Here is a 138952-nt window from a genome sequence, read left to right as displayed (position 1 = left end):
CTCGATCCCAGGTCCCCAGGATCAGGCCCTGGGCCGAAGGCAGACGCTCAACCGCTGAGCCACCCAGGCATCCCCCAGAGTGGGCTTTTGCTTGCGCACATCACGTTAGTTCACTCCCACACTTACATCTCTTCAGTCATCCAAAGACAGTTCAAGCTCCTCACTCCAGCCTGGGTCCCTCCCAGCCTCCAAGCCCTGCTTGGTCACCACAGTGTGGCCACTCTGGGCTTCCTTATGTTTCTCGAACAGACCACCTCGGGCCAGGCTTCAGGGCTCTTGCTCACACTCATGGGCTTCCTGGAACACCCTCCCCAGGCTCCAGAGCTGCTGGCTCCTTCTCAGCCTTCAGGTCTCAGCTCAAATGTTGTCTCCTCCCCAAGACTCCGGTGACCACCACATGACTCCAGAGTCCTATGCCAGGTGCAAGGAGGAGAGCACTTCACTCTGTGCATGACCCATGGAGATGTTTGTGTGCTTTTTATTTGTCCATCCTCCTGTTAGATCGAAGACTTCACCACAGAAGGATCTGGGTCTGTTTGGCTCAACCCTGAAGGGTCAGCACTTGGCACCGAGCCCAGCATGTAGTAAATGCTCAACAAATAAATACTCACTGAATGAATGAGAAAATCAGACAGGAAAGCATGCCACAGCGTGGTACGACACACTTCCACATGGCCCCGAATCTTATCTGCGAAAGCTGCAGCATGCTATGGCCACACACCCTTCTGCCTGTCACACAGCCCCGAAGGCGGTGCTTTTCATTACACCGTCCAACAGGCCCCGGGGAGCCCAACATGTCACGACATGGCCCAACACTCACAGCATGAGGCCTCGCCGGGACCGCCCAAGTATCACCGCTCTAAGCTCCAGACACGTCTAGCTGACCATAGTGGGCCACAAGGGACACCCCCCAGCCTCAGCTGGAGTGTCATTTGGGACCCAAACATCTGAGCCCCAGGCCCCAAGTGGTGGGCCCTTGGCCACAGCCCTGGGTTCAGCAGAGCACAATGGGTCTTTGTCTTCCCAGGAGGCCCTGCTCAGCCTCCAGAGGAGAATGGCCCATTCTGAGCACCCAGGGCAGCTGTGTGATGGTGGCAGCGGGTTGGCTGGGGGGGGGGGGGGTAGTGGTGGTGAGTAGCCCTGGACTGCAGAGAGGAAAAGAGGCCTGGGCCTTTGCTCTGCTGTGTGACCTTGGGCATGTCCCTGTCCCTTTTTACTTGTACCTTCCTTTGTGGAAAGAGAAGAGCATGAAAGGGCCTCTAAGGAGCATCCGGGTACAGATGGGAAATCAAGACCCAGAGAGTCACAGGTACCTAGTAGATAGGCAGACGCGGACAATGAGAGTCACACAGCTCTCCATGCACACACATAAGCCAACAAACACACAAATACTGGCGAAGAATACACTGGCAACCAATAACCCAGACATGACCGACACAGAGGCAACATCCAGACAGACACTCAGGCACACAGCACACACGGAACAGAGAGACAAGCAGACGCAGACAGACACACCCAAGCAGAAACACCCCACAAACACAACTTCTCAGATATGCACGCGCACACACACACACACACACAAAACAGACTCACACGGGTGGCATACAGGGAGTGATATGGGGCAAAGGATGAGCCAGATGTCCTAGGGCCACATCCCAGCCCCCAGCCCTAGAACCAAACAGAAACTGACCCACAGAAGTGGGTGCTCTGGGTATGAGCTCTTTGGAAGGCAGTCTCCATCTCCTCCCCTGAGCGTGTGATGTGAACCAATACTGAGAGCCTGCCTTGCAGCCTGATGAATGGAGGTTAGACTCCACCAGGGACTTCCCAACTAGGAGGGTGTGAAACCTGTAGTGGGTGACTAAGGGTGGGAAAGAGGGAAAGGCACCAAGTGGTAGCTGGTAGGGTGCTTGCATTCTGGCTGAGTAACCTCAGGCAAGTCTGTTCTTCTGAGCATCAAGTTCCCACTAGGCTCTGTCCTCCAGGGTCCCTGCAGGGAGCAGCTGGCCAGCTCCTGGTGTGTTCCTGCTAGTGCTGGGGCCCCAGGACATTACTTGGCCCCGCCCTGCCCCGGCTGTGCCCTGCAACAGGGTGACTCCCTGCCCAGTGCCCCCTGGCAGGGGGTAACCCAGTCACAGATGCCCGTTGTCCTGTTCCCCCCCCCCCCACCGTCCCCTAGGAGCTGGCCAGCTGAGGACATCCCTCGGCTGGGGGAGGGGTGGAGAGTGGTCAGAGAGAGGGCAAAGGGAATCCCCAAGCCTAATGGATGCTTCTCCTTCGGGGCGGATGTAGGGTGCAGGTCTGGGGACCGAAGAACAGGAGAACGTGTCCAGGTGTCAAATTTCATCCTCCCTGCTGTTAGAGTCCCAGAGCCAAAGACCCAACCTGGTGGAAGAGAGACTTGCGCAATGGTGAGGTAAAAGGTGACAGCGGGCCTGGCAGGACAGAAGTCCCATTGTTTGGGGCCCAGGCTGGCCTGTGCTAAGGAAGGGTTTATGCCCTGGGCAGAAAGGGGGGCTCTGTGGGGGGGGGGACCAGCTGCCAGGGCTCTTGCCCCTTGGGCCCTGGAGGGGAACAGGTGCCAAGCAGGATGCCCTCGGGGTTGACAGAAGAGAGCAATGCTTGGCAAGGTGCCTGGGGAGGGCAGCCCTGAAGACGAGTGAGTTGCCAGTTACTACGGGGCAGGGAGGTGGCCCCCACGCCACACCCACCCCACCCCCTCAAAGGATGAGCCGCCAAGGCCTCTGCAGGGACCTCAACCATCTCCAGATTCCAATCATTCCCAAGAACGGAGGCGGCTTGGGGCGGCCCCAAGCCTGGGGGGCACTGTGACGGGAGACGGGGGTGGGCATAACTGTTTTTATTACTGATTGGAGAGGTTCTGAGAGATTTGGGCTGCCCACACCCTCCCCACCGTCTCCCAAATCTCGGAGCTCCGCTGCTCCCTCTCCCCCCTTCTCAGCTGAAGCCCCCTGGAAGTTCTTACCGATGTCAGACCTCAGTCCTTTCAGCTGCACTTGGAGTTCCGCCCCCTGAGGGAACGGCTGTCCGCAGACACCCAGCGAAGCAAATCACGTGCTCACGTCCCTCTCCCGGCCCCAGCTCGCGAGTGAGGGGCTACTCCAGGTGTGAGCCCGCGGGGCCCCTCCTCCTGCAGCCCTGCCCGTCGGGGGCGGCGCTGCGGGCTGGGCGGTACAAAAGGCGGTGCCGCCCTGCACTCACTTGACTTTGAGTGTCCCGTGGTCGCAGGAGCCGGCAGGCGGAGGCGCGTGGGGCAGCCTGGGCACAGCCCGTCCCCAGGTAGGGACCCTCCCCTGCGCGGAGGGAGGGGGACAGTCAGAAGGAAGGAACAGAGAGGAGGGGGCGGGCGGGGGGAGCATGAGGGCTGGCCGAGAGGGAGTGGACCGGGCAGAGGGACACGGAGGAGCACAAGCCAGAGGCACCCAAGTTAGGAACGGAGCTTGAAAGAGGGGCAGAGGGACCCAGATAGCAGAGAAGACCTCAGTCCGGGCCATGGGTGTTGAGCCAGGGGGGCACCCAGAATGCCACAGCCCCCACCTCCCGTCCTTGAAAGTCCCCAGGCAGGTCAGGGAGGGACTCCATTTCTCGCTCAATCCCCTTCCTGTCCAGGGACGGGGCGCGGGAATCGGGGTCTCTGACCCTGCCGAACCCCCTTGGACTCCCAGCCCCAGGAAGCTGGGAGATGAGGCCTGGGGTGCCAGGGAGTCTCTGCCGCCCACCCCCTCTGACCCCTGACGTCTGCGCTCCCCGGGCCCAGGAGGCACCATGTGGCGATGTCCACTGGGGCTGCTGCTGTTGCTGCTGCTGGCTGGCGAGTCGGCCCTGGGTGCGCGGCGGGGTCGCGGGCGCCGGGAGCTAGCGCCGGGCCTGCACCTGCGGGGCATCCGGGATGCGGGCGGCCGGTACTGCCAGGAGCAGGACCTGTGCTGCCGCGGCCGCGCCGATGACTGCGCCCTGCCCTACCTGGGTGCTACCTGTTACTGTGACCTCTTCTGCAACCGCACCGTCTCCGACTGCTGCCCTGACTTCTGGGACTTCTGCCTCGGCGTGCCACCCCCCTTTCCCCCCATCCAAGGTGGGCACCAGACGGCCAGGAGGGGTGGGTCGCTTTGTCAACCCGGACTCAGCAGGGCTCAGGAGCAAGGCTGATGCATTGACATTTCCAAGGGAGGCTTTGTAGACTCTGAGAGAGACCCTGCCCCACTGTCTGTGCCTCTGGGAAGTCCTGCTCTGGTCTAACTTGAATCCCTCCAGCAAGATTGAGAAAAGAGAAGACCCTGGGTCGTGGGATTCCCAGCTGGCTCAGGAGGAAGGCAGCCTCCTGCCCTTTCTCCCAGTCCAGTCTCCTTGCCAGACAGGGAAGGTGCTGGCCCCGCCCGCTGACTCACCTGGAGGCTAATAAAGGCTTCAGGGGTTGGTCAAGCTCTTCTTAGCCATTCCTCTGCCTTTGCTCAGGATTCTCTACTGGAGGTGGCTGGTCACACTTGGGAGGTGAGGATGAATCTGTTCCTGCCTTCAGCCCATGTCACCGTCTTTTCCCCATCCCTTGTCCCTGTCTCTTAGAGGAATCATTTGAATCCCTTCCCGTGGTTCTGTGGGCCTGCGGGTGAGAGACTGGATACCTGGGTTGTCACCTCAAAGGGCCGTGTTATCTTAGGGGAGTCACTTGCCTTCTCTGGGCCTCGGCTTCCCCATGCCCCTCTCACTCCTCATCTCCAAGTTTCAAGTCATTTAAATGGCAAGGGATCCAAGGAATGTTGTGGCTGGCATCCAGGTGGAGCAGGAGGGATCCAAGTTGGGGTCAGTGAAGAACTTCCCAGGGAGCAGTTGGTATGTGACCCTGCAGGAGAGGTCTTAAGAAGTGATAGTTTGACTTTAGTTTCAGTGAGGGCTGGGACATTGGTGCATGCATGTGCGTGCGTGTGCACACTGTGTGTGTGTGTGTGTGTGTGTGTGTAGGAGGATTCAGGACACCTGACTTCTGAGGACCTGGCCATCTCAGCCCATCGTCTCTGGTCCCGGTCCCACTTCTCTTCTCCTCTTCCTTCCCACCAGGATGTACACATGGGAGTCGCATCTATCCAGTCTTGGGAACCTACTGGGACAACTGTAACCGTTGGTGAGTGTTTGGAGGTACAGAGGCGGCTTGCCTTGCAGTCTCTGTGGCCTACAGACTTGGCTCCAATTCTATCCCTGTCACTTACTTGCTGAGCCTCAGTTTCCTTGTCTGTAACATGGAGATTTTCACACTGACCATGTCAGCTTAGAAAACAACATTCTATAAGCATTCCCCAGGAGCATTCAGCCAAGGATGCCTGGCCCCAGGTGTGGCCCCTGACCTGGGAGAGGTTCCCTGTCCCTCCTCCTGGCTCAGGCTGGGCTACTGCCCCTCCCAACCTTTCTCCGTGTCACGGGAGAATCCGGAGAAGGGGGCGCCAGGAAGGAAACCTCTGACTACAGCATCCGCTGCCCTGAACGGGATGAGGGTCAGGGATGGCTGGGCTGGAGGCCAGCCAACCTGCAGCAGGGCCTTCCCTGGAATGTGGTCTCTCTCCCTCCCTCCCCTTCCCCACCGTTCCCAGTGGGAGGATGAAGGGTCAGAGGGACCCCCCTACTCTAGTCGGAGTCCTGCGATGGGAAGCAGAGAGGGGTTGAGAAGGAAGCCTCAAAGGCCTGGTGGGAATAATGGGGACCCTGTGGCTTTGAGGAGGCAGCCCTGCACCCACTCCACCCTGTGCCCTCTTTGCCTGGGACTGAGAGGCCCGAGGGGGGAGGAAACTTTTTGGAATGCATTACACATAAGCTGTTTCCATTGCCTCACTCGGGTGAGGGGTGCTGGGTCACAGTGAGAGTGGGGACTCATGAGGTTCTGTGTGCGGCTGGCTGAGAGAATGTGTGTCTGGTGTGAGTGTGTGTGAATCATGCAGGTGCTGAGAGGATGTGTTTGTGTGTGTATGGTATGAGTGTGTGTGTGAACCACGTGTGTGTTCCGAAAGACTAAGCGTGCCTGCATGATCTTGATCCTGCTAGTTCCTGATAAGATGCCTCTGGGCTTTGACGGGTTAACCTCTTTCCCACTCCTATCCCTGGGGCCTGGCCGCCCTGGGCCCCTCTGGAATGCTGGAACCTGCTGCTACCAGCCCAGTCTAGACCTGCTTGGGGAGCCCTGAGGGCAAAGGGGGAGGTGGCAGGAAAGGAGTGACCAGCCCACTGCCCCCGCGCTGGGTGGCCCTGTTCCTTGTGCTTGACACCTGAGTGAGGGTGTGGAGCAATGTCTGTGGGCCTTCCAGGCTGTGCGAGACCTCGAGGAATGCTTCGAGAGTCAGAGAAGGAAGGGGATCGTGAGGAGAGCCTCCCCTCCCACGCAGCCTCCTCTAGCCCGCCCCGAATGTGCCCCCGCCCACTCCAGGGGCTGAAGAGCCCAGCCATACTGGGTTTGTTCCCCTTGAGGCTCCTTAAAAGGCAACAGGGGAAGGAGGCAGTTTAGCATCTTGTAATAGCAGAGTTATGAGCTTGTAAAAGCATCGTGGAATTCACAGTATTGCCTGCTCGTCGACACCTATTTATTAAAGACCTACTATGTGCCAGGCACTGTGCTGGGCCAGGTTGATGCAGCCAAGTGAGGCAGATGGTTCTGGTCTACACGCAAAGAAACGTATTTACAGCCTGTGACAGGTGTGGACAGGGAAAGGAAACAATGGGGGATCCCGGTTTAGAGTGGAGTAGGGGCTTAGGAAGGCCACTCAGGAAGGGAGATAGTTATGCTGATACCAGGGAGGTGGCCAGGCAGGGAGGGAAGGTGAGGGAGCAGCTCGTGGTAAGGCCAGGAGGTGGGAAAGATCTCGCTGCAGCTGGAGCTGTGAAGTGGGAACAGAGGCCCTGAGGACGTGTAGGGCCACGTCCATGGATCTCGTCCATGGATCTCATAGCCGTGCTGGGGGTTCTCTTCTAAGTGCCATGGGAAGCCACTTACAGGCAAACAATCTGATCTATGTCGTTGAGAGATCTCTCTGGCTTCAGAGCAGGTAGGGGATAGACTGAGGGGTATGTGGGGGGTTGAGAGGCAGGGAGCCCGGGTAGGAAGCCATGGCCATGGTCCAGGTGACAGGTGATAAGGGACTGGAGGACAGTGGTGGCAGTGGAGGGGTGAGTGGCAGGTGAATCCAGAGCCTTCCATGATGTGCCATCCCAGGATCTGCTGAGGGCGGGCATGGGAAATGGGGGTACTCCACGGACCTCAACAAGCTCTGCTTTGAACACGTGGGTAGCTAAGGTGCTGTGTCCTGAGTTGAGGATGTTAGGGACGAGCAGCTTTGGGGGAAGGCAGTTTGGGCCATTTTAAGTTTCAGATACACCCAGAGACGATGTGAGGAGGCTGGGTGATTAGGAGTCTGATGGGCCAGGCCCTATGCTAACTGCTTTACAGGATTTACAAAAGCCTGCCATTAAATCCCTGGAAGTGGGGATGATTCACTTCCTCATTTTACAGACAAGAACTGTGAGGGAGTTTGAGTAACTTACCTGAAGTCACGTGACTAGTCATTTCAGCCCATGCTCTTAGCCCCTTCACTACCATGTCTCACTCATTCAACCAACAGATGCTTCTTGGGTGGCTCCTATGTGCCAGGTTTAGTCTTCTAAGCACTGAAGATACCAAACAAACCCTGCCCTCCAGAACCTTAGTGTCTACGAGGAAGCAGCTATGAAGAACACAAATAGCTAAATACACAGTGTGCCAGGTGGTGATGACATGCTAAGGAGAAAATAAAACAGAAAGCAGGAGAGGAAGGCGGCCAGGGCAGGCCTCCCTGAGAAAGTGACATCTGAAGAAACACTTGGACATGGGTGCCTGGGTGGCTCTGTCGGTTGAGTGTCTGCCTTTGGCTCAGGTCATGATCTCGGGGTCCTGGCATCAAGTCCCACGTCAGGCTCCTTGCTCAGCGAGGAGTCTGCTTCTCCCTCTCCTTCTGCCTCTGCCTGCCACTTCCCCTGCTCATACTCTCTCTCTGTGTGTGTCAAATGAATAAATAAAATCTTCCCAGAAAGAAAGACAGATTTGGACAAAGAGAGGGCAAGCCTTGGGGATATGGGAAGAAAAGCAGCTCAAAGGCCCTGGGGCACGGAGCGCAGATGTTGTGAACAGTCAGGGGACCAGTCTGGCTGGGGCCTAAGGAGCCAGGACTTGGAGGAGGGGTCACAGAGAGGACAGGAGGACAGATTGTGCAGGGCCTCGTTAGCAAGGCAAGGACTTTGGCTCTTATTCTGTGATGTGAAGCCAAGGGAAGGTTTTGGGCTGGAGGATGGCATGATATGACTTGGGTTGAACAGGGTCATCTGGCAGCTGTGTTAAAAATATACCGAAGTGGGGGTGCAGGGAGAACAATGGGAAAGCTTCAGCAGAATCCAGGGGAAAGGTGATGGCTTCGGGAGGAATGAGACGGGGTTTGGATTTTGAATGTTTAAAGGCAAAGCCAGCAAGGATCTGCCAATGAATCCAATCAGCACCCGAGGGAAGGAGTAAAGGGTGACTCCCAGGCTCTTTCCACGGACTATAGGAAAAGCAGGCATGGGAGTAGGGATCAGAAATTCAATCTGGGATGTGTGAAGTCTGAGCGGCAGTTGGACATCCCCAGTGGTGACACTGGGTAGCAGCAAGATTCTTGGATCTGGAGAGATCCAGGCAGCAGAAATAAACTGGAGAACTGTGAACTTGAAGTTGACATTGAAAGCCACCAGGCTGAACGGGATCATCCAGGGGTTGTCTCATAATTCTTAGCATAGAATGTCAGGCCTGTGTTGACTTCTGCGGCCCCTTCCCTTCAGAGGATGCCCCCCCTCCATCTCTTCCTTCCTTCTGCTCTCCTAGCACCTGCCAGGAGCAAGGACGGTGGGAGTGTGACCAGGAGCCATGCCTGGTGGACCAAGACATGATCAACGCCATTAATCAGGGCAACTACGGGTGAGAGGCCCTGGAAATGTCCCCACTGGGCACAGACACACCTACATTCCCTTGAGAGGCATGTGCTGTCAGGCACATCCTCACTTGGATCCTGGTCATCACGTGGACACTTAGCGTCTCTCCCGCCCATATGCACATAGCTCCAGGGCCCCAGCCTTGGCAGGTCTGTGACTTCCATCCCTTCTCTTGCAGATGGCGGGCTGGGAACCACAGTGCCTTCTGGGGCATGACCCTGGATGAAGGCATTCGCTACCGCCTGGGTACCATCCGTCCTTCTTCCTCTGTCACCAATATGAATGAGATTCACGTAAGTCCATCCTTGCCCACCATCCTGCCCTCTCCCCGTGGCTTGGGACCCCAGGAACCCTGACACACTCCCTCCCAATCCTCCAAGGGCCCGGGCCTAACCCTCTCCAATAGGCTGTGTGTTCCTGGACAAATCACTCCCCTTCTCTGCGTCTTAGGTTCTTGCCCATAACAAGATGTGCTGTGCACGAAGAGTTGATGCTCAGATTCTGAGTTTTGTGGTCTCAGCACGAGCCCCTTGGTGGCCTCCTCAGCCTGGGAAAAATGTTATTCCTTCCAGTAAAGCTGGGTCAGGGCCCAAGGGGCCAGGAGGTCACCTTGGTATTTTGGGAAGGGAAGGACAGATAGTCCTCTGGCTTTGGCTAGAGAGCCGGAATTCTCGGAAACAAATACCGACTTGGTGGAACCCCAAGGGAGTAGGGGGCTTCTCCCTTCCTACCACTGGGACCCTCTATGGGGAGAAACAGGAACCAGACCTGGAATAGTCAAAGGGTGAGGAGGGAGTACTTCAGCAGGTCAGGGCAGGGGCACAGGCTGCAGGATCTGTCCGTCAGTGGTAGGCAGGGAGGAGGCAGCCGTTGGCCAGAGCGGCCCTCCCTGCAGAGGGACTTGGGCTCAAGGCTGGGGTGACCAGACCCTGCCCCTGCCCTCACTCCCCTGGGCCTCTGCTATTTTCTGCCTCTTGCTGTTTGTCTTGGCGGCCTGCCCGGTCACAGGACCTTACTCTTTCTTCCCTCCCCTGCCCTGTAAGGCCTGAAGCCCAAGGTCCTGGTAGGAAGAAGGAAGTGTCAGATCAGAAGGTGCAGAGGAAGAATGAGGCAGGAGTTGAGAATGGAAAGTGGGTGACCCTGGCTTGACCACTTCCCTGCCAGCTTTATTTGTACAACAGGACTAGTCACCCTCACCTGACGCTGGGGAGGCACTAAATGATGCTTGGGTCTTCCCCGTGAGTCAGTGTGGAGATTGCTGGGATCCCTCAGCAGCAGGAATGCACCAGAACAAGCTGCGGAAGGCCCCAGACTCTGGTGGCCTTTCAAAGCCAACGGGCCCTTGGGGGGTAGGCCAGGGCAGAGCAGGAGGCAGATGGAGTGGCTTTTGCTTTGCAGACAGTGCTACGTCCAGGGGAGGTGCTGCCCACAGCCTTCGAGGCCGCTGAGAAGTGGCCCAACCTGATCCATGAGCCTCTTGACCAGGGCAATTGTGCAGGTTCCTGGGCCTTCTCCACAGCAGGTATGTCCCGACGGCAGAGGCTGGCGCAGCGGGAAAGGAGGGCTAAGGCCTGACCCCCCTGATGGCCCTTCCGCCTCTCCCCAACAGCCGTGGCATCTGATCGTGTCTCAATCCATTCTCTGGGGCATATGACGCCTGTCCTGTCGCCCCAGAACCTGCTGTCTTGTGACACACACAACCAGCAGGGCTGCCGTGGTGGGCGTCTCGACGGTGCCTGGTGGTTCCTGCGACGGCGAGGGTGAGCGGCAGAGGGTGTGGGCAGGGAAGGGGACGTGAGGCCTGGGCTTTAGGAAGGGCCCCGGGCCGGGCTTCTCGTGCTCACCTGGCCTTGCTCCCTCTCACTTCTCCAGGGTCGTGTCTGACCACTGCTACCCGTTCATGGGCCGTGAGCAGGACGAGGCTGGCCCGGCGCCCCGCTGTATGATGCACAGCCGGGCCATGGGTCGGGGCAAGCGCCAGGCCACTGCCCGATGCCCCAGCAGCCATGTCCATGCCAATGACATCTACCAGGTCACTCCTGCCTACCGCCTTGGCACCAACGTAAGTTTGTGCTTGGTTGACGGGGCAGAGGGAGGGGGAGCTGGAAAGTTGGCCAGAGGTTAGAACCTCACCTCTGATGGATACTCTCATCCTCACTCCCAACCCTCCAGGAGAAGGAGATCATGAAGGAGCTGATGGAGAATGGCCCTGTCCAAGGTAAATGCCTCTCATCCTGCCCCCTGGTTCCAGAAGCTTGTGTCTGCCTGAGACTGGGTACAGCACAGCAGCACAAGTGGTCTGTATAGCATTGAGCAGCCATTCCACTGGGGCTGGGAGTTAGGGGGACCTTGTCTGCTCCTCACGGGCAGCAGCCTGTGGGGGATACTTAGAGTCTTGGTATGGGTCTGGGCATGTATCTCCAGACCTGTGCTGTTGGGCTGAGCCGGCCCTACTCCGACCTCTGCCCACAGCTCTCATGGAGGTGCACGAGGACTTCTTCCTGTACCAGGGCGGCATCTACAGCCACACACCAGTGAGCCTGGGGAGGCCCGAGCGATACCGCCGGCATGGGACCCACTCAGTCAAGATCACAGGGTGAGGGGCTGGGGGGGGGGCGGGGGGGGGGGGCAGCAGGGCTTGCACTCAGGGCTCTGAGCCTGCCTTGAATCCCCACCATCTCTCTGCAAAGCCCTATTTCCAAGAAGAGGAAACCAAGACATAAAAGGAAGAGGGACTTCCCAGGGTCACACCCAGAGGTGGGGGGCCTTTTAAGGTTTTCTAGGAACTCTTCCTTCCTGACACACTGGGATAAAATAACTCCTGTGAAATGCAGACACAGATTCCAGGGTTGGCTCGGGCCCTCCCCATCTCAGCACCTACCCCAAAGCTGCCTGCCTCACTGACTCCCACACCCAGCCTTCAGTTCCCCACCTGATATAAACACCCAGAGATGTTCCAGTCACTGATTTTCAATGGTCCAACCAATGCAATGTCCTTTGTGGTGGGAATTTGGGGCCTCCAAAGCACCCATGTTCTTGGAGTCTCTTCCATGTGGTTCTTAACCCCAACCCCTCCCTGGCTCCCCCAGGGAGGATGGAAGGCAGGCAGATGTGTGAGGTCCCAGAGAACTGGTCCCCAGGCTGTGGGGCCCTGCAGGAGGGAGGCCCAAGTTCTCCCCCTTTCTGCTCATCCCCCTTCCATTTTGCCGGTGATGCCCTCCCCCACAGGGTGGAGAGGGCACAGACTCCCAGAGCTGGAGACCGAGGGTGGGTAGAGAGGGAGCAGAGTCTGGAAGGGGAAGGCCCCGGGGTTCCAGCCCCTGAAAGCAGGTGGAATCAGCTCTCTTCTCCCTCCGTGGCTCTGCCCCCACCCCTGCCCTCTAGGTGGGGAGAGGAGACGCTACCGGATGGAAGGACGCTCAAATACTGGGTGAGTCCCCGCGCGGGGTGCCTGCGCCCTGCCTGCCCCCTCCCCGTGCCCTCCTCACCGCCCCTCCTCCTCGTTCCCAGACGGCGGCCAACTCGTGGGGCCCAGCCTGGGGCGAGAGGGGCCACTTTCGCATCGTGCGCGGCGCCAACGAGTGCGACATCGAGAGCTTCGTGCTGGGCGTCTGGGGCCGCGTGGGCATGGAGGACATGGGGCACCGCTGAGACCCTGGCAGGCGCCGGGCCAGCCGGCGGACGAGCCCCTGGGGGGCGGCAGCGCCCCGCCCCGCCCCTCCCGACGCAGCCCCGGCGCAGGCGGGCGCCTGGGGTCTAATCCCCGCGCGGGTTCCGCTGACACAGCGCCCGGCCTGGGAGCCGCGGGCCTGGGAGCCGCGGGCAGGCGAGGCCGGCGGAGCCCCCAGACCTCCCAGCGGGGACGGGGCAGGGCCTGGCCCGGGAGGAGAGGAGCGGGCCTGCAGACCCTGGGCCCCCGGCACTCCCCGCTCAAGACCACTGAAGCCAGGACGCCCCCAAGTCTGCAGCCCCTCCACCCTGTCCCACCCCACCCCTGTACTTTTATTCTCCAAAGATATTTATTTTTCTTTTCACTGTTTTAAAAATAAAAAGAGTACTGATAACTGTGGTACCTCGGGACCTGGGGAGTGGAGAGCCAGGCCAGAGATGCTGTGGCATAGGGCGAGACCCTAGAAAGGACCGCCTGGGGCCTTGCTGGTAGGCAGGGGTGGGCAGACTAGAAATCTTAGCCTCCATTCAGCCCTAATTGTCAGTGGCCATGGGCGCTGACCCACTCGGAGGTGGGGCACGGATGGATGGCATGGCCTTTGGCCCCCAGAGAGACATGGGCCCGTGGGAACCACCTTTCAGACGCTGAGTCAGCGCTGCCTGGTGGGGGAAGCCTGACCCACCAATCAGCAGAACTGGCGCCGGTGCCCAGCAGGCAAGGGGGGCACAGCCCCACAGAGGCTGGAGCCTCTGTCTCTGCAGATCAGCCTCTCCAAGCCACCCAGGCGAAGCTCACCTCCCCCCACCCCACCCCACCCTACCCCACCCACCCGGTGCCTAGGCCATACTGGACCTGCCTCTCTAAGCCCTCTCCTTAGCCCCAGGCTCCCAGTGCCAGCAAAATAAGCCTAGTCCTCAACCCACCCTTCAAGGCCATCAGGACCCACCCCATCAGCCTCCTCACCAGAGCTTCTTCACCCAGTGTGTAGGCAACTGCGGAGTCCTCACTGCTCCCCAACTGTCAGGCACACATGCGGACTGACAGGCATTTGCACATGCCGTTCCCCAGTCTAGATGCCCTTCCATTCCACCCACCCCTTGTCCCATGCCACTTCAAAGCCAACTCCAGGATTCCTTCATGCAGATAGGACCTGGGGAGGCTGCTGATGTGCCAGGTGTTGTGCAAGAGCCCCATGCTTTCCCAAACCCCGCGCCCCGCCTCCCCATAGCAGGCCTGGGCACCTCCCTCCTGGACTCATCTGGCCCTGCCCTTTCACCCAGTGGTTCACGATTCTGAGTGTCTGCCTTCTTCCTCGGGGCTGGAAGCCCCTCGAGGGCAGGAACTGGGTCTGGTTCATCAGGGGTCCCTGTACCCACACCTGGCAGCGCGTTACCGGTTGTGCAGTGGTGAGTGACTGTGCCCCGTTCTCCCAGCGGCTCCCGAGACCCCCGCCCAGCCCAGCCCTCCAGGCGCTGGCGTCCCTTCCTCTCCGGGAGCCCAGGGGGGCCGCGCCTGGGGAACCGCAGGGCAGGGGGAGCTCGCGGGGCGGGGGGCGGCGGGAGGTGCTCCTCGGGGCAGGCAGGCAGCCCCTCGGGGCCGGCATCACCTGAAAGGAATGCGGGGCTCCCGATAAGCGGCCGCCTTTGTCTCATTTCCTGTTTGCCAGGACGTCCCGAGCCCGCTCCCCTGGCCGGCCCGCCCGTCCCCCAGGAGCCAAGGCCGGCGGGGGCCCCGGGGACCGGGCGCGCGGGTCCCGGGAGGGGGCGGGGGCGGCGGGGGCCGCGCCGGCTGCTCCTACCCGCTGGAAAAACCCTCGTCCCGCCTGGAATTTTCTACAAGGACCTTTGGCAGAGGCCGTGCGGGGTGGGGAAGGGAGGGGAACTGGGGCGCGGCTCTGTCAACCCTGCCGGGAGGCGCGGCCCGAGGAGGGGCCCAGCCCTTCCTCAGTTGGGCCGCCACCCCCAGGAGCCCCAAGCCCGCCCTGGGGCGGGGGCTGGGCTGGCCAGAGCCTCGGGGACCTCCCTCAGGCCCGCTGGATCGCTGCTGTTGGGGGCAGCCAAGGGAAGCGCGCCTCCGCGGCCACGGGGCAATCGGGCATCCCTGTCCCCGCTGTGCGTCCTGGGGCCGAGCGCTCCCTCTCTCTGGGCCAGGGGCTTGGGTCTTAAGGCGGATCTGGGTTTGACCCCTGCTCAGTTGGTTACGCTGGCCAGGCTGGCCCTGCGTATTCCTGGGTCCTGGAGCCTCTGTTTTCCTCTTTAATGGGGTTGGTAATTTTCCTCGCCTGGGGGTGTTGGGAGGATTGTGGGAGACAAAGCATCCCAAGCATGGAGCACAATGTTTGGAACATATTAAGAGCTCAATAAATGGTAACGGCTATAATCATTTTAGGGGCGTTGGACTTGATAATGCAAAGGATTGTCATAATGAGCTAAACACTTATTGAGCGTTTCAACCACAGCCTTCTGCTAGCACTCTTGACTGCTTCACATATATGATCTCATTTAATACTAGAAACAGACAAACTCCTCGTTCCTTATTTTGCAGATAAGGAACAGGAGCCTAGAAGAGCCTGAAGGTTGGTTGATGCAGGATTCAAACCCAGGCAGTCTGAATCCTCACACTAATCAGTATTGTATTAACCATAGTGGGTGATCGATAGTGATAGTCCATGTCGCTTCCCAAGTCCCTTCCCTGTTTGAAAAACTCTCATTCATCCTTAAAAACTCAGCTCAGATATTCCTCCTCTGAAAAGGCTTCCCTGGCCCCCATCTTCTGGTCCACCGGGAACTCTAACATACCTCCTTGACAGAGACAGAGTACCTGCGGACAATCTTTGCTCCCACAAGGGGATGAGGCAGGAAATTTTTTTCTCAGCCCCATCCTTTCCTATCCACCTGAGGTTCTGCTTGGGCATTCCTTGTGGTCTCCTGTGGAGCTCTGTGGGGTCTGAGGCACCTGACTCTCGTCTTCCCGGAGCTGCTGGGTTACATCGCTTCACAAGTACTGATGCCTCACATCTTCCTGGTATCTTGCCAAACCCCCATCCTAGCCTGGTGCCTATTAAGGGAAAGGGATTTGTGCTTTACTGAGCCTGCAGTGGGCCAGGACTTGGGCTGGGCACTTCACACGCTTTAGCTCATTTGATGCTATGCACATCCCCGTGAGAAAGTATATCTTTAGAAACCAATGCCAACCCGAGAGGTGACTTTCAGAATCTCAGGGAGAGGCAAACTTCTAGATTGTAAGCAGAGCTAGTGGGCCCAAGCACAGCCAGACCAGGGACCCAAATAATTCTGGGACTACTGACTGTCCCATTCTTTCCCTGCCTTTGTCTCAACAGACTAACTGCCATGAGGAAAGACACAACACGTGGCCAGTGACAACTCCTGAGCCTTTCTGCCCACAGGCATTTTCTCAGTTTTAATTCAAAACAAAACAGAACAGATCAGGGAAGGCTTCTGATTGTCCTGGCTGGAGTCAGGTGCCCACCTGTGGACCAGTCACCTAGGGACAGGGGACAGGATCATAGGAATGGGACTATCCTTGCTGAAACAGTGTTTGGAGGAGGAAGAGATCCCCCAAAAAGGAGAGGGCTATTGTTCCAGAGGAAGAGAGCAAAGCTGAGCAGATGGCAGAACAGTGTCCCCCACAGTTAGGGACTACTGCTACTGCCATTTGACAGACAAGGAAGTCCAGAGTCAGGAGGGGAGGTGACTTGTTAGGTCGCACAGCTGCAAACCGGTCCAGCTGGACACAGACCACACTGCCTTCCTATGAATTTGTAGAACAAGTTAGAGAGATACCCTTTGTAGGTCAAAGATTCCTAACACTACCCCTCCTCCCGCCTTCTCCCTCGTTGCTGAACCTTGGGAGGGGGATAACTTCTAGAATTCCACCCACTTGATGAAAATTCTGTGGCTATGACACTAACCTGGGAGGCAATCTCTTTCCAAAGTGAAGCAAGGCCGAGTCCAATTAGGCCCTCAAGAGTAGGATCCTTGAGATGGGCGATAAGATGGTTAACAGCATATGTCACTTTATAGGTGAGAGAGATGGGTGCCATGTGAGCCATACTGGACATATGCACAATTGGTAAGGACTGTTATTACCCGCATTTACAGGGAGGAAAGTGAGGCCCAGGGACTCACTGCTAGGAAGTGGTAGAGAACTTCAGTTATCAGGCTCCAGAGCCTGGGTTTTCCCTACACTCTGTCCTGTGCGCAAGCAGCCCCCCTTCATCCTGTACCCAAAGCAGGCTCTGTGACCTCCAACTCTGCACACATGACCGGGACCTGAAGTTTGGGGCTTACAGAAGTTAGTGGTCAGGGACATACCTGGCAGGAGGAGGAGTGAAGTGGGTTATGAATACTCAGGTCAACTTGGCCTGGGACTGCAGGGAGGGATCGGAGTCTGCGCAGTGGGAGCTGGATCACGGCTCATCCTGGCAAAGTCAAGTTCAAAAGCCTTCTCTGAGGAGCCTTCCTGACTGTACGGTCATTGTCGTCGTATGCAGGGCTCTGGGCTCCCACCCCGACCCCACTTTCTCCATCCGGTACAGTATCCCTTCCTGACTGTAGGCTTCTCAAGAACAGGGCTGTGCCTTGCCCTCTCTGCTCTCAGGATCACCCCAAAGACTACTGGGCTCAGAAAAAATATAGGAGCTGTTTGTTGGCAGAGTGGAGGAATCAGTGAATGAATGGATGGACCCGGGCAGGGCCCAGAGGCCTGGTCACCCTTGGCAGCAGGGCCCCCTGGTGGCTGAATCCACCTGGCGCCCTGTGCAGCCCAGAGAGAGTGAAGAGGAGGGACCCAAGCAGACTCCTGGAACCGAGCAGCTGCTGTGTACTGCGTATTTTACATATATTCTCTCATAACTGCTCTGTGATGCCTGGAGACTGGCCCAAGGGGACAGAGAAGTAAAGGGCAGAACTGGGAATAGATCTCAGCCTATTGACCTTCTGGCCCTCTCACCCAGATATTGTGCCCCTGCCTGGCCGGGAGGGCTTTGGCTCTGAGGTTTGTTTCCCTCACCCACCATCCTGCCTCCCTGCCTCCACTCAGGCCTCCCTGTCTCCCCAAACACACACCTCCCTTGGAAAGCCTCTAACTCAGAGCCAGACAGACCCAGGCTCGAATTCCAGCTCCCCTGGACTCCCCAAAATTCACTTTCCTCTCTGAACCTCAGTTTCTCAGTCTGTAAAATGGGGACAGTGATCTGTGCTATCTCTGTGAGCCCTACATTGAGAATTTCCCTAACAATGAGAAAATGAGAGAAACAAGCTGGGCCCACTGAGAGTCGGACGGAAGAAATTGGTATGTGAGGAATCAGAGCAAAGATGTCCAAAGTCCCCTTAATTTTTAAAGATTGATTGATTGATTGATGATAGACACCAAGAGAGAGAGAAGCAGAGACACAGGCAGAGGGAGAAGCAGGCTCCATGTTGGAAGCCTGATGCGGGATTCGATCCCGGGACCCCAGTATCATGCCCTGGGCCAAAGGCAGGCACCAAACTGCTGAGCCACCCAGGGATCCCCCCAAAGTCCCCTTAAAGGGGCCAGGCTAATGCGGTCCTGCAGAAGCCAACAGACATTAGGTGAAAGTATTGAACCATCTAAAGTAGTAAAGAATCCTCAGACAAAAGTGAGTTCCCATGACCCCAAGATACGGAGTTTATCCAGGGAGAGGCAGCTCTGGCCATAGGACCAAGAGCCACACTGAGCATGTGTTGAAATGGACAAGGTGGGTATTACTGATGAGCTTTGGGTAGTTCCTTTCCCCATGGCAGGACGGTGCTCTGGCTCTCTTATCCTGGGGCCATTAACTCAGAGTATCAGCCTCAGTCGTCTTTGAAAACAGGCAGATCTGAGAGTCAGCCAGGAGTCGGAGAATAGGGAGTGGTGGGGCCTGTGCACGCTTGCCCTATAGGTATTCACAATCAATGACTTAAGATGATGCCAGCCTGCATCACTCAGGGTCCCAACAGGAAACAGATGGCATCCTCTAATTAGGGGAATTAGGGCAGAGTTTATTTCCAAAAAAGACTAATGACAAAGCAGGGTGTAGGGGAGTCACAGGAGAGAATGCAAGATCCTAAGGGAGCAGCAGCAGCAGCAAAGCTTCACCTCTAGGCCTGCAGGGTCAAAGGAGGCAGAGGTGACCAGTACTCAGATGAAAGAGCAATGGTGACCTCAAGAAGAAGGAGCTGAGAAATACCTCAACCCCTCTCTTTTCCCTCTGTCTCATCTCCTGCTGAGGTCCCCATTTACTAAAACCCCACAGGCCCCCCGAGGGGCTGTGGACTTTTAAGTGAACAAAAATATACTCTCTCTTATTTAAAGCACTGTTTTTAAAGTCTTTGTAAAATCAGCCCAATCCTAACCAATACAATCATAAAAGAAAACATCTGCCAAGAAGAGATAATAGTCATGAATTTGTATGTCTCATGAACTTATATTTATTTTGGTGAGACATATAGAGCAAATCTGGCAGATTTCCTGTAAGGAGAAAGTCATGAATCTATAAACAAAGTGGGAAACGTTGATTAAACTTTCCTAAAACCAGTGGCTCAAGTAGCAAAACATTAGTAAGGATAGGGAAGTTTGAACAATATAATTAAGGAACTTCATCTACTAGATAAACATAAACTTCACAGCTCCCCCCTCCTCCCACAGAATACCTATTGTTTTCAAGCTCAAATGGAAAACTAAAAAAAAATACGACATAAGTGGCATCCAGAAAAGTCTACAGTTTTTTTAAAGAATCAATATCACTGCTGTGTTCTCTAATCCCAATATAATAAAATTAGAAACCAACAATAAAACATTGGCCAAGGAAATCCAGTATGTTTGTAACTTAAATTCTCATTTCTAAATAATTCATGAGATAAGGAGAACGTTATAATGGAAATTGCAAGATATTTAAACTGAATAACAATAAAGCTAAAGGGGAACTTGGAGGGAAAATTCTAGCCTGAAATGCATTTATTAAAAACAGGAAGGATTGGCAACAATGAAATAAGTGTCTGACTCGAGACTTTAGGAAAAGACCATCAGAAAATTCAGAGAGCAGAAAAAAGGAAATAATAAAGCAGGAAGGAACTCTATGGAAACCAACAAAAAAAGTTCGACTTTCTTTAAAAAGCTTAGTAAATTCATTTAAAAGCCTCAATAAAATAAACAAATTATTAGCACAAACTGTATGTACAGTGTCAGGAACAAAAGGTAGGATTGGACTGGAGATGCACCCAAGTTTAAAAAAAAACACTTATGGGGCACCTAGGTGGCTTAGTTGGTTTAGTGTCTGCTTTTGGCTCAGATCATAATCCCCAGGTCCTGGGATCGAGTCCTACATCAGGCTCTGCACTCAGCGGGGAGTCTGCTTCTGTTTCTCCCTCTCCCTCTCCCCCAACCCCTCACTCGTGCTCTCTCTCAAATAAATAAATAAAATCTTTGAAAAACAAAAATAAAAGTAAATTTTAAATCACTTAAAACACCATAGAGATCTTTGGTTCTGGCAAGACGTCAAAGGAAGATAATAGGAAAAACCCGGGAAATGAACCCAAAAGGAAGAAGTAGCTTGCAAGAAGTGGAGAGAAGAAGAATGATTTAGCTGGGGAAATTCAGGTGACCATGGACTTTATAAGAACAATTTTACAGACTAATTTAAGGAATAAAATAAACAAGGTAAGACTAAAAACTTAGGGAATAATCAAATTATAGGCAGGAAGCTATGATCAGAGTTTAAAAGTATTCTAAGGTCCTTGGTTGTCCTAAAGGAGGATATTGATTAACTTTAGACTTTGTGAAGTGGATGTGTGCATGTTAAAAATTTAAGGATGACTAATGAAAGAACAGAAATAGAATGTATTCTAAACCTGCAGAGAGGAAACAAAGGGAATGAAGACATTCCAATCCGTCCACCTCCAGGCAGGAAATGACAAATAAAAGAAGCAAAGGAAAAGCGTGGTGTGGCTGCCGGTTTCCAAGATGGTCCCAATGATCTCTGCCTCCTGGGACTTATGCCCATGTGAAGTCCCCGCCCAAAATGTGTGGGTGGAGCTTTAGTGACTTGTTCCTGTGCCAAAGAATATGGTACAAGTGATGGTATGTCACTTCCAAGCAGGACTGGCTTTCGGGGAATACAACCCATGCCTTCACAAAGGGGCACTGTCCCCAGAAGGGCTCCATGCTTGGATAGTGCTCTGCTTTCGCTAATTGGAAATTCCTAGTAATTTTGGGGGGTGCCTGGGTGGCTCAGTCGCTTACGCTTCTGCCTCCTGAAGTTGAACCCTGTCCCCCATCTTGGGCTCCCTGCTCAGCAGGCAGTTTCCTTCTCCCTCTCCCTCTGCCCATTCCCCTGCTCATGTGCACTCTCTCTCTCAAATAAATAAATAAAATCTAAAAAAAAAAAGAGAGAGAGAGAGAGATTCCTCAAATTTTTTTTTAATAAGGGACACCATGAATTATGGAGCCAGCTTTGCTTCCAAGGCCAGGTTATAAATAAGGTTGCCAGAGAAAAATCAAGACCAGTCAAATTTAAATTTTGAATAAGCAATGAATAAGTTCTTAGTGTAAATATATCCTGTGCAAATACTGAAGTATTATCTGAAATTTAAATTTAACTGGGCATCTTGTATTTTTATTGGCTAAATCTGGCAACCCTAATAGAAAAGACCCATGGCTTTCATTCTGAATGCTCTCTCTGTGTGTGCTATCTCTCTCAGATCACTCACTCGGGGGAGGCTATGTCACAGGCATGGAGAAGTTCATGGGGTGAGGAGCTGAAGCCTCCTGCCCCTAGCCGTGGGAATGGACTTGGAAGCAGATCCTCAACAGACCCTTCAGATGGCTGCAGCTCGACTGCACCCTCTCAGACAGCCTGAGCCAGAATCGCCTGGCTACACCATTCCCTGATTCCTGTCCCGAAGAAATTAGGTGACATAATACATGTTTGTTGTTTTGAAATGCTCAGTTTGGGGGTAATTTGCTACATAGCAATAGATAACTATTGATGATACATGTGGTAAGTGGAAAACACAAGAGAGGATTTAGGAATAAAATTTTAAATAAAAAAATTTTAAATGCTGCTAATCACAACCAATGTAAAGGGACTGGTTTCACCAGTTGCTAGGGTATCAGAGGGAAAGAAAACACATAAACAGTCCACTCACTGTTCATGAGAGACATATCTAAAAGCTATGGGGATGCCTGGGTGGCTCAGCGGTTGAGCGCTGCCTTCAGCCCAGGGCATGATCCTGGAGACCCGGGATCGAATCCCACGTCGGGCTCCCTGCATGGAGCCTGCTTCTCCCTCTGCCTGTGTCTCTGCCTCTCTCTCTCTCTCTGTATCTCTCATGAATAAATAAATGAAATCTTAAGAAAAAAATAAATAAAATAGAACAAAGCTATGGAAATACTGAAAGCAGAGATATGAAGAAAGACCCCCCAGGTATAATAGACACCATCGTGGTCTGACCAATGGTGTGCTGGAAACCTTTTGCATTTTGCTTCTGAAGTCCAATTTTTTTTTTTCAGGGACTTGGCAGAAATCTGTTATCCAGGAGGAGTGTCTGTACCCCAGCCCCAGTTTATTTCTTGTGATGTCAAAGTACTGGCCACAAAGGATGAATCATGATTTGCTCTAAGCCAATCATAGAGCCTCTTTTCTCTCCGTCAACGATTAGGGAAAAGATGCTCTCATATGTCCTGGTTCTGGAAACTGGGATGTAAAGGGAAATCTGGGAAGTGCTTTTTTTTTTTTTTTATTTCCCTTCTGCCTGGTGCATGAACACAATGCCTCAAATGTAGCAGCCTTTTGGCAATCTTGACGTAACCGTGAGCACAAAAGCCACCAAGCTAATGCTGATGGAGAGGAGACACACAGCAGGCTTGGGTACTGATGGCATCACGGAGCAGCTAAGATAATGCTGGCAATGGCCTGACTTTGGGATTTTTGTTACTTAAAGAAGACATACCCCAGTTTGTTTCAGCCACCGTAGTTGGGTTTTGTTACTTGCAGCTGAAAGCATTTCTAATAAGCATAGCAGGCAAATACTAAGCCAAAGGGAGCTAGCAGAGCTTTATAAATATCAGACAAAATGTACTTTAAGTCAAAAGGCATAATTATGGATAAGAGAGTCATTACATATGATTTAACATTTAAGAAAAATATTACCAGGAAGATATAATTCTGAACCTCTTTGAACCTAGCCCCTGCCTAACTAGCCCTCAGTTATATGAAGCAGAGTCAGCAAACTTCTCCTATAAAAGGACAGATAGGGGGCACCTGGGTGGCTCAGTTGGTTAAGGTCCTGATCCCATAGTCCTGGGACCCAAGGTCTTGGGATGGTGCCCTGAGTAGTTCCCTGCTCAGCAGAGAGCCTGCTTCTCCCTCTGCTGCTTTCCCTGCTTGTGCTATCAAATACATAAATAGAATCTTAAAAAAAAAAAGTTTAAAAGGACAGATAGTAAATATTTTAGACATTGAAAACAGCCTCTGTCTTAACTTTGCCATTGTAGTAAGAAAAAAGTCACAGAGAATACATAAACAAAAGACCATGGCTGTGTTCCAATAAAACTTTATTTACAAAAACAAGGAGTGGGCCAAATTTGGTTCACAGACCATAGTCTGATGACCCCTGATAGGAAATGAAATTTGAGACAATTTCAAAGAGACATGGTTGGATCTATAATCCTCCTGAGGATCTTATCTTTCCTTTCTCCATAGTTACTAAATCAAGTGGCCATACGATTAGTACATATGTAGAATATTTGAATAACACAATTAAGAAGCTTGATCAAACAGAAAAATTGGCATTCTTTTCATCCAGTATGAGAACATTTATAGAAATTGTTCCCATAGTAGGTCATGAAGCAAGTCTGCCAAGGAGTGAACTGATGTCACATAGGCCATTTTCTATGACCACAATCCATTGAAATGAGAAAACTAACAAAAAAGGTAAACTTATGTTTGAAAATTATTTTTAAAAAAAATTTTAAAGATTTTATTTATTCATTCATGAGAGACACACAGAGAGAGGCAGAGGTGTCCCTATGTTTGAAAATTAAAATCAAACTTCTAAATATTTAAAGGAACAAAGAAAAAAATACAAAACATAAGAGCTGTCTGACAAAGTGTTACGTTTTGAAATTTAAGTGCAGCTAAAACAATCTTTGAAGGGATGTGCATCCTCTTAAATGCCTATATTAAAAATTGCACCTTGGGATCCCTGGGTGGCTCAGCGGTTTAGTGCCTGCCTTCCCCCCAGGGCGTGATCCTGGAGACCTAGGATGGAGTCCCACATCGTGCTCCTTGCATGGAGCCTGCCTCTCCCTCTGCCTGTGTCTCTGTCTCTGTCTCTCTCTCTCTCATGAATAAATAAATAAAATATTTAAAAATAAATAAATAAAAATTGCACCTTAATAAAGATTGCACATGTGACTTGAACATTCAACTCAGGACACCAGAGAAAGACCACATAATAATGCCGCCCTGCCCAAGAGCAGAAAATAATAAAGATAAGAGGAAAAAATCAATAAAACAGAAAACAAAGAACCAACACAAATGATCGATAAAGAAAATGACTAATAAAACAGACACATTAAGAAAAAATAGTTGTCCAGGGTTCCTGGGTGGCTGAGTTGGTTAAGTGGTTGTCTTAGGCCAGGTCATAATCTTAGGGTCCTGGGATCGAGTCCACATTGGGTCCCCTGCTCAGTGGGGAGTCTGCTTCTCCCTCTCCCAGCCATTCCCTCTGCTTGTGCTCACGCTCTCTCTCTCTCTCTCTCTCTCTCTCTCAAATAAATACAATCTTTAAAAAAAATAGTTGTTCAGATTGTTCTTTTAAATCTCTCCTAAATGTGTAGTGATCATATCCTTTCATTCTTAATATTTACTTGTTTGGGGCGCCTGGGTGGCTCAGTGATTGAGCGTTTGCCTTTGGCTCAGGTTGTGACCCCAGGGTCCTGGGATCGAGTTCCGCAACGGGCTCCCCACGGGAAGCCTGCTTCTCCCTCTGCCGAATGTCTCTGCCTCTCTATCTGTGCCTCTCATGAATAAATAAAATCTTTAAAAAGAATCTTTACTTGTTTCTGTCTTTTCTTTTTTATATGTAAATTAATCTTTACAAAGAACTCACTTTTGGCTTCGTTAATCCTCTGAGTTGTGTCTTTGTTTACTGTTTTATTAAGTTTTGCTCTTACTTCATCATTTCTTCATCCTGCTTATTCTCTGCTTCATCCTGATTTATTCTCTGGTTCTTTTTTCTTTTCCTTTTTCTTTCTTTCTTTCTTCTTCTTTTTTTTTTTATTAAAGCTTTTATTTATTTACTCTTGAGAGACACAGAGAAAGAGGCAGAGGCACAGACAGAGGGAGAAGCAGGCTCCCTGTGGGGATCATGCCCTGAGCCAAAGGCAGATGCTCAACCACTGAGCCACCCAGGCATCCCTCTTCTTTATTTTCTAAGTGAGAACAAGTGAGAACAGCATCCCTGTCAGTAATCAACCCCATGGTCCCAAAGGAAGCCATCATTCTGACTCCTGTCACTGTGGATTAATTTTGTCCGCTTTTAAGTTTCATGCAAACAGAATTACAGAGTATTTACTCTTTCCCTTCTTTCGCTCAACATTCTGTCTGTGAGGTTCCTCTAGTTATTGCCAGTTAAAATAGGGTATGTGTGTGCTTGTGTAGAATGTGTTTTGGTGTGTAGCATCCCATTGTATGAATATACTACAACTTATTCATGCATTCAGCTGTTGATGAACATTTAGGTTGTCTCCAGAGGTATGTTTTATTTATTTATTTTTTTAATTTTTATTTATTTATGATAGTCACACACAGAGAGAGAGAGAGGCAGAGACACAGGGAGAGGGAGAAGCAGGCTCCATACACCAGGAGCCCGATGTGGGATTCGATCCCGGGTCTCCAGGATCGTGCCCTGGGCCAAAGGCAGGCGCTAAACCGCTGCGCCACCCAGGGATCCCTGTTTTATTTATTTTTTATTTATTTTATTTTATTATTTATTTATTTATTCATGAGAGACAGAGAGAGAGAGAGAGGCAGAGACACAGGCTCCATGCAGGGAGCCTGATGTGGGACTCGATCCTAGACCCTGGGATCACGCCCTGAGCCAAAGGCAGACGCTCAACCACTGAGCCACCCAGGTGTCCCCAGAGGTATGTTTTAAAATCTCCAAACATATGGAAGTAAGTTCTTCTTTTTTAAAAAGATATTACTTGAGAGAGAGAGAGTGGAGAGAGGATGAGCAGGCAGGAGAGGGAGAAGCAGGCTCCCCGTGGGCAGGGAGCCCAAAGCAGAATTCGATCTCAGGACCTTGAGGATCATGACCTGACCCAAAGGCAGATGCTTAACCAACTGAGCCACCCAGGTGTCCCTACCACATTAACTTTTGCTTTCCATTTGTCCATCTTTGCTCTGCTTTTCGGTTTCTATCCTTGTCTTTTTATTTATTTTTTTAAAGATTTTATTTATTTATTCATGAGAGACACAGAGAGAGAGAAAGGCACAGATACAGGCTGAAGGAGAGGCAGGCTTCATGCCGGGAGCGCAGCGTGGGACTCGATCCGGGGTCTCCAGGATCACACCCTGGGCCAAAGGCTGCGCTAAACCGCTGAGCCACCCGGGCTGCCCATATCCTTGCCTTTTTAAAAGTAGACTGCTTCTTATTCCACTTTTTCTGCCTCCTGGTATAGAAGTCATTGACCCTGTTCCTATTCTTAGAGTGGCTCCCTTAAAATCTTACCTTGCACCTTAGCAAAGCTTATCAGTATTACTCAGTATCTCAACCCTCCTGCCAAGCAGTAAGAGTTTGTTTAGAATTTCCTACGTGTTTATCATGGCTTTTTCTCAACACTCCTTCTTTGATCATTTTTCTGCTTTCCAAAGTGCATGCTTGGAAGTTCTTTTATTTTTTATTTATTTATTTTAAGTTTTTTTAAAGATTTTATTTATTCATTCATGAAAGACACAGGGGGAGAGAGAGAGAGAGAGAGAGAGAGAGAGAGGCAGAGACACAGGCAGAGGGAGAAGCAGGCTCCATGCAGGGAGCCCGACGTGGGACTCGATCCTGGGACTCCAGGATCACACCCTGGGCTGAAGGCAGGGGCTAAATCGCTGAGCCACCCAGGGATCCCCTATTTATTTTAAGATTTTTTTTTTTTATTTGAGAGAGAGAGAGTGAGAGAGCACCCATGAGCGGGGCGGTGGCAGGGGAGGGGGGACAGAGGGAGAGGGAGAGGCTGACTTCCCACTGAGCAAGGACCTCGATGTGAGGCTCAATCCCAGGAACTCAGGATAAGGGACCTGAGCCTAAGGCAGACACTTAACCAACTGAACCACCTGGGCACCCCTTGGAAGTTCTTTTAATATAGGTGCTGGAGGTGATTTAAACACTTTTTTTTTTTTTTTTAAATTTTGAGATAATTGTATCTGAGTGCTGGGGAGAATGGTGTACCTGAAACCATTTGAACTTACTTGCAGGGTCCCTGTTCAACCTAGGAACCTCAGGTTGGTCTCCCTATTCTACTCTGGCCTCATCAGCTTCCCCCACCCCTCCAGTTGTGGTTCTGAACCTGCAGGTACCTTATGGATAGGTCTACTCTAAATGTATACCCCTCATAGCTCTGGATTGGCCTCACGATTTTGTTTTGTCTCTTTAGAGATTTCACTTCCTAGAAAACTAGCAATAAAATAAAAAAATTATAAGTTTTGTCTTTTTTCCCCTCCAGCATCTGACTCTCTGGGAGAGGGAGGCTTTTCAGAGTGCCTAGTCTGCCCTGCTGCCCCACAGGGTCTGTCCTTCCCATGAAAGCTTTATTTTTTTTTAAAGATTTTATTTATTTATTCATGAGAGACACAGGAAGAAAGAGAGGCAGAGACACAGGCAGAGGGAGAAGCAGGCTCCATGCAGGGAGCCGGATGTGGGACCCGATCCCGGGTCCCCAGGATCACGCCCTGAGCCTGAGCCGAAGGCAGACACTCAACAGCTGAGCCACCCAGGCATCCCCCCATGCAAGCTTTTATAACTTTGCTCCGCTTGTACACATCCTTGAGCAGTCCATAGTAGTTTTTTGTTTTGAAGGTTCACATAATGCATCACATACCACGTGTCTCTCTGCCTTTTCTGTACCACATTACGTGTGAGGTTTGTCTGTGTTAACACACAGCACCTCACTTAGATTCAGGCAGCTGGGACCCAAGACCCCCACCCTGGCCCTCCTCCAGGGGTAAGGAGTCCAGACCCACTCACAATCCTTCTCTCCTTCTTCTAAACCATGAATCCTAGAATTCCTCTACCCCCAAGGCCCAGAGACTATTTCCAAGGTCAGGGCAGTGATTTCTCTAGAATTTTCTTCATCAGATGACCACACAGCCATACACACTCTAATCCTAAGAGGTGGCCAGGGTGGCTGGTTGTGGGAGGGTGGGGTTAGTGGACAGAGTTCAGACAAATAGGCTGAAGTATCTACACGAGTGTGTGTGTACGTGTGTGCCGTTCCTCACTATGTGGATGGAACCAGAGTGGGAAGAAAATAGAAGTGGGCCCTCAGCCCCCAGATTACCCTTGCCTTGGGCCTCATAAATGTTAGGGGTAGCCTGTCAATTAATATGTGTCCCTCCAGTGCATTCATCTTAACTGTGTACTTTGTAGCTTTAACAAGATTAACTTGTACATTATTCTGTTGTTTCCAATTTTTTCACTCTACATGGTGTTGTAATGAACATTCTTGTACCTGTCAAGAGTTAGGATTTATTTCCAGAATTGAATTGCTAGGTTGGAGAGTATGCATGCACATGCTAGACTTTACTAGATATTGCCAAATTGCTTTTCGAAGTGTTTATAATTTAAACTCTCTTTAGGATTAACAAGAGTGCCCGTTGTCCCACATATTCCTCAACACATAATATAGTCGGACAGGATATGTTAGTGCTGCCAACTTGAGATGCAAAATTCTATCTCACTGTTGTTTTAATTTGCATTCCAATAATTACAAGTAGGGTTAAACATCATTTCACATATGGTTGTTTTGTTTACCTATTTATAGCTTATGCTTTTTTTTTTTAAGATTTTATTTATTTATTCATGAGAGACACAGAGAGAGAGGCAAAGACATGGGCAGAGGGAGAAGCAGCTCCCTGCAGGGAGCCCTATGCGGGACTTGATCCAGGACCTTGGGTCACACCTTGAGTGGAAGGCAGATGCTCAACCACTGAGCCACCCAGGCATCCCAAGCTTATACTTGTTTTTCTGTTGTTTGGGATCTTCTTATTGATCTGTAGATCGTCCTTGTGCGGCCTGGATACTAATGCTTTGTCTGTTGTATTCATTATACGTGTGCCTTGGATTTTATAATATTTTTTGCTGTACAATACTTTGGAATTTTAATGTAGTCAAGTCTATCAGTATTTTCTTTATTGCTTGTGCTTCTTAAACTTGGTTAAGAAATCTTCATATTGTGGGCAGCCTGGGCCTAGGGTGTGATCCTGGGGGGATCGAGTCCCATGTCGGGCTCCCTCGTGGAGCCTGCTTCTCCCTCTGCCTGTCTCTCTGCCTCTCACTCTGTCTCTCATGAATAAATAAATAAAATCTTAAAAAAAAGAAAAATCTTTGTATTGTGAGGTCTAGAAAATATATATATATATATATATATATATATATATATATATTTTAAAGATTTTATTTATTTATTCATGAGAAAGAGAGAGAGAGGCAGAGACACAGGCAGAGGGAGAAGCAGGCTCCACGCAGGGAGCCCGATGTGGGACTTGATCCCGGGTCTCCAGGATCAAGCCCTGCCCCAAAGGCAGGCACTAAACTGCTGAGCCACCCAGGGATCCCCTAGAAAATATTTTTATTTAAAAATTTTAAGGGATCCCTAGGAGGCTCAGCGATTTGGAGCCTGCCTTCAGCCCAGGGTGTAATCCTGGAGTCCCAGGATTGAGTCCTGCATCAGTCAGGCTCCCGGCATGGAACCTGCTTCTCCCTCTGCCTGTGTCTCTGCCTCTCTCTCTCTCTCTCTCTCTCTCTCTCTCTCTGTGTGTGTGTCTCTCATGAATAAATAAAATCTTTAAAAATAAATAAATAAAAGTTTTAAGCTTTCTCATCTTTAGTATCCTTTTGCACTAACTTTAGCAATCAGGGTGATATAGGAGTGCAGTTCTCTTTTTTTTCCACATGGAAAACCTATTTTTGCACCATTTGTTGGAAGGAACTGATTTAACTATCTGTTTTTTTTTTTTTTTTCTTAAGTAATCTCGACAACCAACATGGGGCTTGAACTCATGACCCTGAGATCAAGAGTTGTGTGCTCTGCCAACTGAGCCAGCCCGGAGTCTTATAAAAGGAACTGGCTATAGACAAGGATGCTATCTTCCATAAACTGGACAATAAGCAAATCTGCCTTCTGCTCTGGAGGGAAATATTTACTCTATGATCCAAAGATGGATGACATACAAACATCCTTGAAGAGATTGTCCAAAAAAAAAAAAAAAAAGATAATCTCAAATAAAAGGGTAGAGTCTCTGCAAAGCATCCAGAAATGCAATTGACCCATGGAAAATTACTTCTCAACATGAATCCTCTCAATAATTTTAATACTTTGCCTGTAGAACCTCTTCAATTTTTTTAGGTAGACAATTACATGTTCTACAAATATATGATGACCATTCTGTTTCTTCCTTTCCAAAGGTTTGTACCATTTATTCCCTTTATTTCCCTTATTGCACAGGCTAAGAAATCCAGGATAGCTTTGAACAGAAAGAGGTAATGAATATCCTTTTTAGGTTTCTCACTTTAAAGGAAATTCTTTACATTTTTATCATAAAGTGGTGCCTTTACTGCAGGTTTTAGAAAGATACCCTTTACCGACGTATCACATTAAGGAAGTTCCCTCCTATTCCTAGTTTGCCAAGAATTTTTATAAACTGCTTAATTTTATCAAATGCACTTTCTCCATCTGTTTTATGTGATTGTAGGATATTTGTGTCTTTTAATCTGTTAATGTTGAGACTTAAAATAATAAGGGCCCCTGGGTGGCTCAGTTGGTTAAGCGTCCAGCTGTTGGTTTCCTCTGGGGTCATGATCTCAAGATGGGGGGATAAAGCCCTGCTCAGTGCAGAGTCTGCTTGAGATTCTTGCTCCCTCTTCTTCTGCCCCTCCCCCTGTTCACTTTCTCTCACTCTCTAAAATAAATAAATAAGCAAATCTTTTAAAATGATAATTTTTTTCTTTTTTTAAAGGATTTTATTCATTTATTTTAGAAAGAGAACATGTGTGAACGGAGGGAAGGAGTAGAGGGGAAGGGTGAAGGAAGAGTGAAAAGAAACCCAAGCAGACTCCATGCTGACTGTCCCACCTTGGGCTTGATCTCACCAACCTGAGACCATGACCTGAGCTGAAACCAAGTCTGATGCTTCACGGACTGAGCCACTCAGGTGGCTGAGACTTAAAATAATGATTTTCGGGCAGCCCAGGTGGCTCAGAGGTTTAGCGCTGCCTTCAGCCCAGGGTGTGACCCTGGAGACCTAGGATGGAGTCCCATGTCGGGCTCCCTGCATGCAGCCTGCTTCTCCCTCTGCCTGTGTCTCTGCCTCTCTCTCTCTCTCTCTGTGTCTCTATGAATAAATAAAATCTTTAAAAAATAATAATTTTCTAGTGTTGAAATATTCTTGCATTTCTGTAATAAACCCAACTTGGTCGTTATGCATTTTTAAATATGTTGCTGTATGTAATTTGACAACTTTCTATTTAGGATATTTGAATCTATGTCCATAATTGAGATTGACCTCAAATCTTCTTCTCTCAAACTTCCTTGTCCACATTGAATATTTACTACCCACATAAAATGTAATGGGTAGTTTTCCCTCTTTTTCTACTTTATGGAGGAATTTGGATAAGATATGGACTGTCTGCTCTCTGAACACGTACCTGAGCCCAAGATGCTTGATTGTTATAGTCACATGCCACCCCGAGGGGACAGGAGAGGCAGGGCTGGAACTGGGAGCCCCCCTCTAGGGGAGGAGGGCCCAACCATCTGCTTCCAGTCAGTGATGGAGGTTCAGTTGGCGGGTCCCACAGCTCCCACTCTAAGCTGAGGCCTTTGCAGTCATCACTTTACATCACCAATAATAATTACTCTTTTATTTTATTCCCAGCATGTCAGAATCAGGCCAAGGAGGAGAGGGACTATTGAAAGGAGATTCCCTTGGAGGCCCAAACTGGCAGAAAGCTCAGGCTGTTGATTGGCCGGTAATCAACACAGTAATTAATTTGAGAAGTATTTTGTGAAGTATGGCACATGCACCATTGCTGTGGATGTTATTTGTAGTAAATAAATAAACCTCTGTTATCTTAATAATCATGTATATAGATCAGAAAATAGAACTACATCATGACAAACAACAGAAGGTACAACTGTAACATCTAACTTGCAATTTGATAGCTATAGGGTAGGACTAGCATTGTTTAAATGCTAGTTTAATTTAAACAAGAATAATACCATAAGTCAATATTCTTCCTGTTGTAGGCTCCACTGACTGGTGTCCAGATGGGGGAGTTCATGAAACCCCCTGAAGGTGGTGGTGGTGCAGGTCCTGGCCAGACACTACAGCAGTCATCGTGAAAACATTGACGATGGCACCTCAGACCATCCCTACAGCCAAGCTCTGGTGGCTGCAATTGACTGCTATTCCCACGAAGTGACAGCTGCCATGGATAAGAAGAAAATCACCAAGAGGTCAAAGATCAAATCTTTTGTGAAAGTTTATAACTACAGTCACTTCATGCCCACAAGGTACTCTGTGGATATCCCCTTGGACCCAACTGTCATCAATAAGGATGTCTCTGGAGACCCTGCTCCTAAACACAAGGCCTGGAAAGAAGCCAAGGTCAAGTTCAAGGAGAGTAGGAGACTGGCAAGAACAAATGGTTCTTATAGAAGCTGTGGTTTTTTATTTGTCTTGTTTCAGTCATTAAAAAGGGTAAATATTAATACAGGTAGTAACAAGATATGGCAAAAATTGAGATGGTGGTATGAGAATAACCAGTTAGGAAATAATTCAAAGAAAGGCCTGTTTAATGAATAACCAGCCAGCATCCACCACTAACAATCCCCAGCAAACAAGAACAATACAGAGAAGGGAGATTAAAAAGCAAGAGGGGTACCTAGGTGTCTCAGTCGGTTAAGCGTCTGACTCTTGATTTTGGCTCAGGTCATGATCTCAGGATTGTGAGATCAAGGCCCACATTGTGCTCCATGCTGGGTGCAGAGTCTGCATGTCTCCCTTTCTCTCTGCCCCTCCCCTGCTCTAATAGTTTTTTAAAAGGTGAGAAAGAACCACTTTATAAAGAAATTGAGTGATCTTTTTCTTTTTAAAGATTTTATTTATTTATTTGAGAGAAGGAGAGTGAGAGAGCACTGGCAAGGGGAGAAGAAGGCTCCCTGCTGAGTGGGGAGCCCAACATGGGGTTTAATCCCAGGAGCCGGAGATCATGACCTGAGACGAAAGCAAACACTTAACCAACTGAGCCACCCGGGTGCTCTGGAGTGATCTTTTTCAGAAGGACCAGAATTTCTACTCAGGGCATTGGTGTCTAGAGGAAATCACTCCTTATGTTGGCCCAGGGTGGAAACCTGGGTGTCTACTTGCCCATCTGGCCACTTTCTGAATACCCTAAAATGAAGTCTGCAGATTGGTCTCCCCACTCAGGAAGAATAAGAACAAATTAAAAGCATTTTCAGACATGCAAAGATTCAGAAGGCTTTCCTTCCAAGCACCCCCTTTAAAAATGTTATTTGAAGATATACTCCAGCAAAACAGAGACAAAACCCAAGAAAGAGAGACCAGATTCACCCAACAGAAGAACTGGCCCACAAGTGTAATGAATAGAAATGCCAGAGGTCCATAAAGCCATCAGTCAAAATTAGAACAGGAAGTCAGAGGGTTTGGAGAAAAATGTCTTCAAGAAGAAAATGGGCTTCATTCAACAAATAATGTAATTAAGAAACTGGGAGATTTTAATGACCTAATTAAAAAGACATATGTTTCTTTTCTCAAGAAGAAAAGAGAAAAGCAATGAGAAACTCCAGGAGAGCAAGAACTTGTATGAGAAGGCCTTGGTCCAAATATGAAGTGAATTAAAACATAACATGACTTTGAATGTTGAGGGAGTGTAGGAAAATACATTTGCACTTGAAGCCGGGAGCATTTCCCTTCAGGCAGCACTGAAAATCATAAGATTATAGTTCCTTCTCTACGGGTCCCTGGATGCTAGTTAGCTCTGTGGAGAATAATGTTTACATAATCATAATATGTTTAAAAAACACTTCATTTATTTTCAAATTTTGAAATTCAGAGGTGGACAACACACAAAAACCAGAGCATTTTCACTGTGGAGACAGAACTAGATTCACATGTAGTGGTTTAGCAAGAAGATTTAGGAGGGGGGAGGGCAAGTATGATAAAGGATGTCTCGTCTTACACAGCAGGAGTCAGGAGCTATTTCATAAAATTAATGGCATGAGAAAGAAGAGCTGGCAATGGGTATCTAACCAAACTCTGGAGGGAAGGTACTTTTGCTAAACTTCTCATCTTTCACAGTTGGGCACGGTGCCAGACATTGTTAGCTCAGTAGCCACCTGCCTCCTTACCTTGCTCCTAGAATCCTTGCGTTTCACCAGGTACATGGCTACCCAGAGAAACAGCCTATTCCTCAGGCTCCCTTGCAGCTACATGGGATCAGCTGATCCACTTCAGGCCAAGCAGTCTGGCGCTAGAACCTGTGCTCATGACCAGGATACTCTTCCACCCAAGCAGAATTCTGGCTTCCTGATGATTGCAGAGCCACCTGGCCAGCTCTGGATGGCCTGTGGAGAAAAGGAAACTTCCATCTTCTAAGACATTGTCATTTGGGAGTCTTTGTTGCAGTAGCTATGTTCTAATACAGAAGTCCATAGCTCCTCTACATAATTTAAAAGAATGATTTTACTCTATTTTATTATGAGTGGTTTGAATCTATTACAAGAAAAAAATGTACTTTTTATTCATCTCAAATGTGTTTAAATTGGAGGGCGTGGACGCCAATCAGTCCATATCACAACCTTGCTTAAACCCATCAGGGACCCCACTGCCTTTGGGATGGAGTCCAAGCTCCTCAGCCTAGATTCAGGCCAGCCCTTCACCTGCCTTTCTATTTCTTACTGCTCTTCTTCACAGGAGAACCCTTGGGCCCCACTAATTATTTACTGTGGACCCAGAACGGACCTTTGGCCATGCCCACTCCTCACCTTTGCTCATGTCAACCCCTCTTCCTGGAGTCCCAATTCTTCTTCTTCCTCTCCCACCTCTGCCCAAGATCTCCCACTCAAAGTTCATCTTCGAACTCCTCTTCATCCCTCAAAGCCCAGCCCAAGTTGCCTCTGGAACATTTTTCTGTTTATCTTGGTCTTTCTCTGTCCTGTTAAAGATTTTCCTCAAATGTCTGGTGATTCAGATCAGTTAAACGAAACGAAACAAAAGTACCCAGTCTCAGGGTGCCTGGGTGGCTCAATGGGTTAAGCGTCTGTCTTTGCCTCAGGACATGATCCTGGGATCCTGGGATTGAGCCCTGCCTCAAGGGGCGAGGGGTGGGTTGGTCCCTGCTCAGCGGGGAGTCTCCCTCTGCTGCTCCCTCTGCTTGTGCTCTGTCAAATAAATACATAAAATCTTTAAAAAACAAAAAAAAAGCCCTACCCAATCTAGACACACACACGTGCGCACACACACACACACACACACACACACTCACACACCCCTTCTAGAAGGATCAGGCCTCTTCTTTCCCTCCCCCTGTGTGTTCCTTTGCCAAAATAACCACACCAGCACACATTTATTGTGGTCATTTTTTATAACTAATATTATTTGTAATTTTAAGATTTAAGCCCATTAGTAGCCTCCTGCATGGATATGTGACTCAAACCAAAACCAGTACCAGATGACAAGACAAGCATAAGGATGTCTGACAAAGCTCTGATTTTTCCCACGATGACCATTCTGATTTTTCTTAAATATTAAATTATTGCTAAGGATGAGTGTGTATGAGAACGTGAGTGTCCGACTTCCTGGTGCCCAGCGACCGCCGCTCCGCACCACTGCCTGTGCGCAGTGAACCCTTACACAAGTCTCTACGGCAAAGGTTCCTGTTGCTCTCATCTCAGAACCAGTGAGATGAGGCCCAGAGAGGTTGTATTCATTTCTCGTGGCTACTATACAGATTACTGTGAATTTAGGGCCTGAAAACAACGCAATTTTTTTTCTTGCCACATTTTAGGTGAGGAGTCCAAAATGAGACCAGTGGGGGCTAAAATCAAGGAATCGATAGGGTGAATTCCTTCTAGAGCCTCTAGGGAAGAATCTGTTCTTCACCTTTGCCAGCTTCCAGAGACCGCCCACCCTCCTGGGCTGTGGCCTCTCCCGGCACTGGCATCACTCCCACTGCTGCTCTGCTGCCACACCTGCTCTTTTTGTCCCTCCTGTCTCTTTATTACAAGGTCCCCTGTGATTATACCAGGCCCACCTGGATAACCCAGGCTAATTTCCCCATCTCAAGCTCCCGAATTTAGTCCCCTCTGCAAAGTCCCTTTTGCCATGTAACATGTCACAGTTCCCAGGCTTAGAATGTGGACTTCTTTGAGGGCCACCACCCAGCCTGTCACAGAAGTGAAGTGCCTAATCCTAGATCACACAGCAGTAAGCGGCAGAGCTGGGAGTCTGACCCAGGTCTCTCTGGCCCCAAAGCCTGTGCTTCTAACCACATTTCATTTTTTAAAAAATATTTTATTTATTTATTCATGAGAGACATAGAGAGAGGCAGAGACACAGGCAGAGGGAGAAGCAGGCTCCATGCAGGGAGCCTGACGTGGGACTTGATCCCAGGACTCCAGGATCACACCCTGGGACAAATGCAGGTGCCAAACCGCTGAGCCACTCAGGGATCCCCCCTAATCACATTTCAACATGAGACTCAACGGACTAAGAGGGGGCAGTTATGTCTGGGTTCCCATGCACCAGCGCTGTCCGTTCCAGTCCTATCCCGTCCCCCACTCCCGACTCCACGAGCTCCCACTCTAATGCATATGACACCCACACCCACCCTTTGGTTCACATGCGGATCTCCCCAGACTAACCAGCAGGGCCCCCATCTTGGCAGCTTACTTGCTGTCTGTGTTTGTTGAGTGACTATATGAGGGAGGGAGCAGAGACTGCCATCTCCAGCCCATTCCCTTTTGCCTCTGCCCCGGCTTGAAGGTGCTCAGTAGCCTGTGAAGTCACCAAGGATGCCTGGCTCTGGGCCCTGGACCCCCTGCTCTCTCAGGAGATGTCCTTCCCCTCGAGCCACCCACACCCCGAAGGAAGGTCAGCCCTTCTTGAGCAGAAGAGCCATAAAGGCTGAGCACCTGCCTGGAAACAGAGGACACGAGGTCCCCGGGTCCCTCCCACGGGCAAGGCACTTTGCTAGGAGCTCCCAGAGGCCAGTGCCTTTGGGCCCAAGGACCAAACACCACAGGCTCTTCAGTGGCCTGCCAGACTCAGCCCTCAGAATCCCCCATTCGGGGCCTGCAGTCCAGCCCCCTGCACACCTCTGCTTGCCTGCAGAGTTCTGTTCTTCTAAAAGGCACCTCTGCCCTGCTCAGAGTGTTCCCATGCACAGCCCAGGCCTGTGGCAGCATTAGCAAGTCGAAAACCCAATTATATTTTGATTATTCTAGTCCTAGCCTGACAGAGGTTACTGTAAGTCACACCAGGATTGGGCAGGAGGGGGAGGCAGCACCTAGGGCCAGTGCCTGGGGATAGCACTTAAAGATGGATGTGACAGGGACCTGTGGCTCAGAGGTTCGGGATTAGATCAACCAGGCCGGGGGGGCTCTGGCTGGTTCCAGGAAAGAGGTCATGTGGCCACCAGTTGACAGACAGCTCAGGCAAAGCAAAGGCTTCAGGGTGGCCCTCCCCGGGCAGAAGAGGTGCCAGGGCTGAGTGCCCAGCCTGGAGATGGAGGATGTGAGGTCCCTGGTTGCCTCTCCTGGGCACTGGTGCTTTGCCAGGAGCTCCCAGAGACCACTGCTGTTGGGCTCCAGGACCAACCACCGCGGCCCCTTGTCAGTCTTCCAGAGCATCACTGGCCCCCTCCTGGGATAGCAGGATTTTCTCTGAGCATCTACCCAGGCCAAACAACTGGGCTCTCCCACCCTCAGACCAGGGCTGAGGGAGCCAGACTCACGACCAGAGGGCTCTGGGAGCCCAAAGCCTCCGCCCTGACCAGGGTCTGCTAGGAATAGCTGTTGCCTCTGGGTAGAAAGAACCACTCCTGATCCTTTGTCCTGGAGAGCAGCCATCTCTGGGGTACCAAAGGATGGAGGAGTTGGTCACTGGGATCCCTCTTAAGGGGAGATGGGACTGGCTCTGCGAAACCGAATCCTCAGCTGTGACTCCTTCCCCGTACAGACGCATGCACCCCATATAGAATGGTTTGGGGGACCCAGGGTGTCTGGGAGGCCCTGGGCTATGGCATCCTGAGCTCTGTGCTGGGCTCTAAGCCCTAGGCTGTGCTGGGCTCCACTGGTGCCCTCCATCCACGCAGACACACATTGGTCTATACCTGTCGCATTACCAGCTGCACCTCGTTTGCTGCAGCTGTCACTTGAGTGTCCCTGCACGATGCGCCTCCCATCCCACCCTGTGCTGCAGTCCCCTCCCTGGCCTTTACATAGCAGACAGGCACAGCTCTAGCTGGGGGGTGAGCGTGGGGGATTAGATGAGTCATCGCCGTGGGGGCAGACATACCAAGTCCCATAGTTGCGGAGCTGCGGACACAAAGACATGCCCACACTCACATTCCCACGCTCACAGGGGCACACGCCGGGAGGCCGATGCTTGTCAGAGCCAAAACCACACGCTCAGACACAGACAGACAGACACCCCCTACACACACACACACACACACACACACACACACACATACACACACTCCTTGTGTACACAAACACCAATACACACATCCCACTCTGGGTGACCCTCAGTCATCAAGCCAGAGCCTGTTCTCTGCTCACATGCACACTCAGAGACACAAGCACACACAGTCACACATTAGATTCTCCAGACACACACTCACAGCCCTTCTAAATAAGAAAAACATACGTGCATCACACATGCACATGCCCTCACACACAGGCACATGCATGCACACGTGCACACATACCAGGCCCTCCTCTCTCGAGTCCCCTCATTCATTCCCCTGCCTCCACCAGCACCCCAGGCAGACAGGACAGAGCACTAGAACCACAAGGATGCTGTGACCCCATTGTCCATCCTGCCCAGGGACAGAGTCGTGCCCTAGGGTTAACTTGGGTTCTGGAAAGGCGAAGGTCACCGACCTGTCCGCTGTGTTGCCTCAGCTCTCACACACTCTGTGCCTAATGGCCCATCTCTAGCTCCTCTGAGAAAGGAGGAGTCGCAGGGAAGATGGAGGTTACATCTCGGAAATAGCCTCCATCGAGGGAAGGAGTATGAGTCTCCGAGGCTGAGAGAGGACGGTGGGATCTGATGTGCTAGGGAGGTCCTGTCCTGAGGCAGGGCACGGTCAGGGTGCCTGCCTGATGCCCAGGGGATTGCCCGTCACCTGCCTGCGGTCCCTGGCAGGTCCACGCTCCATACCTTTATACCTGCTGTTGTCTCCACCTGGAACCCTCTCGGTGGTTACCATAATCCCCCCTGCAAGGCCACTTTTCAGGTTCCCGAGTTCCTGCACTGGGAAGTCTGTCCTGAGGCCCTGGCTTAATCAATCTGTCCTTCTGGGCCGCTTCGCGGCTCTCCTCATGCTGCGGTAGCTCACTTGCTGGCCTGGGAGCCTCCTGCCCCCACCCAGCCTGGGACTGTGTGAGGACAGGGCGCCTCCGTCTGGTAAGGACGTGGGTAAACCTGGAGAGGATCACAGGTCCGGATCCCAGCTCTGCCTCTGCTGTGTGGCCTTGGGCAAGTTACTGAATCATGTGAGTTCAGTGTTCTCATCTGGAAAATGGGGCAGTAGCAACCACCTGCCTGGACTGACAGGAAGATTAGGTGAGATCATGGGGTGGGTAGGGGGCTCTATTATTCTAGCCCATTGTCGGACACACAGCTTAGTGTGTGTTGAATTAGCCCCTCTGGGTCCCCTCTTCCTGCCCCCACTCACTATCCATCTTGGGAGGTGGGGAGCAGGTATGAAGGAAAGGATTGGGGGCAGATAGAAGGGGGGCTGGGAGGTGGGCAGACCGGGGCTCCCTCCCGGCCCCTCTGGGAGCTGGCTGCACCTGCCAGGGCAGGAGCCCTGCCGAGGCGGTGCAGCAGCCGCTCTCACCCCCGCGACCCACCTGTGCCATCGTCCTCGTCAGCCAGGGGAGGCCGCGAGGGGAGGTGCGGCTGGGACCCCCCCCGCGCTGTGGCCCCCGGAGCTGCCCAGGGCCCCGCTGGCACACAGTAGGTGCGCTCTGAACGCCGAGCGGCGACCGGACGCGTAGAAGCCGAGCGAACGCGAACGCATGAATGAACGGCTGGACGCATGAATGGAGGTGGGATGCAAGCACGGAGTGGCAGGCGAGGAGGAACGAGCGTCTCCCCCGCCCTCCCGGTCTCGGGCTGGGCGACACGAAGCCGAGACCGGCTGGGGGCTCCCTCCGCGCCCGCCCTCCCGCTCGCCCCCCCTCCCCGCGGCGCGCAGCCCGGCGGAGCCCGCGCCCAGCGACAGCCCGCGGAGGAGCTGCGGCTCGCGCCCAGCCGAGCGAGCCCAGGCGGCGCAGCCTCGGGAGGGGGCTGCCCCGACCTCTCCCCCCGCCCGGGGCCCCCGAGCCCGGCCTTCGGGGGCAGGGACGCGGAGTCCCCGGTGCAGGGGCCGGGGGCCAGCAGCCGAGGACGCCGGGGTCCCGGAGCCAACAGGTGCGGGGCTTGGGGGACCCCCCCCCAGGCCCGGGGTGCGGGTTCCAAAGGACCCTCGGCGGGAGCCAAGAGCCTCGGGGCACGAGCTGGGTGCTGGGAGGCAGGGTCCCCAGGAGGCTCTGCCCTCCTCCGCGCAGGCTTCTGCAGAACCCCCAGCGCCCTCGCTCCTCCACCTTTTCCCCGCAGCCCCCCACCGTCCCCGAGGTGCAGGGAGGTCCCGCTGGGGGAGTGGGTCCGCCGGCACTCGGAGGGGGTATGAAGGAGCCCCTTGCCCTCCCCCAGGGGTCTCTAGGGGCCGGTAACCCTCCTACACACGTCCGGGGGCGTCCCTGCCCAGCCCCGGGCAGGAGGGTCTGAGCCGGCGAGGAGGGGCGGGGAGCGAGGCCCGATTTATGAATGGAGAAAGCGGCCTGCGCGCCGGCCCAGCGACCCCTGGCGGCCATCGGGGCGCATCCCGGCCGCGGGGATTCAAGTGGAGCCGATCTGGGGGTCTGAGGGGCCTGGCCGCTGGGCCTGGGGCTCTCCTCTCTCTTGCAGGGAGGTCCTCAGTCCTTCCAGCAACCCTGCGTGCGTACCGGGAGGGTCCAAGTCTGGCCGGCGGCGTCTGGGTCTCCAACGCCTCCCTAGACCATTTTTTTAACCAAAATTTCAGGCCTGTGAACTGACTCAGGAGAGAACATTTGCAATCAGGATGGCTTCCCCTCGCAGATCTATGGTGTTTCGCGGATTCAGACAGACCTAGCATAGTAGCTTTGTGACCTTAAGCAAGGGGCTCAGGCTTTCTGAGCCTCTATAAAGCAGGGTTCTTTAATGGTACCCGGAGTCGGCCCTGAAGCCGGCTACCCTTGCCAGTGTCTGGGTAAAGCACTTGGCACACATTAGAGATCATTAAGCCTCACCGTGGCCCTATGAGCTTGGTACAGTTATGACTCCTTTGGCGAGATGGGGAAACCGAGGCTGGAAGGGGAGACGTGGGGTATCCAAGAGCAACTTGCATATGGAATTGAGATGCAAGCCACATCTGTCTTTCTCCATCAATTTCGGGCTCACCGCAACCTGACAGCACCATGAGAATTAAGAGGGAGCTTATATGCAAATTGCCTGGCACATTCCTAATGTTCTCTCTTTCTTCTTCCCCTCCTTCCTTCAGGATCATTGGGGCTGGGACCCCAGAGACCTGTGTGCTAAGGAAGTGGGCTGAGGCCTGGCCAGGCTCCCCTCCCCCTGCAGGGCCCAGGATGCCACTCAGCATCAGCAACTCCTAAGCTCATGGAGCCCTCAGCCACCCCAGGGGCCCAGACTGGGACCCCCACCGGCGGCGGGGAGCTGTCTCCGTCACTGGTGCCTCCCGACTATGAAGACGAGTTCCTGCGCTATCTGTGGCGCGATTACCTGTACCCAAAGCAGTATGAGTGGGTCCTCATTGCTGCCTACGTGGCTGTGTTCCTAGTGGCCCTGGTGGGCAACACGCTGGGTAGGTGTTTAGGTTGCTTGTGGTGGTGTGGACTTCTCCAGGGACTGGAAGGTGACCTGGGCCTGGCTTCTCTCTCTCCTTCTCCCCCATCTCCCTTGGTTGGGTAGTTTGGGGATGGGTGGCATGGGGGAAGAGACTTGCTTAGGAGGATCAAGGATCCGCATGACTCTGCCCCTGGCTTCACCTCCTCCTCCTCTTCCCACCTCCCCACCTGCCCTGCAGTCTGCCTGGCCGTGTGGAGGAACCACCACATGAGGACGGTCACCAACTATTTCATTGTCAACCTGTCCCTGGCTGATGTGCTGGTGACAGCCATCTGCCTCCCGGCCAGCCTGCTGGTAGACATCACGGAGTCCTGGCTCTTCGGTCATACCCTCTGCAAAGTCATCCCCTACCTACAGGTGAGCTCCACCCAGGGGTGCTGTTCACTACCCTTGTCACCCCAAGTACAAAGACCATGGCCTTGCATAGACCTAAGTGACCCTCAGACTTGCCTTTCAGACAGGACTCGGTGGCTCAGTTCCTCTGCAGTGTCATCCTCTACTGTCAGCAAGGCCAGGCCATGAGGCCTGACACTTGGGGACACAGACACAGCCCCACACATTCATACAGAGTCCCCTCCTGGTCACACCCGCAGACCCACATGCACACAGCCACTGGACACATGTACAGTCGCCTCCGGGTACTTGGGCACACAGCAGAGGAGAGAGGCACAAGCCCATGGGGACAGACACAAATGCATGCTGGGCCCACTCTCTGGTTCCAGGGGGGCCACTGGAAAGTCTCTCCTCATCCCAACCACCCTGGTTCCAAAGGAACCTTCCAAAGGGCCTCCCTCCCCCCCCCCCCCCCCCAGAGGTGGGAATCAGGATGTCCAATGGGTTTGGTGGAGTGGAAGGAGGGCAGAATCGTCCTTCAGCTGCATCCCTCAGCCCTCTTCCTGTACCCCAGACTCCTGGAGGCAGCACCCGCCTCCACCTCTGGCCTGGGCTCATGTCTGCCTCCCTGAGTTAGGCTCTTTCCTAACACCCGGGGAAAGAATGGCATCCCTGGGCCTGGGCGAGAGAAATGCCTCTTGGATTTCCATTGTTTTAAGGCTTTCCATTCAATGGATTAACCCTGGGAACGCTGAGAACAAAGACAGGCTGGGGAGGAAATTCACCGGGGACAAATTATTTAACCTTTCTGTGCCCCAGTGTCCTCATCTGTAACATGGGGCTGGGGTTGTTGTGAGGATAACGAGAACTGTGTCTGGCACGTAGTAGGTTCCATGAGCATAAGTTATTAATCATAGTAGAGAAGCACCCACTATGTGCTAGGTCTCGAACCTAGACATTTTCCACCCACGATTTCATGGATTCTCAAAAGAATCCTGCCAGGTGGATGACATAGTCCCATTCCGCCGATGAGGCTCAGAGAGAGAGTGATTTGCCCAAATCGACACAACCAGCAAGCAGTGTGGTCAGGATCCGCACCCCATCTGAGCCTCGATCTCTCATCCCATGTCTGTGAGTGGCCCCCAGGAGGGCTGACGCTGTGTCCCCATGGGGCAGGCCGTGTCTGTGTCGGTGGCAGTGCTGACTCTCAGCTTCATCGCCCTGGACCGCTGGTATGCCATCTGCCACCCGCTGTTGTTCAAGAGCACTGCCCGGCGCGCCCGCAGCTCCATCCTGGGCATCTGGGCTGTGTCATTGGCTGTCATGGTACCTCAGGCTGCCGTCATGGAATGCAGCAGCGTGCTCCCTGAGCTAGCCAACCGCACCCGCCTCTTCTCTGTGTGTGATGAACACTGGGCAGGTAATGGTGGGAGCCTTGTGTGAGCATCCCTGAAGTGGGTGCCTCTGGGACACGGGGACACGTGCCCTTAGGGCAGGCGTCTGTCGGTGCACTCCTGCGGTGGGCACTCCCGGGGTGGCTATCTCCCAAAAAGACACCCTGGAGCAGGCTTCTATCAGGTACACTCCCAGGGTGGGGAACCCCTTGATGGATGCCATAGAACAGGTGTCCGTCCCTTGATGGATGCCACAGAGCAGACATCTGCCCAGGGATACCTCCACAGCGGGTACCTCCTCTAGTCTAGGCCTCTGCTAGGGCTCCCTCCAGGATGGACACCACCAGCCTGCGCAATGCAAGGTTCTCTCTGCCATGGTGTCTGTGTGAGGCCCCACTGCTTGCTTTGACTTTGTGGCTCTAGTTGGGGCAGGGTGGCTTTGCTAAGTGGAACAGGCTGGAGGCTCCCAGAATGGGAGGACCTCTTGGCCTTGTATCTCTTGACCCCTACAGATGACCTCTATCCCAAGATCTACCACAGTTGCTTCTTCATTGTCACCTACTTGGCCCCACTAGGCCTCATGGCCATGGCCTATTTCCAGATCTTCCGCAAGCTCTGGGGCCGCCAGGTGAGGCCCACTCTGGGGTCACTATCTGGGCTGGTGGGAAATGGGGTAGTGGTCCAAGGGAATAGACAGTCCCTCGCCTCAGAACATGCCATCCTGGCTGCAACCAGAGAGAGGCAAGGCCGAGGGACGTGGCCAAGTCAAGGCCAAAGTGCTGGTGCCTACCCTGGAACCGAATGGTAACTAATATCGGTTTCAACATCTAATATCTGATCATCATTCCGACATCAGTACCTGCCATTTATTGTACCATGTACTTCCAGCTTTGTTTAGTCTTGCCTCCTCTCAGCCATCATGATTGTCCTCAACTTAATATATGAGAAAACAGAGACTCAGAGCGGCATAGCAACTCCTCCTGAATCCCTCAGCCAGCGAGGGGAAGGCCAGGGGCCCTCCAAGGCTCAGGTCAGCACCCCCACCACCACCACCACAGCACCTCTGTGTTTTTGCCGCATTCGGCACATTGCTTGCAATGTCTTCACAACTATCCAGCCAAAGAAGCAGCAGTACCCACGTTGCACGTGCTGAGTAAGGGCTGCCAACTAGCCACGGCTGTGAGTGGCCGAGACTTACTGGTTCTGGGGCCCACCTTCGGGGCTCCGTTGCAGACTGACCAACCTAACGGCAGGTTCTGGGTGGGGAGAGGAATGCTCAGAGCTTCTGGGCGGTAGCAGGACTCTGTGAGAGACTGTTCACCCTCCAGTCCAGAGTGTTGGTCCTCGTCACGAGTATTGGGTTCCTCCCTGTTGCAAAAGGGCTCGCTGCCTTGTCCACCTCCACCCTGCCCCAGGGTCCACCCGGAGCAGGACCTGGAGAAGGAGGAGGGCCCTCCCAGGGAGCTCCACCCACCGCTGCTCTCTCTGTGTGTGCCCGACAGATCCCTGGCACCACATCGGCCCTGGTGAGGAACTGGAAGCGGCCCTCGGACCAGCTGGAGGACCAGGGGCCCGGCCTGAGCACGGAACCCCCCCCTCGGGCCCGGGCCTTCCTGGCTGAGGTGAAGCAGATGCGAGCGCGGAGGAAGACGGCCAAGATGCTGATGGTGCTGCTGCTGGTCTTTGCCCTCTGCTACCTGCCCATCAGTGTCCTCAATGTCCTCAAGAGGTGAGAGCATGAGGGCAGAGGTTGTGGCCTCAGAGGAAGGAGCTCTCTCTGCTTTGTTGAAAGACGGGGCTCTAGCCCTCACCCACTGTGTGGCCTTGCAGCAGATCATAGTAATGACCTTTTCTGGGCCTCCCAACCTCAATTTCCAGCCTGTAAAATGTGAATAATAACCGTGTGAGCTGCTGGTGGGATATTGTGACATTTCTCCCATCTATTCACTCAACCATTAGCTCGTAGGGGTTGGGGGCACGGTGACCACGTGCACAAGACAGTCTCTGCTCTCGTGGAGTCTACATCTTGGGGGCAGGGAGAGGAATGAGTCTCCACCATCCTGGCAGGCAGTGATAGGGCTATGAAGACAAATAGGGGAAGAGGTCAGAGAGTGACGGTGACAGGGGTTGGCGGGGGTTTGTGTGTTTATTTTTTCATCTTTTTTTAGACACAATGGTTTAAAAAAAAATGGGGAGAGGCTCACCTAAGGAAATGACATTTGACAGAGACCTGAAGGCAGGGAAGCAGCAAGGGACCAGGCCCCGCAGGTGTCTGGAGGGATAGAGCACCAGAAGCAGGCGGGGCCACGGGGTGCAGGGAAAGAGCAATGGGCTGTGTGCCATGAGACCATCACAGTGTGAGTTTGTGCTTGGCCACTTCCTGGCTGCATCACTTTACTTCTCTGCACCTCCGTTGTTGAAAAAATGGATGATGTCTTGACTTCTCATGTTGCCACGAGGATAGAGATCAGATGGTGGGGTGACTGAGTAGATGAACCCTGGTCCCTGTCCCTACACCTACCCTTGTCAAACTCTCTGTGCTCAAGACCCCAGACCTAAAGGCCCAGGAAAGGGTCACCTGGTGGACAGAAGGGGCTGTGGGAACCCATACTTTACAGCCACTCGTGAGCAGTGTGACCTTGGTTGACTCACTTTCCCTTTCTGAGCCTTGGCTTTCCTGTGCTTTAGATGAGGGTAGTGACTCCTGCCCCCTCCCCCCACCACACACACACATACTCCATTTCTGACTGTCCTCCCCCTGGTCCTAGGGTGTTCGGGATGTTCCGCCAATCCAGTGACCGAGAAGCCGTGTACGCCTGCTTCACCTTCTCCCACTGGCTGGTGTATGCCAACAGCGCTGCCAACCCCATCATCTACAACTTCCTCAGCGGTGAGTGGCCCGGGGAGGCAGAGCAACTGAGGGTGGTAGGTGTCCTTGGGACAGCAGTCTGCCTGCCCCCGATCCAGGCTGAATAAAGGGATGGCAGGAGAGGATGTCTCTGCTCCTGCCTGGGGGTCTTGAGCTGGCTCTGGAAAGTCCCATTCAGGGAAGATTTACCCCTGCCCCCCTGGTCTGAGTGGAGACAGGCCACGCTCCCAAAAGTTGCCAGAACCAGCTGACCAGCACCCAGGATCCAGTTGTGCAGACCATACAAATCAGTGAGTGGGTGAGACAGGAAAGACCTAGGCCAGCTCACCTCCCGTCAGCCCCTGTCTGGCCAACGCAGGCTCCGGAGGGAGCCAGGAACTATGGGAAGAGGGCCCTGAGCTCCTACCTAAGAGGATGACTGCATAACCAAGTCATCCAGGTAATGGAGGGTCACCGGCAGAGGCAGCCCTGGCTGGGGAAGGGCTTTCCCATGCCCAGCTAGACACGTACTGGCAGAGTGGCCAGGATGTGAGGGGCTGTCCCTGGATCCACCTGCCACCAGTACCAGCCTTCTTGCTCCCCTGTCTGGAGTTCCAGGCATCCCCAGTCCCCTAGCCCTACCCCAGGCCTCTCCCTCTGCTGTCCCACTGTCCACACCTCCACCCTCGGATGCACCTGGGCTCAGCAGAAGTGCAGCTTGCTAGACCCGTGGCTCCAGATCTAGGCCTAACAAACAGGTCCAGATGACTATTCAAGCCTGGGAACAATACTCTTTGAGAAAAGGCTGAAGAAGGAGGAGCTGGGGGTCCATATCCCAATCCTCAGTGAGACTAAGGAATTAGTCCCCAAAGGCTAGCTGGTGGTCTCCAGCTCAGGGGGAGAGGCGGCAGGCAGATTCCTGCCGGGCATTCCAGTCTGGTCCCCATTCACTAAGCACCTACTGTGTGCCTGCCTCTGCTGGAGCCCCAGCGAGGCTTGTTTGGGCAATGAAACATGGTCAAGGAGGTTTCTGCCTCTCGGGGTGCTGGGACCAGGGTGGGATAGGGTGGGGGGGGCAAGGCAGAGGTGCCCAGCACAGTGCCTCTTGCAAGCTGGTTCTGTCCTTCCCATCACTGTGGGGGCCACAGGTGGGGGAAAGCCTAGCCACAGCTGGTGAGTCTGAGCCCCTCCACCTACACGCCAAGGAGGGCAGAGGTGGCCCCAGGCCCCTGAGCCAGACACCACGTTTTGAGCCGGGCTCACAGCCAGGGCGCAGTCAAGGAATCAGATGAAAATTGCATTTCTCCTTGGGAACTGCTCTGGGGCCTCTGTCCTCACTCTCCCTGGCAGTGACGAGGTCGCCTTGGGGCTTTCTCTTTCCCAGCTCTACTCTGCCCTCCCACCCCCTCACAGGCAGCTTGGCTGGAGCTGCGTGGGTGTCCCTGGGCCCAAGGCCCTTCCTGCTTCATCCATCTCCTTATGGCTGTGTCTTCTGTCTCCAACCAAGGCAAATTCCGGGAGCAGTTTAAGGCCGCCTTCTCCTGCTGCCTGCCTGGCCTGGGTCCCTGCGGCTCTCCGAAGGCCCCCAGCCCCCGCTCCTCTGCCAGCCACAAGTCCTTGTCCTTGCACAGCCGGTGCTCCGTCTCCAAAGTCCCCGAGCACGTGGTGCTCACCAGTGTCACCACGGTGCTGCCCTGAGGGCTGCCCTGGTGGCTCCGGTGGGGGCCAAGCTGTTTCCTGCCTGGGCTGCTCCTCTGGCTCCTGGGGGACCCACCTCCTCGTGGAAACTGCTGGATGCAGTGGGAGGCCAGGGCTCCAAACCTGGTTTTCTGCCTGTTTAACTCTGGTCAAGTGACTTCCCTTCTCTGAGCCCTGTCTCCTAAGCAGGATTGATGGGAGGATTAAGCATGCTCGGAAAAGCGGAAAGCTCTTTGTAGATTGTGAAGTGTTGTGGACAGGATTATCATATTCCTCTTGCGTGGCTGTGCCCCACGGTATCATCCATCCCCATCATCCTTCCGCAGCTTGGCCTTCCTCCCAAAGATCCCTCTCCCACCCAATTACAGGCCTTCCCTGGTGTCTGCTGTAAGGGTCTCAGCGGGCAGTTCCATCTGGCCCAGCAGTTCCAGCTAAAGCCCAGCTGCTCTGAGGCCCACGTGAACTAATCTGGGTCTGGCCTTTCCCTGGTAGGCACACAGCCCCATCCCTAACCAGGTGCCGGGTGCACGCACCACAGTCTGGACCCTGTTGGCTTTCTGGTGTGATAGAACACTCTCCGTGTGGCCATTTGGCATGGAGGCCAGCAGCCTGAAGCAATTGTAATTAAAAGCCTGGCACTGAATGTTCCCTTTCCTTGTCATTGCACAAAATCTGTGCTGCTTAGGTGAGGAGAGAGAAGGTGGGGGAGCATGGGGGAAGGGAGAAGACAAGGCAGCACTGGAATGCTATTATCAGCTGACCCTCACCCCCGCCCCCAATACACGGGATCCCAGATGGGCTCCCAGCCAGGATTCACAGCACACGCAGTGCTGCCTCCTCAGGTGGTGCCAATCCTCTGATGCCCAGGACCTGGATCCTTGACACATCTGTCTGCTTATGGGCCCAGTGGCTTATGGGAGGTAAGGGAGATGCAGGGCCAGGGGGAAGGGCAGACAGTGGGGTTAACAGACTGATCTTCACCTTCTTGGAAATCAGGCTTGCATTTATTTTCTATGAACTCACAGGATAAAAAGAAAAAGCCACAGACGTGCTCCGTCTGCCACCAAGATGATTAGAGGGCTGCCAGAGGCCCTGATCCTCGTTGCCAGAGCAGGAAGTGGAGAGAACTCTGAAGTACTGCTCTGCCGAGGGGCGGGAGACATCTGGCAGGGGCCAGCTCGGCCGTGCGCACCACCGGCTCTGCTTAACTTGATTAATGGAGCTTCGGGCTCCTTCTGACCTCACCCGTCAAAAAATGGGGCAAAACTATGGTCCTGCCAGGAGTCCAGTCCAGGAATGCTTACACACCCCTCCTCTTAGGCATCCCACTTCTCCCAGAGCAGGTGGAAGGTATGGCCTAAGTATCTCACCCACTCTCTGGGTGACTCACCAACCCAGCGCTTGTGGCCACTTCCACAGATGGGTGGTTGCTGCCAGGGATAGGCTGCCCTGCTCCTTCCTCACTCTCTTGGGTCTTGTGATCCAAAGCTGTGAAGTTTCGTGTAGCCGGGCTTGGAGGTGCAGGGGGCAGAACCATGTGTGAGGGCTGGCTCCCAAGCTCAGAACCAACCATACCCACAAGGACCAACCCAGGTCCGGGGCTCCTTAGCTAAGGGGCTCCCGGCTAAGGAGCCCCGGCTGAGCACAAGGCTAAGACTATGATTGGGACCATTCTAGAGACAGATTTCAGTAGACACTTAGCTCAGTAGAAACAAAGAAATGACAGAAGCTTCCCCTAATGGCCTAATGGCCTTCATTCTACTCTACTCTGCTGGCTGAATCCAGTCCAACAGTGGGCCCAAGGCCTCCGCTTTGAGGAGTTCAAATGAACTGGAGAAAATTCAGAGGACCAGGATGGCCAAGGGGAGCAATGCTCAGGGAAGAGTTGCTGAAGAACCAGAGACTACCCAGCCTAGAGAAAGGAGGCCTAGGGGAAACACGGTGGCAGGTTCCAGTTATCCAGAGGTGTGGCATGCAGAAAGGGGTGGCCCAAGAGAGAAAACTACAGTCAATGGGTGGTTTTCAAAGTGGCAGGATTTGGAATCCCACCAGGAAGAAGTTTCTGCTAGTCAAAGAGGAAGCCTGCTTCCTGGAAGGGCACTGAGCTGTCACGCAGAGGCAGGACTCACAATGGGGCAAGAGAGGATTCTAGCCCTGGGGGAGGTTGGCCTCGGGAACTGGATTCCATCCAAGTTCGTGCTGACAGCAGCCCAGAGGAGAGAAGGGCTGAACTGGGCCAACCCAACACACCTGCTGGGCCTCACTGAGCTGCTTGCTCCCAACCACCCACCCACTGCAGGGAGGAAGAGCTTTCTTATCTCATCCCCAAGAGTAACAGGATTATTACACTGTTGCCCATGATAAGGTCCTCCAACAGACCACAATGTCTGGTGTCTTGGCTTTTGATTGAAATTCTGTTAGATCACTATAGACATTTGGTGTAGACTGGTTATCACACTGATCTAATGATCCAGCTAGCAAGTACAGATGTCTGTGCTTAATAAAAAAAAGGGGGGAAAGTTATGATTTAATAAATGCAGTTTGTCTGGAAGATAAAACTAGGGCTTGAGATAATAAAAAAGACCATGCTGTGAAGTTTGGGGTGGTGCCTATAGCCCAGAGTGCCAGCCCTAAAATGGTGATAGAACACATGAACCTGGCCCACCCCTACACTTCAGCTCCACCCTGGTAAATGGGACCAGCCCCATGTGGGCCATGTCTCCCTAAGACGCTTCTTCCTACACGGTGTGGTGGTGTATACAGCAGGTACTTAAATGGTCACTGAACAAAGAATAAATGAGTGGCCATATGGATGTGCAGATGTCTCTGTAGCTAGGAAGGTGTGATGGGACATGTGAGAGTCTAGATTTTTGTCCTTTTATTGAAGTTTACAGTTTCACTGAACTTTTGGCCCCGAAAGAAAAAAATCACAAATAACAAAAGAGCATTGGCAGTGGGAGGTGGCAACTGTCCCCTGGGGACTGGAGCCAAGCAGAAAATGGAGGGCAAAGGAGGGGTCCAAGCTGCAGAAGGGGAGCCTGGCCAAGGATGCCCAGAGAGCAGGCTGTCTGAGCTCCCCAAGCAAGGACGGCACGCAGGCAGCCAGAAGTCAATACACGTGGATTTGGGGCATGGGGTTGGTGGGATCCAAGCCGCTTGGTCCTGCAGACAAACCTCTCTCATGCTTGGTTAGCTTCCACTTTGGAGAAACTGGATTCATCTGACAAGACGGGATGCATAAGGGAGCTCAAGTGCTAACAGCAAAAGGCTAATGACCACTACCACTGGTGTCAGGGCGCAGAAGGAAAAGCTACAGGCTAGAGCCCAGCTGACCGGACACTAACTCCCCTGCAGTGACTGGCATCTCCTACTGGCATAAGGCTGGGCCATTTAGATACTCAGGACTCTAAGGACATTCAGCTTCCAGTCCTCTCTTAGGTCAGGCCACTACCCGTGTGGCTTCAGCCCAGGTCCCTGCTATTTGGTTGACTGTGACACGGGATTCCCAGCCCTCTTTGGAAACAGTGCTGCATCAGGCAAGGATCTTTTTCTAGGAGGGGCAGGAAAAGAGGAGAGGCCCACACGCCTCTCCAACCCTCAGGAGCCAGGAAAGGTCCCCAGTACACCCACTCTCTCCAGATGGGCTGCATCATAGCATCCGAGAAGCTGTCATGGTGACGAAGTCCTCGAAGCTGAGCCGAATGTTGCCCTGCACGGCTGTGTCCTTCTCCCTGAAGGCCTCGGTCAGCACCTGCAGCTGGGTGCACACCTGGATGAAGCGGTCTAGCTGCATGGCAGGGTTGGCGGAGCGTGGGCAGTAGCGAGAGACCAGGAGCTGGGTGAACTGGGGGCTCAGGTTGTAGCCCATCTGGGACAGAGCTGCAGAGGAGGGGCACACAAAACCTTGCCTTGAGCACCGCCATCAGCCAGCTCTGGGGAGCACGGCAGTGCAGAGGACTGTGAGGAGACACGCACCAGAACAGAGGGGACAGAAGTCCCTGGGGTCTGTCAGAGATGGCAGGAGCCTGAGAGGGGCTCTCTCTGGATGCTCCCCTTAGCTGGAAGGCCCCAATCCCTTTCTCCAAATCTCCATTACTGTCTGTTTAATCAGGCCCATAGGATCCCAGAATGACAGAGAGCTAGCCATGCTCATCTGTGACTCATCCGCACTAGAGAAGGAAGCCTGAGCCCCCAGGGAGCCCCCTGCCCAGGGCAGACATCAGAGGCAGTGTGGCCCAGAGGCAGACATGATAGGCCTGCTCTGGAGTCAACACAGCCCCTTGGGCAAGTTGCTTAACCTTGCTAATCCTCCATCTTATCATCTCTAAAATGGGGATGAGACTTAGTTTGTAGGTTCTAGTAAGGATTAAAGGAGGTTATTCTGTGAAGCACTTGGCATAGTGCTTGACACATAATAAGCACTCAGTGTTATTTGTTAAAAATAAAATCATCATCATCTCCCAGGCAAGGCTGCTGGGCAGTTCCAAGGTCACAGCCTTCGTGCTCCTCTGTCCCTCCACCTGGGAGGCTTCCTTTCTTCCTCTCCATGTATCTACCAGCCCAGGCTAAAAGCTCCCCTTTTGCTCTGTGGCTCTGAGGCAAGGCGCCTAAACTCAGCCTCGGTTCTCTCATCTGTAAAAGGGCAATAGTAAGAGATCCCTCACCTAAGAATGGGGAAGAACAGACAGTAGCTATCACACAGGGAGAGTGAATGAAGTGCTTACTTGTGTTGACACAACAAGCAGTCAGTAAATATAAATTTTGTTGTGATAGTATCACTCTCACCAATATCTGTAATGGGACTGGGCAAAAGAGGAGGTGATCAGTACAGGTCATGTCCTTTCCCCTCAATGGGTGCAGCCACGGTGAGCTCACCCCCACCCCCACTTAGTCTCACTGAAATCCACAGCCAGGGCAAGGGGCCGGGTTCTCTGGAGAGCCCTTTCTCCCTCCCAGGTGGCAAAGCTCCCTGTCAGATTCTTATCACCCCACTAACCACCCATCTTCTCAAGTCAGTATTGGAACCAGACCTGGACCTATGGCCTCAGATCATCTTAGTCTACTGCAACTTTTAGTGTGATCTTGGTCCCAGAGTTGGGAAGCAAACTGCCTTCTAGCAGAGCTGGCAACAGAAACCACCTTTCTGAGTCCCTATACAGGGCTCTTTCCATTCTTTATGCTAGCAACTAGAGAGGAAAGAGCCCCATGAGCCCCACATGCTGACTTCCAGGTCCTCTGGGCTGCTGAGTTCCCATCCCCGAGGCTCCTTTCCGGCTGGGTCTGTCTCACCTAGCAGAGCCAGAAGGACCATCACAAGGGAGTGCAGCCTCATCCTGGAACCAGGTGCTCCCTTGCCCTGGATCTTGGCTCAGTGCCCCAGCCAGATCACAGAATGGATGTGGAGTGGGCCTGTGTTGAGGGCAGCACATGGACAGCTAGTAGTCAGAAGCTAGAGGAACCCCCTTCCCTGTCACAGAGAGCAAACAAAGAAGTCCAGCTTTGCCTGTCCAGGGTCCCTGCCATGGTCCCCACCTTGCTGCAGCTCCGTGTGGCTAATGGAGCCTGAGCGGTCCCGGTCATACTGCTGGAAGAGATTCTTCCACTGCTGGATGAACTTCCACAGGGCTGAGAAACCATAGACGTCGATGCGGCCTGACTTCGTCTTGTCAAACATGTCTTGAGGAGAGAAGGAATGGAGGGAAGAAAAACTTCGAGACGGAGGGCCAGAGTAGGAGACTCCCCAGAACCTCAGGCCTGGGGCCCAGATACCTGGACCTGAGACATACTCTCGTCAAGTGCGGACCAGCCCCCACCCGGGCCATTCTCAGCCCTAGCCCTTCCAGAACTGCAGTTTCTCTGCACGCCTGGCAGCTGACTCCCTCCATGCCATCTGCCACCAATGCAGGGAGTCCCATTCTGCAGAGCGGAAAAGTGAGCCTGTGACTCCACAAGGTCTGGAACTTGAGAAAAAAATCAAAGGGAAAGAGCTCTCATTCTAGAGGATTTCACCTTGAACCCAAATTCCTGCCTGAAAGATTTCTCCTCCAAATGGCTGCCCACCCACCGTCAGATAGTAGGGAGCTCTCGCCCCCAGCCCATGGGGAAGGGCTAGGACTTACTAATCATCATGAGGCATGTCTCGTCATTGAAAGAGGACCAGTTGGAGTTGACCAGAGCCTGCTTCAGCTCCTTGATGGAGATGTAGCCACTGTGATCGGAGTCCACTGACTGGAACCAGGAGTAAGCCTCAGGATCCACATTGGGAGGAATGCCACCTGCACAAAGGGATGCAAACCAGAGGAGTCAGAGACAGGTCTCAAGGCCAATCCAAAGACATGCTGGGAGGACCAGGCCCAGTGCCTCCCTGGGGACAGCTATCCCTTACCCACAAAGCCTCACAAGTCCACCTACCCTGCCTTCCATCAAGCCAACAGCCTTGCTCTGATGGAAGAGGACCTTGGATGTAAACTCTATGAGTATTTGTAGCTGGCTTCTATTCTGTGAATCTGCTGGGATTTTCCTACAGTGTTTCAGTCATTTCTCTCTTTGATCTTAAGTTTCTAAGGAACAGGGAGTTTCCAGGTGACTAACAATGCTAGGAAAAGAAGGGTTATCTCTTCCCCACAGACTGGGAACCCAAAAATGTTTGCTGAGCAGTTAACATGCACAGCCCAGAAACAGGTATTTTGAGAGTCGCAGCAGCAGGGGGCTCTCTGATGTGGGAACCAGGTCTGATCCATGTCTGACTCCCCAAACACAGCAACAGTGGACATACTCTATCAGGAGCCACGGGAGTGTATGTGGCCACAGAACACCATCTCTTCTTGTTCCCCATCAGCTCCAATGCATGAGCCTCACTGAGGAGGTGTCAGACATCTCTGTCACCTCCTCAGCCCCACGCACCCAGAGAGCTGCCCGGTTCTGTACCTCCTCCCCACTCCCACACACCTGCCCTAGTTCAGACACCTCTCACGTGGACTGTTGTAACAACCCCAAAGGCCTAACCAAATCATCCTTATGGCTACTCTCCACCACTCTTCACTTGCTACCAAGTAATCTTTAAAACCCAGCTCGATTCTAACCCATTCCCCCCAACCCAACTCAAAACTCTTTTGAGACTCCCCACCACCTACAAAATAAAATCCAGCATCCTTAATACAGCATTCCGGGTCCCCCTGCAATGTGGTCCACTCTTGCCTACCACTCCATCTCTGTCCCCCTCTCAGCTCTGTTCCAGCCCAGATGAAGCATTAGTCTTACTCTTAGCCATCCCTGCTTATTCCCACCACAGAGGCTTTACTCCCTGTTCCCTGCCATGGAAACCCTTCTCCCTCATCTCTGCATCATTTCCTGTCCCCCTGCAAGACCCAAATAAAATGCTGTTACTTCCATAAAACCTTTCCTCTTCTTCCACCTCTGGACAGGCTTCCTTTTCTTCTCCTTTTATACACCTTCTCTCCTATGGCTCTGATCACCTGGGTACATGTTTTCTTCTACCCTCTTCCAGGTTAGAGTTGGAGCAATCTATGGCAAGATGCCCCCCTAACTCATTTCTGAGTCCCCAACGGCTAGCACAGAGCCAGACACAGACAGGGAAGGTGCTCAATTCATGCCACAGCTGGCCCCGTGGCTCAAGGCCCAGCTCCCCCATTTGTGGCCTTGGTTTATTTACATTGCTTCAGTTTTCTTATCTGTAAAATGAGGAAACAGGATCATCTACTTCATCAGGTTATTGTGAAGACCCAATATATGAAAATCTTGAAGTCAGCATCTGGTATAATCTAAGTACTATCTGACTGCCGATTACTGGCGCTGTTGTGGTTCAAGTAGCTTTGTGTGTCTCTCAGAAGGTGGAGGAAAGTATCATTCATTTGGAAAGACATGCAGGGTAAAGGGGTGGGAGATGCAAGTGAAGCATACCGGCCTATCTTAGAGAAAAGCCAGAGCTATACAGGACTGGAGAGCCTACAGAGTGAACTGGCCACCCAGAGGGCTCCTTCCCACAAAGCAGCATCAGAGGTAGCCACCAGCTGTGGTGGAGCACAAAAGCCACCACCTAGTCCCAAAGGCGAGGCCTGAAGAAAACAGTCTGCTTGACTGAGGGCCTAGTCCTACCTCCGTGTAAGGGAAATCCAGGCAGGCCCCAAAACCCCTTCCTGAAACAGCAGCTGTACCACAGGGAGTGAGGGCCATGGCGCTGGGACAGAGTCTCTGGGACATGTGGTCTAGGCATTTTGCCCGACAAAGCCCAGGCTCTGGAAGCAAAGAGCACTGATCCTCATTATCTGGTGTGACTTTAGACAAATGACTTAGTCTTTTGAGTACTGCTTCCCCTATTCCCAAAACAGACCTACTTCCCAGGGCTATATGATGGGTAAATGAGAGAACAGCAAAATGGAGCTCTGGCAAAGGGCGTGGCCCCGCATGCAGGCACATCCTCCCAGAGGAAGGGCCATCTGAAAGGAGGAGAAAAGAGCTACGACGGGAAGAAGGCAGGCAGGCAGCAGGGGCAGGTGTGTTCAGAGGCACACAAATGGGACTCAGGTGGACGGCAGGGAGGGGCCGTGGCAGGCATTGGGGTTGGGTCTTGAGCACCTTTAGGATCTTTCCTGAGGGCAGTGGGGCACCTCCAATGGACAAATCTGTCTCATCATAGAGCAAGGTGCTGGCACTTTAGATCCTGGACTCATCCAGGGGGGCTGAGGTGGGGCCTCCCAGGTGACTCCCATGCAGGTGAGCTCTGGGCCATGCTTTAAGCAGCACTGCTGCAGGGAGACATGAGCCGCACCACAGGAAAGGCCACAGTGGCCACATAAGGGGAAGCTGCATACGGTGAGCAGCTGAGAGTCTGAGGGACAGCTTTCCTCTCTCTGCAGCCCAGACATGGTCTCCAGCCTCAGGCCCCAAAGGGATGAGCCTCCCAGGCAGGGGGTCCTTTACCTGCAGCGACCTCATGAGAGCTCACAGACGAGATTTTAGAAGGATGAGTAACTTCACCATGAAGCTGCTGAGCTGAAAGCAAACAGCCAGAAACTCGGGGCTCTGACAAGATCAATGCCACTGACTGTGTTTAGAACCCCCGAGGTGTGAGCTCTTTCCTCAGGGCCACCTGCCCAGGAATGCGTGCTGAGATGCAGCAGCCTCCCCACAGGGCCATTCCTGGGAGGCCCTGCAGGTGCACCAGCACGCAGCCTAGAAGCTTGGTCTCCCAGGAATAAGCATTCTGTGAAGAGGCTGACTAAATTAGTTCAGGAGGAAACAGGGATCTAGACACTCACCTTCCCTGACCCCCTGGCTGAGGTCACTCAGTCATTTTCACTGAGCCTGAAGCCCTCTACCAGGACTCTCTGCCTCCATTGAATCTCCAAGCCCCCTGCCCCACCCCACCCCCCTCATCCAATTCCTCACCTTCAGCATCTCTGCTCTCTACCTGCCCTGCATCCCATCATTCTCCTGTCTGCCTCAATATATCAATCGGGGGTGAGGCCCTTGCCACAAGTGCTATCACATGACATGCTCAATACCTCCTCGCTGAGAATGTCCCAGAATGAGTCCTCCCACAGAATATTGCATATTAAGCCTTTCCCACTGTACCCAGTGCTTACCTGCCCCTTCTCATCAAATCCTTACTAATAATCTTGTTGGGTAGTAGCATTCACCCATTTTACAGATGTGGACATTGAGACATAAAGAGGTAAGGTAATTTGGTCAGATCAGTATGTGGCCTAATCTCAAAATCTCTCAGCAACTATGCTTGCCTTTCTATATAGTGGCCAGTCTCCCTCACACAGAAATGGGTTCTCCCCCACGGTATACCGCTTTCAACTATTTGCTAATCCATGCCCTCCCCCCAACCCCATAAGAGCACTGTACATCCTCTCCCCTGCCTGGTGGCTTGCAGTGCCCCTGCATGAGAGGAACATCCACTTCCATCCTACTCATGTCAGGCTTGACCAAGAGATGTGGTTTGGCCAACAGTATATGAGTGGAAGACATGTAAAGTACTTCAGCACAGAAGCTTTTAAGAGACATTGTGCATTTCTCCTAGCCCTCCCAATTTTTCTTGCCACCAGAACAGCATATCCCAAATAAGGGCTTCTCCTTCCGCCTGGATCTGGAAAGAAAAGACACGTGGCACAGAACCTCAGCAGCCAAATCCACAGCTGCTGACGCGTAAGCAAGAGTAAGTGCGTGTGAGCAAGCAATAGAAATAAATGTTTGTTGTTGTAAGCCGAAGTGATTCTGGAGTTGTTACCACAGCAAAGCTAACTAGCAGACTTCTGGTTCTGCTGATGCAAGCTGGAGCTATAGGCAAGATGCTAGGGTGCCAGTGACCAGGCTGCCTGCGTACCCACAGGAAGGGCAAGGATGGGCCCTGGATAACCCAGAACAGTCAGAGGCACCTGGAGTCCAAGATCCTTACTTACCTGGAGGAGGTCCCTGTCCATAAGGCCCAGGATGCTGGGCACCGTAGGAATTTGGAGGTGGCTGACCATAGGGGCCCCCCGGGGCTGCACCACCATATAGTCCTCCTGGAGTTCCAGAGGGGAGCCCCCCATAGGGTCCCCCACCAGCTGGTGGTCCATAAGGCCCTCCGGGGGCAGGACCCCCTCCATAGCCACCACCTGGGGGTACCCCACTGCTGTACTGTCCTCCACCATGGGGGGGTCCGGGGTAGTAGCTACCCGGAGGGGCTCCGGGTGCTTGTCCTCCACCTCCTGGGCAGCCCTGCAAGAAGAACAAAGTACCAGTTAGAATGGGAAGGCCAGAAACCAGCCAGAGTATGGCACTTTATAGTCACAAACCATTGCTACTGCCACTCTTTCAACTGATCCTGTAGGCAGGGCTAGAATTATGACGTCATTGCTCAGACAGACAACCTTCTAGAGAAAATAATACCTACCCAAGGTCATACCACCAATGACCTGTGGGGAAGGGCTGGAATCCTGCCCTCCTGGCTCCCCTTTCCATCATACCAAGAGGCTCCGTGATGGCCTGGGATCATGTCAGGTTTGCTTTGTCCCTAGCCCCCAGCGCTGAATGGATGCTCAGTAAATATTTACTGAATGAATGAGGAAGCATATGAATCAAAATCCCAGATCCTCACCCTGTGCTACCTCCATCTCCATCTGGATAATGCATAGTGCAAATGCGATCTCCATCACACACACCCTGACCCTCTTCAATCATGAACAATATATCCATTGCACGAGCTCATCTCCAGCATGTCTTCCTTACCTTCCAACAGCTCGAGATACAAAAGCATTTCCCCTTCTCACTCATGACTCTGTGAGACAGGCAGGGGAGTCCCTGATCCTCAGGCACCATAGTGGCAACGGTGAGAGTCGAAAAGGACCAGTGTGAGTTCTGGTTTTGCCACTTCCTAACCAGACTAATGACTTGCCATCTCGAAGCCTCCATATCCTTTGTTCTTACTCTCTTAAATGGGAATAATAGTGCCTAACTCCCAGGTTGGCATGTGAATGAAATGAGACGAGGCACATGAAGCGCTCTGACACAGGAGGAGACTCCAGTCCAGAAAAATCGCAGATAGACTGTGTGGAGGGAGGGGCCGTGGCCAGGACCCAGGCCATCTGTATATTAGCACGTACAAGGGGGCGCTCCCTCTCTTGTCCTCGTCCCCACACCACTAGCCAGGGAGCCCCACACTCAGTGTTCATGGCTCTGAGCAAAGAGCACAGCCCAACACAGCTGCACACGGGCTAGGCTCAGAGGTCCAGGGAGCAGCAGGGCCCAGCTCTGAGGAGGTACCACCTAGATTTGTTCTAGATAAACCTATAAGGCAGACTAGTAGCCCAACTGCTGAGAGCCTGGACTTGTTCTCTTTATTGTGGAGTTGTTTTTGTTTTTTTTTTTAAGATTTTATTTATTTATGAGACACACACACACACACACACACACACACACACACACACAGAGACAGAGACACAGGCAGAGGGAGAAGCAGGCTCCATGCAGGGATGCATGACGTGGGACTGGATCCTTGATCTCCAGGATCAGGCCCTGGGCTGAAGGCGGTGCTAAACCTCTGAGCCACCACCGGGCTGCCCTCTTTATTGTGTTTGACAGCGTCTGGGACACTTGCCCTCAAGGCTGAGGCCTGAGGCCGAACTTACACTTCATTTTAAAGGAGGTCTGCTGGTTGAAGGAAGGGAGGCTTCAGGTCCTTCCCTCCACCTTCCCCACTCAGCATGCTGGGAGCTCTGCTGCCCTGGAAGCAGCCAGAGCTGGCAGCAAGACTTCTTTACAGTGAAGTCACAGACCAATCTCAATTCAAAACTGCACTCACCAGCTGAGTTCTCGCTGGGGGCCCCTGGCTCAATCTCTGTGCCTGCTCCCTCACAAATAAAATACAATAATCTCTTCCTCACTGCATCACTCTGCTGATTACAAGAAATAAATGCAGCAGAACCTTGCCAGTCTAACTTTTAGCTAAAGACTCTTTTGATAAAACTTTTAAAAACTGATAAAAGTGGCTTTGGTTGAAGCACGGTGGGGGTTTTATAGCCCCAACCACACAGGGCCTGCCTTTGTTAGATCCTCAGGGAGCTCTGTAAACGCCCCACAGTGACTCAAGAGACAGTCTGAAAACCACTGATGTGAGAAAACAAGTTCTTACAACAGTGCCTGGCATAGAGCAAATGATCTATAAATCTTGGCTGCTGTTTTTATCATATTCATCATCCTCAGCCAAGCCCTGGAGCAGGTAAAATCTTGGAGGGGGGGGGGCGTATAAAGGTGTGAAACGGTCTGAAGGAGCTTCCAGTGAACTGCAGAGGCACAGAAACACTCTCCATAACATCTAACAAAACAGCATAAGGAACCAGGTGTTTCAAGTGGACACACAAGCCTGCGCCATGAACCAGAAAGCAAAGAGGGTGATGGAGGGAGTTTCCATGAGAAAGCAGCTTTAAGCTGGGATGAAAAGAATGAAAGAGATTCCAAGAGAGCTGGAGCAGTGTGATGGGAGGGTGCCCGGGAGGGGGCCATCTAGCCTAACCCTTTCAGTATCTGGATAGGGAAACTAAGAGGGAAAGGGTCTTGTTCAGATCACTTGGAGCTGGAGGCGGAGGTGGAGCCAGACCACCCCCACCCACCACACCCGCGGGCTCGGTACTCCCACTGCCCTGAGCTACAGTGCCCGTTCCTTAAGCAGCAGGGCACCAGACTCCCATGCTGGATGGAGAAAGGGGTGGGGGCCCTGCAGAGTCTGGGCACACCCAAAGAACAAGCCGACCCCAGGCCAAAAAGCAACTACTCTGCAACCAGCCCAGTGAACAAAGCTATAAACTGTCCCTGGCCTAGGGCACCTGAGGCACAGGCCTTCCCCTTGGGAAATGCCCCCAGACCAACAAAGCTGGTGCTACTGGCAGGTCTTCTGACCCTGTCACTGTCACACATTCCAGGGACCTGCTCGGTTTGGTGCAGTCTGGCAGCAGCTAAATCCTTTCCTATCTGTCCTGTGTTAGAACCCTCAGCACTACGTTTCACAGAGCACTTTGACAAACGCACAAATGCCAACAGTCCTCTAACAGAACAAAGGAAGGTATTAGTGGCTGCTTTTCAAAGGAAGAAACTGAGGCACACGACTCCAAGGAGTTCGTCCTGCAAGCACTTATAGAGTGTACCGTACTAGGCAGGGGTGCAAAACTAAATAGGGCCTGTCCCTGAGGGTCCCATCAGTGATTAAGACACAGTTCGGTTGGTGCCACCAAACTCTACTTAAATGCTATTAAGGAGGCACAGACAGGAATTTGTTCTTTTTTTTTGAGTGACAAATGAGCAATCAAATGAAGAAATGCATGAAGTGGGTCAAGGAAGGCTTCCTGGAGGAGGCAGGAGTGATAACTGAAGCTGGCCTTGAAGGATGCCCAGGCATTCCCCAAAAGGAGAGCAGGAAAGGACATTCCAGACAGGAGGGAGAAGACAGGCACAGACCTGTGAGTGAGCCCAGAGAAATGGGGGGAAATGACTGAAGACCAAGGGTGGGGGCAGGAATGCAAGGTGAACTCAGAAAGGCAGGCTCTTTCCACACTCCTTGACCAAGCTCCCCTCCTGCTGCATCTCGGTCAGTAGGGTGAGTTACCAGCGTCTTAGAGGACCTTCTTTCTGTCTGTGTCTCCTCCGTGCAACAGTGGGCACCCCAAGGCCAGACACTGGGCCCCATTCATCAGGGCACCCAGGCTCCAGCACAGTGCCTGGCACCTGCAAGCCTCCATAAATATTTGAACAGATGAATACCGCTCTGAAGAGTTTGGGCTTTATGCCTGAGGAAACAGAGCGCCATAGAAGGGTTCCCAATAGAGGAGGAACGTGATCAGAGCCCTGTTTAGAGAATTAACCAGCAGCGGGGCGGAGGATGAGCTAGCGGGGGAGGCAGCAGCCCAGGTGCTAGGCAGGCAGGGCTTGAACCAGACAGCGGACTTAGACATGGAGAGGGCAGGATGGATTCTGAAGCTATTTCAGAGATAGGCTAGACATGACTTGATAGCTAATTCGATTAGGAAAGAGATGGAGGGGGGAGGAAAGGGAAGCATTCAGAATGACTCAGGTATCCAGCATGCAGAGATGAAGCGGAGCCACCAACTGAGGCAGAACCCAGACCGGGGAGGAAGTCTGGGGACGACGGTTCCCAGGGTCACTGAGTTGTTCCTGAACGTCTCAACCAGACACAAAAACTGGAATCCCTGACTCCCTGTTCTTTTATGCTACTCCACACTGCCAACCCTTCTGAGATTTTTCCCAAGAGTATTTCGTGTTGATCAACACAAGATTGAGGGAGGGAGAGATGGGGGAAGGAAGGAAGACAGGCAGGAAGAGTGCAGCAATCATGGTTCTGGAGCAACACAGAAAACTATCCCTAGGTCTTTTTTTGCCCTCAAGATTTTATTCTCAAGTAATCTCTACACCCAACATGGGTCTCGGACTCAACCCCATGATCAAGAGTCGCATGCTCCACATGCTCCGCTGACTGGGCCAGCCAGGCGCCCCTCCTTAGGTCTTTATTGATTGCACATAAACTATATTTGATATACTGGGGCCGGTGGGGGAAGGGGCAATTAACATTTTCCTGAGGCTCTGCAAGGTGCTTGCAGTTCAGCTGGCTCCCCCTGAACTGAGTCCTGCGAAGGAAGTGCTACTACTCCATGTTACTCATGAGAAAATTAAGGTACAGGGTTTACTAGTGTGCCTGTGATGATGCAGCTAGAACTGGTGAGTTGGGATTCAAAACAGGGCCTCTACCCTACTACCTTCTGTTGTTCTCTCAATTGTGACTGAACAGGGATTGTCCTCAATATGATGGATTCCTACAGAATGGGGAATTCTGTAGGAAGGGGGGGAGGAAGGGGGAAGGGCTGGAAGACGCTTCAAGCCTGGAAATCAGGGAGACTCAGAAGAATCTTACTCTTTTTTCACCCCAGCACCTAGACCTGATTCGAGAGGCATGGTACTATAAGAGATCTCAAAAAGCCTCCAGTCCAACCTCTAGGGAGATGATGCAGCATCATTTTGGATCTGTTTGCATTCCTGCAAGTGGGATGCAAACCCACTTGGGGAGCTCACCTTCTCCTAGATAACCCACTCAGGAAGTTCTATATCTTCCTTTGGCTCTGAGGGTTCATCCCAAAATGATCGTGAAGTTCAGAGATATCAAAGGTTGGTCCATGCGGAGTCCTGATGGGGAAGGGAGTAAGCGGTCTTGCAAAAAGAGGCCTGTGCTCTGGGGCTGCCCCATAAGTGTCGGCCAGAGGAGGCTAAAGCACATATTAAGGGGTTAAACAATCAAGATGACAGGAGTGGTTTGGGCATTCACCAACAGAGCCTCCTAAAATATTTAAAGGCCAGAAACCTGCAGCAAATGAACAGTGGGCCAAGAGCTCTCCCAAGCCTTCAATTACGGCCCTGTGCTGACACTCCAAACACGTCTGTCCAGCTTCATCTCTCCCAGGCTGTAGACCCACGTATCCGACAACCTCCTGGACCTTCCCTCCAAACCTACCCCTCCCCTCTGTCCTCATCTCAGTCCCCCAGACCTGAAGCCCTAGTGCCCTCCTGGGACCTCCTCTTTCGTCCCCTCCATCAGCCCAATTAGGGAGCAAGTTTTCCCAATCCTACCTCCCAAATGCTTCTCTTTGCCAGCTCGACGTTCTCTCTAACCAAGGGGGTACTTCAACAGCTTTGAAACCAGTCTCCCTGCCTCAAGTGTCTCCTGTTTCAGTCCAGTCTCACAGTGGCCCCAAGGTACCAGCTCCGAAGCACAAATGACAGAAGACTCTTCTACGGCTCCCTCTACGGCTCCCTCATTAATCAGGATGAAGTCCAGCCTCCCTCAAAAGGCGTGCAAAGTCCTTGAGGATCTAGTCCTTGCTTAGCTTGCTGGTCCCATTTCTTAGTCCTTTCCCCTTCTTCACGGTATATTGATCTCTTGAAATTCCTCCCAAATACTGGACTCTCATCTGCTGACCTTTGTGCATGCTATTCCTTCTACTTTCTTGACTCAGCTAACACATACCGGTGATTCAGCTTTTGGCTTCAATGTCACCTCCTTTAAGAAGACTTCCTCCCACCCAGACTTGGTTAGGCATCCTTCCTGTGCCATTCTAGTACCTTACACTCACTCCCATTTAATGCTTATCACACTGATTCCACAATTCATCTATTTGTATTGCTCTTTCCTTGGAGTATTTACTACATGCCAAATGCCATGCCAAACACTTTACACGGATTACCTCCTTTAATAACTCTTGAGGTAGGTACTCTTATGACTCCATTTTAAAGAAGGGGAAACTGAGCCTTGGACTTTGGCAAGAAATTTCTGCCAGGAAATGACAGAGCAGGAATGTGAAGCCAACTCTCTCAGCCTCAGAGACCACTCTCAATCACTGAAACCCATCAAACTGCCCCCACCACCCAGGACCAAAGGGTAATTGAGTTTCACTACTCCAACACCCAGTACATGCTCAAGGGCCCCAGGGCTGGAGGCAGCAGATTAGTTTATTGGAATCCTGCTATGTTCTGGGCAGAGGGGAGGTGGCACTAAGCCTTTGTATGCTTTAAAACCACCAGGTATTTTCTTGGAATACCTTGGACCAGGAGTTGGACAGGTGGACAGGGTATGATGGGGGGGGATAAAAGCATTTCTTCTATTCTAGACACTGTTCTCTCCGTGCTCTTTTTCAGAATTTCACTCTGAGCAGAAGCCCAGGCCATGTGGCCTAACAGTGATCCCAGCAGCAAGAGCCACCACCAGGCACTGGCACACACTTGGTATCAGCACAGTGCCAAGCTCACTGCAAGCTTTATCACAGTTTGTCTTCATTTCAGCCCTATGAAGTATTATTCCTCCCTTCTTAAAGGTGAGCAAACTGAGGGTCAGAGCCCTTAGATGGTTTGTCCAAGGGCATATAACTATTAAGTGCTAGAATTAGGATTCTAGCCCAGTTGTATCCAACCTGGAAGCTTAGGCTCTTAATTTCCATGTTACTGCCTCTAAGATGCTTACAAAATACCTCCAGAAACTTATTAAGATGTAGATTCCTGGGCCCTTCCTGGGTATGGAATAGGTCTGAGGTAGAACCCAAAAGTGTGCCTTTTTATTTTATTTTATTTGAGAGAAAGAGAAAGAGAGAGAGAGAGAAAGGAGAGAGCATAGCAGGCAGGTACAGAGGGGAAGGGAGAGAGAATCCCAAGCAATCTCTGTGCAGAATGCAGAACCTGATGCAGGGCTCAATCTCACAACCCTGAGATCATGACCTGAGCTGAAACCAGGTCAGATGCTCAGTTGACTGTGTCACCCAGGTATCCCCAAAGGTGTGCTTTCTAAACAAATTTCCTAGTGATTCTGACACAGACCATCCACTAAAAAACAACGCACCATAGCAATGTTTTCCCAAACTGTGTTCCCCCAAGATAGTAGCTGTACCAAAAAATGACCAGAAATTTTTTAAAAAGGGGAGTTGGGAGTGGGAAGTAGTTCCACGGTTAAATAAGTTTTAAAATACTGCATATTTTATCCCTCAATGGCAGATTTACAAAAGCATATTGACAAATTAAGAATTCTGAGATGCCCCGTGTTGAACAAACTTATTCGGCTGTATTTCATGGAGTATCTCCCAAACTTATTTAACCACAGAATCCTCCTCTATTAGCAATACCTATTAACATTTCAACCAATGGAATGGAGCTTTGGAAGCCCTGCTAGATTATAATTCCTCTTAACATCAGCTTTTTTTTTCTACCTCTGCTAAAAATGCAACAAAAAGGAGCAAGCCACTTAACCTCTTTGGGCTCCTTCCTCAGCAATAACCTTGGGACAATAATCTCTGCTAGCATGCTTACAGGACCTTCATCAGTGAGATTAAAAAGGTTCAAATACTGTGTACAAAAGACATACAGGGCTGTACTCCCTCATCTCTCTTTTGGCATGGGACTATACTCAGTTGATCGCTAATATCCCATATAATTTTATTTTCCAATTTTCCCTGCATGGGTTTTTAAATATTTTATTTATTTATTCATGAGAGACACAGACAGAGAGGCAGAGACACAGGCAGAGGGAGAAGCAGGCCCCATGCAGGGAGCCCCACCTGGGACTCAATCCCAGGTCTCCAGGATCACACCCTGAGCCAAAGGCAGACAGACGCTCAACCACTGAGCCACCCAGGCGTCCCCCCTGCATGGGTTTTACCTCCTAAATTAGTATGATCTTGGGCAACTCAGGAGCCTCTCTGGGCTTCAATTTCTTAAAATAAAGGGACTATTTTGAGGACCCTCCTGGCACTGACCTAGGAGTCTTAGAAAAAAAAATCCAAATACTAAAATACTGTTAGACTCTTAGAAATGCCAAATGCTTTACAAGCATGACAGCTTGCTATTCATGACAGCTCTCTCAAGTAGACCCTATTTATTGGGCCCTATTTTATGGACGGGGAAACAGGCTCACAGAAGCAAAATACCTTGCTTAATGGCTCGTAACTATTTAAGAGGTGGGGCCAAGGGGTGAACCTGCGGACTCCAGGCTGAACTTAACCACTCTACCGATCCGTCCTCCAACAGAGGATTCTGGTCACAGAATCCCCTGGCTGTGGTGCTCTTGGCTGGATCGAAATGGGCTGGGGAGGGGGTAAGAGGCCTGTGCCGACAGCTCCCGGGTTCCGCTGCCCGCCCGGGGGCCTCGGGTAAGATCTGCGTCTTCTCTGGGTTTCATTGTTCCCATGCATGAAACGGACGGGTCAGCCTAAACGAGCAAGGTCACTCGTGGGACCCGCAGAAGCGGGTCAATCAGGATTCTCCCGATTCCTCGCACGCAGTACGTCAGGGGGATATTTTTATCCGACGCCCGGAACGTGGCAGGCGCAACCAGTTGTCTCAGTTCTGCTGGCACTGGTGAGGCCGCCGGGAGCCCCCCGGGAGCCCCGAGGAGGTGTGGGGCCCCGGCAGAGCCTCGCCTGATTACGTGGGGTCCAAGGTCCCCAAATCCTCACGGGCGCGACGTCAGAGGGGGCGCGACGCGACCTCCCAGACCTGCAGTCCTGCGTGACGTGAGACAGGCGCGACCGAGCAGCCTTTCGCCTTCCCTGGCGCGCGAGACCACGCCGACGCCGGCCTCCGCGTAGGAAGGGCGCGGAGAACGCCCGGACAAGGCGAGGCGGCCTGGACTCGACGAAGCCCCTACCTGGAATCGCCCGCCCCCCCCCCGCACACTCACCTGCCCGTACGGGTAGCTGGCCATGGCGACTCGACGTCACACGTCGGCGAGGGGCGGGGCTTCCCGGGCCTAAGCCTGCCCCGCCCGGGCCTGGGGGTGGGCCCGCTTGTGATTGGGTGGCCGCCGCCGTCAATCCTGGACGCCGGGACCGACGGAAGTGACGTTGTAGGGCGGTGGTCGGGTGCCTGGGGAGAGGCCGGGGTGCTAAAGGAAGGGGTGAGGGTTTCCGGAAACCCTGCCAGCTTGCAGGCGGGGCCGTTCTTCCCTTTCCTGCCCTAGCGTAGGCCCCGGGGCTGCTCAGGTCTGGGTATTCAGCGAAAAGCTGGAGTCGGGTGTTGCGGCGGTGGCCATGTTTTAACCTGGCAAATGGGGCGCCTGGTAGGGCGCTTGCAGTCGTCACGGGAAGTTTCCGCCCGCGGGAGGAGGGCCCGGGCGGTTGCCGTGACGACCGGGAACAGACTGAGGCTTCCTGGACAGGGGGGGGAGGCAATGGCGGGAGTACCTCGCTCTAATGTCAGGACACCACGTGCCAGTTAGTAGCTTTGGAGTGAGACCCGTGGTCTTTGGAGAGGACAACCCCCGGCCACCAGAGTGGGAGGAAAATTAGATCATCTGGGCTCTCTTCGTAAAACAGCGATACTGTGGTCCGGAGAGGCAGCGACTTGCCCTGGTTCACAGTGGGCCGGGGCAGAGGTGGCCTAGAGCTGCTGTCAGTGGTTACCCGGTTCTCAGCGGGGAGGTCTTGACTGTTCCCCACAGTCAGTCCAGTTCTGTCACTGAGTGACCACGTAGAGTCATGTACTTGCTCGTGGTTCAGGCTCTGCACTTGTTTGCATGCTTATTTGACTAAGGGGTTAAGCTCTTCCACGTGGGCATAGGTATGTGGTTTTTCTTGTCATATCCCATGTACCTAGGAGAGTGCCTGGCACGGTATTTTTTTTTTTTTTTAATTTATTTATGATAGTCACATAGAGAGAGAGAGAGAGGCAGAGACATAGGCAGAGGGAGAAGCAGGCTCCATGCACCGACGTGGGATTCGATCCCGGGTCTCCAGGATCGCGCCCTGGGCCAAAGGCAGGCGCCAAACCGCTGCGCCACCTAATCGATAAGTGAATAAGGTGTTACGAGGTGTTATCCATTCCGGACCATCTAACTAACTATCTAGCCAGGCACTTTCCAAAATCACTGTGCTCATCATGCTACCTGCCGACTGGACAGTGGCTACAACGACTCCATCTGCACCTACAAAAAAGGCCCAACGTCTTCATTCTGGCGCTCGAGACCTTTCACATATGACCCAACTTCACCTTGGCATTTCGTATTGTTACTGTGCTATATTCCAGCCTGCCTCATGTAAGGGTTCTCTTTGTTATTTTCCTCAAAACGTATTCCCCTCTTTCATCCCAGAAAATTCACCCAGTCTCTCAGGCCAAAACCTAGGACTGTTCTAGTGTGGCCTCTGTCTCTCCAAATGTTTTCCCACCTCCATTTGCTCGACTTCAAAAGTAGACCCACATCTGCTCTTTTCTCCCTGTTTGCGCTATCACCGTAGTCCAAGACTCTGTCATGTGTGGCCTGGATCATTGCAGTAGCCTCCCAATCAATGTCCCTGCTTTTGTTCTTTCTCCTATTTTCATGGAGCAGCCAAAATGCTTGTCTTAAATGTAGATTGGGTCATGTCATTCCTGGGTTTACTTTCCTTCCCATAACTCTTAAATAAAATCTAAACTCAGCCTTCTGACCTTCATGGCCTTGCCTATATCTCCAGCCTCACTTCCTGTCCCTGCTGTCCCCCTCAATTCACTCCAGCCATGCTGGCCTGGTCTCCACGCCTGGAACTGAGCTCATTCCCACCTGCAGATTTTTGGATGAGCTCTTCCCTCTTCCTGGAATGCTCTTCACTGGCTGACTCCTCCTTGTCATCCAGGTTCTGGTTCAAATATCACCTCCTTGGGTGGCAGTGGCGGGTGAGGGGGGTGGTTCTGGACACCACATCTAAAGTAGCATTGCTTCCCCACATTCTAGTCATCTATCATATTACAATATTTCATTTTTTCAAAAAAAATTTCATTTTTTCATATTACAGTATTTCATTTTTTTCATAGTACTTGTCACTACTTGAATTGTCTTAAAGTTTACATGTATATTGTAGGATTGTCCTCTTATTCACTCCTGTACCCCAGTACCTAGAATAGTGCCTGGCATGAATTTAATAAATGTTATTAGGTATCACCATCGTCATCATCATTATCGTCATCATCATTGTAGTCCTATATTGAATAATTAATAGGTGCCTGATGTAGTGCTAAATACAATGCTGTTTCATTTCTAGCGGAGTGCTTTGAGATAGATTTTACTATTCATTTATGAGGAGCTGAGGCAGACAGAGGCTAAGTGACTTCCCTACTAGCAGAAAGATAAATGGAGAGGTCAGGATTTTAACCCAAGTCCACCTCTTTTAACTACTCAGTAGTTTAACTACGTAGTAGCCTTGTCTTTACCACTGTAATCCCCCTACCCAGTCCAAACAGTCCAAACAAACAAAAAACAGGTAGAATTGAATTACAGAATCTCAGAGGAAGAAAGAAGTTCTAATATCTGGGCTGAAGGTCAAGGGGTATTTGCTGGGAGAGAGAATAGGTGACACCTGGACTGCAAACTGGGGTCATGCAATGCACATTTTATTCCACAAATATTTTAACCCTATTGAGTTCCCACCCCTTGCCAGGCTCTGTTCTAGGTGCTGAGGATTAAATTTCTGTGAAGATCTCACACCCCTAGCCCCTCTACCCAGCAAAGGGACTCTTAGGAGGATGTTCTGTTGGATGTCTGTACTCTTTGGGGGCAAGGGCATCTAAGTCATCTCTCAGGCACTGAGACTAGCCGGAGCCAATGTCCAGGGCTGTGCCTCTGAGGAGCTGGGGCAGGCCCAGGTGTGTTTATTTTGGAGCAGGCTGGATAACACAGAGATCAGGAATTCCAGAGACTGAAAAACAGTCAACTGATTTCCAAAATCTCAACTACCTGAGGCAGACAGAGGTGGGTGGGGAAGTTCCTGTTATTGTTTCAGCTTTAGCCAAAGGGGAAAACTTGGATTCCAGCCCTTTTTAGAGGATAGAACACTTCCCTGAGTTCATGGAAACCCTGTGGTTGATTCTTTAGAGGTGAGGCAGAGCTTGGTAATGGAAGGCCCATCCACTGGAAAATACTGTCTCCCCTAGGGACACATCATTCCCCCCAAGCATCCTGGCTCAGCTCCAAGCTCCAGTATTGCTTACTGAGAAGGAATACCAATGACCACCTAATTATTGTGGAATTAATTCTCTTTGATTTCAACTAGATCCATTTCTGAAATTTAAACTGCAGTTGGATGCTGTGGATGAGAGGTTGATTTTCAGCAGCTTTCCACAGAACCAGCAGAAAAACGAGAATAACAGACGTGGCACGTTGGCCACACTCTCCTTCCGTTATGGGATCATACAGAGAATACATTGATATATTCTATTCCCATAAATTATCCAAGACCAAAACAAAAAGAACTAGTCTTATAAGGGGTTAACAGGCCACATGTGAAGGAAGCGGCTAGATTCTGTTGAATTCTGGTGACCTGGGAAACTATGATGACAAAAGGGAAGATTTAAATTCCAGAAGACATCAGATCCGGGGTTTTTCTCTGCAGAATAAACATGCAGCAGCCTTTTTTCCCTCTTATAGAGCAGAGGGTTTTTCAAATTAAGGATCCTCCAATCCCTTTTTCACTTTACCATCAGTGAACTCCCCAGCAGGCAAACCTGACCCAACACCCCACCCCCTTGTATAAAATCCTTGCCTCCCACTGTCTGCCCTGCTAGCATTCCACATTCCAGCCACCAGCAGCACTGTCCCCTGCACCGTGCCCTTGTCACTCAGCAGGCCATGCTTAACCACCTCTGGACCTTGGCACGTGGTATTCCCTCCGGCTCCATTGATCTGTGTCTAGACGAGGTTAGGTCCCTCGGCCCTACACTCCCATGGTGCCTGCTACTGCCCCACCATCCCACTTTATTTGTAATTGCTTGTTTAACTCCCTGCTCTCTCTGTAGACACTGTTGGTGCAGGGGGCCAGATATGTCTTGTTTGCCTCTGACTCTCCAAAGCCTAGGACAGTTCCTGGCACAAAGTAGTGAGAGAAAAACAGACTCGAGTTAGATTTTGCTAATCTGAATGAGCTGTAGGCTGCCTTTAAAAGCCTGGACTCTCAGGCAGCCCAGGTGGCTCAGCGGTTTAGTACCTGCCTTCGGCCCAGGGTGTGATCCTGAAGACTTGGGATCGAGTCCCATGTCAGGCTCCCTGCATGGAGCCTGCTTCTCCCTCTGCCTGTGTCTCTGCCTCTCTCTCTCAATCTGTGTCTCTCATGAATAAATAATAAAATAATAGAAAAAATAAAAGCCTGCTGCTAAGAAATGAAGGCCAAAGAATAACAGGGCAAGAATGTGAGAAAACTGCCTGAAGCTTGTGCCCCTCCTTCCTTTCTCTTCAGTTTACCCAGCTCCTGAATTTATGAGCAAAATCCATGGATTTTTTGCTGACCACAGTAACAGAAGAGACTATAAAATTCAGCTTTCCATCTGGTTCTTCATGATCCAAGAAAATACAGTAATTCCAAACTCCAGGGAGACAAGCACTCAAATCATGAAAGCCTAAACCAGCCTGTTGTAGACTCTCCTAAGAGTAGCATGAAATGTGACTCAGGAAGAAAAGTGAAGAAAGCATTATTTACTGTGTACCGATTGGTTCCCTGGTGGCCCTCAAAGGGTAGGAGTTTGATGCTTCCCCATAGTGAGATTCCCCTCTGGCCTTCAAAGCCAACCCGCTCAGTCCAACAGCTGGTCCTAGCTTCTCTCTCTACTCCCGCCAATGTGCTCCTTATCATGAGGCCAATCGCCAGCTACCACTTTGCAGACTGGGGCCCAGAGTGGAAGCTGGCTTTCCAATAGGAATGCTTTAACATCTGTCCTCCTCCACTGTCCAAAACTGGCTGCTACTTCGGTGCAAAGATGATGCATTTGCTTTTTAATGTTTTATGTTAGAAGGGGAGTTAACGGAAAATTGCTGATGAGGGACAAACTCAGATTCAGCGCCCCGTTGATCTAAAAGCATCACGTGAAGCACTCAGGCGTGCTTGGGCCTCTGCCTGATGTCATTCCCCTGGCCACTGGTACGCCTCTTCTCCTGGCAGGAAGAAAATAGGGCAAAGATTCTGAGAAGCCATCAGTAGCCTGGTCTCTTAGTATTCGGGGCCCAACTGAAGAAGGAGATTTTCAGAACCGTGCTAGTAATGCCAGCTCTGGAGAGATGACAGCCAGTTTGAAGGCTTCAGGCAGTCTGGATAAGCATCTAGACTCTGGGTGCATTTCTGAGTCTGCTCTGTGATCCCTTTGAAGTTTATCCAACTTGAATAAACCTTCTAGAAAGCTGGGGCCAATAAAAAGGCTTTCTTTAGAAGTCCCTCTGGATGTGCCCTGTTGCTTTCTCACAGGGCAGCCAGCCCATCAGGACAAGAGATGTGAAAAGGACAGACGGAAGAGGCTTGAGACGGAATGTTTCCATAATATTCAACTTGCTGTCTTTTTTTTTTTTTTCCTTTTCTTCCTGGCCTTTTTATATATGGAGGAGACAGGAGATAGATCACCAAATTCCCAGTGGCCTTTGACGACTTCGAGCTTAGATCTGATCATGGCTTGCCTGTGACCCCTTTGCACCGATGCAAACTGTTTCTGAAGGCCCAGGCTAAGATGTGCAGGAAAAGCACCACAAACATTAGATGAACAAAGTTTAACAAAAGACGCCATTTGCAGTCCAGGAGAGCTGGTGACAGGGCCATGCAATGGCACAGGCAGAAAGTTCCATTTCATTTCCTGGAGAAGCAGTCCCTGGTTGCCTAGGCTGGGAGCTGAAGCCTATCTTTCCTGTTTGCACAGACATTTTAATCACAGAATTACTGGAGCAGCAAGAAGGGACTGCATGCTTGGAGATGCAGCTAGGTAGGTGAATACACCTCGGGGCTGGGTGGCATTTCCCCAGGTGCAGCCTGGATTGGCTCTGGGCCACTCTCAAGAAGTAACCAGGGTCGGCAGCCCTGGTGGCTCAGCGGTTTAGTGCCGCCTACAGCTCAGGGCGTGATCCTGGAGACCTGGGATCGAATCCCACCTCAGGCTCCCTGCATGGAGCCTGCTTCTCCCTCTGCCTGTGTCTCTGCCTCTCTCTCTCCTCTCTGTGTGTTCTCATGAATAAATAAATAAAATCTTAAAAAAAAAAAAAAAGAAGCAACCAGGGACCAGTTTCTCTAGGGAAGCAACCAGGAAGGGAGGGGCCTTTATAAGCCATAAGAGGGGTCTTTAAACCTGCTTTTGGCTCATTTATGGGAACAAGCTGAGTGATGCCCCTACTCTGACTTTGAGAAGTGTGCCACGAAGGGCAAGACACAAGTTCCGCAGAGGACTGAAGCAGGACTCAGAAGCATCTAGAGAGGGGAGCTGAGCTGCGGGCATCCTATACAGCAGCATACCCCAGCTCCACTGGTTGACCACAGACATGAAAGGCCCTTTTTTTTTTTTTTAACTCTAGGAATAAATGACAGAGGGGTATGACAGAGAGGCAGTGGCAGCACCAGAGAACCCCCACTGGAAGTGGGGTTGCAGGTAGTTTTGTTCATTTATTGATAAAAAAATATTAATAGCAATTCAGAAAAACAAAACATTCACAACCCATCACAGAGTCCTGTAAGTTTCCGCCATATGTTCCCAATGGAGTCCTTCATCTGACGGAGCTGGTGGTTTCAGCCGAAAGGCCCCTTCATGTTCTTCATGGGTGGGTACTGCTGCTCCATTGGCATGGCTCCAAAGCAGTCAGAGGGGTTACAGTGGCCAGCCTTGCCCGGCTGGCCCATGGGACCTGGGGGCCCAGGGATGCCAGGAATGCCTTGCTGGCCCATTGGTCCAGTGGCACCCATCTTGCCATACCCTGGAGGGCCTTGAGGACCTAGGGAGGGAAGAGTCAGAGGAGGAACGTCAGGAGACCCAGGTGGCAAGAAAAGAAGAAACCATGGTCATGGTAAATAATACTTTACATTTGATAAATATTTGTCAGGTTACAACGGGTTTAACGTGAAGACTTGATCTGATCCCCACGATAATTTAACAATAACAACAATATTATTGGCTAGTTTTATTGGGAGCTGCCATGTGCCAGGCACAAGGCGAGTGCTTTTGATGCATAAGTCAATGAATCTTCACAACGATTCTGTGAGACAGAAACTATCATCTCATTTTGTAGATGAGGACACAGGCTCAGAGAGATTGCCCATGTGGTAAGCAGTGAAACTAGGTCTCAGAGCCAGGCCAGCAGGCTTTGGTCACTTCTCTTTTGTCTCTACAGCCTGACTTAGTGACCTCATCAAGGTCAGACAGCCAGGATGATGCCGAGCAGGACTTGAGCTCACATCCCCTGGCCCCACCATATCTGACCGTCTTCCCCTATGTCCCGCTAGCCTAGTTTAGGACTTGAGGATGGACCCTGGGTCTTCCGCTCCCTTCCTTTGAACACCTGGCATTACTGTAAATGTTGGCTGATAGGCCTGTGTTATTTGAGGTTCTCCATAACTATATTGTGTTGCAGAAGGAACATTAGCAAAACAGATCTCAGCTGCTCAAGACTCATGCTCTCAGATTTTGGCTCTTCCTACCTGGGGGGCCGGGGAGACCATTTTCTCCTGCAATGCCGATACCAACGTCCCCTTTTTCACCTTTGGTACCGGGCAATCCTGGGACAAAAGAAATAAAATAAGTCCTATTCCTGAGCAGAAAAATGACACAGCCGGTCAGATTAGTTGAAACACACACACGCACGCACACACACACACACACACACACATCAGACTCACAATAGACCTCATGCATGCTCATGTCTGCTCCCAAAGAGTCCCCCATGCACTTTGGGAACTGGGGGGGCAGAGCTACCTCTCATGCCTGGCACGCCCTGCCGTCCTTCCCTGCCAATCTGGCCAGGAAGTCCGGGTGATCCCGGAGCGCCTGGCCGGCCTGGGGCACCGTCCTTCCCCGGGGGTCCTGGTCGTCCTGGAGCTGCGGCCATCTCCATGGGGAACTGCATCCTGGAGGTGTAGTAAGCCATCCTCTCTGTAAGGAAGGATGGGGACAGGTCACATGGTGCCCCAGGGGCCTCAGACGGGCACAGATAGGCTGCCAGCCTGGAGTCCAAACAGCCATTCTTCAATGGGGAGTCAGAGCGAGGAACTCTGGGGCTGATCTCCTGAGTGGCCTCCCATGCCCTCGCCTCCACCTTCCTGTGCACGGTGGTCCTTTGGCAGCACAGACCTGACGGTGGCCTCTCTCTTGTCCCACACCCTCATTAGTCCACCACTGGCTTCACAATAGAGTCCAGACTCCTTGCCCGGCATTCAAGGTCTGCTTCCCAAGCAAGATGGCCAGCCCCATCGGGACAGGGTCCATGTTCTCCCCAGGCCTTAGCACGGCAAGGTTGGATGAACAAATGTACAGGAAAAATGCTTAAAAGTGAAACCACACCAGCTATCTCATGGTTGCCGCTCGCCCCTCTATTTAGAGCTCACTGCACGCGGACTCGTTTGATTTCAATTTTCTTGTCTGTCTCCTTTGCTCCAGTGGGGGCTCGTGGAGCACGGGGGGAATCATTTTATCTCTGAACAGAGCAGGTGATAAGGTAGGTCTGACGTCTAATTGAACATATGCCTGGAAACGGAGGGGGGTGGTGGGGGGTGACTGGAGAGGGGAATAGAGCTTTAAGGGAAAGGAGGCCAGGGCAGGGCGGAGAAACAGCTGGGAAGGGCCAGCAGCACCCACTGCCACCCAGCCAGCTGCCAATTACCATCAAACATTTTAATGATCTCTTGTCTGATGAACCTCTTGATTTCATCATAATTCACCATGTCTCCCTGAGGAAAAGGAAGAAAACCTGCCTCAATTATACTTCCAAGCCTGGTGCTCTCCCCCTGGGAATACTTTACGGAGATAAAGGATAAGGAGGGGAACAAAGCTGCTAGGAGCCTCCCACAGATACTTAATCCAAGGTCCTAACCCCCAGGAAATGGTGCAAAACGTTTTGTGGAGCAGCTCGTTTTTCTGGGGAACGGGCTCCCAAACCTCCCCACTCTTCCACACGCCATTAAGAACCACTGATACGGGAGTCATGCTCCTTCCCTCAGAAGGCCAACAGGAGCTTCCAGAATGGTCCCAGCTCCGCCCTGCATGCCTGCTCTGCGGCACGGTGCCCATGGTTGCTGGCCTTCCCTCTTACCATGGAGCCAGGCACCCCGGGCAATCCTGGGCTCCCTGCAGGCCCCGGAGATCCAGGGTGGCCCCTCTCTCCTGCAGGACCTGGTGGCCCAACAGGCCCCATGGAGCCACTCTTGCCAGGCCCACCAGGCATGCCAGCTCTTCCCTTCTCTCCTGCCTGGCCCTTCTGTCCTGAAGGTCCTGGATCACCCTACAGACAGGAAGTCACATCCAGCATTGCCAAGTACTATCCAGTCTACTTCATGATGTCTCAGCAATCAGCCCACCCATTTCCATCCCCCAACCTGGCCTCTGGCGACTTCCCCTGACTGTGGCTGCAGCATCCTCACAAGTTGCCCCACCTCACTGCCCCCAGAGCGGCCCTCTTGAAAAGACAGCTTTCATGCTTAGACATTCTGAAGGTTCCCGGCTGCCCTCAGGATAAACCCTGATTCCTTGGCCAGACATTCCAGATCATTCATAATGTGGTCCCGATCGCCTCTTCTCCAGGCCCACCTCCCTGGCCCTGTACCTGCAGCCACGCTTCACGGGTTAGAACTTGCCTTCGGCCACACATCTTAGCCCTCCTGGCCTGGAATGCCCTTCCCCTCCTTCCACCCGGTGCACTCCTCCCACTCAGCTAAAATGCTCCTGTACTTTGCCCTGCCTCCCTGACTTGCCAGGCTGAGTTGGGTGCTGTATCTAATCTGTAAAGCCTGCCATGCCCTAGCGTAAGTGCGACTGGACTAAGTGAGCAGCTATTGTTCAGAGACCTCGGTTTGCCCAAGGCTGGGACAGAGGACCTGGAATCTACGTTAGATCAAGCAGATGCTTGCAGCCTGAGTGAATCAATCAATCAACTGGTCAGTGAATGAATGGACTTGAGATTTCCATCCTCCCAATCATAGCTAAGAAATAGACCCATGTGAGAAGCTTTTAGAGATGAGGTTGCTCCAAGTTTTGAGTTCTGCCCACGATTTTCTTCCTGTCTACTGACCTTCCTGTGTCTCCTCTCCATGGCTACAATCAGAGCTTGTAGTGATGAGCTTCATCACTCATGAGTTTTTCCCCTCAAAACCAGCCAATGCCCACTCACCTTTGGACCAGGGGGTCCATAGAGTCCCTGTTTTCCAGGGGGTCCCTAGAGGAAAGCAAAGGTCAGGGGTCAAGTCTGGGCAGCATCTCCAAGCCATTCCGGGGAGGTAGGTGCCATGAAGGACCACCTTCCACAGCCATAGGGCCTGGAACTGTATCCAGCTAGGCTCTGGGTGAGGAAGGACACCAGCCTCCTCTTTGTTGGTTGACAGCTAGAAGGGAGAACAACGTCCCCCAGGGCATGGCCTTGTGTGATCATATTGGTTGGGTCCCTTGTCACAAACAAAAAGAGTGAGAAGTCAGAGTGAAAGGGCCAGTCCATGGCATATTGGAAGCCCTTCCAAGAGCTGGGGCCCAGGAAATGTTTGTTTGGAGTCTACTACCACCACCACCTCATCACCACCACCATCACCACCACCACCACCACCACTACCATAATCACCATCAGCTTTCTTTGGCCAGGTACACAGTCAAAAAATAGGGAAGAACAAGTGTCATGCATCCTTCTCCCCAGCCCCCAATCCTCCCCAACGCAGCAAAGGCCACCAAACTCCTGCATATCTGTCTGGAGGGAGTCTGTGCATTCAGGGAGTGTTCACTGAGTGAACAAAGAGGGGTGAAGGCCAGGCTAGGAACAAGCAGCAGCATCCCCCAGGGAAAGGAGGAGCCCAGCACGACAGTACCTCTTTGCCAGCTGCACCATCTGCCCCAGGTTCACCCTGTGGAGTAGAGAGCGGTAGACATATGATTGGCACTAACCCAGCATGGCATCACCTGCCTCCCCCTGCCCACCACCCGCACTGAGCCCTGTGCTACCAAGAGACCACAGTTCTCCAGCCCTCACCCTGAGACACTTGGGGCACAGGCCATGGAAACCTAGACATCCTCCCTCCCTCCACTCCAGTCTCTCCCAGAGCCCCAGCCAACAGCCCCAGCTGCCCCCTGAATGAGCTGTACGAAGAAAGAGCAGACTGCATGCTCCTTGCTCCTGGCTTGAGGTCCCAGGCTCTTGCAGGATCCCTAGCTCTGAGTTTATGTTACATGTTTGCCGAACAGAGGCAGTAATTGTGAACCTCTGTCCTCAGTGAGGTTCCAGGGACAGGCCAGGGCAGCCTGAGCTTGTTCCCTCCCCAGGACAGGACAGGTTGTATCTTGGGCCCAGCCTGCTTCTGGTGAGATGAGAGAGGGCCAGAAGGTTGGAGGGACCTGCCTGCCCTGGGGCCATGGCAAGAATCAGAGTGTGTAGGTGAGATTCCACCTTCTTGGCAGATGGGCCAACTATCACCCCTGTACCAGCCCCAGGGTCATGGCTACAGCTCCAGAAGAGAACACCTTGACCTGGGGGCCAGGAGATCTGGGTTCCTGCCTCAGTTTCCCCAGGAGATTACATCCCTAAGACTGGCTGGCAATCCATCCATCTGATGTTGGTCACTTGTCTGGAACTTTTGAAAGAGGGCATATTGCAGAGTGGCTAAGGACGTAGGTTTTGGAATCAGGCAGGCTCTTCAGCTCACTAGCTGTGCAATTCCCCACCACCTACTTAACCCTGCTGAGCTTTGGTTTCCTCATCTGTAAAATGGGGACAATCAGATCTACTAAATAGGGTTGTGGTAGAGATTAAATGACAAAATGTCAAGCGCTTAGGTCACCGTTCAGCACACGGTCAGTGACCAATATATCACAGCTCTTGGTATTAAGCGCCAACTGAGACCAGGAGTGGTTTGGGTTGCCGAGAGGGCTGCGGTAATGGCACTGCATTTATGGTCCCTGGCATTTCGATTCTCAGGGGTTGCTAGCAAGCTCCCCCAGGGAGGGGGCAGGGGCAGAATGGGCGCCAGCTCTCCCTTGCCTGACACCTGGTCAAGGGATTGGCACAAGTGGTGCGTGGTCAGAGGCGGTGGCCTGGTGCATACTTGGCAAGCACTGGCTGGCAGGGCTTGTCCTTTCTTCCAGATATGATGTGATCCTCAGGCACAAGCTCTGTGCTGCCATCTTCCATGCTAACAACCTCTCTTTCCCTGGAGACCCTGGACAAGCAGCGCTGTGCTCCAGTGACCAAGCCAACTGGCCCTTTAACCTTGGGGCTGTGCAGTAAGATGTGGGGTCTTACCGGGGGGCCAGGGTGTCCAGGGGGGCCAGGCTGGCCTGGAAGCCCTAGAAGGCCCCTTTCTCCAGTGGCTCCCCGATCTCCTTTTAGGCCCTGAAGAGAAAGGACGTGGGTGGTGAAGGGGATGGGAGAGGCAGCAGTGAACCCCACACAGCAGAGGCAGGTGTCATTGTGTGCCTAGGACCATGCCCCCAACCCTCAGGCCCTCCAGGGCAGGGGAGCGCTGCTTGAACCTGACACAGGGCCCCGTGATGGCCTCTGGCCCCCTTCAAAGGCATTTACCACGTGCCACTTGGGGAGACCCAGGAGGCAGGAGAGGCTGAAGCCAGGAAGGAGGTGGGTGGACACAAACTGTTCTCCCCACTCCCCTCTGTGCGAGGACCCCCAGCTTGACTCCCAGGAAGGAGGGGTGCGGGGAACATGTCACTCACCATTGCAGAGATCCCGGCAGGACCCGGCTGGCCTGGAGGCCCTGGCGGCCCCTAAAGATAGATGAACTCAGTGGGCTGGAAAGAGTCCTGGGGAACAAGCCCCCCAGGAAGCAAGCGAGGGACCAATAGACCTTAAACCTCAGTGGCTCCGTCCTCCTCCCTAAACCCTCCTTCCCTCTGCTCTTGCCCTCAAGCTTCTACCGAAAGATCTGTGCTGGAGCTGACACCTAGGAATGTCCCTGAGCTCACAGGACGGAGAGGATGATCTGGGAGCCAAGGGCAGAGGGCAAAGGCCTGAAGGTTAACTATGTGGGCCTGTGGTCTTCCGAGGCACCCCACTTCCTCCTGTTCTGTGGGAGAAGTAAAGAGCAGGAGCTGGGGGCTGCGTAGCAGGGGCTCAACCCCAGCCCCAGAGACCAAACAGATAAGCCCAGCCCTCAGCCACTGGGCCTCCCTGGTCCCCTACTCTGCTGCCACTGGAGGGCAGTGGGACTCAACACGCAGGGGTGCTCGACCCTGCTGGGCTGGGGTGGTGCCTGAATGCCGTCCCCATCTCTGAATCACAGCTCATATGCCAGCCCCCTGCTGAGAGCTGTGCCCTCTCTGAAACCCAGGGCATGCAGACCTCTCTCTCAGCCCCCAGTTGGAAAGTTCTGGAGGCATGGACTCTACTCATTGCTAGACTTCTGGGGCAGAACTGTCCAGCGTCGGGACTAGCACAGAGCAGGGGCTGAGGCTGGACAGAGAGAAGTGAGGGGGGAACCTTGTGCCCCCTTTCCCCAGCCCCCAGTGAGCCTGTGATGGGCTCACAATTCAGAGCGTGCAGTTCCTTTCATCTATAATGTGAGCGGGGAGTAGGCTAGACCCGGGGTCCCCAAGCCAGGGCCTCTGGATCCCTCATACACACGGTGATGAGGACCTGAGAGCTCCTCTTTTTGGTCATGAACTATTTTTAACATTTCCAGAAGCCTCTCAGAAACTGTACATCTGCCACAACAGGCCTGCAATCAAACGCGAGTGTTTCCTTTGCTCAGGAACCCCATCAGCTTGGGGCCGTCACACTGATCAAAGGCGCCCATGGGCAGCCATCTCTGTTACTGAGGAGCAAATTCAGATGGGGAAACTCATTATTGCTTAATAACTGTCCTCTCCAAGTTGTCTTACCTCTGTAAGTGCGCCACCCACGCAGCTGGCCACCCGCCTACACGCGCACACACAGAAGGAGACATCCCGCCTTCTCTCCTTCCTCGGCTCCCCGCCCCTCCCCCACGCGGGTTGTCAGCCCCTCTGCCTGCGGCCACCACCACGACCACCCCCACCACACCATCCCTCCGGGACATCTCAGCTTCCAGGCTTCCACCTGCACCCCTCCCCTCCTGATCACACCTCCAAGGTCCCGGGTCTGCACTAGGTCCTCTGCAAGCACAGCTTTCCGGCTCCCACTCAGGCCCTTCTCAAACTCCACTCCAGCCACCCTGACCTTGGGGCTCCCCCCCACCCACCAGGCCCCTCCCTGCCTCAGGCTCTTTGCGTCAGTAGCCACCCTCCCAGCCCTCCCTTCGGCCTGGACACTCTTCCCCAGACTGCTAGACAGATGGCTCCTTTTGTCATTCAGGCCTTGGCTCGAATGCCACTGCTGCAGTAAAGGTGCCTCTAAAGGCGCCTCCCAGGCCCTCCCTGAGACATCACATCCCTGCCTGATGCTTGTGCATTAATCTGTTTGTTTGTTATGCCAGTGCGGAAGCTCTGGGATCAGGGGACCTTGTTGATCTCACTCACTGCCTTTAGCCCCATGCTTGGAACTGTGCCTGGCATGGAGCAGGTGCTCAATTATTGCTCATTGAATAGCTGAATGATCTCTGTTTGATAAGTAAACTCAAAATGTGCCCAGAAAAGAAGAAAATGGCAAAAAGCCTGGGCACCACTGGATTAGGTGAGTCCGAAGCCCCTTACTGCGCTACAGGGCTGCTCCTGGGGCCAGTGCTCTCAGGCCATCACTGGCTCGCCAGCCCCAGCCCCAACAGAATCCTAACTCTCATAAAGGCAGAGGCAAGAACGCTTTAACTCACAATGTGGCCTGGGGGGCCGGGTCTTCCCTGAGGTCCCATGGCACCAGGCTCACCCTGTAAGAACCAGGAAAAAAAAGCGACAGGGAAGCAGACTTAAACACACGGGGATGTTAGGTAGGACAAGGCTGAACAGAGCAAGCGGACCGCCAACAGAGACGCTGAGCTGGGTCCCGGGCCCCAGGCCTACACTTTCCAGGGCCCACCTTGGCCCCTGAGTATTGTTGGAGAGACAGACCTGAGCCCCCAGCCTGAGAGGGCCAGGCCCTGTTTTTTTTTGTTTTTTTTTTCCAGGCCCTGATTTTAGACGAGTGACCCAACAGCCTGCAGTTGCAGGAGGGAGGAGGTGAGGAGGAAGAAGGTGAAGGTGTGCAGTTTGGGGCAAACCTCCCCTAGAAGGCCCTAGGAGAGAAGGCAGCATCGGCCAGTGAGTGGGAGGGGAGTGGCTGTGTCCAGGCCTCGGCAGAGCCCACAGTCAGCTTGTGCTCAACTCAGCCCTTACCTCTGCTCCAGGCCGACCACTGCTGCCTGGGGGACCCGGTTTCCCACAGTCGCCCTGGAAGAGAGAGGGCCAGCTGGAGCTCCACAGACCTCTGCTGGTCTCCTCCGGCCTCATGTTGACCCCACATCCGAGGAGTCCTGCTCCCTGCCCCGCCTCCAGCCAGCAGCACCCCCGATGCCCTCAGGCTGGTGGACGGCGAGGCCTGACCCAATCTGCTGGCACTGTGGTCTCAGGAGGCTCAGACGCTGGGATGGCATCTCAGCCAAGGCTCAGTGGCACGGGCACTCCTGCAAGGAGCATGACCCCCATATCTGCCTGGGGTCAGGCCTTGAGGAGAGCTGAGAACACCTGCTCGGCAGAAGTCACCAGGCCCTCACCTTTGGTCCTGGGAGGCCAGGGTGTCCTGTTTTTCCCTTGAAGCCCTGGAAGAAAAAGCGGGAAGCTGCTACGGCCCTTGCCTCAAGCAGAGGCCACTTCCCTTGCCTCCTTCCTCAGGTTGAACAAATCAGACCCCTCCAAAATCCTAACATGGTCCTCAGAGGATCTGGATTTGAGCTGCCCCACCCACCAAGGAGAGCCCACACCTGCTCAGCTTTGGGACTTCCCAGCTCCTCCTTGCAGCTCAACTTACCGGGGGTCCCATGAGTCCGGGGGGGCCAGCGGGACCAGGGTCCCCCTAGAGAAGAGACAGGATGCCCACTCATTCACCACTGCCTTCCTTCTCTCCAGCCCCCACCTCCACCCCCAGGATAGAGGGAATGTCACAGGAGACAGAGGGAAGAATCTGAGCCCGGATCAGCCTCTGACTGGCTGTGGACCCTCAGTGAATCTCAGTTCTCTCTAGAACCCCAATTTTCCTTCTTTGGGGACCCGATGGTGTAGATCTTGATGCTCTGCCCTTTGCGACTCCCCATCCCTTTCATATGCCCCAGCAAAACCAGATCCAAGGAGCCAGGGTGACTCCAGTCTTTCCGTATCTGCAGCCTACTCTTCCGGACACCCAGCCTAGTATCTTTAGCTGCCTGGGCTTCTGGATGTCAATCCACTCCCTTGGCTGGCTGCCTTTGGTGAGACCCAGCTCATCCAACCTGGTTAAGGTCACCAGGAGAACTGAAGAACCCAGGGGCTCTGGTGCCATCAGAGCAGTGGGGTGAGAAGCAGATGGAAGGAAGGCAGCTCATCTGGGTTCTGTTGACTTTGGCTCTTGGAAGAGGAAGAAGGAAAGGGGTAGCTATCATCTCACCCTCAAGCCAGGCTTGCCGTCCTTCCCATCCAGACCATCCAGGCCAGCAGGGCCCTAGAAGGAGGAAAAAGGCATATCTGCATACTTGTGCTGGAGCCCTAGGCAGCAAGAGGCCTGACCAAGCCCTTTCACCCTGTCCACCCCTCATCCAACTCCCGCCCCAACTAAGCACGCACATGCACCCCTATGCACACATGCACACAGCTCACACGCTCACCTGAATCCCAGGAGATCCTGGTGGCCCAGAGGGACCAGGCATGCCTGGTGGGCCTCGAATCCCTTCACTGCCCTGGAAAGAAGCCCACCCCACAACAAAGTCAGCAGGGCCTCGTCCCGCTGGGTGCTGGGCATTGGGACGAGGCACTGGGCACTGGGTTCTGATGATTACTGGAAATCAGGACAGCTGGTTTCCAGCCCCACTTCTGTTCTGGCCTAACTGGATATACTCCACAGCACTCCCCAGGAGGATCTGTCTTCATCTGCAAAGCAGCCCCCTTCCCACACTGTTCCACGAGGAAGGGACAGAGCCTATTCAGTCTAGCATCTTCTTCGGGTTTGATTCAGGGACTCAATGGGTGCTCAACTAAAGGCATACATTCAGTTCACGTCGGTCCCAACATTGTGCCAAGCACTATATAGCCTCTGATCCTTCCAGATGAAAAAAGGGTGGCCCCTGTCCTCAAGAAGCTCACAGTCACTTTCAGAAGAGGGAGCGGCTCACTCCAGCCAGGGGTCAGGGAAAGTATCACAGAAGCATCACCAGACACTAGACTCTGAAGCATAGCTGGGATTTGGACAAGTTGGGGAAGGACAAAAGGGCAAGCCAGAAGGAACTTCAGAGAAGGATACAGATTTGGAAGTGGTCATTTGCCTGGGGAGCCCATCTGAGGGATGGGGTGGGAGGTAAGGCCGGAGAAAGGTAGGGCCTAAATGGGGGGCATGCCCTGAACACTGTGCTAGACTCTATCTAACAGACCAGTGCTTTTCAAACTGTACTTCTCAGAGCCCTAGACGTTCCTGGAGGAGTGTCAGAGATGGGTGCACGAAGTGGGACCCCAGAGGGTGGGCCCAAACCCCTTGCCCCTGCCTTAGCCAGAGCGGCTCCACTCATGTCTGTTTTTATACATTGAAGGTTCACGTGAGCTCCTGTGTGATGAAAGGGCCCGGGGACTTCAAAATAAAGTCTGGGGACCACTGCTCCAGGTACTGGGGAGCCATCGACTGTTCAAAGCAGGAAAATGATGAGAATCAACATGTGAACTAGAATGTTTACTGGAGAAGGGAGGGGGGCAGCTTGGTGTGGAGGGCTGCCGGGTGGCCTAGTGGAAAGGGAGTGTCTGCTCTGGTGCAGTGAGGACCCGCCAAGGGGAAATGATCCAGCTAGAGACCCCCTCCATGGGGGGGTGGGGAGGAGAGTCCCCAGTGGCATTGCAATGCCACCAGCTACCAGGAGGGGTCAGCACAGCCCCAGAAAATGTCAGTCCCATGGGGCATGGAGTGGGCAACCCCTGGCCAGGGGTTTGGGATTCTCTGCAGTGAACAGCCTAAGGAGAGCAGGCAGGACTGGGGCACGGAGCCAGCCCGGAAGGCTCTGGACGGGGCTGCCACCCGGGTCCTCCACAAAGAGCCACCACCACCTCCACCATGACTAATAGGTGCAGGCTCTGGGAAGGCAGGGAGGCACACCCAGCCTCTCTGGGCCTCATGGCCTCACCAGGACAGTGAGAAGTTAGACAAGGGGTGGCCCTTTTGCAAGTCCCTTCTAGCTCTGACAGCTATGCTATGAGTTTTTTCCGATGAAAGAGGCTCCACCCATGGTTGCAGGTCTCCTACCTCTCCCCTTGGGTCATGAGCCCCCCACCCCAAGCTTAGAAGTCCATTTCGGGCCTCATTATACTACCCAGGCATCACATCTGGGGAGCCCAGAGGCTGGGCAGAGACAGGAATGTCAGCCCCCAGACCAAGGCAGAGCTAGTCTCCAAATGAGCAAGTCAAACCCAGGGGCAGCTGGTGTGGGGGCTCCCCAGGCTGCCTGACCCTTGTCACCAGCTTATGGGCCATGCCTGCCCTCTCTGGGCCCTTGGAGACAATCTGAGCAGGTTCTATGCCTGTTGTTGTCAGACCTGGAAGGTGAATGGCCAGAGCTGCTCTGGCTTCCGGGCTTAGGGGCTTAGGGGGTTTGGGTTTGCAGTCTGGATGTGCTTCCCTACTCCCTGCAGCTCCTCCTCCTTGCCCTGGAGACAAAGCCAGCCCACTGTGCTCTAGTCACCTCTTCTCACACGCCCCCCCTGCACCCCCCTGCATCCTCCCCAGCCCCTGCTCCCAGCAGGCATCCTGGGCTCAGCTGCCATCCTAGGGCCACTGGTCTGTTGCCCTGTAGTAGACATAACCGAGAGTCAGTCCTTGAATTTCCAAAGGCCTGATAGTGTGTGGAATGGGGCATGGTTGCTGCATGGCTCAGATCTGTGCCTATGGAGGACTTGGGGTCCTGCTCACCTTCTCTGCTTGGGGGCCGGGTGGGCCAGGCGCTCCAGCCTTGCCTGGGAATCCAGGGGGACCCTATATCAACAAAGGAGCGGATGAGAATGAGAGTGGGGCTGGAGAGACAGCTCCCCTTCCTTCTTCTTCCAGGTCAGCTTCACTGCAGTTAAAGTGAAGCATTTTGACTTCCTAGAAACACCACCTAGGAGCGTTTCTGCTGGCTGGCCTGCTGCAGCAGGGCCCACCCAGGAGGCTCTGCCCTCCAGGTCCTGGCTCCTGGAATCAGGCCTGGCCACCCAGGCCGTTCCTCCCATGCCTCTTCCCTCCCCAGGCCCATCTCCGTCCAGCCTGGCCTGGTCAGGCCTGCCCCTCCTAAATAGGATCACATCAGACAGAGCTGGCTTTGTGTTCTCACTCACCGGTGGGCCGGGAAAGCCTGGCTGGCCTTGAAATCCCTAGGGGGAAGAAGCAAGGGACAGTTTGCCACGCCACCCACTCTCTCCCTCCTGGCTGCCCAGATGGAAAGAGTGACTGGGTGAGGAGGCTGCCTTGAGCCCTGGGGCCTAGCCCCTCCACTCCGCCCAAGATGACCAGCTGGTGAAACAAAAGTCACGAGGTGGGAGGTTACAACTCAAGGACGGGTGAGGGCTGGAGGCTAGAGCTGGTCACCCCTCCACACGTGACGGGGGCCACCAGGGAGAGGACCCAGCCCCTCCTCTGTGCCCACCCCCCGGCCCTCCCCCACTGTCAGGACAGCCAGCTACATCCTGCAGTCACTCACCTGGTCACCCTTCTCTCCCGAGTTCCCTTGGGGTCCTCGCTCTCCTCGGGGACCCTGTCGCCACAGAAAACAATGCAGCTGGAACCCAGTCTTTCTTCCCTTCGACCCCAGGGCTGGACCAGGACCAGGAGTCCCCATGTCCACAGTCCCCTGTCTCCTTCTTCACTCACCGCTGGGCCTGCGGGACCTGGGAGACCTTCAGATCCTGGTGGGCCCTGGGCAGACAAAGAGCAGAATCAGGCATTCTGACTGGGGGAGGTAGGAGGTCAGGGGATGGGGTGGGGGGACAGATGGGGGGGAACAGAGGCAGAGGCTCCCCCCTGTCTGACTGAATAAAGTATATACACTTTCTACCAGTGCTGGGTTTTGAGGCCTCCTGTGACCTGGTACCAACCACCCTTCCCTGCTTCACTTCCCTCTCCCTGTCTTTTCTGCCTCACTTGGTCAGACTGCTGTTCTCTGAATATACTCTATGCATTCATACCCCTGGGCCTTTGCACAGCTGTCCCTTCTCCCTAGAATGCCTACCCTTCCCCCACCCTTTCTGGGGTTCTTAAAACCTTACCAAGGGATTAGATGGCTTCAATCTCTTCCCCCTGTGGGATTCCCCAGGACAGATAGCTATATGCCTCCCCCACCCTTCACTCTATTCTGGGCTCAGCTCAAACAGCACCTCCTCAGAGAGGGCTACCTATCCTCTAATAGCACCCTGTACTTCAGCCAGTCCCTAACCCTGCTCTTTCCTCCATTGCTTTCTCATCATTTATATGCATTGGCTTATTCATCTGTTATCTGCCTCGCTCACTGGAATGTGAGCCCCCTGAAGGCAAGGGGCACAAGTGCCTGTTTTATGCACTGTGACACCCTCAGAATAGCCCAGCACCCAGAAGGCCCTTGAAGAATGTCTGTTATTGAGTAAATGCACATCAGGTCTGCTATATCCCACCCAGGCCTCACTGACATGTGGAGGGAAGGCAAGACTAAGGTTGGGCAGGGTGGTCACAGATGGACTTGGGGTCAAGTCCAGGCTCTGCCCTAACTCACTCACTAACTAGCTGCAGCGTGCTGGGCGAGCCACATCCCTTCCTGAGCCTCAGGGATAACCTCACTGATGTGATGTCCTCACCTGATAACAGCCCTTGCTCCTGCACTCACCCAGCCTGGAAGAGTGGCTCTGGGCTTGCGGCATCAGGCCAGGTTCCACTCTGGGTCTGGGGTCCCAGGCCTGGCCCTCCCAAGGCCTGCCCTGCCTGCCGGCCTGCCCGCCCACCTTTGCAGGGGAGGAGGAGGATCTCCTGAGGGCCGACTCCAGGCCCCCTGCCCCCTGGCAGCCTCTGCCAGCCCATTTCCACAAAACCTCCTGGGATCCTCTTTCTGGCCTCCCCTCAGCCTCCTCTGGGCAACCAGCCTCCACTGCCTGCTGCCTGCTGCCTGCGTGTGCGCCCAGCTGGAGCGACCCAGGGGGCAGGGAAGCTGGGGTCACATCTCTCCCTCCACGGCTGCTGGGAAAGTCTCCGACGGCATTAGTGGTGGCGGTGGAGGTGGGGCAGGGACGCTTTCTTCCTGACCGTGCGGAGCCCCAGAGCCCGGGCTTAGACTCACCGATTCTCCCTTCTCTCCCGGGGGCCCGATGTAGCCCCGTTCCCCCTTGATGCCCTGACAAGTGAGCAGAGAGAGAGCCGAATTAGCCCCGTGGCCCGCCGTCACGGTGCTAATGCGAGGGGTGGAGACTGCAGCTGGCACACGCTGGCACCGGCGACGAGGACGAGGACAAGGGCTGGGGGAGCGGGGGCACCATGGAAAGTGGGGACATGTCCACCCAGCAGGCTCCTGCCCAGGGTAGGCTTCTGGTGGTCTCCCCTGCTCTCCTGCCCCTCCCCCCAGGAGGCAGGTCCCAGGCTGGGGGCTGGGCGCTCTGAGAGCCTGGCACCTCAGTGTGCAGTGCCCAAGTGGGGTGGCAGGGCCAAGCTGCTCTGTCACAGGGGCTTTGGGGACCCCTGCACTGACAGCCTGGCAGAGGCACAAGCCAAAATGCTTAGGAGGGAGGGAGCCTGCTGGGGAGATGCATCAGCCTGCTCCCACCCCGACCACCACCCCGAGGCTCTGCTAAGCCACACCAGCATCCCCATACTCACGGGCAGTCCTGGGGGGCCCATGGCACCTGGGTAGCCAGGTTGCCCTGGAGGACCCTACAAAGAAAGGTTGACATTATGGACCAGCCCCTCAACATTTCTGTCTACTCCACCAAGGGCAAATAGAGTAGCCATAGCCAGGATGCCCATCCCAGGGCAGCCACTACCCTGGGCCAGCATGCCCCCAGAGGCCCAGGTTCCTTTGGCTGAGACCGCCACCAAGAGCCTGGGGCTAGGTGACAGGGCCAGCCCGGCCAGAACCCTGGGAGCTGAGCCAGAGAAAAGGCCCAGAGCAGGAAGGATGAGAAGGGGAGTTGGAAAGTGGGGCGTGGAAGGGCCAACTGAATGCTGCAGGAGGAGGAGGGAGGGAGGAGCCCCCAGGACGCTGCTGGAAGCCAGGAGGGGGAGCTGTTTGCCCCTTCCAGGGAGTCAGGGCACTTGGAGTTCAGCCTCCTTTGATCCTGATGGGGTGTGAAGACCCCCAATCCGAGGGTTCAGGGCAGACAGTTTCAGAAGGAGTCGGCCTCCCATCGTCCACTGGGCAACTATCCCCGAGGGCCCACCTTTGCCTCCCCAGGGCTGCTCACCATCTCCTTCCCCGAGTGGCCAGTGCCTGCTTACCGGTTCTCCCTTCTCTCCTGTCGGGCCCCTGAGGCCTCGCTCCCCTTGAAGACCCTTGAAGAGAAAAATCATGAGGACCTGCCAGGGAGGGCAGTCCCCACCCAGCCCCCAACTCCTCTTCCCTGTCCTGCAGCCTTCCATCCCCAGGCCAGCAGAGCTGGGCATTGCTGATGCCTCCACTCCAGGGTCACCAGCAGGGTGACCGTGGGGTATACCCCAGAAGGATAACTGTGAGAGGCATAGACTCCCACCTAGGGGTACCTCTAAGAACATACCCCCAAGACAGGTAACTACAGAGATATGCTCCCCCTCCCCAGGTAGGTGACGCTCAGAGGGTACCTCTCAGGCAGGTGACTGTCACTGATGTGCCCCTTTGGGAACTGGCTGGGGTGTATCTTTAGGGGGTTGACACGTGTGTGCTCCCCCAAGGGGCAGCTGTCAGGACAGGTATCCCTCTGTGATGTTCCGCTACCAAAATGTATCACTGGAAACCCAACACTTACCTGTACACCCCCACCCCCAGCCACAAGTCAACTTCTTTTAGGGATGCAGGGGAGAGACATGGGAAGGCCCCCAGAGCAGCCTGCTCCCTCCAGAGCAGTCACTGTCACTTTTTGGGGTGGAAAGGGGTATCACTTTCGATCAAAGCCAGAGCCCCCACCCCTCACCCTGACCTTTGTGGATTTGCCACAGCATTAAGGGGCTGTGTCTGCCCCTTCTCTCCCGTGCCCTCACGAGACGGTACCCAAACCTTTCCACAACACAAGACAGATGGCTAGACGGACAGATGGCCCCTTCACCCAAGCAAGCAGAAACAGACAAAGTCCGGCCAGGATGAGGACGTGGGGACAGATGGAGCTGTGACAAGGCAGGGCCCTGCTCCCTGAGCCTCCATCACCAGGCCTGGGAGGAGAGGAGCCAGGCCCCAGGAACACCAAATCCGACAAACAGGAGGTTAGTTTCCGTGACCCAGGACGGAGCAACAGTGAGGCTGGGGATGATTTAAACACACTTGTGACGATGACGAAGGCAGAGCAATTAACGACACCCGGCAGAAGGCGCAGACCCGGGCGCCGGGCGCAGAGGGGCAGGGCCCCACGACACCCAGAAACCCGACTGGCTGGCATCACACGCCCAGCCTTTGGAGCAGCAGACGGGGCCTGGAGCCAAGGAAGAGGAGAGGAAGAGGAGGAAGCTGCGAGGTTCCTCTAGGACGATGGGAAAGTGCAAGCAGGGCTACCTTCGGATCCCTGGGGTGCCCGTGGACGGCCCTGCCGAGCAGCGGGGCAGCAACCTGTGCCAGCCTGCAATGTGAAGCCCTAAAGCTTTGGCATCTCTGCCGGGCTCTGTGCCAGGTGCCTGGCAGGGCCCCAAGAACTACTTCCAGCAAATCTTTAGTCAACAGCAAAGGTGGGAGAAGCAGGAGGCAGAAGTGAGAAGGGAGGAATCAAGAGGCCCCTAGAGGCACCAGCTTCAAATAAGAAGGTGAAACAGCTCCCTGGCCTGGGTTGGGGGAGGGGGGGCAGTGATGTGGGTTTGGGGGGGAGAGAGAAAGGAGACCTTAGGCGGGGGAGGGTGGGGAGTTGACGAAAGAAGCAGGAGCAGAGGGAGAAGTGAAGGAAGTCAGAGACCGGAAGATGTCCAAGCGGCTGGGCCCTCAAGGAACCTGTGTCGTTATGTGCCTGCAGGGACCAAAGACAACATGGAGGGGGGAGGGGGGAAGGGGGAGGAGGGAGGGGGAGGGCTCCACAGGAAGGGAGACAAGCAAAAGCCACAGAGAGCTGGCTGGCGGTGGTGGGGGGAGGCTGAGCAGTGCTAGGTTCTTACAGGCAATCCGGGGGAGCCAACAGCACCAGGAAAACCTGGAGGGCCCTGGTGGGAGAGACAGGCAGGTCACAACTCATAAGCACAGTCACCCTGGGCATCATCTGGGGCAGGGGGTCGTGGGGAGAGGAGATCACAGGAATATTTCCAAGGTGGCTGGAAAAGAGACTCATTGAAGACACCCACTCCTCCCCTTGGCTCCAGGAAGAATGGCTCCGCCATCAGCAGAGATAAGAAATAGCCCCCAGAGTCAAAGGGCCCTTGCCAAGTTCTCTCGAGTCCAGCTGGACACCCTTGCTGGGGTGCAAGCCCATCACGCCAGCAACCTGACCTCCAGATGCCCCCAGCTGGGTGGCTCCCTGCTTCTAAGGTGACTCGCCACCAGCCACTTGTTCTCCAAAGAAAGCATTTTTGGTTCTTTCCATCTTCCCTGATCACTTCTATTTTCCTGCCATAGCAACACCATGGAGGACTCCAGGGGAGACATCCCTGGTCTGGCCTCTGTAGACCTGCCCTAGAGATGGCTCTACAGAGCAACATGGGGCAGTTCTGTGTTAGCCCCTAGCCCCTGTAGCAACTGGTGGCGTGGAGGCATGAAGGAATCTGGTCAGGTTGCCACACACTTTCCTGGCAGCCAAGACCACAAGCCAGACGTCTAGGCCCTCCCGCTGGGGAGCGTGGGACCATTGTGTAGGACAGTGTAGGGATGGGGACAGGGAGACAAGCGGGTGCCCTTGAGGGCCTCCCCCTAAGCAGGACCATAGGCAGAGCAGGATGGAGCAGGCCAGTTCCAGGGGCTCGGTTGGTGGGAGTCCACAGTCCCCACCGATGCTCTGATGAGGGAAAGGAGTGGGCAGTAGAATTTCCCTCCTTCTGCCCTGCCCAGCTTCCTGGATACAAGACAGAAGAATGGTGTCTGGGCATCAGGACCCTTTCAAGAGCTTCTCAAGTGGGCCAGGAAACCACGGATACTTACAATAGGGCCTGGAGGACCCGGGGAGCCCCTCATGCCAGGCGGACCCTGCAAAGGAAGCCAAGGGAAATGGAGGAAGAGGCTCAGGCCCCCACAGAGCCCCAGGATCTCTGCAGCCTTCCTCCCAGCTCACCACAGCCAGAGTCAACAGAGGGATGGCAAAACAGGGCCATTTTAGCTGATAGTACACCTTTCATTCAGTTCATTCAATCATCCAACAAACATTTATTGAGCAGCTATTATGTCCCAGGCACTAGCCCAGGTGCTGGGTACACAGCAATAAACCAAACATAAAAAATCCCTGCCTTGTGGCACTGACAGTCTAGGGGAGAGGTGGACGGTAACAAATAAAACAGGGGCTGGCATGTGGTGCTCAGCAGATGCTGAGATGTATTTCCTAAATAAATGAAATACATAGTATTCAGAGGGTGACACGTGCACTGCATGGACTAGAGGTTTTAGGGTTGGTGGGGGGTGGTCAGTTTTCAAGATGTCAGGGGAAGTCTCCCTGAGAAGGTGATCTCTGTGCAAAGGGTGGAAGGGGCAAAGGAACGAGCCCCAGAGAAGAGATGCAGGCAGGCGAAGCAGCTGGCGGGAGCAGAAAGGTGTCCTCTGGGCCAAGAGCGGCCAGTGTGCCAGCAGAGCAAGGGAGTCAGAGCCATGAGACATGCCAGGTGACCTGAGACTCAGAGCCCCCCGAAAGACTCCCAAGAGACAGGGCACCACCGGAGGGCCCAGGAGGACATTTGGCAGGAATGAAACCCATCCCCAGGACCTGAAGGCCACTTGCGTGGAGAAACCAGCCCCCTTGGAGCCCTGCCCAGACAAGGGCCCGGCCGAGGCCTTACCTCTTCTCCTCTCTGGCCGGGCAGTCCCGGAGGACCGGGCAGGCCGGGGCTTCCAGCACAGCCTGGATCCCCCTCACCGTTGTCTCCCTGGAGTGGGATGGGGACGGTGAGCTGAGCAGCCAGGGCCCTCCCTGGAAGCCCCGGGCACGGGCGAGGAGCAGGGGCCACTCACCCGGGCCTCCTCAGCTCTTGGGCGCTCCCGCTCCACAAAGCACTGAGGAGGACAAAGGCCCTCCGTCAGGTGAGGCAGTCGAGCGCTCTCCCTCCACCAGGCCACCCCGGAGCCCAGCCTCCTACCCGGGCACAGCTGTCCAGGCCTGGCACGCCGGGGATACCCTGGTCTCCCTTCTCTCCTTTTTCCAGGAGCCCCACTGGGTGGGCTGTCTGCCCCTGGACACAGTCCCCGCAGATGCTCTGACGAGAGAGACAGGAGAGGGCAGCGGGGCATGGGTCCCAGAAGGCCAGGGCGGGCCGAATGGGGGAACCCCACCCCGAGCTCAGCCAGGGCGCCCTGCCCAGCCGTCCCCCCTCCCCTCGCCCACACACACTCTCTCTCCCCAGCCATATCCCTGCGGTAGCTTCGCTCCATCCTCAGGGGACCCAATCCCAGCACTGGCTTTGAGTTTCCTCCAGGAAGCAGCTCTGTGGGGCCAAGCCAAAGCCACTTTCCAGACAGGCGTGTGGGAGGAGGCGGAGGGGCCTGCAGAGGGACCATCTGTCCCGGCTGTTCCTGCAACCTGCACCCACTGTGAGGACACGCCACGAGGATTCAGGCTGAAAAGGCCGGCTCCAACCACAGCTTCTCTGCCCAAGGGTGCAAAGGAGCAGCTGCAGGAGGAGCCAGGCCCTTTGCAGACACCCTCTGGGATGTGGCTTGCCCTCCTGCCCCAGTAGATTCTGACTGTCATGGGCTCCTTGGTTCACCCATCTGTGGAGGAGTGTCCCTGGACCTCTGGGCAGGATCTACATTCACTGTTCAATGCAGAGCCCAGTGATAATGGCTGGCATTGACTCAGCACCCATGATGCCAGCCATTGTAATAGGCCTTTGCACATTATCACATTCGCTCCTGACAGTGCAATGAGGCAGGTAATCTTATAAGCATTCTGGAGATGAGAAAGCCGATGCTCAAAGAGACAGTGTGACTTGTCTCAGGTAAGTGGGAGCCTGTGCTGGACTCTGCTCTGCTTTGGTCTGAGGTGGCACTCTGTCCACAGGTCAAGTCTTCCTCTGGGGTGCCATCTGACCCCTTCTCCAGACCACACACTCAGTTCCAGTTTGAGGTCCTCCACAGAGCACTTGTCGAATCCTGCATTTGGAGTCATGCAATCACCTGCCTAGGGGCAGGACTTGGGGTATCCTCGGCTTGCCAGGAGCCAAAGGGAGAAGAAATGGGGCTTCATTGCCACACTCCATGGTGATCCAACCTGCAGCTGCTGTCAGAAGGTTAATCCGACAGGAAGCTACTTCTGGAGACATCTGCTGTCCAAAGCAGGGCCGGGGTGAGTGGTGGCAGGGCAGGCAGTCCTCATGCTCTGGCCTATCCAGGCCCTCGGGGATAGTGGTAGGTCCAGGGCTCTGGCTGGCCAGTACTAGAAGGGGGTGACCAGGATGGCGGGGGAGGGGAGCTCTGGAGAAACCCCGGAGGATGTGGAACTGGTGGAGAGGAGAATCCAGGTCTTGTTTCCAGAGGCGACTAAGCACAGGAGGCCTGTGTCACCCTCGGTGCCAGATGCTTGGAAAATGCATGTTCCCTCACCAACAGCCCCATCGTGTCTGCAGCTCTCCCTGTGTGGTGCTGAGCACTTCCCACAGCGATCCCATTAGGAGGCTTCTCTGCCAATTCCTCCTCCTTTCCTCTTACCCTCTTACCTTAAGGAGGTGCTGTTCTATTGGTAAGGACCCCTGCAGGAGACAAGATGGGAGGGCTCAGGCAGGTGAGGGGAAGGGGGTGGGGGACTGATGGGATCAGAAGGAAGCCACAGGCCACCCTGGCTTCTCCATGCCTTGCAGGAGGGAAGGAAGAGGGCCCCCACTGCAGCTAAGGGAGCTGGCACAGGCAAGCTCGTCCCTGGGAATGGTGGGGAGGGGGCTGCGCAGGGCCCACAGTGCCCCACCAGTACCTACCAGTTCGGCGGTGAGCCCAGGCTGTCCAGGCAGACCAGTGTTTCCAGGCAATCCCTGCCGCCAAGAAGATACTGAGTGAGTGGACTTGAACCCGAAGGCAACCCTGCTTCGTGCCCACCATCCCCACTGCCCCTTCTCTTCCTGCAGAACCAAGACCCCGGCTGGTGCAAGGCTGGCATCCATCCTTAGCTCAGAATCTCCAGACCATTTGTGGGGACAGTTGAGGAGGTCCAGAAGGATGACCTCCCCCCCGCAAAACCAGTCCAGCAGGGAGTTAGAGGAACGTCCAAAGTCAGGCAGAGGGGCTTCCACATCATAAGTAATGACATTTCTTTCTCATACAGCTCCTCTATAATCTCATCGAATCATAGCGTTGATTCAATGAGATTGAATGCAGAACAAAGACTTCAGAGAGGCTAAGTAACTTGCCCAAGGTCACAAAAAGAGCAAAGGGCAGAGGTGAGATTTGGAGTCAGGACCATTGACTCTTAACCATGATTCCAGCACCTTCCACAAAAGACATTCCCCAGAACACCTGTGGACACAGCAAGGCGGGGGCTTGGGAGCCAGACCTATGCAGGTGTAAGCCCCTTACTACTTCACTGGTAATTTCTGCCAGCTTACTTGGAAAAAAAAAAATCTCTGTGCCTCAGTTTCCTTATCTGTGGAACAAGGATGGTTTACAGTGAGGCGTAAAGGACACTGTGAGTGTGAGGAACTCAGGTGAGGTGTTTGCCACATGGACTCCCTGTGACCCCTGCAGGCTCTCAATGCACATTTGCATATTAAATACCCCACGGAGGCCTGGGAGTATGTTCCAGACACAGAGGAGGCGTGCATTAAATACGTGTTGAGTGAACGCACCACCGCACACCCGGCTCTCCCCGCCCGGGAATTCCTTGGCCAGTACTGAGAGCTGGCCTCCCTTCAAGTGCCAGCTCCCAACGACAGAAGAACATGCCACCTTCCCCTGCGAGCCCTCCCTGCTCCAGGCCAGGCCCTACCAAGGCCAAAGAGGACTGGCGTCAGCCTCCCTCCCACAAGCTCCTGTGCCACTAGTTCTGCATCCTGAGTGGGTTTACAGGGTAACAGGCTGAGGACAGTGCCTGGCGCAGGGAAGACACCATGAACCTGTTCGTGATCCTCATGCACCTAAATTAATCTGCCCTGCTCCACCTGCCATTGCCCGTGGGTTAGCTCTAGCCTGATACTTGGTTGACTTCCCTGCCCTGCCCTCCTAGAACTAAGTGTCCCACCTGTTGTCCTACCAGAGAAGCCAAGAATTACCCACTCACTAGCTACTATTGGCCTCAGGCACATTGCTTGATTTCCCTGCCTCAGTTTCCCCTTCTGGGAAATGGATGGAGGCTTACAAGAAATTACATTACTTGAGCAAATAAATGATCTCTCTCTCTCCCGGCCCATTTCTGAGCCTGAATACAGGAGCTGCTCCCTTCCTGAAAGGACTGCAGGGCCGACCTGACAAGGAAGAGCCATATCTTGCCTGGCACAGGGCAGGTGCCTATTCATGGCCGCCTCGGCTTGGTCTCTGGCACTGGCTTGGGGCAAGGACTCCAGTGCCTGGGACCAGACTCTGCAGCTACTCTTTTCTGCCTTGTTCTCCACCCGCATCTCTTGGCAGGGTTCACACTCCATCAGTGTGTTAATGGGTCACTTTGCAATGACTCTCATGCTTCCCCAAGCAAACTGCAAGACCCCTGCAGACAGACTCCCATTTCCTGGCGGTGCAGCAGGATGCTGGGGCACTTGGTAAATGTGTGCTTGGCCCATGGGGGACTGAGAGTTGGCTCTAGTTCTGAGCTCTTGACGAGACAGAGAGAATTGGATCCCGGCAGAGACTCCCATCAGCAATGGGGACTCATCAGAACAGATTCTCACCCCCAGGGTGGCAGCGGGGGATGTATAAAATCTCTAGGGCGGGAGGTAGGGGGTAGGGGAGCAGTTTGTAAAAAGCTTCCACGTGATTTTGCTCTGCTTTCTTCAGGAGCTGGGAGCCAGATATGCAGAAGCCACTGCCTCTCCCTCCTAGGACCTTCAGAGAATGGGACCTGGTCTGTACGCTGCTGGGGAACTGTCCTGCAGGTCAGTGGCAGCGAGGAGAAGATGCCTGGCACCAGGGAAGCCCAGTCCAGCGCTGCCAATTCCTAGCCACACGACCTCAGGGAAGATACTTCACCTCTCGGAGCCCATTTACCCAGCTGAGACTTAGGGATAACACCATCTGCCTATCAGAGTTGATGTGAGACTCAAATTAACGAGAGAATGGATATAAAATAATAAAAGTCATCACTGGCCTAATGATGGCTAATGCCTCCTAAGCATTTACTATGTGCCAGGCACGGTTCTACATGTTTTGCACATGTTAACTTGTTTAAAATTCACAAAGGCCCCATGAGGTACATGCTGTAATTATCTTCACTTAACAAATGAAGGAAGTGAGACAGAAAGGGTGAGTAACTTGCCCGGCATCACACAGCTAGCATGCGGCAGAGCTGGGATTCAAAGTCAGGCTGACGGGCTCTGGAATGCACTCTCTCATCACTGTGCCACACGGATCTCCACTCCCACTGCTCTCCCTTCCCTGTCTCTGGCCTCCCTGCTATTCCCCCAACTGTCAGGCCCAGTTCCGCCCCCAAGCCTTTGCACCTGCTTTCACTGTCAGGAGCTCTCCCTCACGGGCCTACTCACTCATTTCCTCTAAGTCTGGATTCTTTCCAACCCTCTTCTCAAACATCTTCCTTGCCCTCCTCCTACTTTCTGACCCCACACCCTGCTTTATCTTCCTCCTCACCACAGATCACTTTCCAACAGGCTGTATTCCATTTTATTTCTCTATCTTGCCTATTGTCTGCCTCACTTACTAGAATGTGTGCTCTAAGAGGGCAGGGATTTTTATTTTTGCACCCTGCTACGGTACTAGCACCTAAAATAGTGGCCGTAACTTAGCGGATGTGCAAAGATATTTGTTGCACAAATGAATGTCGCACGCTGCTCCAGAACACTGGAGCGCCACATGAGCGTAAAGGATTGTTGGACCCAGATTCTGGGTTCCTGACAGCTGACCAAGGGCTGAGCTTGGCCCGAGAGTCAGTAGGGTGTCTGGGCCAACACACAGCAGGGTGTTCCTCAAGAAGGCGGGGACTGCCCACAGCCTGCCCTAAGGGATCAATGGCCCTCTCCCCATGCCGCTCTGAGGAGCAGGAATGGAGAGGAGTGAGGATGGCATGCATAGGTGTTGGGTGGAGGCGCAGCACACAGCCCAAGCCCTGCCACCCTGCCACCCTCCCTCCCAAACTCCCATTCTCTCTCCCCTTTTACCTGTAGCCCAGGCATTCCAGGAGGGCCAGGTGGTCCGGGAACCCCTGGGGGACCCTGAGAGAGAAAAGAAGCAATCAGACCCAAAAGAAAGCTCTGCCCCACTGCTGGGGGGCAACAGCATTAGGGTGGGCAAGCCGTGGGGCGCTGGCGGACACGTGGAGACAGAGGAGACAAGCGACACACACCTGCGGGCCCGGCTGCCAGGAGCTGCCCATCCAAAGTCCCGGAGCACCCTGGGTGGGAGTGGGGGTCGCAAAAGAAGGGAGAGGTTATAGGCAACGTCCACACCAAGCGCAGGGCTGCGTGGGGAGGCAGCTGGCCCAGGCGCAAAGCCCTGCGGGGGGGCCCTCGCATGTTGAGCCAACACAGGAAGCCAGGCCTCGCCCCCGGCTGGGGGAAGGGCTCTCAGCACCACTTACCGGCATGCCAGAGAAGATGGGATCCCCCCGAGAGGGGCAGGAACACTCCCCTGGCTCGCCCTGAAAAGACAAGAGCCTTTGTCAGAGTCGGGGCAGGGGGCAAGGATGGAGGACCTTCTGGAAACCAACATCTGGGAGGCAGCCCGGGTTCTAGGATGAAGAGGCCAGGGTTTAAATCCAGGATCTGCCTCTTATGACTGTGTCCTTGGGCAACCTGTTCAACCCTCTCGAGCCTCAGTGTCCTTATTTGTAAAATGAGGGTAATAGCACCAAATGCAGAGACTGTCAGGAGGGTGGAATGGATGAACGTACAGAGTTCCTGCCACTGGGAAGCCCTCAGCCCCAAATTCTGGCTTCTGGGTAAGCCCCAAGTACTGTAATTCCTGTTGGTTTGGGTTCAGTGTCAGTTGCCACACAGGTGTTCTGCCTCCAGGACACTCACGGCTTGGCCACTGTTGTCCTGCTCCCCTTGGCCGGGCCCCGTCCCCCAACACCTCTGCCCTCTCACCACTGGTCCTCCCCAACTTAGCTCCTGCCCTGGCCTCTGATTTAGGCCCCATCTGCAAGTGCAACTGCCCCTATGGGTGTCTTGGAGCTCTCTGGGTCTCCCAAGATCCTGGCTGTGCCCTGGGCCAGCAACCAGGTGAAATGAGAAATGTGCAGGGCCCCTGTTTCCTGGAACCAGGGAGCTGGGGGTAGCAAGGAGACCAGGATGACTCCTCAGCCTCCATCCCCCATTCCAGAGCCAGTCCCATGTGTACAGATTCCCTGGGGGGCGGGGCTACTGTTAACCTCCCCACATACGGGCCACAGGGCCTTGGGACTCACCTTCTCTCCCTGAGGTCCCTTTTCACCCTGCAGGGAAGAAACACAGCGAGGTGAGTAGATGGGGTGTGAAGGTGAGACTCCCCCTGCTAGAGCTTCCTGCTGCCCTGAGACATCATACTCACTGGCATCCCCCTTGCTCCTGGAAGTCCAGTTTGTCCTTGCTGTCCATCGGGGCCCTGAAGGGAGAGAGCCTAGGGTCAGTGGTGAGCCTGGACTGCAGCCAGCCACGGGGCCCACCTGTAGGGGAGGGCGATAGCCCATGTTCCTGGAAAGAAGGGCCTCTGGCGCAGGAGACAAGGAGCAGAGGAAGGAGGAGACGGGCATTTCCTGAGCACCTTCTGGGTGTCAGGCACCGGGCCAAGTGCCTGTCACACAACAGAGTGGGATCCCCCTCCCAGCCTTGCAGGACAGTACTGTTCTGCTTTACAGGTGAGAAAACTCAGGCTTCAAGAAATGTTGTAATAGATTCCCCAGCACGACTGCACCCAGCTACAGGAGGCCCGAGGTCCCCTCTCCCTCTCTCTCTCTCTCTCTCTCTCTCCACCCCCACTTAAGCGCTTGACACACACTCTGTCCTCTGTCACAAAGGTTACCTCCGATGACTTAGACAGAGACAGGAATTTCTGCTTTTATTTTTCACCAAGAATTTGGAGACTGGCTGTCACTCATGTTGGGTCACACCACGAGCACAGTGTGGCAGGCGCCCGGGCAGTCCAGCTCTACCGGGCCACGCAGACTGGCTGTGTGGACATGGGCAGGTTCCTGGCCCCTCTAGGCTTAGGGCTCCCTCAGGGGGCTCTATCAGTGATTGCCAAACTGGAACGGAAATTTCTCTAGGGATCCATAAAGACAGAAAAGATATCCTTCACTGGGCTATTTTCAACATTACCAAAAGCCCAAGGAAATTACACATTTGCTCACGACCTGGCATGGCACAGGCTGGCTGGAAGGTAGTGTTTCTTTGATTTAGGCTAGAATTATACCATCTCGTACAAGTCTAGTAGGTTCATGTGGAGTGGAAGCAGACTATTATACAGGTATTTGATGAATGAAAGTGAGCAAATGCATTTAATATTACTTAATCTATGTGATTTGTTCAATAGACACATCTTTTAAAACGGAATCATTAGTGGGACAGTCATAAAGAGAGGTCTTTGAGGGTAATGAAGTTGAAAGTATTGCTGGTCTCGAGACACCTGTGCTGTCCAGTAGGGTAGCCCATAGTCACGTGTGCTTATTTAAATTTAAATTAATTAAAATTAAATGAAATTTAAAATTTAGCTCCTCAGTTACACTGGCCACAGCTCGAGCACTCGATAGCCACATGTGGCTAGTGGCTACCCACTCGGGCAGAGCAGAACAGAACATTTCCATCGGCATGGATAGGTCTATAGGGCAGCAGCCATTTAGAGATCCCCCAAGACCCAAGGTCTGAAGTGGGGGGTGGGTGAGTTAATATACATGCTTTGCGACAGGCAGACCTGGGTTCAAGTCCTGACTCTGACTCCTCACCCTCTGGCCTTCAGCTTCCTCATCTATGGAACAGGGACAATCACAGCCACTCCCTTACTGGGATATTGGGAGGTTTAAGTGAATCTCTGTTGGTCTAGAGCTTAGCACAAGGCTAAGCTGTCACTGCTCCAAAAATTGTGATGATAAGTAATGTCCATAGTCAGGTGCCCCAGTCCAGGCAGTGTGGCCCTCCTTCTTGGAGGCTGGGCTTCTTTCCTCCCATGCCCCATGCTGCCGGCCCCGGTGGGGTCAGCCCCGTGCCCTTTTCCCAGCAGCAAGAGCCTTGGCCCCAGCAAGACCTCCAGCACAGCGTGCAGAGAGGACCCTTACCGGAGGCCCAGAGACACTGGCACCAGGGGGCCCCATAGGCCCAGCAGCTCCTTTCAGCCCCGGAGATCCCTATAAAAGAGAGGGCACAGAGGCTAAAAGGGGGACCAGGCAGTTGAGATGTATCAGACCAGGTCTGGGGTGGCCCTGTGATAGGCATGTCACAGGTCCTGTGCCCCCTGTCCCCTCTTCCAGGGCACTCCAAAGGATCTCAGGGTTAGTGCCTTATGAGGCAGAGGCTCACCTTGGCGCCCTTCTCTCCAGTGGGACCAGGAGGCCCTCGAGGTCCTGGAAATCCCTGCAGATGGAAGCGCAGTTGGTTAACCCCTACCCTAAAGTGACCCCTTCCCACTCCTCACCCCAGCCCTCCTCCAGGCCCAGAGCAGACGTACCTGAATGCCAGGCAAACCCTGGACTCCAGGTTCTCCCTGCAAGTCAGAAAAGACAGAGTGGGCCACAGCTGCCCGAGCCAACCTGTCCCACTGACATACCTGGTCAGGGTGGGGAGTATCTACCAGCCAAACTCAAGAGAGCTCCCCAGGAAGACTGTGAGGATGAGAGAGGCAGACGGCAGGGGGCAAAGGGAAGATCCTCCACAGAAGTAATGGCAGGCCAGGGCTGCTGCCCAATTCCTTATCTCAGAGCTGTGCCCTTGAGCATCTGAGGGCAAGCAGAGCTCTGTAGCTGGGGAGATGGATAGGAGCGGGCAGCTGGCTAATGGAAGTGCTGGGGGGTCTGGGGCAGGTAAGCAAAGGTAAGGCTAAAAACTCACCTGGGGCCCTTGGGCTCCCTTTCCTGGAGACCCAGGCTCTCCCTGAAGAGGTAGAAGGACAATCCTTGGCTTGAGATTCCCCACTCACCCTTAACACGTTTTTCTCCAATCTCTTCCCCTTAACCTCTTCACTTCCATCTCCTCCTACCCTGTAGCTGATCTTCCCCACTCCAGACCCAATGCCCCCATGTTTCTGCCCACCCAGACTCCTCACCACACATACCTGCAGCCCAGGCTCCCGGGACCAACACATACCTGGATGCCCTTCAGTCCTGGGGGCCCTTGAACTCCAGGTAGACCAGGCTGGCCCTAAAAGATACAGGTGGCCCATGGGTCCCTCAGGTGGAAGTGAAGGCAAAGCTCAGGCAGGGAAAGACCAGAGGGTTGGCAGCCGGAACTCACCGGTTTACCAGGCCGGCCCACACCTTCTGGGCCTGGTTCTCCTTTGGGGCCGGGCTTCCCAGGCAGTCCCACCGCATTCGTCACTGCTCCCTGCAGGCTGGGGCAGGCACTGCACCCATCACCCTGGTCAGAGACACAGCCAGGAGCCCTGAGCCAGGGCTGACAGCCAGGCCAGCAGCAGGCATCAGAAAGGGAGCCCTTGTGCCCCTTGAGAGAGCTCTGCCCACCCACTGCCTCTGCCTTGGTCTGGGAAATAAAAACATCCGCTGACACTCCTTGCCCTTCTCCTGCCTGCTGGGGAGAAGGGCTGAGGCCTCTCCACCCGGTGACTCTGGTATCCTGTAAGGCTCACAGCTTGACTCTGCAGTCCTTCCCACTCGTTAGCTCTCAGGCTGATTATTTTTTTGCTCATGCAACAAAACACCCCCTGCCCAACCCACCTTTTCTCCTTTAGGGCCTACGGGGCCCCGAACGCCAGGCTCTCCCGACAGGCCTGGCTGCCCCATGGTGCCTGGCACTCCAGGATCTCCAGGATTCCCAGCATCACCCTGGAAGGAGTAGGGTTCACAGATGGCAGAGGTGACCCAGCTGGGGGCCAGACTGCCCTCTCGGGGACTAAAGGCACTCGGAGCCCTCCAATGGGGCTGAGGGCTGTGCAGGGAGTGGGGAGTAGGTAGGTGCGGGGCAATCAGGACAAGGAGGTGGCAGGCTCATCAGAGAAGCAGTGCCCCCCCACGTGCACGAGGTTCTCACCTTCTGCCCCTTCAGTCCACGCTCTCCGGCCCTGCCCTGGGGAGAAAGCATTTCTAGCACCCATTCACTCACAGCGGACACCCCTAAACGTCCGGCACTGTCAGACCCAGGGAATACAACAGTACGGAACACAGACCAAAATCTCTGCCCTGTTCTAGGGAAGCAGTATTGTAGAGATTAAGAGAAGAGACGAGCCAGGGACCTGCCTGGGTGGGTGATCCCCGGGCAAGTTGTTACTTAACCTCTCTGTGACTCAGTTTGCTTATCTGTCAAAGGGGATGATAAAACTGCAGCTGGCCTCTCTCCTGAGAGTCCCTGTGAGGTTAGACGAGCTAGCACACGTGAAGCAGCGCGTGGCACAGAGTGTGCACTATGTCAGTGCTCGCTGCTATCAGGAAAGCGGTAACAATAATTGGCCCCGCGGTAACTATCACTTTCTGAATGCCTATTGTGTGCTGCCAAGTGCTTCACACACATCATTCCTAGGCTCCACGGTGCCACCATACAGAGGAAACAGGCACAGAGAGGAAAGGGAACTGGCTCAAGTCATAGAGTGAGGAAAAGGCAGAAAAGAGTTAGAATTTAAACTCAGGCCCGTCTGGTCCCAAGTTGGTGCTCTTTGCACCCTGCCAGGCTGTGTCCCAGGGTGAAGGGCTGAGGTCCCTGAGGCCAGCTGCCTCTGGTTGACCCTTCCGCCCACTCCCAGCTCCTCCCCACTGCCCAGGGAGCCAAGAGACCCAGGCAGGGGTCCCTCCTCACTTTGAGCCCCACCTGCAACAACCTGGGAACTCACTTGTTTTCCTGGCAAGCCGAAGCCTGGAGGGCCAGGCTCTCCTTTGTCTCCAGGAGGACCAGGCAAGGCCACCACATAGCCGTCCTCGTCCTGAGGCTTGGACAGGGCTGGGCACGGCTCACAAGGCTCCCCCTGCCAAGCCAGGACACAGGGTTGGGGGATCCCGGGCCAGGCTTGGAATCTGGGGCTGGGGAATAGAGCTGGGCCCATTATAGCACCTCTGCTGGGTGAGGGATATCTCAGGAGAGATTTCGGGAGGAGGGGGAATAAATGAAGGTGGGGGCCAAATCATCAAGGTCTCGAACGCCATGCTAAGGAAGAAGATGTTACCCTTAGGCAGTGGGGAGCCTCAAAGGGCTTGAATTAGTACAAGAAGTTCTCCCCACTGCAGCATGGAGCATATCCCCTGACTCACCTTCTCCCCTTTGGTGCCTGTGGGTCCTGCTGGCCCTGGTGGCCCCTGTGTGATTAGAAAAAAGGCCATGTGTGAGGCCTAGCACCTGTCCAGGCTATGCTAGGGCACAGCCTAGGCCTGTTGTCCCCGCAGCAGCAGGCAGCACCTCCCACGTTTCCGTCTCCCCAGAGCTGTCCCAGAGCTGTCATATGCCGAGCACACTTACCTGGCGGCCAGCTGGCCCTGCCTCCCCAAAATTACCCTGAGGACAAACCAGAAAACATGGGGTCAAAGTAAGGAGGCATTACAGGTGCTGAGTCAATCCCAAACCACAAACCGCAAAAGTAGCCTGTGAGGACTGCTAGACTACCTCTCTCCCTTCCTGGCTAGGGACACTGCGGCCTAGGACGGGCAGGGGATTTCCCCAAGGTCCCCCAGAGAGTCTGTGGCAGGCTCCTGCCCCCAGCCTCACTTCCCAGAATCCCAGCCCCATACGCAGCCCTCACCCTGCACACAATGACCGTTAATTCAGTTATCCAACAGCCATGCACCAGACACCTCCACATCTGTGCACGGGGCCAGGTGCTGGTAGGATGCAGTGAGCAGCATGCACGAACACCTCGTGGAGCTTACACACTTGTGGGGGACAACCAGAACTTTTTAAGTTACCATAACAATAAACAGCGGTGAGTGCCAGGGAGGAAACAGGCAGGGAGATGAGATGGGGAGGCCGTTCTGGACAGGGTGGTCAGAGAAGAGTTGCCCAAGACTGTTCTCAGAAAGATGAGAATCAGGCCAGCCAGCAAAAGCACGGCAGGGGAGAGTAGAGAGGAAAAACATACTAGATGGTGGGAGTCACAAGTACAGTATCTAAGAGGTGGGAATGGTCTTGACGTGCTCCTGAGTGGAAGGAGGCTGAGAACCAGGGAGAGGAGGGCCAGGAGAAAGGCAGGCAGGGGCTGGCTGTCCAGGGTCTCGCAAGGCGTAGCAGGACTTTGGTACAGAGACAGTCGTGAAGGATGTTAAGCAGAGAAATAATGAAACCCAAGTTCTTTTTACAAGGTCAGGTTATATTAGCTGCTGGATGACAAATAGGCCGTGGACAGGTTTGGTGGGTGCAGGCTGCTGAGCCACAATGGGACTCAGACCATGGTGGTGCGCATGGAGGTGGAGAACAGCAGGGGACGTCAACAGAGATGCTGTTGGCAGGACTGTCAGATGGAGGAAAAGACAGGGATCTAGGATGCTGCAGGTTTGGGGCCTGAGGAGTGGGGGGAGGGGACATGCCATTTACTGAGGCTGGGACACCCCAGAGAGGAAGCAGCCGTGAGGCAGGGGTACAAAGCTCCATCTGAGAAATGACAGGTGTGGTTTGCCTGACAGAGCAGAGTCTAAACATATATTTCAGTGTTTGTCACCCTTGAACACTCGTCCACCCCCAGAAGCCCTCATTTGAGCAACGCCGCCTTGTAAGTTCAACACTGTCATTTGTCTCCGACACAATCATAAATACAAATGTGAACACGGGCACCGAAGTTGAGTGGCGAAGATTACAGACTCCGGAGCCAGATTCCTAGGCTCAGCTCCCAGTTCTACACTCAAACACCCATGTGACCTTGGGGAACTGACTTGGCCTTCTCTGTCTCCGATTCTTCAGCCGTAGGATGAGAATAATGGAGTAGCTCCCCCATAAGGTTTTAGGAGGATGAAACGAGTTAATACACGCACCAGCGCTTGGAACAGTGCCCAGCCCATTGTAAGTGGTAAAGGAGAGTTAAATACGGTTATTTTATTAAAAGGTAGCCTTACACGTGCCTAATTGTTTTAGATCATCAATAAAATAGAAAATACAACACTAAGGAATTCCCGTGGAGAACATGAGGGCTCTCACAAGTAGGTTCGTTGACTCCCGTCTACCAAGCACTGATGAATTTTTCTCGCTGTGGATTTGAGCTCTTGTCTGTATCCACCCCATTCCCTGCCTCCCTGCCTCCCTTCCAAGAAGCCCGGGTGCCCCTGGTGGCTAACCCAGATCTCACCTTCTCTCCTTTCAGCCCTGCTGGCCCTGGAGCCCCAATTTTCCCCTGAAAAAACAATCAAGTCACAATTAGAGCGTCCTCCCACTCCCACCTCTCTGAGACTCCACGGTCCCAGTGTCCACCCAGCAAGAGAAAGGCCAGCTTGGAATTACGAATGCCGCAACTAGGCAGGTAGCTGGACAGTTGCTTCTGTTACACAGCCGGGTACTTGGAGGTTCTAGGAGGGAGCCCTAGGGCAAGCAGCTTGGGGCAGCGGAGGGAAGGAGAGAGAAACCAGGCTGCAGGCTGGGGACACCGGCGTCGGGGCCTCCATCCTGGTCTCTGCCTGGAGGCTCAGAGCCTGAGGAGCCAGGGAGGCTCCCCGTGTGGCAAAGATGGGGCTGGACTGGGTCAGGCTGGTCACTCACCGGAAGGCCAGGCAAACCGAAGCCAGGGGAACCCACATCTCCTTTGGCCCCTGTAGAGGGCCCAAGATGCTGGGCTCCTATGGCTAAGCTGCAGGATGAGCAGGAGTCCCCCTGGGGAAGGAACAAAAAATCGGAAAGGCTCCCAGCAGTCAGGGGGTGGGCAGCCGGGGGTGCCAGTGTTCCCTTACCTTCTCTCCCTTGGGGCCTTGGATGCCAGGATCTCCCTGTAAGGGAGAAAAGGTTTATGGGCTGAGGCTGGGCCTGCAGGGGCACCCCAATTTCCTGGCCATACCCGAGGACAACAATGTTACACACCACAAACTTTTCAAATACCCAGGGGTCCTATGGGGCTCAAGATTAGCATCCAGAGCCAGGGCTAATCAACCCATGTAACACACGGAGGAAATCAGGCCAGGCTATGCTACCCTACTGGAAAGTTCCAGTACCTACCCGATCACCTTTCCATCCAACAGCTCCCAGGCCCTCCTGAAAGAAAGTATGGGTGAGGGAGTGGAGTGGAGTGGGGAGTCGAGGCGAGGACCCTGACCCAGCCCTGCCCACTCCTCCACCCCTAACCAACACCAGTCCCAGGAGGAGGGCACAGTCTCACTCACTATAAGGGTTGGCTCCACCCCAGCTTGCCCAAAAGGCATCTTAGAGGCTCCTCAAGAACCCTAGGAGGTAGCCATGGAGACCTGGAGGGCGCTCTGGCCCTGCCCCAAACTCTATGGTTCAGCCCCCTCCCATCTAGCTAAGAGCCGGGACCCTCTGCCCACAATCTTTCTATGGCCAAGAGCAGTACCCAGTCCCTGTGTCAAGTGCCCAATTCCTCTCAGGATCACACTCCCAGGACTTTTGTGGGGCCCCTCCATGGCCACCCTGGGCACTCACCTTGACTGGTGCAGGATCACCTGGCTCCCCCTTGGGCCCTGGCTTTCCAGGGAGCCCCACGAAGTTCTGGAAGCCCTCAGGCAGTGTCGGGCACACTTCACAGGGGTCACCCTAGCAGAAGGGAGAGATCATGAGTGGACAAGTTGGGAGAGACAAGTGGACCCTGGGGAAGACAAGGAGCTCCAGCTAGACACTGGTGGGGGGCCCCGCCCTCAACATTAAGGTGGACAGCAAGAACACTGGAGAGGCTCTCTGTTCAACTGACTCATTCATTCCACTTATGATTCCTGGACATCACAAAACTCATCCTCTCAACAAGCCATGGGAAGACATGGTGTCCCATTTACAGATGTGGACACTCAGGAGAAGAGGAGCTAAGTGGCACATTCATGAATCATGTGAGTGGCCGAGGCAGGACCCAAACCCAGCTGTCTAACTCCCAAGCTAGGCTCTTTATTCAGTAATCACACACACACACACACACACACACACACACACATACACCCCATAAAAACCAACAAAGTCCAGCACCCCTGATGCTCAGTGTCACCTTCAGAGAGGGGCTCCCACTCCCACCCCATCCTGGTGCAACCCGGCCTGGATCTCACCTTCTCTCCCTTCAGCCCCGGCACTCCTGGCTTCCCCTGTCAGAAGAAGCAGTGGGCGTTAGTGCCAGCCAGAGGGACTGGTATGCCAAGAGAGGGACCAAGGACTTAGCTCCCCTCTCTCTGGAGGCCTTGGCAGAGCAGCCCTGGGCATGGTAGGCCACACACCCCCTCCCCGTCCAGATTGAGCCTACTTACAGGTTTCCCGCCAGGACCTTCCTTTCCTGGCACCCCCGAGCTGCCCTGTGGTCAGAAGAAGTGTTAAGGGGGAAGCTCCTGGCCATGACCTTGGCCCATCCACCCCTTCCCCATCAGTCCCTTCTCTGAATCGGCAGTACAGTCTCAGCCAAATCTCCCATCTCCTCATGGTCAGCTTGGTCAGCAAGCACTCCCTGCCTGCTGCCTGTCCTTCTCCACGTCTAACCCAAGTCCTTCTCCTTGCAAAGGAAGGAAGAATATGAGGCCTCTGTGTAGCCCTTCCCTCGTGCAGCAGGTCCAGAGGAATCTGGGTGACCCCAGAAGAGCCAGAGCAGACAGACATGGTCAGACATTTCCAGGGCTTTCTGCTCATCAAGGCATATGACCTTAAAAGGGGCTTGGGCCTTCCAGTTATGGCCTTTCTGGTCATTACTAGACTTTGGCCTACCTGTCCCCACGCCTAGAACCCAGGCCAGGGCTCCCAAGTCAGCAAGCACTGGGAGGGGCACAATCCCCACTGAGGGGCCTGGCTGAACTAAGCCAGCCTTCTCAGCTGAATGCCTGGCTCCCTCCCTCCACGCATGCCTGCTGCCCTGGGTCCCCTTCTCTCTCCTTCCACCATGCAGGGGGTTCCCCAAGTGCCACGCTCCCACCTGTGCTTACCTTGTCTCCTTTAGGGCCTGGTGGGCCGCCTGGGTCCCCCTGAGGGCAGGAACAGCATCAGGTAGAGGCTTCCCAGAGGCCCTACATCATAGTGAGATCCACCCAAGCCCCTTCCCCCAACCAGGACCCCCAGAACCAAGTCTTATCTCCCCAGCCCTGGCCAGACCAGAGAAGAGTCTCTGAGGAAAGAACAGCAGGAGGGGCAAAGAGTACTCACCGGGGTCCCAGGAAGTCCTATCCCAGGGGGCCCAGGGTGGCCAGGGGGGCCAGGCTTTCCAGCCAGCCCCTCAGGCCCAACAAAACCAGGGTCTCCCTGGTATAGACAAGGTGGGTGTGAGAGAGCCATTGCCTCAGCCCCACCACCCACTCTCCATCCCACAGATACCCACAACTCACCTTCTGCCCTTTGGGCCCCATGACGCAGATCTCCCCTGGCCGGCCCTGTGGGGTAGAAGGCGGAAGAAGAGCCTGAGGCCTGGCACCGCCTGGGACAGCAGCCCCACTGAGATGGGCACGCACCCAGCTGCCCACCCTCAGAACCCCTCCCCAAAGCCAGACTCCAGCCCTGTGCCCCAAGGTCATCAGATGTCAACCTCAGGGCATCAGAGGTCAGGGGTCAGGCTGGGAGCCAGGGGGCCTGAGTTCAGGTCCTGTTCTGTCCCCTCCTAGCTCTGCTTCCTGGGGCACAGCCTCCCCCTCCCTGGGTTTCCGTTCTCCTGTCTGAGCAAGGCTAGTAGGTTGGACTCTGACGGCTAACTCCAGCATTTCACTGAGGGCCATGGGGTGGTGGCGAGGAAGGGTCCCGAGCACCGTACATCGCGGCCTGGCTTTCCTGGAGAGCCCTTGATGCCTCCGTCTCCCTTCTCGCCTTTCTGGCCCTGGGGAAGGAAAAGGTAAAGTGACGGGGGCTGAGAGAATGGGCTAGAAGAACCAAACCAGCCCTATCGGGAGGAAGGACAACTGGCTTCTCGACCCCCCAGTTTCTGCCTCCCCAGAGACTGAATGGCTGCAGTCACTACGGAAGGTAGACAACAGAAAGAACTTCCAGGCCAGGGAGTCTGTGGGGGCACGTGGACAGGGCAGGATGACAGGGAGGGACAGAGAGTATTGCCACTTCTGGCCTCCTGTGGGGATGGTACCCTCCGTCCTCTGGCAAGATTTTAGATATCTTCCTCAAGTCTGAGGGCACACAGGCCTCCCTGGCACCCGCCCCTCCAAATCCAGGCCCATTACCTTCTGGCCTGCAGAGCCTGGAAGTCCTGAGGGTCCCTGAGTTGAGGAGGGGACACAAGACAAGGGGTGAGGGAAAGAGCGGGAGGCTGGGCCAAGACCCCGCTGCCCGGCCCTGTCCTCAGTCCCACACTCACCAAGGCTCCTGACTCCCCCTTCTCTCCCTTGGGGCCTTCTGCACACTGAGAAGGGAGATAAGAGGTGGGAGATAAAAGGGTCACCTGGTGGACAGCAAGGACACACATGCCCCTTCTCTGGGGGCTGACCCCATATGGGCCTTGCCTCCAGGTCTTTATTAAGATTTTATCCATTTATTCATGAGAGACACAGAGAGAGGCAGAGACACAGACAGAGGGAGAAGCAGGCTCCCTGTGGAGAGCTCAATGCGAGACTCGATCCCAGGACCCCAGGATCACAACCTCAGACGCTCAAGCCTCTGAGCCACCCAGGCGTCCACCTCCAGGTCTTACCTGAAGTGGGGCCTCCGGGGAGACTCGGACGCAGTCACTGCCCTAGAGGTAGGGAACCAGGGATCTGGGTGAGACCCTGTTTTGAGAAGGATAGGCTCAAGAGTCCCACAGTCCCCTAAAAAATAGAGGCCTCTGTAAACTGACTCCTAGAAAGACCCCACCCATCAGCCCCCATGTAGGCCAGGCTGCAGGATTTGGGCTGAGCTGATGGGATGGCTCACATGGCAGCCCACCCCCAGGGTACAGCTGGGGAGGGCCCTGCAGTGGGCATGGCTGGGGCACTTACCCGGGCTCCCTTCTCTCCTTTGGGGCCTGATGGGCCAGGCAGGCCTCGCTCACCTTTCCCTCCCTGTGAATGAGATCAAAACAGGGGTTGGGACCCGAGGGAGCACATGGAAGACCTGCCGAAGCTCTTCCCAGCCCATCTTCACCCATCCACCACGCTCGGGTGTGTAAATGAGCACAGCCTGCCCCAACCCCCAAGCATGCACACAGCATATGGATTCCATATGCATTCATCCATATGGCCCTCCCACCCCAAGAGGCTATATTTGGCAGATCTATAGTCTCACAAAGAGGATACTTTCCCCACACCCCTACCCAAGCACGCGAGCTTGCACGCAGCTCGCCCTGGGGCACATGGACACATATGCACGGATGCACACATGTGGGATGACAGATCCATGATGGGGAGTGTCAGGCTGCCAGAGTTCAAATCCTGCCCCTACCGCTTACTAGCATGTGACTCAGGGCAGGTCATGTCACCTCTCTGAGACTCAGTCTCTTCAGCAATAAAAAGGGACTCATGTCAGCCCCTCCTCAGGGGGCTGTGTCGAGGAAGAAAGGTGACAGTGCACGCAAGGTGCTCAGCACAGAGCCTGGCACTCACACAACACTCACACAAAGGCAGCCCCAGGGGCTGTGCGATGTACCCTTGGGCACCCACAAGCACACAGCTCCACATTCACATGTGTGCCACCTACCCTGTCGCTCATGCCCTCTGTGGTCCTGTCGGGCCCACAGGCACAAGGGCTCACTCCCCCCACCACAGGGGGCCACACACACATGTGAACGTGTGTCCCAGGAGGCACACAGCCAGACCCCCACACTATCACCCCAATACCCCCAGGCCCACATGGGGCACTGCTGAGTCTCAGTTTTTTCTGAAGTAAAATGCTAGTGGCCTCCCCACTGGATGCTCGAGGAGGGGGGAAGGTAAGAGATGTGCAATGCAAGTCCCAAAGCCTGATGTACAGTAGGACTCAGAAAAGGGGCACCTTTAACATCCTTATACACACACAGCTCCCTACTCTCCCCAACACACACACACACACACACACACACACACACACACACACACACCTAATCACCCCCCACACATACAGGTTCGGGTAGCCCTGATAGAAACACACAGCCATGGGGTAACACACTGTGGGATAGGCCGGGACTTCCAAAGCGGGCAAGAGTGTCCTGTTCTCCATCTTGGACTCACCTTGGGTCCAGAGGGACCGACTGTCACCTGGGGGGCAAAGAAAACATTGTACCTCAGGGATGGAGGAAAAACCAGGGATGCAGAGAAGGCAAGCAATTAAACAGGGTCACACAGCATTGTGGCAGGACCAACACCCCAAATCCAAGACCACCAGCAGATCAACAGCTCTGCCTCCAAGGCCACCCAGCATGCTGACTTTATATCCTAAGGCTGTCAGACTTGCAGAGGGGTCTAACCTACCTTCTTTAAACTGCCGGCTTTAGCTAGTCCCACCCCCTACTTGTTAGGATTACAGGGCTGTTCAGTTGCCATGGTAACTCCTGCATATCCGGGGACCATCAGCCTTACCAGATTTGGTGGGGGGCTAGATGGAAAGAGGGCCAGGCAGCAGAGGAGTACTTCCTGTGTCCCCCAAGGTCAGGGGGCTTGGAAGAGAGGGTAACCAGGGCTGTGCCCTTTATAGACTAACGTGGCATGTCAATTCAGAATGTCAGGCTATGGGAAAGTGGTGACCTATGCCGCCCATAGAAGAAGAAGTACAGTTGGGTACTAGCTATGCTCACACTGAGCCCCTCTCCTTTGTCCTTCTGTACCCCAGAGGGAGGCTGGACCAGAGCCAGCTAGAGAGGGATATGAGGGGAGGTCCTGAGCCAACATGGGGTTGGGGGCCAGTGCCCAGCTGTGCCACCCTGAGTCAGCCTTCCCCTTCTCAAGGCCTCCAAGCTGATGTGGGAAGCCTTCAAGCAGGGCAGCCCCGAGTCCTTGTGGGAAGTGGAAAGCCGGGATCAGCAACCAAGGTCCTAGCCCTACCAGCCACTATCCTGTCCCCATTTCACCCCGGATCCCAATACATTGTCTGGATCACAAGGCGTGAGGCTTCCTTCCATGAAGCCCTTGGTGGGGATGGGGTGGGAGTCAAGTCCAGCTCTGGGGGATGTGCAGGGAGGGAGTGTGATAAGAGCACAGAGGTCCACTTGTTTTTAACCAGAAAGCCAACTAGCCCACTCCCAGCCCCCGCCCACTCCACCCTGCACACTCTCTATTCACTCACATTGCTTTCCCGGGCACCATGGACACAGGGTGGACACTACAAGGGAAGAATGGGCCAAGAGGTCAGTTCTGAGAGCCCGGAGCCGGCCCTCCAAGCCCCATTTCCCTGCACACACACAGCAAGCACACAGAACATCATGTGTGTCCTGGGTGAAGTCCAAGGGAGCAAGAAGATAGGAATCCTACCAAACAAGCCTCATCCCTCAACTCCCAGCATCCCGGAGCCAAGCCATTTCTCACATGAGGAACTGAAGCCCGGAGAGAAACAGCAGTGGGATCTGGGTCACGCAGCATGTGGGAGCAGTGAGGCCCAGAATCTGGGGTCCCACAGCCAAGGCTTGGACTCTTCCCATGATGCCCGTGGCCATTTGCTGCCAACTCAGCAGGAGTGTCCAGGACGAGCCCCTCCTCCTCTACCCACCCAAGGAGAGGCAGCAGGCAGACAGGGCCCAGCACTGAACCCCGAAGGAATGCTAGGGGAGCTGAGTAGTCATCCCAAACCCCCATGCCCAGCCTCAAGCGCCCCAAAGTCTGTCAAAAGGGTTCATGCTGGCACCTCCTCAACCAAGCTCTTTTTGCCAGTCTAGATGGGAGGCTTACCTCATTGGCTGCTGGCTCCTGACGGGCCTGGGAAGAGGGAGGGCATGGTAATGGGCAGGAAGCAGAGGGTATGAAACGCTGCTTCCAATACTCCTACCCAAGAACCATCAGGAGCGGGTGCCCTACATTGTGCCAGGTACTGTCTGTCTCGCCCCCATTCATCCTTCCTTCTCCGAGCTGGCGCCTATACAGCCTAAGCTCTGTCCAGGAGTGGGGGCAGGTGGGAAGAGTGTAGGCGTACAGTGGCTTATTCAAGGGGTTTACAGAGGGTACAGAGAGCAGACCAGGTCACCGTGAACTCCTCTCCCCACCTCCCCGCTCCTAGCTCTACCTTTGTTCCTCTTTCTTCTTTCTGGCTGATACTTCCTGTCAGCTGGGCATCCACCTGGGTAGACAGAGTGAAAAGGAACTTTTCAAGAGGGAGCAGCACAGGAGCCCATGCAAGATAAAGGCACCCAGGTAGGGGCAGGGACCCAGGTACCCCCTCAGCTGGCACCTCCCAAGGCATCAAGAGCCTGCCCAGGCCCCTGGCACTCCCACAGGTCCCCCCTCCTTCTCCCCTTGACCCACGTGATGTCGGAGAAAACAAGACCATGAATCAATGGGATCCTGTGTTCCTGCAGCCAAAGGCTGGGCATGATGCCCAGCGGACAGGGAGACTGCCCAGCCTGGGGGTGGGGCAAAGGGAGGAACTGGGTTTCCCTGCCACCCTAAAGAACCCGAGAGTAGGTAGGGCAGCTGGCCATGGTGCTGGGTGTCGAATCAGCCTGGCATTGGCTGGGGCTGGGCTCAGGAGGGCAAGCAATCCCTGAGGGAAGCAGTGTGTCCTGGCCTCTGATCTCATGTAGCTCTGTCCCGGAGCAACTGCCTTTGGGTGCAAGCCTGGTCATGACCTCACCAGAAGGGTCTGGGGTGACGTCAGTGAGGGGCTGGGTAGTGCCAGAGCTAGATGGGCACCTCTCTCAGTGCCAACAGGCAGGTAGACACAGGTTTACCCGGTGGGCTCTCTGCCTCCTGGAATCCTATAGGGGTGGGGCTTCCGGTGCCCTCCCCACCCCAGGCACAACTGACCCTGGTGGTCCACCTCGGTGCCACTTCTACTCACCTATGCTCATGTCTACCTGCCCTGCCCACCCACCTTGCTGTTTTGAGGCTCCTCCAAGCAAAAGCAGCGGGTGTAGACCTTGCCTTCAGTCTGTGGATTGATCTCGATGAGCTCATTGCTCTGGGTGTCCCGGCGGGCCTTGGACGTTTCTGGGGGACACTGTCCGGAGTGACAGAAGGGATGGGGTCAGTTCAGAAGTCACGCCCTCACCCACCATCCTGCGATCTCATTGCATCCCTATCCCGGTCCCCATCTCCAACTCACTAGGCCCATGGAAAGTGCCCTGACCTTCCCAGCGGGGCCGGAGCCGGGCCACTCACCCCTCCTGGCAAAATCTCACAGCATCCCTCCTCCAGCACAAGCTCTGGATCACAGTAGATGTGTGCCTGCTGAAGGTCAAACTGCAGGAGACATGCAAGTCAGTTTCCTGCTTCATTTTGTCAAATAGCTCAGTGCCCTTGGCTGCCCGTGAGGCCCAGAGAAGGCCCCACCCCAGAATACGCCCTCCGAGCGTTTCTGGTTTCACCGGGGGAGACCTTCAGGAACAGAGCTGTCACCAAAAGCAAAACAGAACTGCACACACAGGAAAGACAGGGAGGAGGGAGACAAGGTCACTTTGGCCCAGAGGAACAGGGGCGGGGAGGTTCCATTTCAGCGGGGCCTTGAAGGCCGAGCAAATACCCTGCAGGTGGGTATGCGTCCCGGGTGGAGGTGACAGCATAGGCAAAGGCACATGGGTGTGAAAGGAGCAGGCAAGATGTATTACTAGGAAGGAACTGACCAGAAGAAGCCTTACAGAGAGGTATAAATGAAGGAAAAGATACCATAGACATGTTAGGGACCAGGTCGTGAAGGGCCTTGAATGCCAGGTTAATATATTTAGGCTGCATCCGGAGGGCAGTGGGCAACCACAACAGGATTCTGAGCAAGGGAAGGACCTGGTCAGACAGGGATTCCCGGGAGCTCACCCAGGCTCCCAGAAGGAGGGAACAGAGGCCAACGCCCGACCTGGCACTCACCGAGACGGGTTTCCCCTGCTCCGCATCCAGGCCCAGAAAGACGTGGCCCCCTGGCCGCATGGGTCGCCGGGGCCCCAGAGGCCGAGAGGAGGCTGAGGTGCAGTCCACGTGCACGGAGGCCACACGTTCAGCCACACTCAGCACCAGCTTGTGCCAGCGCAGGTCAAAGAGCTGGGGCACTGGGAAGATGCAGGACACAAAGTCGCCGTCTTGGCCCCGGGCCCGGAGCTCCAGGCTCCGCTCTTGGCTGTTGACTTCCAGGGAAATCTGTGTGCAATTGAGAAAGGACCGGGACAGAGGATCAGAGCCCCATGGGCTCAGTAGAGCAAAGTTCAGGGCTCTCAAGGTCATTTCCTAGGAGGGGGCACTGAAGCCCAGAAAGAGGAGAAAGCTGGTAGGGCAGGAGCCGCTGGGGTAAGGGTAACCTTGAGGGTGGGCACTGGGGATGGGGCACAGAGCCCCTGAATTCACAAGCTGGGACAGAGGTTGGACTGGACTGGGACTGCTCGATGCCCCAAGAGCTACAGGGGGCAGGGGGGTGGTAGTCTGGCTCACCTGTGGGTACCCATCTCCATCGGTCACTTGAAATAAATACCACGTGTTCTGGTGGGTGTGTTTCTTCAGCAATAGCGTCAGCACCAGGGCAAACTCACTGGGGAGGCCCCGAGGGAAGACTCGCCTGGGGGTAGAGCCGGGAGGGGTACCCTGAGGCTCAGGTGAGAGGCCACCTGCTGCCTTCCCTGGGCCCTCAGGACTACTGAACCTACATGAGACACGCACAGGCCCACACCTCCAAACCGACACATACATATGCATGTTTGTTCAGTCTACTGACATTTATCAAGTGTCTACTATGTGGGTGGAACTGGCTACTGGGGATAACAGTGGTGAAAGAACAGAGAAAGTTCCTGCCCTCATGGAGCCTTCAAGTCTGGGGGGTGGGCAGAAATAGGACCCTAAACAAAGAATCCCTGGGATGACTATGTCACTAAATCATGACAATTGTGGTTAAGTTCTTCCAAGAAATCCAGGATGCCCTGGAATCCAGGATAACCAGGACTGGGGTAGGAGAAGATGCTGGAAAAAGATAAAAAACATTCAGCATGACTAGAGCAGCAAGAAAGAAAGAGGAACGTTTTGGAAGTTGAGGCTGGAGAGGAAAGCAGGAGCCAGACTCCCCGGGGACTTGTGGGAGTATGAACTTTACATGTGGACACATGTGGGTGCACACACACACACACACACACACACACATACACACATACAGACTCTTGCCAGGTTTCCATCTCCACCCCAGGGTCTTCATGGTGCCCAGAGGATACAGGCCTGTCCCCCAGGGGCTAGCCAGAGGTAGGGGAGGGACAGAGGGTGGGTCAGCCACACATTTCCTCTGTGCCTACCCTGCAAGCCCCAGAAGTAGAAACCAGGTCGACTACTGCCAACAAGTGGGAGAAGATGACCCACAGAGCCCCACACCCAGAGTTGCTGGGGAGTATTAATGCCCAGTGGTCACACTGGAGCCTTTACCGCATGGGCTGGGTGAGCGGGGCTGCCCCCAGTCGCAGGATGAGGGGCCCCTTGGGGTTGCGGATCTTCTTGATGGCAGATGTTTTCATGAGGTTGAGTCGGCGGATGAGATTAAAGCCTTTGGGGGAGACACCAGATGAAGAGCTCAGCTGGGCAGGTGAGGAGGGGGTAACAGCCGCTCCAGCAAGATGGTAGGGGGGGACAGCAGAATGAGATGGGCACTCACCAGTTACGTTGGTCGATAAATGGCTTCTATGTTCCAACTTGAGTCCTTCCTCTTGTGAAAGTGGGCACTGCTCACCTGGAAAGGAATTGGCAATGGGCCATTCAGTGGACTCTGGCTAAAGAGTCCATTGGGGAACCTGGAGAGAAGCAAATTTGTGTTCCACATTCTGGATCTTTAACCAGGCCCGCCCTGGGGGCTGCTTTTACCTCTTGCCTTCTGACTCTAGCTAACCTGGGAGCCAGGAGGATTCCCAGTATACAGATGAGAAGACTGAGGCCCAGAGATTGAGGCTGGGCCCAAGGCCACTAAATGAGTTCACAGCAGAGCAAGGCCAGAACTCCTGAAATTCATATCCGCCAAAATTCCAAGTCAGGGGGCAGGTCAGCAAAAGAAAGAACAAAAGAAACCCTGGGCAGTCCTAGAACTCAGATGTGATAAAGAGCCAAATGTCTACATGTGCTCCCTCCTTCATATACACCCAAGTGGGGGGCAGAGGATCACTTCAGGGGTAAAGAAAGTCACATTATGCACGCTTGTGTTATGTGCAAGCACATGTGCATGTCTGCACATGTGTGAGTTGTGGATGCCTGTGCCACAAGGGATGCCGTGTGGAGCTGGTACATGTGTTCTCAGCAGTGGGTGGGGTTTACTTCCTACATCTACAGCAGAACAACAGACCAGACACAAGTCTAAGCCAACAGAATGATTTTTCACCTGGATAACTACCTTATGAAACAGTAAAAAGAGACTGAGGGCCCAAAGGGACCACAAACTCAAGGGAACCACCAGGATCTTGGGGCTTCCGACATGGTATATTAAGTGGGTAAAGGCTCCTAGAGAAGAATAGCTTAATTATGGTCTCCAAAACCCTGAAGGGACAGGTAGGTAGCCATGGGCCTGTCTCCTCTTAGGGTTGACTGAGCAAAAGGTTAGGAAGGGTTCTACAATAGGAGATAAAGGCCAGACTCAAAAAAGCCTCTCCATCACTGCAGACGGGAGAGCTGGGACAGGACAATGAACATTGCTCCTCGAAGCTGAGCATTGGACTCCCTGGCTGCCTAACTGGAAGAAGGAACCTTGGATCCCTCGGCCCAGTGACCCCACTGAAGTCTCCCTCCCCCAGGTCTGGCCAGAAAGACTATCACTGTCTTCAGCATCGGCAGCAGCAGTGGGTGACTCACCCCTTGGCAGTGGGCCCAGATTCCTTACAGATGTTGAAATTCTCTGCCCCAACCCCCAGGGGACCCGGTGAGGGAGAGAGAGCAAGGCACACGTGCACGCACGCATAAGCACATATGTACGCACACACAACCTGCAAGCAGTCACGTGCACCCTGGGTTCACACCCCTCTCACATCTGCACCTCGGTTTTTCTGCCTCACTCAGCTAGATTTGGGTTCTAGGAGTTCTATTTCTGCTCAGCTGGGCAGCTAAGCTATGAAGCCCAGAGGGCACCCAGCAGGGCAGGGCAAGTTGCCCGGTCAACTTCCTCTGGCTTCAGGCCCTGGAAAGCTGCACCCTCTGCTCCATCCAGCGTCTGGGTCTCGAGGCGGGCCCTTTACTCAGGATCCAGGGCCAGTCGTGGAGGAGGAGGAGCACGTGGGCTGGAGGATGGATTCTCTACCATGAAAAGGATCAGAAAGGCCTGGGCCTCCTTCAACTGTTTGCACAGGATGGCTTTACATGCCGGGGAGGAGCGCTATTCTCTCACACACACAGACACAGGAATGAGTACAGATGCACAGAGCAACTCTGCGATGCAGAAAGGCTCACAGACGTACAGACATGCAGACAGAAGCACACAGACGTTCAGCTCACCTCACACACGTACACATGGACCATGCCTCAGCCCACCCTGAGCCCACCCTGGGATGGGCTCCCTGGATGGATTCTCCATCCCTGCCCACATGACCTAGGCACATGGTCACACATGTACATCGGACCCCAACATCTCAGAGAGCCAGTCACAGACCAGTGGCACCCCAATCTTCATGCGGCACCTCACCTGTATCTGCCGCCTGGCTGCACGCAGCCCAGAGACTGAGCAGCCACAAGCCGGGAAGCCAAGATGCCCACATCCTGGTCCAGAGAGGTCGGCCACAGCCACAGCACCTGAAAACCGCAGAGACCGTGAAGGTGGATTCCTGAGCTCACATGGCATGATACACAGGCAAGTAGCAGCCGGTCCATGGGGCCTAGGCCCGGGCAGGACGTCTGGCCAGCATCGGTTCCTCTCAGAGGCCCAACCACAGGCCTTGGGCTACGATTTGGGCCAGGGTAATATTCAAAATATTTAACCACCAGTATGGCACAGACAGCGACCAGCCAGAGGAGAATGCTGGTTAGAGCACTGAAACTGGGCCGAGGCAGCATCTAATGGTGCCAGGGAATAAATGCTGGATTACCGAGAGATCTAGAGGGTCCTAGAAGGCCAGGTGAATTGGGGTAGTGAGGGGCTTGAGACAGAGACTATTTACCAAGACGCTTAGACGTTATTTCAATATTTTATCAACCTGTGCACTGTATTGCTCTGCGCTAGCCTGGTACCTGGCTAGCTGCACCCAGTTCATCCAGTCCTGCCAGGCACCCACAAAGGTCAGGGTCTGAATCTCCTGTCAGGTATCACGGAGTTTTGTGGGGGCCAAGGAAGCATCCCCCGTGGGTACAGTGGGTAGGAGAGCAGGTTACCGAGCTCAGGACCTTGTTGCCAACCTCCCTCGCTGATGGATGCTCGTCTTTTAGTTTTATTAAACCGTGATGGATGGGCCCAGATAAATCAATGCAGGCTCAGCAAGCCGCCAGCAGACCCATACATCATCCGGCCTCCCCTGAGACGGGCAGCTCGCACGTGCACACACAGTCATTCATGTGTCAGCATGACACATGCAGATATACACACACGTACACAGGCAGCCACATTTGCGCTACTGGGTGTGTACAGACCTACCTGCACACAGGCATGCTTACAGAGACCCATGTCACCCGTATACCTGGACATTCCAGCTTGCCCGTACACACGTGCACAGAGCCAGCCTGTGACTCCCCTTCCAGTAGGCCTGCCTGTCGGGAAGTTCTTGTGCAAGTCTGACCTCATTCCCCCCAGCTGTTACGGAATTCTACTTCTCTTCCCTCAGTCCTGAATAGGGAGTGAGCACCCGAAGGACCCCTCACTTCAATATATTTGGAGGTAGGACCCTGTTCCCCTCGTTCCTAGGGCAGAACTGTTCCTCCACCCCATTCATCCCCCTTCCTAGTGGTGTGCACTCAAAACCCTATCCTGGCCTCCCCGTCCTGCCAGTCAGTGGAAGAGTTGCCAGCTGTGGGAGGCATGTGAACGCATGTGGAGGCGGGAACATCGCTGTGCTTGTGTCCCCTTCCCGCTCCTCATCTCTAGCCCCTGGCCTCAGCCAGAGCAGGGGCTGCAGGGATAGGAGAGAAGCTTCCAAGGATGTGATCCCATCCCAGTAGAAAGGCACAGATCTGGAGGCAGGGAAAGCAGAACTGAGATGAGTTTAGAGCTCCCCTAAAGAGAAGGCAACTGAGGTCCAGAGTCGGGATGCCACTGGGCCCAAGTCACACAGCAAGTTGGAGGCAGAAGAGGCGCTTCAGCCCGGCCGGAGGCAGCCCACTCCACCCCCACTTACCGTGGCCGGGGATCCCCACCTCACTGAGTAATCCAGGCAGCCCAGGTCAGCCGGCCAGGGGATCCTCAAGGCCGCTGCGAGGTCGCGGACCACTCGTGGCCGGCGCGGGGCCCCAGTGCCAGGGCGCCAGCTCCGGGGGGCTGAATGCGGCCCCGCGAGCGCGCGCCTGTCTGCCGGACGCCGGCCACCGCGGGTGGGGGAAGAGGGGCGGTTCCAGGGGGCTGGGGACGCGCCAGGGCCGCTAATGGAACACAGCTGGACCCGCCCGCCGCGCAGGAGGCGGGACGCAGGGCCGGGAGGGGGCTCCGGCGGTGGCAGAGGCGGCGGCGGGACGCGCGCCCCGCTCCCGGCCTGGCCCCGCGCCCGCCCCGCCCCGCCCGCCTCCCGCCAGGTGAGCGAGCGGGGCGGGCCCCTGCGTGCCCGGAGCTGCCCTGCGAGGGGGCTCCGCGGCCGGCGGCGGCCTCGGGGGCGGGGGCGGGGGGCGGGGGGCGGGCAGCCCTTCGAGGGCCGGCCGGAGAGAAGGGCCTCCCGGGCCACCCCCTTCCCCTCTCCTGGCGGGGCCTCCAGAAGGCCCTGGGCGGGGGGAGCGGCGGGCAGAGGGGGGTGTTGGAGACCCTCCTCCCCAGTTCCGTGGCAGCGGTGACGTGGCTGCTGCCCAGGCCTCCTCGGGCAGCTTTTTCCAGTTTCTCAGCCTCACATTCCCAGTTAGTCTGTTCCTCTCGGTCTGAATTGGAAGGGGGGGTGCTCCTGGGCTATGGGGCGTTGGGGGGGGGGGGTCTGCATTAACCCGTTCTGCTCTAACCTCATGCCCGGAGAAGTGGAGCCCTGCAGGCTCCCTTAGTCTTCCTGATTCCATGAGGTTAGAAGGGCTCCAGTCCCTGTCCTCTGCGCTCTAGCTTTGTGGCTTGGAACTTACTATTTAACTCAGACTCCCTTTTTCATCTGTATGATGGGATAATGATCTCTATACCCCACAGGGTTGTTGCAAGCAGGAAACGAGTAGAAGGCTGTCAAAGGGCTTGTACAGGGTCTGGCACGAAAGAGGAGCTCGTATGGGGCGCCTGGCTGGCGCAGTCGGTGGAGCATGGGACTCCTGATCTTGGGACTGCCAGTCTGAGTCTCGAGTCGGGGGGTTGAGTTTACTTAAAAGAAGTAAACATGCAAAAATAGCTGTAAACTGTGCCCCACCCCCCAAAAAAAGGAGAGCTGTAAGAAACTAGGATTGTCAAGTAATAAAAATGATATTAAAAAAGGAGCTCAATAAATATTCACTGTTATTATCATTATTACCATAAATGCTGGCAGGAGGTAGGAGTGTGGAGGGTGCTGAGGTTCAAGCATATGCACTAGGGATAGGACTTCTGAGCAGAAAGGAGCAGGTACAGTGTCCAGTTCTATCCAGATGCAGGGATGATCCCAGTGACCCTCTCAAGGTTACCTCTCCCAAGGCAGCAAACAAATTTGTGGGCACCAAGGCTGAGGAACTACCTACCAAGAATTGGGTTCAAGAGGCCCATGAATGGTAGGAATGGATATGGGGAGCAGGGAGCAACTGGGATGCCCTGATGAGGGGAGACTTCCCATAGAAGCTATAGGGTTGAACCACAGCCCTGTGGCCCCATCTAACCCGAGAGAGGGGGGGGCAGGCTTGGGATTTCCCGCCTTAAGAGCCAGAGGCGCTGAGTCAGCGGAAACCCCAACCAAGGCCACAGAAGAGCCCCACTGTCGTCCAGGCGGGGCCAGGGAGCCTTCCCAGATGTGGCTAGGACAGCGGTGGGGCCTGGGAAACGCTGAGCTCAGCAGGCGGGAAGCGGAGGGGTGGGGCTTTCTGGGCACCCTGGCCTGAGAAGTGGGAGGGCACAGGCTCTCCCTGCCCCCAGGGTGCTGTTCCAGAGGTGGGCTTTTGGGAACTCATAGGCAACACGTATAGGCCAGGGTCTGTGCCAAGGACTCCACATGGGCTGACTCCTTTTATCCTCACATCCACCCCAGGAAGGAGAATTCTATTCTTATCCCCATTTTACAGATGGGGAAACCGGGAGCGTAGGAACTATGCAACTTGCCCAAGATCATGTGGCTACGACAGGTGGAGCAGGGAGCCACGTCCAGCTAGCCTGCACTCACAGCACAAGTTCTTAAGGACTGTGCCATCCTGGGCAGCTCCTACCCTTCCTCCGCTCGTACCTGACTCTCCCAGGCAGGAGGGGATGGCTGGACCCAGAGAAGCCAGAGCCAGAGGGAGCGGAGAAGGGGGAAAACAGATACCTCCACATAGCCCCGCAAGCGTACTCACCAGAACCTGGCCTAGACACACTGTAGACGTGGTCTAGAAAGGTGCCCACGCGCCATCCTCCCTCGGACGCGCATGTGCACATATCCAGGAACATGCAGAGATACTCTTCACAACAGGTGTGTAGACTTCATGTGCCTATGTAGGCACCTACATTTATATACAGACGCATGCACACACATGATAATCCCCCACATAAACACGCATGGAGACACATGTGTGAGCACATATGAACCCACAGAAACATATCCCTGGACATACTCCAGCACAGGTGTGTAGTTCTCAGAATGCATCATACAGCACTGCATGTACTTGGATATGCACACACCCAGCTATGTATGCACAAACATACATAGACCCATGCACATGTGCCCACAGGTGTAATTACTCATCTACACAAGCAGAGAAACCTGCAGATCTACATATACATGTGTGCACAGGTGGCTCCCATGGGAAGCACCCCGCTCACATGCGGACACATGTACATACATGCACACGTTTCTATGCTTCAGCCCCAGAAAGCCCTGCACACCAGCAAGCAGGGTATCCTGTGGGGCTGGGCTCAGTGCCCTCACCCCAGATGGCATCACCACGAGGTAATGAACGCTGCTAATCGCCACCAGCTGCCCTGGAGCCTGGCTGCCGCTGCCGGGTGGGGCTACTGAGGCCTCCCAGGCCCAGGGTAGTATGCCCAGATGTCCACTGCGCCCAGGGCTGCCCACCCCCCTGTCGCAGCTGGCTATCGGGGAATCCCCATCTGGCAGGGGCAGCACAAGCTGGGGGAAAATAAAGAGCCAAGATGGGGCTTGGTCCCAGGACAGGGCCAGGAACTCCCACAGGGCCAAGCAGAGGTGGTCTGAAGCCCACATACACATGTCACAAGTGAGCCCTGGCATAGGTGCACACAGGTGCACATGCGTGCACTTGTATTATACACGGCCAAAACAGAACTCTCTAATTTTTCCCCACAGATCTACTTCTTCCTGTCTTCCTCATTCTGGTAAATGCCACCATAATTCTTTCAGATGCTCAGGCCAAAAAACTAGGAGTCATCCTTGGTTCCTCCCCACCCCCTACCCAGTCCTGTTGACTCTACCTCCAAAATACAGCCTGCATCCATCCACTCCTCCCCACACTCACCCAAGCCACACCCTCTTCTGCCTGGACTGTTGCAGGAGACTCCCAACCCCTACCTCCCACCCAGCTGCCAGCAAGGCCTTTCCAGATCTGTAGCTATTGCATTCATGCTCCTACTTCAAATTTCTAGTTCTCATTTCACCTAGAATAAAACCCCAAATCTTTTCCTTGGCCTTAGTAAGTCCAGCATGATCTGTCCTCCGCCTTCCTGTCCAGCAGCCTCGCCCCCAGCTTCTGGGGCCCCCCTGGCTTCCATTCTCGGTTCTGAATTGGCCAGGTTGATTTTCCCCTCAGAGCTTTTTACCAACCCCCCTTCCTCTACCTGGAAGGATCTTTCCCTGATCTTTGCTGGGCTGGCTCTTTGACAGATCTTGCCTCAAAGTTACCTCCTAGAGTGGCCTCTCCTGACCACCAGATCCAGAGGAATCTCAAGCCATTCCTGATCACATGAATCTGTTTTAAATCTCTGCATAGCTGCAGTATCTGTGTGTGCATGTGTGTCTGTGTGCTTGTATACTGTCTTTCTCTACTAAGAAGCAAAAGGCACCCCAAGGGCCCTTGTCTACTGGTACTCACCGCCCTACAGCTGAGCGTGGTGCCCCAGAGGCATCCCCTGGTGAAGTAGCGGATAAATGCATGCTAGCCCTGTCCAAGCACTCATACACAGACGTACACCAACAGGAGACAGCACACACCAGCACATGCATGAGTGTACACATGTGCAGAAACAGCCACATGTGTGCGGCTTCTGGGACCCAAAGGAGAGATGGTAACCAGAGGGTCAAGGTCACTCTCTGCATCCTTTGGTTCCTCTGGGTATCTCTGTCCCATTGCCTTAAGACTCTGGCCATCTCCCACTGTCTCTGTCCTCTTTGCTGCGCCAATGTCACCCTCGGGTTCTCTAGCCTGACTTCTTCCCTGTGACTCTGGCCCCTCTGCAGCTCTCTCTCGCCTCTGCCTCTCTGCTTCTAACTCTCCTGTGTGCCTCTGGGAATCTACATCTCTAACTCTGAATCTCTGTGTCTCTCTATGTCTCTGATCTCTGTCTTCTTCTCCCACGTTCTGTATCTTTATGTCCCTGTCTCTGTCTCTCCCTGTTTCTATCTGCGTGTGTCTCTGTTTCTGGCTCTGTATCTCTGACTCTCCGACTCTGTTGCCTGTTCTCCCTCCCCCCATCTCTTTGCCTTAAATCAGCCATGCCACCATGTCTCCACGGCTGTCCGCATCCCTGTGGCGGGGAGACCCATCTTTCACCTCCAGAGGCAGCTTTACGGTCCCAGCGGGTGGACTGGTGCTCTACTCTGCTAATGCGCACCTCCCCTGCAGGGCCATGGCGAGCTCCACACAGACAGCCTTGCCCCCAGCAACATTTACAGATGCCCAACCAGGGGGCCTTATTTCAGTAGCTCATGGCACCGGGTGCCTGCCTGCTTTGACCACCCTGGAGCTTCTGGAGAGGTGAGCGCAGACTCTGTGGGGCACTGCTGCAGATGTGGTGTCGGCCAGGCAGGTGGTCACTGGGATAAGAAAGGAGAATGCACTAGGCATCGTGGGCCTTGCCTGGTTTGTCCCCTGGGCTCAGCCTGCTTGTTCTGAAGGAACTTTTGGGAGGTGATGGGCACAAGAGCCCTGGATTCCAGTCCTCCCTTTACCCACTGTGTGACCCTGAACCCCTGCCTCCCCAGGGTAGCATAAGGTAAACTGTAGGCTCCCACATTAACCCACCTCATGTCCTAAACCACCTCAAAGCACCTTGTCTGATTATGCTAACTCAGCAACTCTCCACTGAGGCAATTGTGCTCCCCAGGGGACACTGGACAATGCTGGAGACACTCGTGATTGTCACAACTTGGGGGTGCGCCTACTGGCATCTGGAGGGGGGGAGGATGCTAAGCATCCTGTGATGCACAAGACAGTCCCTCACAATTAAAGAATTACCAGGTCAACCTGCCAGTAGTGGCAAGGTGGAGAGACCACTCTGCCCCAAGGAAATCCTGCCCCTTGGAATTCCCACGGTCACCGACCGCTTGTAAACTCTTCATCATACTCTGAGCAGGGGTGGGGGCCGTTAGAAGACACTAGCAGTGATCCTGGCTCTGCCTTTAATAGCGACAGCTGAGATTTATTGAGCCCTTCTAAAGCACTGGCTGGCACCAAACATGGAAAAACTCATTTTAGTCTCACAATATCCATAGGAGGCCCAGGCACAATCATGATGCCCATTCTGAGTGTGGGGATACAGGCAGAGAGAAGTGAGTCATCAGCTCAAGGTCACACGGCTGGCAAGGATGGAGCTGGATTTGAACTGGTCATTTTGGGACAGACCCACAGGGCAGAGCCGTCTCTGGGAAAGATTCCACCCAGCACGGTCCTGGGTGAGTCCTTTTGCCTCTCTGAATCTCCCTTTTTTTTTTTTTCATCTGTCAAATGGGATCTACTCTCTCATTTAACTCAGCCAGCAGCAATTCTAGGAGGTAAGGCACTGTTCTTACCTCTTCACGGGCTAGAAAGGCAAGGATTCAAGACTGAAGTCTCAAGGTCATAAGACTGCAAAGTGGTGGAGCACAGATCTGAACTCAGCTTTACCTGACTCCAGGGCTCCTGATCTGAATCAGGTCACCTGCAGTGCTACAAAGCAGGAGAGCAGAGGTCCTCAAGCTTGGAGTACTGGTCCCACCAGCCCCACCCCCAGGGTTTCTGATTCAGTAGAGCTTGCTTTTTGAGTAAGTTCCCAGTACATGCTGGCCCAGGGACCATATTGAGAACTCCTGCAGTAGAACCTGGTGTTAGATCACCTGTCCCTGGGTTCAAATCCTGGCTCTAGCTGTTGCTGGCTCTGTAACGGGGGGCGGGGGGATGTCACTTAACCTCTTCCTCTGAGAAGCACAGGGATAACAGCAACATCTATCACTTAGGGTTTGCTGTAAGGATTGAAGAGGATAGTGACAAAGGGAAAGCCTCTCTCAAGGCACTGGCACCTAGTCAATGCTCAAAGATGCTCGCTGGCATAATGATCCCTAAGCCAAGTAATTCCCCACCTCCCCAGACAGACTGGAAGCTCCCGAGGGTGAAGGTCTGAAGCGTCCTCTTCTCTTGCCTACTGGCCACCTCCCCAAGCCTGCACAGAGGTGACATCTTAGAACAAGCACAAGAAGGGGCAGTGGGATGTAGCCCTCATTTATCAAGGCACTCCAAGGGGCCTCTGCCCCACAGCACAGGGCCTCCTGGAACAGGGGGAGGGAAGAGCACAGACAGCACTGGGGACCCCCAGGCTGATCTGGTCCCAGTCTTCCTCCAAGCTCTGCCCCATTCCCAGTGATCCCTTTGGGGGCAAGTGTTGGCCTCCTGAGCCCCAGTGGGACACTTTATACCCAACCATCCCTTTGGTTACCGATCAACCCAGATCAGTTCTGCTGTGCTGTGTGACTCTTAGCCAGTCCCTAGCCCCCTTCTGGTCTTAGTGTCTTCACCTAAAAATTAAATAAGACCTCAGAACAGTAGCTAAGAGTGGGGTCTCCAGCTTCAGAATAATTACCCCTTACTTACTAGCTCTGTGACTTTCGGCCAATCTCCTCACCTCTCTGGGGCATCTTCTGTTTCCTTGCCAGTAAAACAGAATTGTCCTCAGCTCACAAGGGTGCTGTGAAGGTCCCATGAGACAATATGTTGAAAGAGCTAAGCGTGGTTCCTAGACTTAGGAGACACATATTCTGTGTATAAGTTGAGAGTAACCCACATCACCTACAACACACCATCTGTGGGCAGGCTCCCCTGCCCGCCTGCCCTCTATACCCTTCACTTGGAGACTGTCTTGGCTTTCCTTCCCAATAGGGGGTGGGGAACAGTCTCCCAGAAGAGGTAAATCTCAACAGAAGCTTGGAAGACCGAGGGGTGTAATCAATGATCAGCCATTGATTCGTCTAGAGACTGTAAGCCGTACAAAGAGCTGCTTTCGCTACCATTTAATCCCCAGAGCCTATGACAGAGACCAAGCGTTTTACAAATATTTGCTGCATGAATGAAAGAAGGGCTGAGCTCCCCTTAAAAGGACAAACTTCCCGCCCTGGAAGGCAGGTCAAGGAGTCTCCTGGGGGAGGTGTGGTTAGGAGAGGAGCAGCCAGGGACTCCCAGATTCTTCCTTGGCATGCAAAGCCTCAGACAGTTGGAATCATAAATTCTTTGAATCCTGGAATCTCTGGGTGGAGAGAAGCTTTTTGGTTACCCAGCCCCACCTCCTCCCAGTAGTGCCCGGAGCTGGGCTAGGAAGGGAACTTGAGGGAGTGGGCAGGGGGAAGAGAAAGTTCAGAATGAAAATGCAATTTTTTCATCAAGGCAGAAAATAAAATCAAAGGTCAGAGAGGGTTTGATCCTGGCTGTGCTACTTCCTGGCTTTGTTCTCTTAGGCAAATTCCTTCACCTCTCTGAGCCCTTAGTTTCCATATTTATAAAATGGGGTGATCATGATAACACCTAACCGCATGGAATTCAGGGGAGGATTACATGATCTCATGCGTGAAACTAAGCCAAGCCCATACAAACACTCAAAAATGTGCATTATTAACATTATTATTATTATTATTGGGGAGAGCTAGTAATTCACCAGGGACTCTTGCCCCAAACCTCACACCCACGTTCCTATCTGTCCCCTTCACTATTTACAGAGCAGATATCATGTTGCTTTGAGAGGTCAGTGACATTTCTGACATATATAAGACACAGTCGTTTTTTTTTTGTTGTTGTTTTTTTTTTTTTTCCCTCCATGAAGCAGCCTAAATAACAAATAATACATAAAGAAATAAAACCAACTGGAGTGTTGTCAGCCTTGACCATTCAGAGAAGGCCTGACAAAGCGAACAGGTGGTTGGAAGGTAGGGGGAATGAGTCTAAAAGTAAGGACTTGGGTTCAAGGCCAGGGTTGGCCTTGCTGCTCTGTTTGGCTTAAGGTGGGGGGGGGGGTCCCTGACTTTGGCAACGAGATAAAGCTGAACTTTGGGGACTCTTGAGCCTCTTCCGTTCCTCTCAAGTCTGCAGTTCTTAAACCTGTAATGACCCAAACATGCTCCCTTCTCAGAACCGGAAACAGGGTTAGGTGAGCCAGACCTGTGCAAAGCCCAGGATGCAATGTCGCCTCTCCTCACCTCCCCCCACCTCCCACCCACTCAGAGCTAAGTGTTCCACACCCATCCCAGTGTCCCTGTGACCATGCCACATCGCCTTAGCTGAGTGCCTCCGAGGCGGGGAGCTTACCCAGTCATTCTCTCCAACACATCGGGAAAGGAGGAGAGATAGGCGCCAGAGATGGTCACAAACTTTTGGGACTGGAATCCAACTCAGGTGTGAGAAACTCTCAAAATGCCTTTGCTGCTTTCTAAAAAGTAATTTTAGGAGTGCCTGGGTGGCTCAGTTGGTTAAGTGTCTGTTGGTTTGGGCTCAGGTCATGATCTCAGGGTTGTGAGATTGACCCTACATAGGGCTCTGTGCTCAGCACGCAGTCTGCTGGAGATTATCTCTCCCTCTCCCTCTGCTCCTCCCCTTGGTCTCCCGTTCTCTCTCTCTCTCAAATAAATAAATAAAATCTTTAAAAAATACGTAAAAAATAAAAAGTTATTTTAATCATCAGGATAATCCTAAGTGTCTGTCATGATTCCCATTTTACAGGTGAAGAGCTATCATTCTCAACTTAAGCACTTTACATACAGTAAGGAAACAGGCACTAAGAAGTGGCTTGCTGAGAGGCAGAGTTAGATTTGAACCCAGGGCTATTACAGTACAGTCTGCTCTGCGATAGATCCCTTCTTCTCTTTGGGACTCAGTTTCCTCTTCTGTAGAATGGGGTGGTAGCTCCAGAATCTGTAAGATCCAAGTTGGGATTTTTTTTTGCTACTCTCAGCCCAGGTCCCCACCCAGAAGCCTAGAACAGCCCCATGGGACCTGGGCGGGAGAGAAAGGCAGGTGTAGACCTGACTGTCCCGCCAGGGAGGTGGGGGGGCATCCCCGCCAGACGCACAAAAACAACTAAATAAATCAGGGCCGGGAACTTCTAATCCGTCCCGGCTGTGGCTGCTACCGCTACGCCCCTGCCTGGCCTGCCATAGTCTGGCCGGTTCCTGGGGCCTGGGAGGGGAACAAGGAACCGCCAAGAGTGCAGAGTCCAGCCAACAGAGCCCGAGTGATGCCTGGCCATCAAGTTAGCCTTGGCTCCTAGAGATGAGGGGAGGCCCCGCGGGCAGGGTGACTCAGGCATCCCAGACCCCCTCCTGGGCGGGCACGTTAGGCGCCTAGGTCTATTTTTAGAGCAGGCTCCAGGCCTGAGCACAGAAGGGCAGGATGGGGGGGGACGCCTGAGGGGGGGCGCCTGACCAGCTCCTCCTGCTCTGGGCTCAAGCCGCAGGCTCTCCAGCTGTCCACCTAGAAAAGAATGGAAACACGGGGTGGGGGGGGGATTGGAGGGGGTGAGGTGTAGGCTCGAGAATGTGTTCCCCCTCCACCCTCCTCCCTGCAAGGCCTGGCAGTTCCAGAGAGCTGGGCGCGGCCTCTGGAGAAATGACCTCTGTTAAGTAGGGCCAGGAGCGTCCCGACGGAGGATCTGTCTGGCCATCAGACTGGGGGCCAGCGCGGGCAGGGCTCCCGGGAGGGGCTGGGCGAGCGGGGGAGGACGCTTCCAAGTTGGGGGATCCCGACCGCACCCCGCCGCCGGCCACGCCCCCAGCCCGCTCTGGCCACGCCCCCAGCCCGCTCTGGCCACGCCCACTGCCTCCCGACTCCGCACCAGGCCCCGCCTCTTATCTGGCTCCTCCCCGCCCTGGCCCACCTTGCATCCTGTCTCCAAGGTCCAGAAAGGCCTAGATTCCAGGCTTCTGACCGCCTGGGACGGGACCTGGGCCTGCCTCTGGGGCCCGGGGCAGAAGTGAGAGGAATGGGTGCCTCCTCCCCCAGTGTGGGGTCTGGGAAAACGAGAGCGTCGGGGGGTGGGGGTGAACCCCAGCGCTGTCTGCAGCGAGGCCTCTAAGCTGAGGGCGGACCTGTGGGAGGCCTGCGGAGTTTGAGGCCCAAGTGGCCGAGGCCCCTCGGAACACGGAGACGCTGCTGTGTTCGCGGGCACAGAGCGGTTCGCCGAGGCACCTGGGCGGAGGTCTCTGGGCTGATACCCCCACTACTGCACCCTAGAGGTGGAGGTCACAGTCCTGGGGAGTGGGGGCAGCCGATAGCCCCAAATATTTGAGCTCTCTTGGCGAGTTCAGGGACCCCCGGTTTGGAGAGGCCAAGGGAAGGCCCATCCCTTGGGGGGGCCCTGAGGGGCAGAGAATGGGAGGGGAGACGGTCTCTTAGCACCAGCCCTCCATCTAGTGGGAAGTTTGGGAATCGCAAAGGGGATGCAGGGGGGAGGGGCCCATTGCACCCGGAATCCTTCCTCTCCCTGGGTGTTCTGCTGGCACCTACCACCACCATCCTCCCCAATCCAATCGCCTTCATCTCAGGGATTGACCCCAGATAGTCTTTCGAAGCTCTGTCCTTCCTCCCCACCGCCCCATCCATATGGATGTTGTCCTCTTCTGTCCATCGAGGCCACCGCCCCAGGTTCAGGCAGCCACCATCCTTTGCCTGGATCCCTGCAGGTCCTGCCAACTGCTGCCCGTTTCCAACTTTACCCTTTTCCCCATCCATTCTTCTACTTCTAGCCAACTAGCGTTTTTAAATCAGAAATCTGGTCATGTCACTTCCTTGATTAATATCTTTCAGAGGTGTTTTTTATGATCAAGATGAACAGCCAAGGCTTGGCTGGGGACTTAGGAGGCTTTTCACCACTTAACCCCACCTCCTTCGCACAGGCCAACTGTCAGTTCTTCACACACCTCTGCTGGCGCTCACCAAGCAGCCTTCCCACCTGCTGTTCCGTTCTTCTGGAACTCTTTTCCTTGCTGTTCTCAGGGCTCAGTCCGGCAGAAACTCTGCTCACTGGGAGAACTTTCCTGACTCCTAGGAGTTTGGTGTCCCTTGTCTCAGCACCCACTGTCCCGGGTGCATCCCTGCCCTCTCAGAGTCTCACAGCTTGGATCTCACCACTCAGGCACTCCTGTGACAGGATAATTTATTGAGATGCTCTGTTTTGTGGACACCCCCTCCACCCCCACCCCCAGCCCCCTGCCAGTTTCATGCTGATAGCCCAGCCCTTTGGTTTTCCTAGCCTCAGGGAACTGTGCAGGGCTGAACACAAAAGCTGTTTGAAGTCTGATGGCTCATCCTCACTTTGGAAAAAGCTAACCTTCTAGAAGTGACTGAGCTAGGCATTCCCAAGGCATGAGGAGAAGAGGATGGCCAATGAGGGCAGAGAACTGAGGCAGAGCAGCTAGCTGCAGAGTGGGCGGAAGGGGGTTTTCCTGCTGGGAGTGGTAGGGACGTGTGTCCAGCAGCCCCACCCCTGGCTGGTGGCGAGAGCTGTGGAGGCCCGGTAGCAGGGCACCTGGGGAGGCTGGAGTTCTGAAGTGGCAGAGTTGAGTTGCCAAACCTTGAGCCAAGACATGGGCATCTCTGCGTGATCAAAGTAGATGGGAGACATGTGGCACCTCCTTGGTGCTTAGGCCCAAGTGGGACAGTGAGTCCTGGAACAAGACTCTGGAGGAGGTGTCAGGGGACCCCAGTGATGGCTGAGATTGCATTTTCTGCCAACTCGTAGGACAGGGTTTCGCGTGAGTCAGATTGGAGCTGACTTAACAAGAATACAGAAATGGAGTATTTCTTGAGTTTGTGCGCCAAGATTTCTACCTGCCACACCTGTCTGTTGTATCCGTACTGTGGGGCGGGGAGTGTGTGCCTCATTCAGAATTGAATCATCAAGACCTAGTGGGGTGCCTGGCACATAGTGCTCAAAATGTATATGTTAAATATACTTTTCCTTGGTAGCTACAGAAATCTTTCTAAAACGCAGGTCTGGGTTCAATGATTCCCTGGAAACCCTCAGAATAAAATCCAAACCCCTATCATGGCCTGCAAGGCCCACTGTGATCAGAACCTGCCTCCCTCTTGGCCTCATCTCAGCAGCCCATCCCCCGGTACTCTCCTCTCTCTCCAGCCAAACCATACAATTCAGTTTCCCAGATGTGCCAGTTTGTTTCATGCCTCCCTGGCTCCTTTGCTTGCATGGCCCCCTCCCCCTGGAGTGCCCTTGCCCCTTTCTCTTCCTGCTGAGCTTTCAGTTAGTCTTCAAAGCTCAGCACGAGGGTTTCCATCTTTAAGAAGCCTTCCCAGATATCCTCTCCACAAAGGCAGAGAATACCCCTCCTGCCCCTCCTGCTCATGTCCATATGTGACTCCCTCTTCCCCTAGCCCCAGTTCCCAGATCCCAGTTTCACTACTGTGGTGAGTCTCTAGTGTCCCGCACAGTGCCATGCACACCATAGGTATTTCCATAAATGCTCACTGTTCACTGAACTCATGATGTGACCTGGAGCAACCTTTCCCCTCTGTCGGCCTCATTTTTCCTTTCTGCACAATGGGGGTGGGAGTGGAACTCTATGGTCTAAATAGCACATAAAACACCATTCACCTGTGCACACCACAGGCCAGCTAAGAGCAGAGCATGCCCGGACATGCAGCTGCACATGGAGCACACATGCACAGCCACCTGTGACAAGCCCCTGCTTATATCACTGCACGTGACACTCTTGTGCAAAAGCATGTGTGGTTTTCTGGATGTCTATGCTCTGTCCACCCAACCCCCATCCCTAATCAACCACTGGCCCTTATGGTGAAAAATTCAGCAGGAGCCAGAGCTGCCAGCCCAGCAGCAAGTTAATATGCAAGGAACAAGCCTCCTGCAATATGCATGCCCCGAGGCTGGTGTCCTGTGGGGCTTTCTCCTTCCCAGGCATGCACATGCAATACCCTCCCTCCACCCCCAGGTCTAGACAGGACACGATCAGCCTGTGGCAGGGCATGAAGGGCCAGAGCTTTAGCTTCAGGTATCCCCCTCCTGATGTCCTATGGGAACCTTAAACTCCACATTCATTCATTCATCCATTCAACAGTATCTATTAAGTTCCCATCATGTGCCAGGCAATGGTATATGTCAATGAATATCACCCTAGAGGTTCACAACCTAGTGGGGGAGACACAAGAAACAGAAAACAAGTGCTGTAATTTCATATGGGGAAAAGCAGTACTAAGGAAGGATTAGGCTAATGTGATACAAAATGACTCAGAGGGGCAAGGGGTATGTACGGAAGACCTTTCTGAGGAGATGGCTTCAATCAACAGATGAGGAGCCAGCAAAGCAGATAACTAGGAAAGAGCCTTTTGAGTAGAGGGCACAACACATGCAAAGGCCCTGAGGTAGGAGAAGGCATGAAATGTGTTTGAGGAGTAGAAAGGAGACCGTGTAGCTGGAGCTCCATCAGTGAAGAGAGCGTGGCAGGGGACACATTAGCGCTTGAGCCATAGTGGGGAGCGTTAATTTTATTCTGAGAGCAAGGGAAGGTGCCTAGAAGGTTTTGGGCAGAGGAAACAAAATCTATCCTTTCTCTCTGCCTCTTTGGTATCCTCCTTAGAGACTATGTTTTCCTCATCTTCACATTGTCAGTTCCCAGCTCAGGGCTTGGCACAAGCTGGCATCAATGATTACTGAATAAATGAATGACCGATTCAGGCTCTCTCGGCTCAAGGCTTGACTGAGTGGCTCAGAATGGGTGAGCTAGGCCACTGGGGAGTCCCTTGGGCAGCTCAGATGGGAGTCATCTGGGCAAGATTAAGATATGTAGGAGCCCTGCACATCAAAAAGAGTCTGGTGTTCTTCATACATAATTCATAATAGAAATAATACTATTCTGTGAAGCATAATACTTACATGCATCCTGAAATGGAAACAACTTCTTTTTGGATTTTTCAATTGCAAAATTCTGGATAAGTTCATTGAAGCAGAATTTATTTTTGCTTCTGTTTGTGTGTGTTGCTGCCACCTTGCTGGTGCCCCAAGCTGGACTATCTGCCCCTTGGGCCAACTATCTAGAAGGTAGGCCTGGCCCAACTGTCCCCTCAGTGATAGTCTTGGCTTTGGGCTCAGGACAACAAGGAGTACCAAAGGTGCCACGGTGGCCCAGGCCTGATACCAAGTGACCCATAGCAGCATTGTTGGCAGCTTCTCAAGGCTGCACCAGATGTGGCAGATGCTCAGTGCAAGAATTCTGGTAACATCCCCCTGTGCCACCAAGCCTTGCCCCTTCCCATCTCTGACCCTCTGAAAACCATACAAAGTGACCAACGCACTAAGAGACTTCTCAGAGGAAGAATCTGGGGCTCAGAAAGGTTATTAACTTGAGGCCATTCACCAAGTGGGAATCAAGTTGCAACTTAAGCATGAGCCTGGCCCCCAAGCCAATTCCATTCCCCTCCTGATGGTGGGTGGGCCAGACTAGGCAAGAGTGCCAAGGATCCCCAGAGATGACAAAAGCAAACTATGGAGCTGAACCCAGCTCTGCCCTTCGCCTGGCCTCTTTTGCTGCCCAGCTGAGCTCTAAGTTCAAAGTACTCCCAAACTCCTCCCAGAGCCTAGAGCTGGACCTTTGTCTCAAGGTCTCCATGAGCATTACATAGGCACAGTGCTAGGCACCCAGAGGGGCTCCAGAAGCTTGAATGGAATAGCCCTTGGGCTCTGGGTCCCAGGATTCTTTGCTTCTCTCCTACAGTGGCATACTTCACAAGTTCTATCCATCATTCAATTCCAACCACACCTGCTCTGCTTATGGACCCTGCAAGGAATTAGACTCAGTCCCCACCTGGGAGGAAAGCTGAACTCCCTTTCCCATCTCAGTGAGCTCCCTGGAGACAGGGCTCAGGAAACTCAAAGCAGATCAAAGATTTCTTGGGGAGAATGGGAAGGTGGGTGGCTCAGGGTAGCACCCTCACATGCAGGCCAGTTTTCCCAAGCTAACCCCAGGGTAAGCTCTGCCTCCACTGGGCCTTAGCACACTCCACCCCCGCAACCCTCAGTGGGTGGGAAGTGACAAATGAGCCTGAGGAAGCGGAGAAGGGGAGGCAGCGATCAATAGCATTAACATGATGCCCAAATTAAATATTGACTTTCTTGGTTGACTCTAGGGATGCCTAGATTGATGGCTGGGGCTGTGCCATGCACCACAGGGGAT

The 138952-nt window shown here is 53.9% G+C and overlaps 4 protein-coding genes and 1 pseudogene across 13 annotated transcripts; 3 read left to right on the top strand and 2 right to left on the bottom strand.

The window, feature by feature from the left end:
* The first annotated feature begins 2798 nt into the window (after positions 1 to 2798).
* On the top strand, positions 2799 to 13058 carry TINAGL1 (tubulointerstitial nephritis antigen like 1). 2 transcript variants are annotated; one of them, XM_072750435.1, is made up of 13 exons: positions 2799 to 3126; positions 3250 to 3300; positions 3779 to 4096; positions 5077 to 5140; positions 8888 to 8980; positions 9173 to 9287; positions 10393 to 10516; positions 10604 to 10754; positions 10867 to 11056; positions 11167 to 11212; positions 11467 to 11590; positions 12379 to 12424; positions 12505 to 12781. In XM_072750435.1, exons 3-13 carry the CDS (start codon positions 3787 to 3789, stop codon positions 12643 to 12645), a joined length of 1404 nt encoding a protein of 467 aa, XP_072606536.1. In that variant the 5' UTR covers positions 2799 to 3126; positions 3250 to 3300; positions 3779 to 3786; the 3' UTR covers positions 12646 to 12781. The 2 variants fall into 2 exon arrangements, with proteins under 2 accessions (XP_072606536.1, XP_025870306.2); XM_026014521.2 differs by lacking the exon at positions 2799 to 3126 and having other exon boundaries at positions 3153 to 3300; positions 12505 to 13058.
* A 19153-nt stretch (positions 13059 to 32211) lies between these two features.
* LOC112931797 (large ribosomal subunit protein eL27 pseudogene) lies at positions 32212 to 32668 on the top strand (annotated as a pseudogene).
* Positions 32669 to 41775: 9107 nt separating this feature from the next.
* HCRTR1 (hypocretin receptor 1) lies at positions 41776 to 49059 on the top strand. Of its 2 annotated transcripts, none has more exons than XM_026014329.2 (7): positions 41776 to 42099; positions 42322 to 42500; positions 43653 to 43896; positions 44383 to 44498; positions 45373 to 45599; positions 46639 to 46760; positions 48226 to 49059. In XM_026014329.2, exons 1-7 carry the CDS (start codon positions 41895 to 41897, stop codon positions 48414 to 48416), a joined length of 1284 nt encoding a protein of 427 aa, XP_025870114.1. In that variant the 5' UTR covers positions 41776 to 41894; the 3' UTR covers positions 48417 to 49059. The 2 variants fall into 2 exon arrangements, with proteins under 2 accessions (XP_025870114.1, XP_072606535.1); XM_072750434.1 differs by having other exon boundaries at positions 41805 to 42099; positions 48103 to 48556.
* A 342-nt stretch (positions 49060 to 49401) lies between these two features.
* PEF1 (penta-EF-hand domain containing 1) lies at positions 49402 to 68562 on the bottom strand. The gene is made up of 5 exons (XM_026014330.2): positions 68146 to 68562; positions 58844 to 59144; positions 54536 to 54691; positions 53949 to 54092; positions 49402 to 52295 (listed from the first exon to the last, which is right to left on the bottom strand). Exons 1-5 carry the CDS (start codon positions 68167 to 68169, stop codon positions 52066 to 52068), a joined length of 855 nt encoding a protein of 284 aa, XP_025870115.1. The 5' UTR covers positions 68170 to 68562; the 3' UTR covers positions 49402 to 52065.
* A 6264-nt stretch (positions 68563 to 74826) lies between these two features.
* COL16A1 (collagen type XVI alpha 1 chain) lies at positions 74827 to 123741 on the bottom strand. Of its 8 annotated transcripts, none has more exons than XM_026014340.2 (72): positions 123389 to 123741; positions 121750 to 121856; positions 119746 to 119820; positions 119520 to 119637; positions 118548 to 118671; positions 117993 to 118259; positions 117294 to 117374; positions 117007 to 117132; positions 116200 to 116253; positions 115869 to 115895; positions 115270 to 115305; positions 114219 to 114245; positions 113013 to 113075; positions 112727 to 112768; positions 112394 to 112438; positions 112260 to 112295; positions 111842 to 111904; positions 111423 to 111467; positions 111244 to 111339; positions 111027 to 111065; positions 110364 to 110408; positions 110169 to 110204; positions 109561 to 109671; positions 109120 to 109155; positions 108858 to 108893; positions 108670 to 108780; positions 108263 to 108307; positions 106450 to 106485; positions 106245 to 106289; positions 105830 to 105961; positions 105037 to 105072; positions 104724 to 104831; positions 104284 to 104406; positions 104137 to 104190; positions 103882 to 103923; positions 103502 to 103537; positions 103354 to 103407; positions 103113 to 103181; positions 101393 to 101446; positions 101271 to 101297; positions 100443 to 100502; positions 100209 to 100256; positions 100024 to 100077; positions 96685 to 96738; positions 96430 to 96462; positions 94855 to 94971; positions 94730 to 94771; positions 94558 to 94644; positions 93713 to 93757; positions 92740 to 92784; positions 90913 to 90966; positions 90295 to 90348; positions 89762 to 89815; positions 88330 to 88374; positions 88160 to 88213; positions 87798 to 87833; positions 87394 to 87456; positions 85115 to 85186; positions 84898 to 84951; positions 84286 to 84330; positions 84032 to 84076; positions 83655 to 83708; positions 83156 to 83209; positions 81087 to 81137; positions 80659 to 80748; positions 79232 to 79267; positions 78550 to 78594; positions 77476 to 77664; positions 77047 to 77113; positions 76143 to 76319; positions 75869 to 75946; positions 74827 to 75165 (listed from the first exon to the last, which is right to left on the bottom strand). In XM_026014340.2, the coding sequence occupies exons 2-72, from the start codon at positions 121820 to 121822 to the stop codon at positions 74963 to 74965; spliced, it is 4878 nt and encodes a 1625-aa protein (XP_025870125.2). In that variant the 5' UTR covers positions 121823 to 121856; positions 123389 to 123741; the 3' UTR covers positions 74827 to 74962. The 8 variants fall into 8 exon arrangements, with proteins under 8 accessions (XP_025870125.2, XP_025870126.2, XP_072606531.1 ...); XM_026014341.2 differs by having other exon boundaries at positions 123408 to 123727; XM_072750430.1 differs by lacking the exon at positions 100209 to 100256 and having other exon boundaries at positions 123408 to 123727.
* Between the last annotated feature and the right edge of the window lie 15211 nt (positions 123742 to 138952).

This window comes from Vulpes vulpes, chromosome 2, assembly GCF_048418805.1.
Source record: "Vulpes vulpes isolate BD-2025 chromosome 2, VulVul3, whole genome shotgun sequence".
NCBI lineage: Eukaryota > Metazoa > Chordata > Mammalia > Carnivora > Canidae > Vulpes > Vulpes vulpes.
This window is presented reverse-complemented; position numbering and strand designations above follow the sequence as displayed.

Excerpts from the sequence above, each read along its gene's own strand:
- COL16A1 (XM_026014340.2), bottom strand. The coding sequence starts at position 121,822 with ATGTGGGCATCTTGGCTTCCCGGCTTGTGGCTGCTCAGTCTCTGGGCT. Across the intron at positions 77,114-77,475 it reads CCGGGGTGCCTGGCTCCATG|GGAGACATGGTGAATTATGA; the intron begins GTAAGAGGGAAG and ends CCTTTTCCTCAG. Across the intron at positions 76,320-77,046 it reads GATCATTAAAATGTTTGATG|AGAGGATGGCTTACTACACC; the intron begins GTAATTGGCAGC and ends CCTTCCTTACAG.
- PEF1 (XM_026014330.2), bottom strand. The coding sequence starts at position 68,169 with ATGGCCAGCTACCCGTACGGGCAG. Across the intron at positions 59,145-68,145 it reads CCAGCTACCCGTACGGGCAG|GGCTGCCCAGGAGGTGGAGG; the intron begins GTGAGTGTGCGG and ends TTCTTCTTGCAG. Across the intron at positions 54,692-58,843 it reads TGGACAGGGACCTCCTCCAG|GTGGCATTCCTCCCAATGTG; the intron begins GTAAGTAAGGAT and ends CCCTTTGTGCAG.
- TINAGL1 (XM_026014521.2), top strand. The coding sequence starts at position 3,787 with ATGTGGCGATGTCCACTGGGGCTGCTGCTGTTGCTGCTGCTGGCTGGC. Across the intron at positions 10,517-10,603 it reads CTGGGCCTTCTCCACAGCAG|CCGTGGCATCTGATCGTGTC; the intron begins GTATGTCCCGAC and ends TCTCCCCAACAG. Across the intron at positions 12,425-12,504 it reads GAAGGACGCTCAAATACTGG|ACGGCGGCCAACTCGTGGGG; the intron begins GTGAGTCCCCGC and ends CCTCGTTCCCAG.
- HCRTR1 (XM_072750434.1), top strand. The coding sequence starts at position 41,895 with ATGGAGCCCTCAGCCACCCCAGGGGCCCAGACTGGGACCCCCACCGGC. Across the intron at positions 42,501-43,652 it reads AAGTCATCCCCTACCTACAG|GCCGTGTCTGTGTCGGTGGC; the intron begins GTGAGCTCCACC and ends CCCATGGGGCAG. Across the intron at positions 44,499-45,372 it reads GCAAGCTCTGGGGCCGCCAG|ATCCCTGGCACCACATCGGC; the intron begins GTGAGGCCCACT and ends TGTGCCCGACAG.